Genomic DNA, 142787 nt, shown 5'->3' on the forward strand with positions numbered 1-142787 from the left:
ATGGTAATTTAAAACACATAATTCAAGTAAAATGATAGAGCAAACATTTGTGATGTTTGTGTATATAAGACAAAATCCAAAATCTTACTGGTTACAGAAAACGAAGCCAGAAGAGTTGCTTAGGTTAATGCATTGCCTCTTGTTCTGTTTCCTATAATAAAGATAGTCACCAACATAACATGGTTTTTAGAGTGTGAACTGTAATCATTTGACCAGACATGCCTCATAGACAGGTCTATTTCCTACTAAATTGATATTTACAAGTCATGTTATTTGCAACATTTCCCCTAAACTTGCTTATAATGCTTAATAGCTTCATGTGCTAAACAGTTGGTATTAACAAGGCCTTTCGTGAAGCTCCAAGATGCACTTAAAGTGCACAGCTAAAACAAAGCGATTCCTAACTTAAAACCATCTGATAGTGTCATAATTAGAATATTCTTAGAAACAAACATTTCCATTTGTGTTTTGCTTTTTCAGTGCTGCCCATTTGTGTCCTGTTTTCCTATAGAAAACTACCTAATTTTCAAAGGCAACACATTTTGATTTTTTCAGCGCACTGGGCACAAAACAATGCAAGATAGATGCTGGCAAGTTTCAGGAAACAAGCAACAAAAAAACCTCACCTCGTAAATACGTTTAGAAAGTACATATCCTCCCACCTGTAAACTTTCTCTAGAAGAAATCTGTAATCCTATCTGCCTCAGGAGAATAAGGAAGTTCTTTAATTGTATGGAATAGATTATTGGCCCAAATTCAGTAACAATGAATTTTTACTTTAAAACAATATATATGTATACATTATATATGCTGTAGGTTCAGTGCATTTTTCTGTAATGATATTCCTTTTTTAAACATTAAAAACCCTCTACTTAACATTACTACATCTATGTTCAGATTATCATTTTCTTTCATGAAAAATATTCAGAAGTTCATAGTCATTCTGCTATTAAAATGTTACTACTGCTATTAAAATGTTTCCAGCCTAATTAGAGAGAATTTTAAAGTTCACATATTTAATCAGTGCAGGAGACATTAATTATGCTGTAATTTTTACTTGTATAAAAATGATGGCAGTGCAAACTGCTGAAACAGGCTGGTTTCAATAATAATTGCTAAGCACAGTAGCATATACATGACCTGATGCCTAACTGGAAAATTTGTAGCAGCTCGTCAAAGTAAATTGAAATTGGATTGATTTGTCTATGAAAGTCTGATTATAGGCTGGGCAGTTTGGTATTTTGCATGAATTTGGATTATTTGAACTTTTCTGTCTGGTCTCCCACTACCCATTTTAACAGGTAAATATGTTAACATCCTTTTTAAAATGTGCTCATTATTTTTTGTTAACTTTAAGCCTTTCACCAATGAAAACTATACATATTGCAGTGAAGCCAGATATATATATTTTTATGTAAACTCCTTATGTATTTAGATGCATATATGTATGTTGTGCATGAGTTACAGCATCAGATGGTAGCACTGGTAGCAAATATAATTTTTTTTCATATGCCATTTTAAAATTGTCTTTAGTGCATCACAGTACAGTTGGGATCAGACTGTGACACACAGTCCAGTAGTTCAAGATCTCCCATGACAGACTTGTCACTAATTGTTTAGGTGGAATGGATTTATGAAAGGGAGAGAAACCTGGGAATGCACATGACAAGTTTTATGTGAAGCTGAGTAATTTAAGGTACCTCTCTCAAAGATCAAAAAATAACCCAGAACACTTAACACATAATTTTTACAAGGCTTTTTTATGTAGTAGCTATAGTTATGTGTGTGGTTGCTATTTAAACATAGTGTTTTAGTCCATTAAATCCAATTACATTTTAAGCTTCTATATTGTCATATAAAACTGTAGCTGTAGAAATACATCCCTTTTTGATCTCACCCACCTCCCAAGTGGGTTCAGTTTTGATGTGAAATAGTGACAAATCAGATTTCTCATTTTGAGGTTTCTTCTGCACTGAGTAAAATTGGTAGGAGAACTTTCATTTCTGCAGATAACAGATGTAGGTGCTCCTGCAAATCCAGATGAGTATCATTATTGGCACAGTTGTATCCGAGGGAATCAGCACCTGACTGGCTCACGGTTGAGCCAGGTGCCATTGGAATCAAAGAGGAGTCTGCTGTTGATTATGGGCAAAGGAGGGGTGTGTCCTGCTGGCTGTGGTGTTAAACACTCCTTGGGAGGATTAGCCCTGGGAAAGCTGATGTGGAATGTGGAGCCCTGGCTCCGATGCCTTGCTGGGTGTTTGCTGGTGGGGTGTCCAGGCTGTCGGGCGGGGTCGGCACAGTGCAGCTGCGATTATTGCCCAGAAGTGGAACTGCATCGGGGCAGTGGGAGTGGAAGGTTTCAAGATAAGTTCTCATTTACACCAATTCCTTTAATGTGTATCTGGGCTCCACACAGGTCTGTTTTAGTGGTGCATTACTAACACAAGTTACTTTTTATGGCCGTCTCTGTTTATTTCACTGTGGTTTAATATACACACGTGCATAATAATCAGGAACTAGTTGGAGTTATGTTACTTAATAATGTAATTGTCAGATATTTTTAAAAGCCTATTGATCAGCAACTGTTTAAATTTGCAAGTCATTCAGTTGGTTACCTTCAATGCACACACCATGCTCAACAGTGCAGTAACTGTCACACGAAGGAAGGATTTATTCCCAGTCTTTCCAGACTTCTGCAGATGTATCACAGGAGCGTACACCCACCCAGGGCACAGCATCTCGCCTGGTAACTATTTTAAAGCAGAAATAATTAGCCTTTATAACTTCCTAGTTGCAAGGTCTCCCTAAAGTCAATTTTTATAGCCTACTTGCTTGTTTTTAAGACAGCAAAAATGTGTGAGGTTTATTTCTAGAACACTTGATTAATTTTTTTTTTTGTGCTTCAGAGCTGTATCATGAAGTATCACACTTCAGTCTTGTTTATTCAGAAAGAAAAGAAAATAGTTCGTGATTCTGTAGTTTGTAAGAAGTCACAAGAACAAACAGGCAAGTCCAAGTTATAGCTGATTCATTTGTCACTTTTGAATTTCCTGATTGGTGACTCACGCGGTTGAAATGTATTTAAAACGGTTTGTATGTAGTGTTTCTTGTCTGCTTTTTGTCTCTAGAGGAAAGCGTGCTCTATTCACATTTATATAAGCTGGAATCATATTTTACCATTGCTGTTGATTATTTTCCCCCCTAAATGTAGTATAAGAGGAAAATGAACATGGCAAGGACCGATTTCTAGGGTTTGGTCTTCTGTAGAAGCTGAAATATGGAGATGTGAAACTGCCATTTTCCTTATGAAAGACTGTAAAGAGAGCATTACTTTCTGAGCGAGCTTTTCTGGGGGAAGAGGGGGAGAAATCCTTGACTATGGAGTCTCATCAGAACCCTTTTGTTAACGGGTATTTTTGGTTTTCCTCTCAAACACTGAGGAAATATCATGTATGAATTTATAAATAATTGCTTTCAGTTATTTCTTTTGTATAAGCTGCCCAATACCCTTGCTATGCTGTATAAGTTGTGTTTCATGGAACAGTGTGAGTATGAAATAAAAAGCTAATTTTTGTTTTTTAATCATCTGTGGATGCCACTATGAAAGCTGACATTGTTAAAGCCACTACAGAGTTTTCTATGAATACTTGTAAGAATTGTTTTGTTATATATAAACCTAAATAAAGAGATTGTATTGATACAGAGACATTGGATAAGAACATTTAAAAGGCTATTCTTTAGGCCTCAAAGAAAAGGCTTGCTGTAAAATGGTGCATTATTCCATTTATTAAAGATCATATTAATGACAAAAAGCACTGTCTTTTGTGCGTTTTTCACGTTATTATTGGCCACGAGTAATAAGATACACTCCTAGGAATGAGAGGGTTGCAGTAACGCAGTGCCTCTGCTCACTTCTCTGCCCTTTCTCACTGATCAGTCAGCTCAGGTGTTTGTATTGGAACTGGATACAGTTTTATAGGTGTTTCAAAGCAGCAGGCCTTGCATGACCTCCTGTCACACTTCATCTGCCTGCTAAGTGTTTAAATGCAAAAAAAAAAAAAAAAAGAAACCAAAAAAACCTCAGAAAAAAACAGGAGAAAGAGGCATTAAACTGAATAGTTTTCTCCTTCAGTTTTGGTTGAGTGGCACTTGGGGAGAGCACAGGATTGATGGCAGCCAGGCATGTGGGAGGAACACAGCAAGGATCAACCTCTGCAGGTGGGACAGGAATTAAAAGAGAAACCCCTTATCCTTCCCACGTGAGCTATTGCACTTTCTCCTCCCCATGAAGAGACAATGTCCTGGCATTCTTACAAGCAGGAGCTTTTGCAGCCCAGAGCTGCCTTCCTATCCAGCAGAACTAAAAGAGATGGATTAAGATAGTAGAAGGATGCTGCAAATTTCCACCAGCTGGCACTTTCCACTATACACAGATTGGTGGGATCCATCCTGCAGCTCAGTTGCTTTGTTGGTTTTCTCTCTCCTCCTCACTTAATTCTTATTAATTTATTTTTCTCTATCCACAGTGGTGATTTTTGCAGGCAAAAAAGGAAAGTGATACAAGTCTTACACTTCTGTGGCCAAAGAACTAACTCCAAAATGCAAGGAAAGAAGGGAGACAGAGTAAGGAGCTTCATTTCTTGCTGTCATAAATAAGGAGAAAGCAACAAACTGAGGCAAGTAGTGTGTGTTTAAGTATCTGCCTGTATGGCAAATCACCTCAGCCCCACAAGTATGGTGGATGAGATTTGTTTCAGGCATCAGCAACACAGTGAACCTAGAAACCCCTGGCTGCAGGAAGGGGCTATGGCAAACCCTGCTTCCCCTGCAAGCAGGAGGCACACTGAGAGTGAGGGCCAACATAACAAAAGGAGCAGACATGTCCCCAAAAGCAATTATCGTTCTTTGCTGACAGTAAGAGCAGCCAAGTCCTGCCCTACCCCAGCAGGTGTGGCTGAGCCTTGTCCTCGGGGCATCTGAGAAGCCTTGACTCAGCCCTACAGTAACAAACTGGTGAATTTTCCTGATATTTTTCACTGGGTGCATGAGCTACTCAGGGCTAAGAAGTAGTCTCCTCATAGTGTTCCCTGTGTGACCTCATACGCTCACCTCTGCCAGCTCTCTCCTGCAGAAATAACAACCACTTTTATTTGGCTTTTGCTTTGCTAATGGGAAATGAAAGTAAAACAACAATAATTATATTGCCCTTTGTTCCAGAGCAGTGATGCAGCTGCAGAACGTACTTTGTGGAACACAGCCACGTCAGTCTTCCATTTGTTTCCATTCAGGGTTTTTTTCCCCCATTTGCTTCTTGCTAATTCTGATGTTATGGAAATTCTCCACGTGCAGGAGATTATAGACATCTGCTCGCTGCCATGACCCAAAGCACATTCTATTGGATAAGAAGGTTAATTTTCCACAGGCAGGAAAAATACCAATATACCAAAATGTTAGTGTCTGTATAAATTCAGCTTTTCATGTTAGCCTCAAAGGTTGTCATTCTCCATCCAATGAGGAGTTGAAACGTTTTGATTCCTGGAATTTAAATGGCACACTTTGGTATTCTGCTTTTATGTCAGGGGATCTTCTTTCAGCTCTCAGTACCACAGGGGAAGTCTGTGAGAAATCCACAAATGTGATCTGAGCCGAAGTCATGCTTTGGGGATCACTCATGCCTCTTTTACAAAGACAACAAATAAGGCTGGCTGAGGACAGCTGGTTGGTGGGAGGTGATTAAGGAAAGCAAGTCTGTATTTACTATGCAGTGTCTGAGCAAATGGCATTTCTCGCATGGGCAATGGAAAAATGTTAAGGATGAAAATATTGAGAAAGGTTGGAAACACCTGATCCAGGTGCATTTCAATTCCCAGTGGGAAGGACAGGAGCTTCCCAGCACTATCACAGTCCAAGCACCTTTTGAGAATGAGGACATAGAGTCAGCAGAGAGCAGGCATGGTTTGGGCAGATAATGGGCCAAAGCCAGTGGACAGAGTCTCAAGTGCATGAGGTAGATTTGAGGAAGGAGAAAGCATGGAGGGGGGTAGAGATACTTGTTTCAGGCTTCCATAACACAGTAGAACTCAGCATTTTTCTTTGGCCCAATTTCTTTGTTGTTCCTGCCAAGTGCTAACAGGAAAGGATAGCGTAGGGCATTGTGATAAAGAGAGTACAGAGGTTGTACAGCTCGTTTTACTAGTGCCACTGCTTGTAACAGGCCTGCAAGCAGTTCCTAGGACTGGTACAGCCTTTTGTGCTTTCCTCTTTCGCTTACTGCAACCTTTGTTTGGGAGAAGTTCATGCCACAGGATATCAGATTTCTTAATCAGAATGACCAGAAATACAGTTTTCATAATGTACTTTTATGGTGCAGGGGAAGCGAGGTTGAGCTCGTGCTCTGTTCCTGGTTCCCTTCCTGACGGTTGGTCTGTGTGCTTTGCGGTGACTGGTGTTTTGCCAGTCTGCTGTAATACTGAAATTATACCTGTTTTCTCAATCTCTCTCCCTTTCTTCCTCTTTCTCCCCCTCCCCCTTCCTTCTTATAGGAAAGGTAATAATTGAGCCCTGTTGTAAGGAGTAACTTCTAGCACCTCCAGGTCTCTGGGTTAGTTAAAAAATGAGATCTGACATAAATCATTGTAGCAAGGTGTAGGTCTCACTCTAGCCCATGAGATAGGCATTGCTGCTGCACATATCACTTGTACTGGTGCAGCTAAGGTGTATGGGTGACCAGAGAATTTCCTGCAGGAGGGAGGCCTTGATGGATCTCTGCTGAGGTGGAAAGAATTTATTGGGAACCTGTATTTCTGTTGCCGTGCCAAGAATTTTCTTACAGGACTGTTAACAATTTTGAATCAGGCCTCAAAAACAGCTAGCTTAAAATCACCATTAAGTCAGCTAACTCTATTTATTGTTTGCCTCTGGAAAGCCAGAATTCAACTAAATCATGTGTTTGAACTTCACCCTGTGATTGTGAGATGTGCTTTTAAGGCACAGGCAAGCAGAAGTTCCCATCTGCCTACACAAGCCATGAACTGAGACTGTTCCTTTTAGGAAGCAAAGTTTTATTGTTGGAATAGGAGCAATCATGTGCAAATTATCATTCAGCATCTTGTAGGATACCTAGGGGAGATTATACTGTCTCTTGTTTAAATGAACTAGGCCACTTCTCTCACCGTTACCGAAAAAAAGATTCCAAAATGTGGTGGACAACAGGCCTTTTCTGCTGCTCGTTCTCTTCCCTCGTCTCAATCCAGGAAGAGTTCCAGTCACTCTCAGCTGGCAAGAGTTCCCATCGCTGAACCAAGCAGGATTCCAGTTGTCCCTCTCCTTCGGCAGCTGGACATTCACCACAAGGTTTTTGCTTAGTGTTGCTGCTGACGTTTAACACGTGCTCGGAAAACTGATCTGTATGTGTGGAAAAACATGTCACTTGTAGGTGAACTTAACACTGGCTTCTAAAGAAATTAACCTTGTACTTCTCCCAGGTAATTACACGTGCCAGGAATGTGCAGTGGGAACGGCCCTGAAGCTGCAGGTAAGTGTTGCAATGAGGAACTGGATTTCTTTGTCAAAAATGTGTTACCTTAATGCCAGTGAGGCACTGGAGCCTCTGGATGTTATTTCTATGACAACTTTTCTTAAAGATTGTACTTCATAAAATGTGTCAGGAGTGCATTTTGCTTATTGCATGGAGTTTGATTTATGCCCAAAGTCCCATCTGGTGTTTTTTATTTTTTTTAACCTTAATACCTTATTTCAATCTGTTTGCCTTCTCAAATCCCCTCAGATATTCCAGAATATTAACTAGGCTCTTACAGGTTCTGTGTAAAGCAAATTCTATTATATTTGTCCTATTTTTTTAAATGTCTTTTTCTCCACTTGATGTTGAACACCCACAGAAACAAGCAAAACAAACTCACTCTGCAGGGGAGAGATGAGAAATACAGTGAAATATCCTGGGGCATAATCTAGTGTTTAGATTAGGCTCCCAGAATCTTTAGTCTTTCAACCTTCAATATTGCTTGTAACAACCATAGTTAAAAAAAACAATTTCAGTCAGTAGATTGCTCCTCTACATGTACTGCTTTACATTTTATTTGATTTTGGAATAAGACAATAACATATTTGAAGCTGCTTGAAGCACAGTAATTTTCTATAAGGTTTACTATTATTACTATTATTTTAACAGAGCATTTTTCATATATACTATTATGATCAGTGAGCAGTACTACTTAGACATTTTCAGTCGTTAGTATAAGGAAACTCCCTAAATGTTGGGTTTTTTACTAACTGTATAGTGGGATTTGGTCCTATCAATTTGGTTAAACCCCTTTGACTCTTGTTACTCTGCTTTTCATTTGAGGTTACCAGTTGACCAGTTTTCAGTTGACCAGTTCCCAGACTTGTTTACATCCCGGCTTTCAGCAGGTTGCAGATTTGTTTCCTCAGCTCTGTGTGTTGGATCAATCTGCCCTTGAGGGCACTTGATATACTTCCGGCCTTTGGATTGATTTGTTTGTATCTACAGCACTTACCACACACCATATTTTAAGAAAGAGCCAACACCTTGCACGTAAGGGGGGATGTTTGCCATACCTAGATTTAGTCCCCCAACACTGACTAGAAAGCAGCACATTTTGGTTGGACTCTAGATGGGTGCTGAGAGCCTCCAAGCCGGAGTAAGTGTGTCATGGATTTGAAGAAACCCAGCCCAAAAGGTTCCACATGAAATGGTATGAAATGCGTTGCTCAGAGTTGGCCTGGACAGCATTTGGCAAAGTCTGCAGGCAGAAAGGAAGGTGATGGCTGAAAAAACCCCAGAGCTTGAGAGGTGTGAACTACAAGGAGAGTCTGGGGAATCTGGATCCAAGTTATTTGAGGCTGGGGTTTTGTTTTGAGGAATTTTTTTGTAATTGAAAAGAAGTTTCAAAACTATTTTCAAGTTCATAATCCTGCTTTAGCTCTTTCCATTATTTCCATAAGGTGTAGGAGTAAAATCCTGTTGTAACACATTTGTTACAGTTTAAACAAATGAACGTACTAAGTACACGGTGTTTGACTAGGTCTGAGTACATGACTTTACATGTTGAACTCTCACATCTGCTGCATGTAGAGCGATAGAACTGCTGATGAGCACTACACATAAATGCTGTGCTTTATATTCTCACAGCAGCTGCGTGGAGCAGTGTCATCTTTGCAGTGTGACAATAATGTGGGAAGCACTATAATTGTCACAGGTATCTTCTGCGTTCAAAGTCGTGACTTGACTCCGTAACATGCATCATGAAAATAAATACGAATCAATACCTGTCATTTTTGGCCTCTTCAAAACAGTAACAGGAATAAGAATGCATCCAGAATATTTTATGCCTTGGAAGTATCTTTATGGCACACTGCTTCCAAGTACTTGGAAATACTGCTTCCCAATATTTCTGGGGAGGATAAATTGTCCAAGGGATGAAAGTCTGCTGCACAAATCTACTGGCTGCTGCACAGCCTCTTGTAGCCAGTTCTGATTGACCCATCCAGCTCTCCTTCAGGCCATATTACTAGTATTTACAGTACCTGTAAATAATGCATTTAAAAATAAATTTATTAATTCAGAATGTAAGAGCTTACTTCTCAACAACCTCATCATTAGAAACACATCTGTCCTGTTCTCTTTCACCGGTCTGATCTCTCATAAAAAGCTCTCAACTCTGACAAGAGCTTTAACCTTCGAGGCTTTAGGTAGGCCAATGTCCAGGCATCCTTGAGAAAGGCCTGTGCACATCATAGGCTTGCTTTTCAGGTTTGTTGAACTTGTCAGCACACGGATGGAGCTCCTCAAAGGGGAAGTGGGGCTTTTTAGGTGAAGTAGGCTTCAGTCAGAAACAGCGAAGGAGAAAGGAAAGGGAAAAAAAAAGCCAAACCCAAGCTCAACCAAGCTGAAGAACAGAGAACAATATGTAATTTGTTGTCACACCATTTGTATCATAGCAATGGTATTCAATTGCAACATGCAACTTGTAGAGCAATATTGAAAAGAATTTGGGTAAGTTCTGGTAGCTCAGAGACATAAAAGATGCAATAAAGACAGAAAAAAGATTTATTGATTCTTTCTCAAGGGTGCCAACGTGTGTTTACCTTGCATTTAAATACCCCAAACACATGACCTAGGGCTTGTTCCATGCATGTATTCACTGTCCTGCTGTATAAATCGGGTTAAGAGGATGCCAGCAGTTCACAAGTATTTTTAAAAGATTGCAGTGAAGATGCAACTAATCTAACCTAATGGGAAAAGAGTAAACACAGCAATTATGGGGAAAGGGGGTCAAGTCTGCCTGGATATTGCCCACTCCCTGGTGCCACCATTGGTAACGGCGAGCGGGTGGCAAAGCGATTGGATAAACCGCTGCGGAGCCCCGTCCTCTCCTGGAGTGCACCTAGGGCTAGGGATAATGGAGCAGAATAGGAATAATGGTCCCTTGGAACGGGACCGAGGCACGGGTGAGCCGCAGCCACCACCCCTGCCGGCGTCCAGCATTCCACGTGTCCGCGGGCACCCCGGCGGGACGCGGGGAGCCGAGCGGCGGTCGCGGGGACCCTCGGGCACGTCCTTGCACCCGGGGGCGGGATGGGGATCTAGATTGGCACGGGGGCGGTGGGGTCGGGGCGGGCCCTGCCCAGGCTGTTCCCGAGGGGTCCAGGGCTGTTCCCGGGCTGTTCCCGGGCTGTTCCCGGGGTCCCCCCGCGGCACGTGCCGGGGGCAGCGCGCGGCCCCGCCGCCGCCCGCGTGCGGCTCAGTGCGCGCGGCCCCACCGCACCGCCCCCCCGCGCGGGCCCGGCCACTCAGGCGCGCGCCCCGCAGCCAATGGGCGCGCCGTAGCTGCGCGAGCCGAGCGGCGCCGCGCCCAATGGGAGGGCGCGGTGGGCGGGGCGCGCGGCCGGGGCACTATTGTTGATGAGGCGCACGGAGGCTGCGGGCGCAGCGGCGCGGAGGGGACGGGACCCGCAGCGGGATTGGGACGGGGCTGTGGCCGTCGCTGCTGCCGCCGCCGCCTGAGGCGTTGGACCCCCGCGAGGAGCGGCCCGCGCCTCGCACCCTTCCGTTCCCCCCCTTCCCCACCTCAGGCCGCCTTCCGCGAGCCCCGGCTCCCGGCGGACAATGTCCCACCAGCGCGTGAGGTGCGGCGGCTCCCCGACCCCCGCCACCACCCTGGCGGGGGCAGGCGGCGCGGCGGCGGCGGCGGGCGGCGGCGGAGCGGGAGCGAGCAGCCGCCTCCAGCCCATGCGGGCCACGGTGCCCTTCCAGCTCAAGCAGCAGCAGCAGCAGCAGCAACAACATGGCAGCCCCACGAGGAGCGGCGGCGGCCCGGGCGCGGGGCTCCCACGCGCGGCGCCCCCCGGCAGCGGCGGGCGCGGCGGCCCCGCCACGGCCCCGCCGGGGGGAGCGGGGGGCAGCGCCGCCGCCGCCGCCTCCTCACGGGGCAGCCCCACGCGTGGCCATGGCGGGGCGCGGGGCAGCCCCCCGCGGCACCACCACCTGCCGCCGCCGCCCCCGCCGCCGGGCTGCGGGCCCTCGCCGTGCTCATCGCCCGTGCCCCCGCTGCCGGAGGGCAGGGTCCGGCACCACCGGCGGCAGTCGCCGGAGCCGGGCAGGAGCTCCCCCGAGAGGAAGAGCCCCAGCTCCCCCGTTTGCAAAGGTGAGCGCCGGGGTCTGCGGGGCGGCGGCGAGGCACGTCCCGGGCGGCCGGGCCGGGTGCGGGGAGCGAGGCTGAGGTCGGCGGTGGCTCCGGGCGCGCCGTGCCCCGGGGCAGAGGCAGGGACGGGGCTGTGCCCGGGCTGGTGCCCGTCCTGCCCCTTCCCTGGCCGGCGGCAGCGCTTGGGGCCGTGTGTGCGTGGAAGGGCTGGTTGCTTTTGTTGCCGCTCTGTTCCGTCCTGGCTCTCAGAAGAGGGACAGAGAGCCAAGCGTGCCATGTGGGGGTTGTGGCCGCTCCTCTTAAGTAGCGCGAGTGCTGCCGCAGGTTTGCAGATGAGAGGGGTTCGATGGTGTGGATGTGCTTCAGATACTTGGGCACAAGCTTAAGGTGCATTTGGTTTTTGGTAGCTGTTGTGAAGCCTTCGCATCTCCCCTCTCTGTGCACCTGGTGCCAGATGGTGTGGATGGTTTTGATCCAAACAGTGTTCGCAAGCTTGCGATTAGAGAACTAACTGGTGCTGTAGGCATGGCAGAGACGTAGGAAAAAAGTATTCAGTATCTCTCTTAGTAGTTACTTTCAGCATGAACCCTGCAGAAGGATGTGTGAGCTTGAGAGTGATGACAAGCTTGTACTATAGCGAAGATAGAAAATACCGTGGGGATGGCATACGTTTTGTAGCAAACTGCTTTTTAATGGTTTTGAATAATTAAATAATTCTTACTGGAAATGCTGGAATTCAAGCAATATGTGGCAGCTAGTTGAGGATAACAGAGGCTGACATATGTAAGCCCGTTTTCTTCTTGGGATAAAAGTTTACTCAGAAATGCATGAGTGAGGCTTTGTGTTCATGCCTTCAAATCTCGAAAAAACCTGTTACTTTTGAGATACTAAAGCTCACAGCTACTCTTTCATCATTAAATTGCCTGTGCTAATCTACACAAGTTTAGTAATATGCAGTATAGGCAGAAATTTAGGACCAACCCTCCCTTTAACAATCCTACTTCTCCTAATATTCCTCCCGCTTTCTAAAATACTAACTGTAACCAGACTACTGCGTTGGGTTTTTTCTTTTCTCCTATCCTGGCTCTTGGGCAATGATGCTGCCCAATTAGAAGCCCTAGCCAGCTGGTACAAGATGACTATGAGCCTGCTTGTCTGTAGTGTAAGGGAGCCCTAATAAGGTCCTGAATTAGATTTTCCGTTTTCCAGATAAGAGTAATGAGGGTTTTATTAAGGTTATATTCTGAGGCTTTGGATCGAGAAACGTGCGTATTCTTCATTTGAGATTCTTGTTAATCAGTAATCTGAAAGACTTTATCCACATCACAAAATCCTATCTTCATCCTGTGAACTTTATAGAACTCTTGCCTTAGGTGCAATCTCCTGGCCTGGGGAACGAGGAACAGGATGGCTAACCTTGAGATCCAGGTTCAAATACTCTTAATAAAGGCATGCATCAGACCACTTATAGTGGAAAAGTTTCACTCTTGGCCATTTTGTAGAAGCCTGCTGAAACCATGTTGGCTTCTTTACTGCAAATTAATTAGCACATAGAAGGAAACAAGTAATTTGATCACTCTACCATGTTAAGATAACTCCACTAGCTTGTTACAAGACTTGTGAAAACAGGAGAGTGGTGTCCATTTAATTGCTTCCACGTGTTTAAATTTCTGAGCAGTACTTGTATGGGCCCCAAATGCAAATTAAAACTGTTTAATATTGCTCAACATTTGTCTTGTGTAGTCCAGTGCTTGATAGAGACCGAGTTAACTTAAATTTCTTCTTCGCATGAATTGGAAAACTTAGCTGTAGCTGAGAACATGGAAGTGGAACTTTTTTTGCTAAGGAGGCAATGGTTGTGCAGCCACACGGGCCACTTGAGGGAATCAGTCAGAATCTGCTGCAGAATAACCTGGGTTTTTCTGTTTCTTGCTTTCTGTTGATGGTGGCTTTTGTCGATTCCTACAGCTGCAGCCATGTTTTTTTAGATTAAAATGAACCTTGAGGTTAGACAAATGATAGCTTCTTCTGAACTTAGATACTGGTTGGATCTAAATACAAGTTGTGTACTTTAGACTTAACTTCATGTTTTACAGATTTTCTTTTCTGGGAAGCAGTTGAATAGTTTTGAATGTAGTTTTCATGAACACTTGAGGACCCCAACTTGTGAATTTGCAAATGTTACTTCTTTTACTTCTTTTGTGGTTTTGGGTGTGGGTTTTGTTGGTTTGGGGTTTTTTGTCCTAGTTTTCTGACCTGAATTGCAACTTAATTTCGGAAATGCTTAACTGAATTTTCTGTTGATTATGGGATAATTACAAATAGAAGATTCTGTTGTACAATTTCTAATTTTCCATGCTTTTCTTGCTACTTTCCTTCCTCACAAATATGACCAGGAGCCTAGATCTTGCTACTACCCCATTTTTGTCTTTTACTTTCACTTTCTGCAGTCTCTAGTACTTAGTTCAAGGACTTCAGCTTTTAATTGCACGTTAATGTGCTCTGTCCTTCCCATCACTGGTGTGGCCTCATTTCTACACTGTGATGTCTGTCCTGCAATTTCCAGTTTTGGTTCAGTTTTCACATATGCCTCTTTACCTGTCTGCAAACTATGCTGTTAGAGGTTGTTGTTGTGACCTACTAGTACACTGTCGCAAAGTGAGATAGCGAAATGTGTATGCTCCCTATTTATTGTTGGTTTTGTCTTGGTTTATTTACTGAATGAAGATCTAATGGCATCTTATTATTTGTGTTCTTATATAAAGCACATCATCTCAGAGGAGTTCAACTGCTCAACTCAGAAAATGGTTTAATGTACCAGGCTGTGTAAACAAGAAGGTCAAGACTGGAGCCATAGCAATTGTTTACTTTTTAAATGCCTTGAAGTAGTGAGAGATTTCTCTACTGGATGCTGAACTTTCTGGTATATTCCAGTGGACTGTATTGGACATTTAAACTCATTCTAAAATTAAGGAGAAAAATTGGTTAGTTTTATCTGGAATTAAATTGACCTCTAATTGTTTAGAGTAGTCTGTCGAAGCATGGTGTTAAAGCATTCTTGTGTGAAAGGAAATTATGAAAATAGTTATAGTAGTATATAAAGTCTGGAACAGGTCAGATGTGAACTCCTTGGTAGAGAGGAAGAAAAGGAACTCCATTACACTCTTAAATTTCACCATAGAATTGATTTATTTTAATAATTTGAGTGACACATTAGTAGCTGCATACCTGTCAACCTTAATTACCAAGGTTTTGCAGCAGTTCTGAAAGTAGGATAAGAGTATAGAAGGCTTTGTGTACCATTACATGCCTGCTTTGCTTACTTAAGCTGTTTTACAAATGGTAGGTGTAAAGAAAGTGAATTCATTTTTGCAGCATCATACTTGTAGGTTTCTTGTGGCCAACACTTCAGGTAACTTTATTGAGATTAAATGTGTTTTCATTCACTAGAATTAAGTAACTTGAACATCTTGGGCTTTCTGAGGTTTGATTTTGTAAAACACCATTAATTCAGCCATTCTTCTACAGTGGGACAATTTTGAATTACTAGTAAATAGTTCTCTTACATTTATGTGAGGATAATAGCCAGAATTGTCTTCCAAAAGGAGTATACACAGTTGGGCTGTGTATCTGGTTTTAATGCTCTGAGTCTGTTAAGTTGTTTTAATGAAATGTGAAAAGTAGGTGAAGCCCCAGAGATCAGTTGTCTTTTTGGAAGAGACAGCTCTGCCAGCTGTGCCTGAGAGAGATCCCATGAACGTCCTTTCCAGGGAGAACCCTGACCAAAAGAGAACAAAAAGGTCAGCTGTATGCCGTGATGCCAGAGAAGCTAGATGAGTCTCACTCCTCCTCATTTCTTTGGATAGCCCACTTGTAAAAAAAAAACTTCAAGTGGAACTCTGTCAGGGAATTTTATGAGTTCAGTGCTGTCTTATGCTTTTCCAGTGTTATGCTTTTCTGCTGCTTGTTTTCTCACAATATCTGTTAGACGATGTTTCTTTGGAGTTTTTATTTTCCTTTCTCAAAAATTTAATTTCAAATGCGTAGAAAGAGGTCAACAGGATGGTAAGATCAGTCTTGAAGTTACACTTCAGCAGTAATCATTATTTTGTCATTCTAACAACAGTTCTGAACTTTTCCTGGAAAACTGAAAGGTGAATTTTCAGAGCGTTTTATCTCTTCAGACTTGCTTATGTTTAAGGCCTTTCTCTTTTTTCCCTTCCTTTCTTTTATGTATAGTAATTTTCCTCTCTGAAATAACTGGTTTAAAGGTCTGTGTTCTTACACTGTAATTTCCTTTATCAATTGTAACTGGACTTGTATGCTGACACCTTGCCAAAATCAGTGCACTCTTTCCTACCTTTCAGTTAGTTGTTGGTGGGCATCTGTATTGGTTAATTTTGCTCTTTAGTCACGCTGTTAGACTGCCTTAGCTGACATTGCCTTCTGAGTTGCCTGACTTCACACTGGGATAGGTGTAATACCAGTTCACCTGCAGCAGCTGCAGTTGGTCAGGGGTACATAATGACTGGTGAAGACATGATAACTTGCTTGTTATCTGCCTGCATTATGGACTTCATTGGTCTGTATTGTGTGTGTTCTGCTTATGTTTTGTTCTATTACTTTGCTTTGTTTGAGACCAAATTGCAAAAATACTTTTGTTTCTAAATAGATTTATACTAGTGGTTGATGGATAGGAGGGTTGATATTTATCACAAATACTGGTTTAAAGAGATAATCAGGCCAATTAAAACAGATCTAATATTTAAGAAGCGTCTATTTGATGAAACAGCTCCATTGTTTTTCATCAGCCACAGCTGTTGTAACTGTTATCTCTATGGAGGCAGATCTCTTGTTATGTAGGTCACATCAAGGGAAAATAGCAGCTGAACACTTGCTTCAAGTATTGCAGGGGAAAGTGCAATGAAAACATTGTATATGTTCCCATTGAAATGTTTTGAAACAGCAAGAAGAAATGTGTAGTAGACTTTGCCAATTTGTATTAAAACAGGTTATGAAGGTGAAAAAGTAAGTAAAAACATATCCAAACATCCTTCCCCATCTAAATATAAGTAATCTGAAAAACAGAGTTCCTCGAAAGAATTTTCATTTCGGAGGAAAAGAGAGTGCTTACAGGCTTTGTGCCTTGAAACAAGTCCCTTGGACTTAAATAGTAAACAGGCTCCTCAGTTTTCATTCTCTCTGTTTGTTCAGCAAAATAGTCTTTCTGCTTTTTCTCTTTTTGTGGTGGAGAGGGTAATAGATTCTGCTTCTCCAGTATTGAAGCTGTCTGCTGCAGTAGCTTTGCAGATGATGTGACTGACTACATACACTTCCTGATTTATAATTTTTTTTCACATCCTTTGTTTCCTCTTAGTAAAAAGAGAGAAGCTTCTTGAAGAGGAAGAATAACTCAGAAGAAAAACAGGGAGAGTACAGCAGCTAATTCTAAGACAAATAACATTTGATATAACTTTGGAAGTGAGTGTAATTTTTAAGGAATGACACGTTGCATTAGCATGCCACACTGTCCCATAGTACGGACAAAAGGAATTGGTTTGAAGTCTTCTGCTACAAACAGACCCTTCAGTGTGAGTGTGGTGGTAGTGGTAGTCAGGGAAATTCTTTGATACAGGGGTCTTAAGTGCAAACTCCAAAGCAGATTTGCTGCTGTACCGTGAGAGCAAATCTGCTGTTAGCTCAGTAGTAAGGTTTTATCATTGTTGGTACTAGTAGAAATAATAAACCAGATGAGGTTTCCTGACTCCTTTGTGTGAATGTGGCTGATTATAGTGCTAATAATTTTTTCCTTGTAGTTGAATTGACATATTTCCTACATTTTTAGTGTGTGCATTTCTAATGTGAAATTTGCATGAAGATATTTATTGTAGAATGTCACTAGACACAGATGCTGTCCACAGCACCGGAATCTATACCTACCAGGTTTTAATAATATTTATCATATGTATTTTTAGTAGTTTGCAACAGCTTATAATTTGAATTCTGGACTTCTGATGTCAGTGATTTTATGTTCTGACTAGCAGTCAGACACTAATCAGGAACAATTTCTTTTGCCCATAAATGAGTTTCTGCATGATACAAATTGCTATGTTATTGATACTTTTAGTGCAGAATTCATCCTAAGGCACAGTCAGGGAGGACATATGACTGAGTTTTTCCAGTGCCCTTTTAAAGCTTCCATCTGGTCTCTGAATCATGCTTGCTGTGTTCTAACCATGTATTTTAGGCCTCTGTATTCATTATAGGTAAGATTAATGCACAGTTCTTTCAAGTATAATTCTGTGGGGAGCAGATGAGTTGATAGTAAGCTTAGATCATTGTGATCTCATTATTTGCATTTTACATTTCCAAATATGAGAGCATTTATGTATCTCTAAACCCTGGATCTTTCCCGCTGCTCAGTCTCTTAAATTTAACAACCTCAATTACTGTTTTGAGGAACCTTTCTTCAGTGTTTATTCTTAATAGCTTGCAGTGTAGTCTTTTACTGCCACTTTACTTAAGATATCATTGACAGATGGGATAGATACAAATTTTTATTTGTATTCTTCCTTCTCATGCTAATTTCTGTGTTTGTTATATTTAACCTTTTTTAGTAAGGATTCTTATTAGCATCTAATTTGTTCTGAAAAGGGATACCACTGTAAACACTAAGAAAGAGGTGTTGCTGAAGATCAGGCAAATCTGAATGTAGTTACCAAATAGCATGTAAAGGGAGAAGATGACTCGATTAGCTTGTAAAAAGTAAGTCATTACCTTATCGAAGTTGACTTCTGGATCTAAGGGTTGAACCATGTATCATATGCCATATATCATGTACTGAGTGATTAATAAAACATGCCAGTTTACAGTGTTCCTTGAAGTAAAGTAGGCGAAGGGTAAAGGGCTAGGGGGATGAACTCTAAACTCGACATTAAATTGAGAATGTCCAACAGTTTTTTTCATTAACCTTTATGTACGAGGAAACTTAGCTATTTTTATGTCTTCTAGGCCTTCATCATTTAAGAATCCAATGACAGTTTTACCTTTAAGGGAGTGAATGGTTGTGTGTGAGTACTAAGGCAACATTTGTGGCATTAGGATGTTTTTAAGGAAACCGTACGAACAGATTTCATAGCCTTTTTAAACTGAATAGAGCCTGGCAAAGCAAACTATATTTCCATATTAAAAGTATCTTATTGTATACTTAGTAACATCGTGGTTCCAATTTGATGTGATTTCTTGTAGACTATTAAAATGAGTATGCTCTCTGTCTTGCTTTCTTTGTAATCAAGTGTTCTTGTTCTAGCAGACAAATCAAGACCACCTTCATCAAGCCCTTCCAGTATTGTTCGCCGGACTTCCTCACTGGACACACTTGCTGCTCCATACCTTGCTGGACAGTGGCCTCGTGATAATCATGGACAAGCTGCTCCATGTATGAGAGACAAAGCCACACAGGTAGGACAGATTTTTGTCTTTGGAGAATTTAAATGTGAAGATGGGATTTAAATGTAAGAAAAATGTTTTCCCTTGAAAACATTCACTTTACTTTTCTTGCTCACAAGTTCTTATTCGCTTTCAAATTGCAGGAATCCTTTGCTACTGTGTATGTGACTTATTTAACTTCTCCTTCTGTGGATGCAGTCTGGCAGTAGGTTTCTCTAACTTGTAGAGTGAAAGAAAGAGGCAAACATCAGATTCTAAATCCCTGTTGCTAGAGTGTGGTTTCAACAACAGGTCTCCACTAATTCCAAAGAACATAAGCAAAATGCAGTTGGAAGAGGACCTGACAGCATGTGGGACATACTTGTGTTTGAAGCCCTGCTAGTTCTGGTAACAGTAACAAAAATGTGGCCTCATAGGTTTCAGTGTTCTGTCTAAGGACACATGCAGGGTGTAGAGCAGAGGAAGTCTGTGGTGTTACTGTGTGGCCTTCTCCAGATCCAGAGCGTTTTGTGAAAAGGACCACCTTTCAAAGAGCAGCCTGGTAGAGAACAAAAGTGCTTTGTAGGGGAATATGCCTGTGTGGATAAGGTGGACATAGGAACTGATGAAGAAAGGACAGCCTAGGAACAAGTTTTCTGTGCAGGAAAATGAATTGGAAAAATGGTTAGAAGACGGGGTGAAAGAGGTAAGCAAACTGAAGTAAGAGGAGGAGGATGAAGGAAGGTGTGTGATATACAGGGAATGGCTGTTCATGCTTAGCTATTAAAAGGCATCATTAAAGGGCAGAACTAAACCTGTGTGGGTGTCTTAGAAATATATTTTCATATTTGATTTCTTAGGATAATACTTTTTTCAAAATAATTACATTTCTATACTGCTGCCAAAGTATTTGCTGTGTTCAGTAGATCTCCTTCATTTTAGTTTCAATATAATCTGTGTCATGGCTGGGCTTTTATAATCTCTGTATTTGCCATATATCGTCATTTTTGGTTTGCATTTTTCTTTTGTCATTTTCTTCCCATTTTGACCCATCTTACTGCTGTGGCAGTGGGACTTTGATATATAAGGGGAAATATATTTGAAAAGGTTAATGGGATGACTAAAAGGGCACTAGGTGTTTCTGCAGAATGAGTGCATTTAGTGGTGATTTATGGTAGTGTATTTCTGAGACAAGTAGAATGATCTGTTTCTACTTACTAATTTAAAATTTCTCAAACCGGTAGAAAATTTACGGATATAGACATATATCTGTAAGCCCAAAGCTTTTGTTGATATGACAGTGATGAGATGCTATTGTTTTTAATCTTCTTGCCTGAGAGCAACCACTCGAGCTAAAGACAAGTTTAAAATGTGATTAACAATAGTTAGTTTCTGGAGATAATATAGGCTCTCCATTTAGACTGTTCAGCTTTTCTGAAGATGTCATGTTTGGGTGAAGTTTCACTTGTAAGATCTTCTGGTTCCAGTGTGTAATTTCAGATTTCACAAAATCTGACATGAAATACATGTGTTCGGATTTCAAGAGTTTAGAGAACATGAATTGGATCTATGAAGATATAAAAGATTTTCAAGTCAAGTAAATAGGGCATCTTGATCCTGTGGAGTTATGGCATAGGGAGTGGAGTCGTTCAGGAAGCAGAACGGGAAGAGATGGCAATTAGTGGCACACTTCAGCTTGCAGGCCTTTCTGGAGCTGCCCTTAGGTCATGGCTGAGAACTGTGTAAGAGATCCCAGGTCACGCAGAGACCGGGTATCAGACTCCTCCTTCATTTTATGAAACCTGTCTATAAAACTAGACTGAATTATGTACATGAAGAATGTTTGTTGGGTGACGCATGGCTAGAATTTGTACCGGTCCATATTCTTATAAGTGCCCCTAAAACAGATGTTGGTAATCTTGTGTCTTTTTTCGTTTGAATTAAACCTGTTTGGCTTACAAGTTAAAATGAGACAGTTACCTAGTGGGTTTTTTAAATTATTAAATAATAATTCATTTTGACTGCAAAGTTTTTGCCTCTTAAGACTTTTTTTCTTAAGTGTTCTACTATCTGTAATAAATTTAGACTTAAACTAATTTCTCTTTGTAATTCTAGAATGGGGGAAGGATGTTGTGAATGGTACCAACTAATAAGCAAGTAGTAGTACATTAAGAACCTAGAGAAATATAAATCCCACTTTGCCTACTGGTTATCTCATTTGTGTTTCTTGATAATAGTATTATAAACAAAATATAGAGAATAGGTAGGAGAAGACTAAAATAGTACCACATTTCTGTCTTGATGTACAGGTTTCCTGTAATTTAGTGTCTTATACCTACACCCACTCTGAAAAGATTTCCAACTATTTGTTTTGAGGATGAGCATCAAAGCAACTTCTAATGCTGTAAAATGAATCAGATATTAATTTATTAAATAAGTCTTGAATCTTGAGTCAAAGTCTGGAATATAAATTAAAGGCAAAGACTGATTAGAGTGTTAATTAGACTCCCATAGGAAAGTGTAAGGGTTGTGCTAAGTTGGAAAGCTAGAATTAGTGGCTAAAGCTTACTGTTCCAGGAGCTAGAGGATAGGGTGAGACTCCTGATTGATTTGAGAATTGACTAGACAAAGGTTGGTACTTTGGCTGGGAGTGGGGGTTATCAATTATTCTATTTTATGATGAAGATCAGTGAGGGCTTTTCTGGAAAAACAGATTGTAATGGATTCTGATTTTGCTATGAAATAGGAATTTCAAAGCAACCCTACTAACTTTATTATTCAGGTTTGTCCTAGTTATTTTTTGATTTGGAATGATGAAGATTAAAAATTACTGATAGTGGAGGCTTCATTTATATGAAACTTATATCTGTAACTGAAGCTGGTGGGATTGCAACCTATATATTTGGAGTTACAGCTCCATATGCCCTGCAAAATAGGGATTGATGCCATAGAGGACTTGTGAGTTTCTGTGATCTGAGTGCAGATGGGGTAGGTAAGGTCAACTTTGGCTTCTGCAGGCTGTTAGTCTCACATGTAAGAACAACTACTGCACACTGTGAAGACTTTAAGGCAATCAAAGTTCCTCTCCATATGAGACAGTGAGATATCAGTGACTCCTAAAAATGAGGTTAGCTAGATCACCACTGTATGCTAAGAACTGCAACAGTTGTGGCAACAATGCATTTCAAGGAATTTGCTGTCTCTTTGAGTGTGTAAGCTTCTTCCAGATATCCTTCCCCTTGCTTCATTAGGTATATTTCTTGTGACTGCACAGAGGTTCCTGAGAGATTTTACTATCCATCTTCTTAGGGCCTTCACAGTTCACTGCTTTTGAAGACGTTTCTGGGTGTGGTTAGGTGGAAATACAAACTGTCCATAAAGCATGCAGTATTATCACATATTATGCCTGTGCATTTCTTACCTTAAATACAGTTTGTCTTAATGATACTTTGAATTTCTTAGAAGTCTTTCACCACAGTATGTTTGCAAGTTTTTTTTATTAAACACTGATAGCTATACCAGTTTAGTATTATCTGTGTTGCTTTCTGCATGGCCTGAGACAACTATGAACCTGGAGCCCCTTGAGACATTAATAAACTGATTTCCTGCTTTGCAGAAGTCCTAGTGGTGCTCATATGCCTTGTCTTCCTTTTTCTCATTCTTGTGAGCAAGAACGTGATTTTGAAGCTGTGCTGGTGCAGGCTTTCACAACATTTACACCAAGCTACCCTTGCTAGTGTGTCAAAAATAAAATATACCATCTCTCCCCAGTTCAGAACTGTCATACGGGTTCTTCAGAACTGAATAGCAGCTTGTGGTACATCTGGCTGTGAATACTGCCTTATGCTCAATAATTTGGAAGGAAAACTAGCACATTCCTGTATTAGAATAAGTCTGAAAGTTGTTGGGGTCTTTATTTCTATAGTTTCACTCCACTTTTTCATAATTCACCTGTGAGAAAAGTTTCTGGTTGGTGACTGCTGTTCACTTTCAGTTCTGAATCTAGCAAATCCTAAATGTTCTCTTTTCTAATTTGTCTCAAAATATTCTGCCAGGAAGCAGCAATTTTCTTTTTTAATTAATCCTGTAATCTTCTTGCTACAGACAGAAAGTGCCTGGGCTGAAGAATATTTAGAAAAGAAGAGAAGCTCACACAAACGTTCATCATCATGGGGCAGCAATGAACAACTCAAGGAGGTCAGAAATGCCATTACTTGAGATACCTTTGGATTAAATTTTTTAGTGGTACGCACTGATACTATGATTTTTCAGGAAGGCAGTATTTAATACAGTAATGCAGGTCTATTAAAAATTTTAATCTGAATGTTGGGAAAGAAAGTGTTCAATGCAGGTGACATTCTTCATCAAAGGAGAAAATACGGCAGTGACCAAACTACTTTCAAACTTCATGTATTTCAAGTTCTTTCATTAAATCTCCAGAGGTGCCTTCTGGGCTTCAGTTGAGTTGGTTACTAACATATTAGGTGTGCAAGATCTTGACTCTGATTTAGTGCTGGCAGTAATTACGAACACTGTGGTAGTAAAGAATTTTAAGTAAGTGATGGAACGGATTCATGACACTATACACTCGTTGAAATCTAATTTTTCCTTCGTTAGATTGCAAAATTGCGTCAACAACTGCAGAGAAGCAAACACAGCAGTCGGCACCACCGTGACAAGGAGAGACAGTCTCCATTTCATGGCAACCATGCTGCCATTAACCACAGTCAGGTAAGGCTGGGTGCTTTTTGGCCATATTGGGTAGCTAATACTAATTTTAACTCCTTTCAAGGTTGATTTGCCTCTAAAGGAACTTAGAAATACCATGGACTGCTAAATGTGTTGTAGCTATAGGTGAATTCTATGAAATGGGTCTCTTTCTTTTGACTTCCTTGAGTGAATGGAGTTCCAGATTTTTTGTTACTTGGATGAGCTGGCTTTGAACTCCCACTTTCAAATAATTTCAGGTAGTTAAATCCTTCCTTAAAGCAAGATTTTTAAAATGCATTCTGCAGGCTCCACAAAGGATGACAGATAAGTTTAAGCAAAAACCACAGATCATCTTTTTCATTATGCATTGCTGTAACAATTACGGCTTTGCATGTAGAATATGGCATGGAGCAAACTGCTGGTAAAACTGTATACTCAAATAAAATGTGGCTTTTTTGAGCACATTTTGTGTCTTGACAAACACTTGTCTAATACTGTGATATTTAGAGAGTTTACCTGACAAAAGGCTATTCAATGGGATTATTTATTTGTTTATACACTTCATGACTTCATTCAGGCTTTGTAAGATTTTATTTCTTTTTCCTGTCATTTATTGTGCCTTGAGACTTGGAAGTAGTAATCACTTCAAAAATTGCAGTGGTTAGGCTACCACATGTTCTGTGTGCAGTTTCAGTTTTATCTCAAGACTTTTAATAAGGTCAGGTTGACAGAGATGTAGTATTTTTAGCTCAATTGATAACAGGCTTTTAAATACAGACTTTTAGACACACAGATCCTTTTTCAAGTGTGTTTTGCTTGAGTAACTTTAAGAAAACCAATAGGAAAGTTTGGAGATTTTTTCAGGAGAAAACTTTTTTCCTCTCCCTACTGATCTTGTGAATGTATATTTGATACACACAATTTTTTAACAGTTATGAAAAGAACAATAGCCTTGCAAGGCAATGTAGTTGAAAGAAACTATGAAACTGTCAGTGTTGTGAATTGAGAAAGTACTTCATCTCTGAAGCTTCTCTGAAAATCTAATCATATTCCCAATTGCTCCTGATATGCCTTTAGCATTGTTCTAATAAATATTGTAATTTGACACCAGTTAATAAAAACTGTGTCATCTCTGTCGTTCCATCCTTCTGGAATTAATTTAGGCCACAGAGGGAAGTTGTTGTGGCATCAGCATGTGTCCAGATACTTATCCACTCTGATAAAGGATGAAATAAGAAATAGAAGGGAGAACCATGCATTCAGTCCTAAGCAGCCAAGTTCTTTCCAGATAAAAGTCAGGTGTCTGAGTGAATCTATTTGTCTTTCAAGACTGGAAATAAAATGGAACAGCTTTTTGAATTTCTTCTGCTCTGTTCCTCTTAACTCCTACTTTGTATAAAAAATCATTAGCATCTTTTGCCTCAGACCCTAACTTCTTAGCCCTGCTGCAGGTCACTTAATTAGGAGTCACAAATTTTCAGGATTTAAGTGCCTTTTGAAATCAGTTTGAATTCTGTTCTATTTAGAAGTATTTAGGATTTTTTTTAGAATTCCGTTTTTTGACGTAACAATTTAGGAATTACTTCTTCAAACCCCTTAAATCTTGAGACAGAAACTATTTCCTCCTCTTTTGTGTAGTAGAAGACCAGACTGGATTTGAAACAGGCTGTGTTGTACAGATCCCTACATCTTGGTCTGCTTTACTGCAGTGTGGGTGCAGTGTAGTGTGCTGCTGATCATAGTGACTGCTGTAGCTCAAGTCAGAACAGTCTGAAATGATGAATAAAGGAAGACAAATAAATGACCCAATCCCTTTCTAGGGGTTTTTGAAAAAGTTTATGAAAATCAACATACAAAACATGTCTCAAACTGTTGGTTCAAAAAAGAAAAATAAAGTCAGATCAACATACTGGATGCAGGTGTTTTATCCAAATTTGTAGAACTTGAGGACATTTGAGGCATTTTAACCAAAAGGTACCCTGTGGAAATTTTGGTAGAGGTTCTTTAGTACCTGGAGAATCTCATGCAGTCTGTCAGGTTTCCTTGGCATTCTGCAAACCTGTGGGTTTCTGAATGCTAAGCTATTGTCACTTTAGCATTGATAATCTTAGTGGGTTTTAATTTTCAAAATGAACAGTGATGCTATTACTCTGAAAAATAACCCACGTGCAAATTATGTACCTAACATTTTTTTGGTCATAATTATTTTATTATTTTGCTTCTTGTGTGGATGCATTTGCATTCTGCCAAATTTTAGAGTATGTGAAAAAAATATTGCACAATGGATAATTAGTTTTTGCTCTTGTGAAACAAACTATAAAATATAAACTGAGGCAGAGCAGCTTTTCCAGGATTGTGATAGAAAACAAAACATTGTTTTTCTTGGTAAATTTTGTGCCTGCTGTGTTGAGCTACTTGCAAGGGGGGCAAGTTACAGAAGGACTCAAAAAGAGTAAGTGAAGGGTTTAGATTAATGGCATTCAGTGGCTGTTTTCTAAGTCAGAATGAGAATCTGTAACTGTAGGCATCAAGGGCAAAGTTCTTAGATTTTCTCATTCCTCTTTTGGGAACCGCTAAACTAGAATTTCTGGCAGCAGTTCAGTTCCTTCAGGATTTGTGGGAAGGACTATGTGGAAACTAGCATTTAGTGATGAGAATACTTAGAATTTATTTATTTTTTTTTTTTTACATTCCTAGCTTGAAGGAAACTTGTGTTTGTTGACTCTAAAGAGTCATACAAAGATTTCTGAGCTCAAAGAGTTGGATTCCTGACAAGGTGAAAAAAAGTGTTAGGAAATTGCCTCAGTAGTTCCTTCACAGAGACTAAGTAAACACTGTTTAACATTTGGAAAATGGCATACTCTTCTATTAAAATTAAAATAAGAAATTTTAATGAATTTATATCCTCTTTTCTTCCCTACTAATAGAAACTTAAACTTTGCCAGAATTCTTGAATTTAACAAAAATTTTTACTGGGTCTTGCCAACGAAGCCTCTGTTTAGTTGTGCTTCTTTCTAATACGATTTTTGTGTGAGAAAAAAATCCACACAATCTCTATAGAATAAGCTAGTTAGCTGTTCCTGTCCATCTACTCAGAATCAGGAAATAGTTGGTGAGGACCTTGATCAAGTCTGATCTGCTGACTACATTTATTTGTAGAGCAATTGAATGGGGTTTTTTTTGTGTGGTTTTTACATTATGCCTGAAATGTTCCATTCTGCCTCTCTTAGCAGGAAGAGGGGCTTGCACAAAGGTTGTAGCCTCCTCAGGTGATCTCGAGTTGCTTCTGAGAATACTCAGAATTAATTGTGTGGTACTAAATCTGTAAACAGGAGTCAAACCACCATGATTTTTCTTTATTCTCAATGTTGGTGCAGTGGAGAAAGTAGAATTGAGGCCAGAGCTGAAGGCAGATGAAAGACTAAATGGGTTAGTTTTTCCAAAATAATCTTTTTTTCCTCAGTGCACTTGACTGATGTTACATTGCTACTTGACACTATGAACCATCAAGCCCCCCTCTTGTTTTCAGTTTCCTGAGAAGCATGTGTCCTTAATGTCTTACCAATTGATTGATCCTAAGCAACCACTAATATCAAGACCAACTGCATGCAGTTTGCAGTATTTGGGGTTTGCTTTTTTTTGGTGTCACTCTTACCTTACAGAGGTAGAGCATTTCTTTTTTAGAGTGGAATTACCATGATCCATTCAGCCTTGAGAAGGTTTGATGTTAACATCTAAAGGCATCTTTGCATTCTGTTTAAAGTTTTGTTGCTTGTTGAAAAACTGGAAGATCTTGGAGCATTTTTCCTGAAATGCCTGTGAACAATTTAGATTGGTCATCACCCCTATTTCGTATCTCATGAGTTTATGCCATACCTGTAAAGACTTTTAACTGTCCTGCAGCAGAACTCCCTGACAGTATGTTGTTATGTGAATGCTGTAATTATTATCCTGTGTTTGCACCTTGCCTCATTGTGTGCGTTCACAAATGTGCAGGTGAGTAGCCCAAGGTTGGTAGTCAATTCCTGCATGTCAGGGCCCAGCTCCATGCAGTCCTCTGTGAAGGGAGTATTTCTAATAACAAGTTTCTTGTTCTGAGGCTGCTTGTTCCACCCATGTCACAATACCTCCTTCCCTTCTCGCCCTCTGGCACTCTGGGCTAGCAAATCATCCTCGCTCGTGTACAGAATATTATTTTTCTTGGAAGTGAAACGTGCTGTACTGAACTTGATTGAACTCTAATGGAGGAACTTGTGCTTTTCTACTTAGAATCATGCTACTATTTGAAGAGCTCAAAGAATTTTTGCGGTGGGCAATCATATTTAAAAGATGGAGAACTCTCACATTTTGCTAATGGTGGTTGAAATCTTAAAGCATACTTGCCTTCTACTTTTTCACAATTCAGTTTGTCTTAAGAATGTGTATATTGAATAACTGGGTGCATAAACAGTTTTTAGTGCCTAAGCTTATGCTGATATATCTGTATTATAACTGAATATTGACCTGTGTTAGCTTACTGGATTGTTGATCCTAGGCCTTGCTTGGAATTAGCAGGGTTGTTTTCTCAGACTTTTTTGTGCTCTTTTCCTATGGTTTTGGTTTTCTCTGTTTCTTCTTCAGGCAAGACTTTTGAAAGTCTTTACAAGTTCAGCTATTATGAGGGTGTTTAGTTTTTGTTGACAAACAGAGTGACAAGCATTTCCTGAATAGAAACTTTTGTGCTTGCTTGTGCAAGTCTTTTGAGTTGAACTAAATGTTTGCAGGAAGCATTCCATTATCTGTAGTACAGCCCTTCTTAAGGAGGGCAGAATATTCTGGTAGTATGATTTTTTTAACAGGAGGGAGGATGCTAATGGAGAGACTGGAAAATATTGAGAGGTTGTGGTGTACCAAAGGGGGTTTTGGGAAACTTCAGTATCATGTTTGCTGAGAATGGAGTTTTCATGCATGCTTTGAAACACTGGATTTTTAAAGTGGTGATCTTCATTCTGAAGTAACTATGTATCAACACTTGGGTTTGGGATTTTATTCTCTCTGTGGAAGTCTTCTGAAGTTGTTTTGTCAACCTTTTATTCTGGCTTAATATAGTTAATATGTTAGACTTAATTTCTAGCATAGTGGAATCTTGCATTTGTGCAATAATTTTCATGTGTCCTATCAGTGTATGTGGCCGCAGACTTCCATTAAAATATAATTTTGATGAAGGTACAAATGGTAAATCTAATAGTGAACGATATGACTTCATGGTATAGCTCACTTCAGGAGAAATGTAAAAGTATTGTAAAGGCTTCAAAATTACTTACATTTAAATGTTTGCTTTGCAAGTGAAAATTTAACAGTAATGTCAAGCTGGAGACAGACCATACTGAGGGGAATTTTGAGACTAGATTATATAGCTTTTCCTGCTATAAATCAGATTTTAAACAAAATTCAAGATGTCTGTCTTCATTTAAGGCATCCATTTTAACACAGTTGCTGTAGTTTCAAGTACATCTGATACCAAGGTGTAGATGTGTTCTGTTCCAAGGGTCACTTTTGAGTAGAAATAAATGTAGATTTATTTGCAAAACATTCTCGTTGTCTCTGGTTCTTCAGGCTCCCATTCCAAAGAGTGCTCTCGTTCCTGTGATACCTATTACCAAATCAACAGGATCACGATTCCGAAACAGTGTAGAAGGACTGAATCAGGAGATTGAGATAATAATTAAGGAGACGGGAGACAAGGAGGAACAGCTCGTTGTATGTATCTGCCACCACCATTACTCTGTATAATTATTTTGGTTTTGCTTTGAGGTTTATAAGTCATAAGCTTTATTTTGCACAGTTCTCGAATTAAATTTGTCTGGAATTAATTTTGTTTATATATATTCTTTTTTTTAGAAGGTTAGTTGAAAAGTCTCTTGGAAAGCAAAAGGAAGCAAAGTGTTAAAGCTTGAATTCTGAACCTTTTCCTCTTAATAAGTGATCTCAGTAAAACAGGGGGAAAGACAAAAAGTCTGTTTTAAGAGTTTTTGTAGTAACTCTCTTTTGCCCATGCTGAACTGTTCCCATCTCAGTTGAAACATAACTTGCCCATTTTTAATGTAAATTTTATTTTAATGATTTTTAGAGGTAAGTTTAGTAATAAAGTATCAGAAATACAGACCATGAAGATGATGGACTGAAACATTTTTTGTATGAGGAGAGGCTGAGAGAGCTGGAAGTTCAGCCTTGAAATGGGAAAGCTCAGGGGGTTCTTATCAACATGTATAAATATCTGATGTGCAGGAATGAAGAGAGGGAGCTGGTTTCTTCTCAGTAGAGCCCAGTGACAGGGCAAGGGGCAGAGGGCATAAATTAAAAAACATTAGATTTTTGATTTTTTTTTTAATGTGTGTGGGTGTGCAAAACTGGAGTAGGTTGCCCAGAGAACTTGTGGAATTGCTGTCTGTGGAGATACTCAAAACTTGACAGGACGGAGTCCTGGACAAACTGTTCTGGCTAACTCTGCTTGAGCAGAGATGTTGAACTAGATAATCTCAAGAGGTCCCTTCCAGCCTCAGCAGTTCTGTGATGATGTGAAATGTTAAACCGTTGTCCTTAGTTTCTGAACCTGACTTTTTTTCTGTTGGAGTTGTGTGTAATGAATTTTTTTTTCCACAAATGGTTTTACGAAACCGGAAAAAAACCCTCACTGTTGCTGGATTTAAAGAATTGCTAACCAGATAAGAGCAGCCATCTGATACCTTTCACTTTTAACAGCCTCAAGATATTCCAGATGGGCACCGTGCACCACCCCCGGTGGTTCAGCGCAGCAGCAGCACTCGGAGCATTGATACCCAAACGCCCGGGGGAGCAGACAAGGGCAGTAACAACAGCAGCCGCTCCCAGTCAGTATCTCCAACCTCCTTCCTTACCATCTGTAATGAAAGCAGTGAAGAAAGTCCGTGTTCTACAGAGGATCTTCTTGGTGACTCCAGAGATAAAGGTACTGTGTAACTTTAAAAGTTCAGCAATGCTGAACTGCAATTTGTTAAACTGTAAAAGAGGGGATTTGTTCCCTATGTCCATGGAGAGAAATGATAGAATGTGTTTTTCTTTGTAAGTGATGTGTTTTTTCCAAATTGCTCCAAATACTGTGTGCACACATGTTAATTGGAGCTGCATAGATGTGACTGGGGAATCTGCTTCCCAAACAAGTCTTTGTTTTTTAAATAATAGGTTCTTCAAGTATTTTAAGCAAGTTAAAGAAGCAAGAGTGTACAGTAACAGGTGGAACAGCACCTGTCAGGTATTTGCTTGTCAGGTATTTCTTTTTATAATCTTAGACAAAGCGGGCAACCTTCCAGCATTTCATACATGCACGTATAAAAGTTTAACTGTTTAGACTTTGTAAATTATTCTTTATATCTGAAATCTTCTGAGATATTGTAGGAAAATTTTATAATTCAACATAAACCTCTTCTGTTTTTTAAGGAATATGACTTCTGCCCATTTCTCTTGGGGTAGATGGTAATGGCACAGAACCATAGATTCGGGTTTGCAGTTACAAACTGAAAATATCCAGGAATGATCAGAGATTGCAGAGGAGCCTGAAAATGTTATATGGAGAAATAGAAGGGAGGAAAGGGATTGAGATAAGAAATCTTATTTTCAAATGAAGACTTGAAGGCAAATGAAAATGTTTCTTAATTTTGTAACATTGGTAATGAAGTGGCTTTAAATTTGGGGAGCATTTAAAGACAGCTCTTGTGGGTTTTTTATAGTGTGACACATTTAAGTAATCAGAAACTCTGTTCCTGCAGAGAATGGGAATAATTCTCCTTTGCCAAAATACGCTACCTCACCAAAACCCAACAACAGCTACATGTTCAAGCGTGAACCTCCCGAGGGCTGTGAAAAGGTGAAAGTCTTTGAGGAAAACTTGTAAGTTGATCTTTGCTACATAAGAAATAACATCTAACAATCAGAGTTAATTATTGCTTTATTGATTTTGTGTCAGATCAAAGTTATTAATCCAGTTGCTAAAACCACGATAACAGGCTGATCTCTGTTCTGTGTGACTATATACTGGCATATATAGGTATGTATTTTACTGCTGGAATTTTGTGTTAAAATCTCGAGAAACTCTTTTTAAAAACCGTAACTCGAGAGGACTCTCTCTTACGTGGGAGATAGGGGGAGAGGAACTCCAATAATCAACTAGAGAGAGATGTACTAATAAGCTGTAATGCAGGTGCATCAACCAATATATGTCACAGCTTGACAGGCACATCCAGTAATCTAGACTCTGAAGACCATATTCTTTTCATCTAAATCAGTGTAGTTGTGAAACTTTTGGTAACAGGAGTGAATTTTACCTTGAATATTTGATGCTTAGGTTATTCTGAGAAAAGCCAACTTTTATCATTTGGTAGTATTCTGGGGGTTATGTTTTATAATTTTCAGAGGAGTTTTTGTACTCTCATGTCACTTGCATGCAAGAATTTTAAGCTATAGTTAAAAATTTCATTTTGTCGCACAAGTATAGATTCTCTATAATTCTCTTATGCCTATGTTGTCTCAAGAATGCCATCTAATATGTGTTAATGTAAAAAAACCCTTGAACTTGCCTGATCTCTGCAAATGGATTTTGAGAGGTTTCTATGGCCTCTCCCATAGCAATGTGGGAAGGGTTACGGTAACTTAAGTTACCTGTCTCTATTTTAGAGTGTGTAAGCTTTGTTGCCAACAGATTAGATAGCATTCACTTGTTTCAGGAACATAATCTATTGTGGTTTAACTTGCATTAGCATTTCTTTCCAAAAGTCCTTGCTGTGTAGCTGTAGGACTGTTCTGCTGTAGAGGGAAACGGGTTTATACAGCTTCTACAGCAGCTTTTGCCTGGCTGTCGCAGTTGTTAGACACTGCAGTCTGATGAAAAAATCTTTTCACATCTGTTATTGTATTCCATGTGTACCTGGAATACGTGAGTGTAGCTATTTAAAGCTCAACCTTTGTTTAACATAATTTCTGCTTGAAAATCCTATAGAGGATTTTCATTTGGGAAAAAAATATAAGTGGGGTTGAATTTTCTGGACACTTGGGAGAATTGGCTAACATGGAAATGTACCCTATTTCATGAACAGACTCTACTCTGAAATGTAATTGTCTCTTACAAGAGTATACTGGAGGTTGGTTTGACCTAGTATAACAAAGACAGAAGTGCATAGTGCTGTCTTACAAACACGTAGAAGGGAGGGGTAGGTTATAGGCTAAAGGACAATACTGGCAACAAGAAAATATTAGTATAAATTTCTGATGGCTATTTTCCAGCAGTAAAGAGAGGCTTTAAAGCAGATTCCCATAGTTCTATCTTAAAATAGAATTTGGCTAGCTGAGGTAGATTTACATTGCAGGGTTAGAAATGAACCCAGTAGGCATTCCTGTGCTATCCACAATTTCCCTTCCAGCTCTGTTTTTCATAAAGCATGTCTTTGATTTGGTTGAGTTCTATGCTGAGATGGCAAAACTGCAAGTCAGGATCTAAATGCTTGTTCCACACTTCCTTTCCAGATTATAGGTACTTGATCATGAGTGCCACTTTGGGAATACTGTATTTTACTCTCTGCATTGAGTTTTTAAGTAAGATGGGGTTATCTTTTACAGAGAATCAGGCCACACTCACGTGAACATGCAGAGGAGTCAAAAGTCTAGAGAAGGGGATCTCCCTACGGTCATGAACTGCTTTGAGATATGCAATATTAGAAACATTGCTATGCCAGCTTTCTTTCACAAGGCTTGTTGTATAAACAGTGTCTGTATGGGGGGCAGAACTGGTTGGGTTGTGAAAGTTTCTGGAGAACGTGATAGAGAATACTTTCTCAGGTGTTGGATGTGCCAATACATGAACAGGGTTTGTGATCTGCAGCATGAACAAGGTTTGTGATCTGCAACATGAAGTTGGTGTCTTCCTTAGGTTTGGAGACAACCTGCCCTAAGAACCTGCTGTTTACCTCATAATACATGTAAACAAGCAGTTTAAACTATCTTGTCACTTGCTGTGTGGTGTGTCATTAAGGCATTATTAAATAGCTGAAATACTCCCAGTTGAAACCTCAATTTGTTTCTGATGACGTGTTCAGCAATACATCCCTGCCACTGGCAGAATTTGATTGTTCATAAAACTATTGTGTGTATTTTATTTCTAGGCCAAAGCCATTGCATGAAATTCCAGCCTTCTATTGCCCTGACAAGAACAAAGTGAATTTCATTCCGAAAAGTGGCTCTGCTTTCTGTCTTGTCAGCATCCTCAAGCCACTTCTTCCCACACAGGATCTCACACTTAAGGGCACTACACACAGCCTGACTGTCTCCTCCAGCATGACGCCTGGTTTGTTACAGCCCATTTCCATGGCCACCTTGACTACAAACACAGATCAAGACAGGATCTCTCGTGGAACCAGCACAGTAATACCACAGTCCTCTCTGCTCCAGCCGTCCGGATGTATTGAGGAAGCTGAAGAATAGGTTTAGATTGTCTTGACACTTTTCTGGGCAACTACTGGGAAAAAAAATGGAACCAGTTGACTGGACCTTTCTAATCACACTATTTGCATTGTTTTAACAATTTATGGCACTGCCATAATCAAACTGTTTGTATAATTGACAGTTTGGTAGCACATTGAGAAGTTCAGGAGGATGCAGCAGCTGATGCGCTGTTGCACTTTCTGCTTATAAAGACTATGGTTCTGTTTCTCTCCTGCTTTTTTAAACACTGGTGAAAACAAAGACACTCATAATCCTTTGCCATTCAAAGGACCAGTTGTTGTGATACTGTGTGTCCTTTGACTTTTTTTCTCATTAAAACAGAAATCCCAAGACCAACCAGCTGATCCCATTTACCATTGTAATCTGCAGAGGGAGGGGCAATCAGATGGTTTTGCAAGATGTCTTTTGTATGAAAATGTGTATTTTGTAACAAAAATTTGCCTTTTCTGGTTCGTAGCAGATGGTGTTTCCTGAGGATGATCCCCTCCCCCTCTTTTTTTGTTTTTCTTTTGTAGGGAAGGTTCTTTTATACTTGGCTGGTTTACAGCTGATGGGACCAAAGGATTGCTGAATTACTTCTGCAGTCTCAAATTATGTGACCTTGCTGAACAGCCTCAGCTCTAAACAAAACAAGACAAGTTAATACGTTTGAAACTTTTAAAACAGAAGAGTATGCAAAAAAAAGGTGTTAGTATATAGTGTACATTTTTTTGATATTGAAAATTTGTGCTTCTGGTAAGTCACATTTTTAAAACACCTTCCTTCACAGAATTCCTACTACTGTTGGCTTATTGACTGGAAAATTGCATTTTAAAGCACTTGCCCCGGTATTGTTCTATTTGTTCATAGAATTTTTGTGCAGAGGTAGGGAAAAAAGATATTGTCCTCTTACTTGGTATTCTTTCTTCCAGAAAATACTTGGCTCTTACAGGCTTGCTTGACTACTTACGAAGTTAGTCAGCCTGAATCATTAATCACTCTTGGTACAAATTTGCTCTGACGTGACTCATCACTGTATTATAGACCCTGGCCACATAGTGCCGAAATACCTGTGCATGGTTTCCTCCCTGTTGTCATAGTGGTGTTAGTGTGTCCGTTGAAGGTGATGGTTTGTCAGGCATGATATCTGTTATGCAGAAGTTTACAGCAACAGATACATTCTCCCTTTTTGACTAGCAACTTAGGTTGGCATGTAAAACAGAGGGGGGTTTTTTTGATACTTGATCTGTCCAGATAATGCAGCAGTTAACAGTTCCTTTGAAATTACAATAAAAGAGGAAAATGGGGGGAAAGGCAGTTGCAAACAGAAACTGTTCAGGAACTTCAGTGAGGTTCCTCATGTGTTCCTGGAGTTCATTACTTGGGTTTGAGTGAATACAATATAGATATGCAAAAACCTGCAACGACCTGAATACCAGTGTCATATCAACTTACAAAGTCGACCTTGCACCTCTTTTACAGAGTTAAATTTGGTAATTTCAAAGCGTCATCCTGGGCAGTCTCTTTCTCTCAATATTGGTCTGTTACACATGAGCAGTTCTCACTGGCTTCCATACGCATACCTTTCACAAATCCCTTGCATACTCAGGTCTCCTCATAATGGCAACTATTTAAAAATGATACTGCAAATATAACAGTTTTGTTCAGTGCTTAATATGATAAATTTGCTTGCAAACACTTTACTTGGGAGCAAAAAACCCTGCATATGTGTGCAGATAATAATCATCATCTCTATGAACGTTTGCTGTTATGTTAAATCCTCTATAAGTAACTATTATAGCAGTGTACTTTACTCAGCAAGTGTAAATCGTACTAGAATCTGAAAGTCCTGTGTTTATAGCATAATGAACCCATTCTTACAACATTATGCAAAAAAACAGTAAATGAAAAATGTACCAGAAAGCATTAAAATGTTACACCTGTTAAATTAGCAAACAAACAGAATTTGGCTTACTTTCTATCTTCCCCTTGAAAACAGGATTGTTTTGAAGTAACAGTTCTGCTTTGCACTGACATTGTCAGTTAACTGAAGTTGTTCGGGAACAGTTTTAAAATAAGTGGCTTTGTGCATCAAATTTATGTAATTTTGCCAGTTGATAATTCTTTTCTAGGCTTTGTTGATATTAATTAGTTTCTTCTGAAACACTACAGTGCAATTTGAAGTCTAAAATTTACTGCTTTAGGTAGGTTTTTTTTTAAACCTGGTGTGACTGAATTCAGATCATATTCAGGTGAAGGAAGTGCTTCTGAGTCTGTTTTCTATTTCTGTAACAGTAGCGTGTAAAGAACTTTTCCATCATTGCCAAACTGCCTCGTGCTTTATTAGGAGATCTTAACTGAATGGTTAAGAACCAAAGGGCTAAAGTTAACAAATAGCCTTTATTACAGCCTTGACACTTAACTGACTTCACCAAAACTGCATTCTGATGTTTGTTTTCATCACAGAGTGACTCTCCCAATAGCGGTGGGCTTTCGTACCGTAGGACTTCCTTTTGCACCTGTTGTTGTAGTACTTCAAGTATCTCTTTGGTAGTTTACCTTGTATGTTATTGGACAATGTACTGTATAAATTAGTGAGCTGCTCTGATAAAAACCAAATGCAAATGTGTCAAGTTTTTGCTTTTTGTAAAGAAAAAAAAAAAAAACACAAAAAAAGCAACTGCATTCAGGACAACATTCAGTCTTTTTTATATGCAGGACAACTCTACTATTGCTTGGCAGCTGGACTTTATTATGAATCCACACTAAAGACTCAGAATTAAGAAAATATGACAGCTTTGTTCTGAGACCATCTTTGACATGTGTGCAGACAAAAAATTAGCCTTAAACTTTTTATGTGCTGTCTTGTGCCATAGCATAGCTGTTAGATAAAGTATTTAAATCTATTTCAAATAGCTTTGACAGTGCATGGAGCTTTTTAAAAATTCTTTTATGTATAGAGTGGGATATCCATTTTTTGGAGGAGCTGACCTTGCATTGCTCAAGCAGAGTTTTACTGAAAGAGTCTAAATTCTTTTGGCATACTTAAAATCCTAACTATGCATAGACCTAGTCAGTTCCTTGATTGCCTAGTTTTTAGCTTAAGAAAAAATCAAGGTCTATTTTTATGCACAACTTGACACACTTGATATTCTTGTTTTCTTGGTATTTTACACTTCTAGTCACACTTAAAGGCTGGTAGCAGTGTTCAGTAACAGTGACAGTTGATTTTGAGATGTACTAAATGATGATACTCCAGTTATAAATTTTACTTAAGTCACAAGGAAGGTGTTCATTTTAATGAAGTCCATGGTGACAGCTATGATTACTGGAATCCTTTTTTCAAAAACTCAAGGCACGAGGGAAGAGGACTTCTTTGTTGAAGTTTGACCTGCATCAGCTATTCTTTACTTGCTTGGTGCCATAATCCTGTAGCATTTCAGTTCTTGGAAAAGTAACAGATAATGCTTGAGTACATACATCTTGGAAAGAAATTCTTGGTTTCAGGTACATATCCCAAGTGAGGAAAAAAGGGAGTGAAAATTAAATATTGCATACTGTGGAAGTAAATGCTTGCTGTGTTTGACTTAAATGAAGCAATAGCAGCTCTTTAAAAGTGTGTTTAGTCTCAGGGCTATTTTTTGATTTGTTCTAAAATACAATTTCCTGGAATTCAGAGTCTGAGACTTTTGGAAAACACTGAAGCTGAGCCTTTTGGGAAGAAGAAAACAAAGTCATATCCATTAACCTTTCTTCTGCCTTGGGCCTAACTTCTTGTTGCTTATTGAGTTTGATAGAATTCAGTGTTACAGCAATAATTCCTTGCTGGAGTTCTATCTGTTCTCTCCTTGCCATCTCTGAAATGCTGACTGATGTCTTCCCAGTAACTGGGTGCCAGAGATGTCCATATTTCCTTGCTGAATGTTTTCTTGCTGAGTACCTGACAGCTTCTCCATGAAGCAAGGGGGCAAAGGAGGATGCATAGGAAGTCACCAGAAACTTTCAGTTACAGAGATCATTTCTGCAGGGTGGCTTCTGGGGTGTCTGGATTTCCATTTGACTCACTGTGTGAACACACACATACAGTCTGCATAGGTCTGCTGCTTTTGTCTGTATGGTTTGAGGCAGGGCTGGTATTTGTGAGAACCTTTTATTATTTTTTTCCTATGTACAGACTTGCAGACCTGTTCTCTTGCAGAACTGATGCACCCTTACACGTATCTCCAAAGCAAAGGTTGTGCATTTTTCTTTCTTGCTCTCGTGAGGTTAATATAGCCTGCAAAGAAGACATAAAAGCACCCACACACTTGAGAATATCAGGACTGTGCTTCTTCATATAATTCCATAGTTTAAGTGTATGCCCTTCATAAAATGTCATAGTTGAAAGATGTCATTGTGGTTTAGACTCGAACCAGCTTGGTATGTATTAAAACAAAAATGTTGGCTCTTAGAAAAGGCAATAGAAGGTGTGTCTTTCCTAACCTAGGGGGGTGAAACACACTGAGGAACAACTGGTTTTATTGTAATCAAAGGGTTCTTATGGAATTATTTTTCTAAATATGGGTATACAGGAAAACAAAATGACCACTCATTGCAAGATGTACCTGTGTATTTTCTTGATGTGGCATTGTGAGCATTCAGAACTCTGAAACTCAGTTCTGCTCTTAGAGTTTTGTTTATACAAAGAATGACCTAGGGTGCATTGTTTTGAAACTGTTACTTTGTGCGTCAAGTCAAGTGGGGAGAGGATGTTAACTGTTCACAACTGTTTTGTGAAATTCCAGTCCTGTACTCCAACTGAACCGCAACAGTCTCTTTCTGAATGCTCCGAGTGTTAATGGAGTCCTGTTACTGCTTGCTTTATTTTGTTGCATGTCATCACCAAATACTGAAGGTGTGGTCTTTGTTTCATAGTTCTTCACTGGGATTTGTATTTGACTACAGAGACTTCTGTAGTGTTGACAGGTCTATCTGAATAGCAGAAGAGGACTTGGCCTGATAGCACTGCAAGTTAACATTTCTTGCACAAGCTTCTTGTGAAACAAATCTCTTTGGAAAATCTAATAAGTTAAAAAAAAGAAAGCAAACCCCTTCTGAAAACATGGTCCGTCCTAATTGTCAATGTACTGATAGGTAAGAACATAGCTTGGCTTCATTCTAAATTATTTCATTTACTGAAATGTGCAATTTTTGAGGGTAGCAGTCAAGGGATGTTCAAAACTGCCATTAGATTTGCCTTTGTATGAAATTGGCTGATATGTTTTCCTCTGTTACACTGTGATAACTTGTGGAGGTGTTCTTGCATATGTTGTTACTTGTTGCATGTAAAGCAATTTTTGTAAGCAAGAGGAATTCCAGGGATGTTCTGCAAAAAAGGGCCTATTCTGAGGTGATGTACACTGTTGTAAAACTGGAGCAGCTCAACTAATTTCAATGGAATTCTTGATTTACACTAGTCTTTTTGCTATGTGTAGTTATGCCAGTACAATTTTGCACAATGTTATTTGAATATTGCGTTCTGACTTGTGAACTGTTTCTACTGAAAACAGTGAAAATTTTACAAACTGCAATAGCGGAATGTTTTTGGCATTTATTTTTTTTTGCCTAAAATAAAAAGTTGTCACTTCGAGCTGTGGGCTAATCTTGGATTTATTTTTAGTAGCGAGCGATTTTTGTGTTCTGACAGCCTGAAGATTTGCCTGAGCATTTACCCTGAGGGTAGTAGGCATTTACTTCAAATAAAATAAGCACTTTTAACCCTTTTGGAGGAAATTCATCGGGGTGGAAATCTCTGTTTAACTCATACCCTTATTCCTCCAGAGCATCCTCAGAACAGCCCTGAAAGCTCCTTTCCCTGTCTTCATCTGCAGAAGGTTTGGTCAGTTCCTGAGCACTCTACAATTCCACTATTAGGGGAAGATGCCACAAGTCCTAGGCTTTGGGAACAGAAGCATTCAGCAGGTGTTCTGGGAGTGAAGGTATGAGAACAGGACTGAGGAAAAAGCCCTGGATTCCTGCTGGTAGGTTCATACTGCTGTTCAGTAGAATACAACTGCTGAAGCCTCCCTGGGATTATTGAAATAGTCTCATGTTCTACATGTTTCTGTGCACTCAAAACAGGCATCTTCATGAGCAGAGTTTGGAGCCAGAAGTCCTTTAAACTAGAAGTGGTGAACTAGATAAATTATGGTTTCTTGCTAGGTCTTATATTAAATTTAAGTCTAATTTGTCTTAAAGGTTGGAGCAATTCCTCTTCTGGAAAATCAGCTATATTTTATTCCAGAATGTAGTGGAAGATTTGCCTTGGAAAAGATTCCTCAAGAGGCATCCTGAGGAATTGATGGATTACTAGTGTGTACCCCTGGAAGCAAGAATGTCTTGTGCTTTTCCATCAGTGGAAAAGCTTGAGCCCATAAACGTGACATCAGTATCAAGCTCCCAGTAGTGTCATTTCACAGCCAGAGTCTCTGGGTCAATTTATGCCTAACTCAGAAACCACTTGATTGAAATGTAAAAGGCCTGCCCACAGCTGTTGAGTGGAGCAGAAGACAAGGGTCTTTTCTGTATTTGATACTTTCTCACATTTTATTCTTTTTCACCTGTTCAGTTGACTGTATATGTTTGCCTATCTCCCTCCAGGTGAACAGGACCTGTTTCTTTATTAAATAGACTGTGACCACATTCTGCATTAAACTTATTTCTTTACCACTGACTACAAATCTAGTGTTTATGGTTTTGTTTATGGGAGGGTGGTTTTACTGTAAATACGTCTGGTGTTTAAAATATCTTCACACCTTGTATTACATGCAGATAAACTGCGAGACATTAGGAAGCCAATGAAGATAATTTCTGAAGACAAAGAGAACTGAAAGAGTAACTCTGGGGTGAGCAATGACAGTTTTCTGATTCTTGATTCACTGTTTTCATGAACTGAGGAACATAACTGCTCATAAACAGCCGTTCATTTTGTTTCTTCAGATTGTGAGAGGTAACCAGGCAGGAGACTGGCTAGGAGGATTTCTCAGGTATCTCAGTTTTATTTCTTATAGTTAGGTCTGACTGTGTAGCAAATTAGTAGAAGTTGTCAGCCAAGGCTTCTTATCGTATTCCCTTGTTGTCCTCTTGGCTCTCCAGCCAGCGTTTGGAAATTGTATAAGATGGTCATCTCCCAGACTTTGAGACTTTTCAGATGCTACTTTTTTAAATTATTGCTTCTGTATACTGCATTTACAGAAGCACTGTTCAGCTGCTAGACATGTATTGGTTAAGTGCTGTGTAGTGCAGACTTAAGTTAAAATATGATGGAGGAGAAAATTCAGGTGAAGTTCTCCCACACTTAAAATAGACTGGATTCATCACCATTGCATGTACCCTTTTTTCAAGTCTTACTCCTGCCAAACAAGCCTTGTTTGCCTCCTCCTGCACTGTCTGTTTACAGAACTGTTTTGCATAACCCAGGCCATGGCCCTGTGACTGATGCTTGTGTTCGTGTAGGAACATGTCTGTGATGAATAGCAATTTCACATTGTGGTGACATTGCTTATGGTAAAGAAAAAATCAGTAGTAGATTAAAACCTAATTACTGCAAGTAAAGTAGAACACTGTTCATTAATTCCTGTACTTATAAGCGTGAGTGTGTAACTGCTGTGATTAAGCTGTTGATTAAGAAACTGCACAGTTTGTTGTGGATGCTTTTCCATCTACAGATGTGTAGCTGCCCATTGTAAACCCTGTTTCACTGTAAACTCCAATTTTGCTGGTGACGGAAATGGCTGTTAGGAGGTTTCTCTGTGTTCTGGCAGTGAGTGTCCTCTGCAAGTTTGTGAACAGTGAGCACTGCCAGAATTCATCTGGCTGTGTGTGTCAGGCAGGCAGGAGGTGAGAATCTGTTCTGTTTGCACTTCATCTTTCCAAATCTCTGAAGTTAATTATAAGTTAGGGCAGAACTTGACCTACAACATCTTGTACTGGCCAAATTAACAAAGAGGCTACATCCTTTGGCCTAGCCCAAATATTTTGCGTGGCTTTTGCAAGATTTTAATCATGTCTTTAAAATATTCTTCTGTTGACAGAATTCATAGAAGCACTGTTCAACTGCAAGATACATTCAAGTGCTGTGTAGTGTATATGAAGGGCTACAATAGAATTTGGTTTACATTTACAGTTTTGCAAAATTACCTGTATTTGCTGCAGTTAACATCAGAAAACAGTTAACATGAGCTGGGAAACCACAAACTAAGCTGAGCAGTCAGGTAATGATGAGTTACTTCTCTCTTGAGATGAAGTTTTTGTTTCTGTTTTCTGTTTAAATAGAGAGGTTTGTTCTAGGGTAGGGGGTTTGGGGTTTTGTTTGTTTGTTTGTTTTTAACATTCTCATCCTTTTGTGAATTGTAGATATTTAATCCTCCATTAAGAAGTTATTTAACAGCACGTTCCTGCAATTTGTATGGAACAATTCCCTTTCCTCACACAGAAAATTATCTTTTTGTAATGACACGTGATTCAAGTTGTAAGCCATGTCTTTGGCCCATAAAGTTGACCTTCAGGTTTCTGGGATCTGTTTACTAAGTTCCAACAAATTTCTTAAATTAAAACTGCAAGGGGCTGTCCTTGTGTAGCAGCTGCCATCCCAAATCACCAATATCCATCCACATGGTAAGCCAAATACATGCAAAGTGGCAGAGCACTTAGATCAGAAGTCACAATACGAGTTAATTTTGGTCTTAAGCTGCAATCTCTGGACAGCATCAAATGCTGCTATTCAAAAACCATAGTTTCACAAATGTGTCTTCAGTTGCATTGCTGGTTTAAAGCTCTGTTGCCTACCTGTCTGTCCTTTTCTTTCGTACTACCCTCTGTTGTGTCAGGAATCTCTTTTTAGAGCCACAACTCCTGTCAAAATAACTTCAAAAACCCATTGCTGTGCAGTCAGAAATGCAAGAATTGCTAAAGTCTGCATAAACAAAAAAAAAATGTTCTAACTGTGTCCTGCAGTGTAATTCTCCATGGTCCAGGGCTTACTGGAACCCAGAGAGGGTTGATACTGGTTTTGGTGCTGCAAGAAGTTATTTGCAAGTTAAGGTAGAGGTTGATCAATCTCATCTCATAAGCAAATTCATGAAAGGGCTGCATCCTGGCCTAATCTGGACAGGTGTTTTGTGTGTTTCTTTGGCAATATCAAGATTTCAACTGTGAGAGTCCCAAGCGCCCTCATTTTTGGCATACTGGATCTGTATTTCTAACAGCAATAGAAACAGCACAGAACCTGTGCTCAGTCTCACCTTTATTGCCAGGAAAGGTCCTGTGAAATTGCAGATAGCCAGCAGAACAATTCTAAAGCTTTCAAAGTGGCCAGAGAATTTGTTTTATGTCCCATCCCAGGAGGTGTTCAAGGCCAATTTGGGCAGCCTGGTCTAGTGAAAGGTGTCCTTGCCCATGGCAGGGGGTTGGAACCAGGTGATCTCTAAGGTCCCTTCCAACCCAAGCCATTCTATGATTCTATGAGAAATGAAAAGTCATGGCTTCTTCAGGACTGGGAAATTATATCATCCTCATATCCACTTTTATGTCCCAAATACAGTTTTGCTGTCTCAGAGGTGTGAGTCGTAAGTATGTGATTTCCTTGAAGATAAAACAATTAAAAAGAATCCTTTGTATGCCCTGGAGTATTTTCCTGGAACTAGTATTTGCCTGATAACCCCAGGGATTTTATTTTTAGAAGACCATGGGATAAAAAATAATTAGGTAGATCTAGTTTCCGCCCCCTCCTTTTTTTTTCCCCTCTCTGATGCATCAGAAATCAAATCCTATCTGCATTGAACCATACCAGCTTAATAGGCTTTCAAACAGCTCCAAAATTTCCCAAACCCAAGGTGTTAGAGACTGATTTTCTCTTAAAACTCATAGTAGGATCCTTTAATGGTGTTCTCCTTGTCCATTATGCCAGATGATGGTGTATATATTTTTAGCAGGAAGGTAAATTCTCTTTATAATGGTAAAATGAAATCAGTCTTTTTTTAAAGACCACTCTAAATGTTTGCCCATAGTTTAACTATCTAAACATCAAACAGTTCATCTGCTAAATATCCTGTGGCATCTCAATTTGAAAGGAGATCCAGATCTGCAAATGAACTGACCTGTGGTGATACAGTTTCAATCATATTCTAAACAGCTAGAAAAAAAATGTTTTTTGTTAAATCCGTAAGACCTTTTTAAATAATAAAATATTTAAATTGACCTCAGGATATTTCCGTAGGCAAACAAATAGTAACTGAAGTATTTTCTTGTCTCAGAAAAACTAGAAATGCTGGCCTAACTTGAATGGATCGGTGCATACAATGAAGTGGGAGATTGAGTTGCTTCGCAAGTTGAATGCAAATGAAAGTACGTTACAGATCCGCTAGAATTAGGGACTTAATGAAGTAGAAACTCTTGGTGTTTCGTACAAAAAAATATTTCATAATTCAGTATAGAACACAATCTGCTTAAACCTTTTCTCTGTCCCTCACCACGAGTTGGCTACGTGAGACTAAGTACAACCAGTGTCAAATACTGTGTGATAAGAGTGTTTGTGTTACTTTTTTCCCTTCTCTTACTGGCACGTTTTCTGGCAGCGGTGGAACTTAGGAGTACGCGAAGTACAGAAAAAATTCTCCCCCCGTGCCAGCAGTGTAGTGCTGCTGTCTAACACTGCAGTGCAGTGCTTTCTCTTGGAAATGCAAAACATGGTTGACCTCTGAAAGAGAGAAAAATGAATTTGTGGTAGCTTCTCAAATATAGTGGGAACTTAAAAGGACAATAGGACTAGAGGTCACATGTTGATTTATTTTTCCCTTGGAAACTCAGATGTTGTTATCACTTTTGCGGATAACTTTTTGGGAAGTAATTAATTGGATGTCAACTACTAACTTAGGATACTGTAAAATATGAGCTATTTGATTCAGTACAAGACAAAGGCTACACTGTGGTGACTAAGTTATCATAAACTACCGCTTTTTCCAGTTGTTTGGATTTTGTCTTTCCTTTGAGCAGCTTAAGGAAATAATGTCCCAGTAGATATTATTAACTGCATCAGCTATTATCCTCTTCTGATTTTAGTATAGTGCTGAACACTACATATTTCACATTTTAAAACATGCTCTACAAGACCTACGATTATTGTAAGACTTAGAGATGGCGTTTCTTTTTTGTGCTTTTGGCTGAAGTAGTGATACAGATTTAAGGAACACTGGTTCTGTATTTGTAATACACTTAAAAATGTATTTTCACTTGGCTGGCTGATCTCTTCAATGCTGAAAGAATCAGGACTTCACAAGGGATCTAGATTTCTGGACTATTATTAGGATATATAGAGAATTGACTACTTGTATTCTTTCAATTTTCTAGTTGCCAATACAACAGAATTTTGCTTCTCTTCCTTTGGTTTTCTGATTGTCTTTACTCCTGCAAAACTCAGCAACGTGTGTAAAGTAGGACAGTGGGATGCAATGTCTTTATGTGTAAACTTATTCAGATAACTGTTTCATAACCTACTTTCAAGAAGAAAAATTAATTTCTATAAGTAATGAAGTTTTCATTTGGTTGCTGCTTGATTTCAATTGACATTTCTTAAACGAGTGCATGTTCCCATTTGAAAGTCCAGGGACTTTTGAAATTTTTTCATACTTTGGAGTAACTGATTCTGCAAGTGGCATAGAAGAAGCTTGTTGGCCACTATACAGAGGGCAGAGCAAAGTTTTTCCTCTCTGTAGCTGTATTGGAACTTCTAAAGCCATAGTTGACTTGACTCATCCTGACATTGGGTGTGGCTGATGCCTTAATTAGCCAGCTTTTCCTCTCTTTTGCAGAAGATTATTGTGCATGTGCCTGTGACTGGGAAGCATTTGAATATGTATGCTGGCATCTTAGGTTGGGTGACTCGGTCTTGCAGGTTGAAACACTCCCTCCTCCTCTTCCTCTTGCAGAGCTGTGGGTGGAAAATGTTAATGATGTTAACATGTTTCAGTACAGAATGGTTGGGTTTTTCAAACCATCTCAGCTAGAGGGGGGGAATAGTTGTTTATATAGAATCTTAGAATATCCTGAGTTGGAAGGGACACACAAGGTTTACTGAAGTCTAACTCCTGGCCCTGCACAGGATCGTCCCCCAGAGTCACACCATGTGCCTGAGAGCACTGTCCAAGTGCTTCTTGAACTCTGTCAGGTTTTGTGCTGTGACCACTGCCCTGGGGAGCCTGTTCCAGTGTCCAGCCACCCTCTGCAGGAAGAACCTTTTCTTAATACCCAACGTAAACCTCCCCTGGATTATCTTTATATCATTTCCTTGGTTGCTGTCGCTGGTCATCACAGAGAAGAGATCAGTGCCTGCCCCTCCTCTTCCCTTCACGAGGAAGTTGTAACTGCAATGAGGTCTCCACTCAGCCTCCTCTTTTCCAGGCTGAACAAGCAAAATTACCTCAAAATAATGATCCTTCTCAGGTACTTCTAGTTGCTGTCTACATTAACCCTAAGGTATATATTTAGGCTGAGCTCATGGAAAAGCTGCTCTACCTACCATCTCTTTTGAAGAATAATAGATATGTCAAAAAGTAATTTTGAGTACAGGTATTATAGGCAATTTTTCTTTTTCTTTTTTTAAAATAATTTTTTAAAATCATTTTCTGGGCTTAAATCTGAGAATCATCAGACGTGCTTATCCACAGATTGGAAATTCATGGAATTTCTGTCTTCTGAACTTCTGGAATAACTCCTGAAATAAAAGTAGGCCTGAGATTTTTCAGCTCTCTTTCAGTTTTTTCAGTACTGCCAGAAGGGCTGAAAATTAAAGCCAGGAGGCCAGAAGAAATCTCCAAAGAAATGTGTATGCATCGGGTGGGTCAGCTCCATCATTATTTGTTAAAGAAATAATTACATAAAAGTTAGATGACAAAGTATTTGGAGTAGTATTGTTTAAAGGTTACATCATTCTTGCAAAAATTGGGTGTTTTATTTCAGAAAGTTCCTTTAAAAAGGATAATGAGAGATTTGACTTTGAGTCTCCATTGTTTGTAATATCCTCTTTCAGCATGAAAATATTTTCCGTTCCCATCAGTTTTGTCGGTTTTTTTATTTGGCAAACAGGAATATTTTTCCTGAACTTTGAGTAGAATGAAAAATTGTTATTTTTATTGGCTTGCAGACATTGTAGCTTCCCCTCCAGTAAGACTGGCAGATTTATTTTTAGAGTTGTTGTACCAATACATATTTTATACAGTTATTTAGTGAAAGCAGATTAGACAAGCCTAAAGAAAAGGTTTAGTTTGGGCCTTGCTTGCAAGATTTGAGATTGAGCTATATGTGACAGAGAGAGTAAGGTTCTTTGTATCTGTGAATATGCAGTAAGTTTTACTCCATGGTTACACAGCTATCTGCTTAGTGCTCTTGGCTGTCTCCATCTCCCTGTAATCCAGCTCCAAAGGGACTACTTCTGACATTCCAAACTGCTGAGCAGCTTTCCGACAGCTGCTATTGAAATCTGAATAAAAACAAAACTGTTTTCTTTGCCTTCCTCCCAAATGGGGATCCAAAACAGAGCCAATTTCTTGTGTGTGCCAGCTCTAACCCACTGCTCCATCGCTGGTGTTGGGGTGGTCACCTCTGATATGCAACTGTCCCCTGAAAGGACAAAAACTGAGGGTTGGAGTTGCACTTGGAGAGGGGATGAACAGTAAGTCACGGGCTTGCAGTTCTGTGTATAGAGGGCATTTTGGGTGAGGTGGCCCAAGATACACTGCAATCATTCTTTAGCACATCACTGTGGTCCTGGACCTTAAACTGTAGTAGTCAACTCTCTAGAAAAACTATCGTAGGTGCCTCTCAAGTGTTTAGTAACTTTGGTTTTGACTTTCTTGCTCCTTGGAGTTCAGTTAGCCAGGTAAAAGATTAGGCACCCTGTAAAATATGTGTTTTCTAAAAAAGTTAAAGAAAGTACATGATAATAAAGCTGCTTCTCCTTTGTCTAAATGGGTATTTCAAACCATTTGGTCTGCATTTTGATAGATACAACAGTCTGGGCACGCATTTTGCAAAGATCTCACTTGACTGTAGCTTCTCTGTCCTCTGCCTGCTTCAGTAGCTTGGCCTGCTGTAGCCTTGAAGATGTTTGTAGAATAGAGGGCCTGATGCTGCTGCTCTCTCTTCTCTGTCTCATTGGTGTGAAAACAACTTGCTCCATGAGGGAACTCTCTGCATCAGAAAGTTGTCATGCTGACCTGTGTCATGTGACATGTATCTGATCACATGTGGCAACATTTCTTTCTCTGCTAATCTGCTGTACTGTATGAGGATGAAATTCACTCTTGAAAGCAAATTCCTTCCTTCCCACCCACTTATGGGATGGGATGGGTCCAGGCACAAGGGAAATAAGATGGTTCAGGTAGCTAGTGATGAGTGTGAAAGGCACGACTGGACTGCTCAGTGTGCTTCTGGTATGGCTTTGTCTGCTAAGGCAAGTGTGTTAACTGCTGAGATTTTATGTCAAATGCTGTGCACTTGTGTGTCCTACCTACTCCAGTGTCTGTTGTGACAGAATTTTATTTAATGAGGTTCACCTGAACAGAGTAAGAATAAATAGATCGGAGTGTGCTTGTGATCCAGGTTATGTTGAAGTCTTGGTGATCTACCTGCTGTACAGAGAAGAACCTGTATCTCTTCCATGCTGGTTTTGTGTTTGGCCAACACCAACTGCTTTAGTGGAAATAACTGTGCTGATATCAAGGAAGAATAACTACTATGAAGCTATGTAACTATTTTTTTTAGTTCAGTAGATATTAAGTAATGAACATGCCATCATTTACACACGACGTAATAGTACCAGGAACATTGAAATTTAAAACTGTTGTAATGTGAAATAAGATACTTGTACTCTTATAAATAAGGTGAAGAGAAAATTAAATTAAAGACTGCAAGCTGAAGGAGAAGATTTGAAATTAGTCTTTTTTTAGTTGTGGGGTTTTTTTTCAAGAATTCTGGGAAGCAGCTATTTTCTTTCTAATAAAACATGTACAGAATGTTTATGATTCTTCTGGATTGCAGTTTATTTTTTGTGCTTGTTGCTTACTAGTATTTCTGGAAATGTCATCTTTCTTCTCTCCACATTCTTCAGTGGGGTTGCTTAAGGGAGACTTCTGTAATGCCTAGGAAAAAATCTTTCTCAAGAACGAAGGAACACATTGACCTATTGTTCCATCTCTACAATTTATTGATTCTTCCAGTGCAAGATGTGTAATGATAGTGTTCTCTCAAGTATCTACTTGTAAAAATAGTTTCAATAATGTGTTTAGAAACTGTTACGGAAATTCTGGTTATACTTCATAGCACTGGGACTGTTTATATTTCCCCAGGAAGATGATGGTACGCCAAAATTTTGGTCACACTTAACAAGAAGATTCCATTTATAAGTTACAATGCTCTGTAGCCATGTCCTAATTTCATCAGATTTCTTTTCCTAATTCTATAAAAATACTTTTATAGATGGAATTTTAATATACAATATGGCCAAAGAGATTTAAAAGAGGAAAAAGTGAGGGAGAAGGAGAATAAATGTTTCATACTTCAGTATAGATTGGCAAATGACCTTGAGTGTGCTGAATGCATTTCAGCTGTTTAGTTTAAATGACCATTTTCCTTTTCTTAAACTTTGCATCTGTAGGAAAGCCACTGTCTTAGCATGAAAGAAATTTACCTCCTTGCAACAGAATGATGTGGATGGAAGTCCACAGGCTGTTCAGGGACTTTGGATATGAGCTGAGCTATTTTGCAGAATCACAGAAAGGTTACTAAGGGAGGCAAAGAATTCATTTAACAAATTTAAAGCTGGCTGCTATTTGCATTGTTGTTTAACTGGTTTTACGGTATGTGGATCTCAAACAATTGGCTTTCTCTTTGATTAACTTCAATAAAAAAAATATATGAGATATCTCAGGCTTGGAAAACACAATCTACTCCTAGTCATTTCTTCATAAAGCTTCGCATATTCTAAAATTGGAAAACTCACCACTGAGCATGCACTTCTCATGTCCAGATTCTTGTGCATGTGATTTTTTGATACAAGGATAATCAGAATATTCAAGGACGAATGAGCACAGAATCTCTTACTTGCTTGTAGAAAGACAAGGAATTAGGATTTATATTGCTTCCCAGAAGTCTTTGCAGAGTTCTTCAGATTTTATTTTTTAAGTTGAAAAGAAATTTGAAAAACTTAAGTTACTTTGTAACTTTGTTCTCTCTCATTGAAAAAAGTGAGTAAACTGTGCAAGACTGCTGTTCAGGAGTGGTCATTCCAGCAGGCAGACAAAGGCATCAGGTGCTGACCTACCATGGCAAGCTGCGTGCTCAGTTGTGGGGGACTGGGGGAAGGCAGATGAGCAGGAGGGATCTGGAAATGGCAGATACCTGACAGACTGACAGGGAATGTGACAACAGGTATGGGGACTGCTTTCAAGCAGGTCCACCTTCTGATAGGTGCTCCTTCAGCTTCTCAAACTCAGACTTGGTAACCCTTACTTCCATCTGTGTCTAAACCTATGAAAATTGGAAGATGCAAAAGCAAAAGGAGATCAATCTGACTCTTATTATACCTGCAGCAGTTTCTGATTAGCGAATCTATAAATTTAAAATAACTTAGAATATGTCCCAGTCCTACAGATTTCTATTGTTGTGAGTTTTTTTCATGCCTGTATGATGAGATGATCACGTTTATTCCAGAGAAACTGACCTTCTGTTGGAGAAAAGTGTAGGAATACTGAATGGTAATTGTAACCTTCTCACTTTGGGAAGTGAAACCAACTGAAGAATGCAGGTAATGTACAGTAACCTAGCAGTAGATGTGCAATTGTGACTTTGATTCATTTTATTTTAGAGTTTTAACTGCGCACTTAGCACATAACTACACTGTCATCCCGGAGGAGAGTGGTTCAGGCAGAAAACAGAGCTAAGTTTTTCTTCACCCTTTGTTTGCTCAGAGAAAGCGCTTAAAAGAGCAACTGCTGGAGAGACAGAAAATGGAGGAGAGACTTCTGAAAGGCAAGTGTCTGCATGAGTAGACATTGTTACAAGGTTCCTCTTATGGTGACTGGTTCGTGGTGCTAAGCACATTCTTCTGTTTTAATAACAAATATGGAGAACAATAGGGTTTTCTTCTCCAGGTGTGGAGGGGATTCTTTTGATTTTGTTTTCTGAGCTCACTCATGAGATACAATAGATATCTTAGTATGTTTTTTAGCTACTGATAACATGTCTTTGCATCCACTTAAGTCCTGGTGAACTTGATGGCAGTCAGCACTTCCCCTAGAGTAGACAGTACTTGTATGGATGAGTGAATGTTTACTTTCTGGAATTCCCCATTTTGTTTGCAGTTGTCAGGATACAGCTTGTGGGATTCATCTTTCATCCACAGCATTGCTTCTCTGTATTCTGTGCAGACTTGCTCCAGAGGACATCAAATACTGTAGTTTTTATGGCTGAATGTTGGTAGTTCCTGCCAAAGGTGAAAAAAAGGCCAGTGTGAAGGTAAAACAAGTATAAATAGTAAAAATATATAAGAGCCCAAGTGAGCAGAATGTTCTGGGGAAACGTGGGAGAAGTGGACTGATTTGTAACTACAGCATAGTCAGAATTTAAACTTTAGCCTTCATGTTTTTCAGCATTCACACACAGGCTGCCCCTCATTGCCTTTTTATGACAAGGCAAGAACAATAATAAATGCTGAGCTAAAAGACAGTACATAAAGTTGATTTTCTGCCATTTTGTGTCCCACAATGTAGAAGTACCAGAGGTGCATGTTCCATAAATGCAACCCTGTATTTACAGCAATAACAGGAACCTGTTGTCATGCTCATGGGCAACGGTGCATTAGAACACTGCAAATGCCCAACTTAGGCAATGCCCTTTTTTTTTTTTTTAAATTGGAATTCCCAGCATTCTCAATATAAATAGAATTAAAGTGTCATACAGTAATAATGACTCCTCTGCTCTTGCCAGCTCACAGTAGACAAGTGGGTGAAGGATCTGGTTTTGATAACAAGGTATCTATCTGCCCAACAGTTGCACTGAACTCACCTTCAATATGTTGACTGAAAATGTCCAATAGCAGCTGGAGTGCTGTTGCTTGTTGTTGCTCAGGCACTTGAGCAGTAAGATTCCCCCAACAGAACTGCACAGGGCTTTGCCAAGTGTTAGCCTATCAGGCTGAAGTTTTGGATTTGATGTGTCTCTGAATGGGCTTATACTAGAAATCTGAGGTGGTCGTGTAGCCCAGTCTGAACAGCAGAAGGATGTGTGGGAAAGACACAGAGCAGGCACACAGCTTGAACTGACTGAATGGCAGGGAAGAGAGGTGTAGAGCTCCTGTTTATCCCCAGATCTTCAACACCTGCTGGCTTGTACTTTATGTGCACCAGAGTTTAGCAAAGTGGTTTTCTCTTGAAGTATGAAACGGCTTTTGCTTTTGACAATGTCCTTCCAAATACCTCTGCACCATGTGCTTGCAATTGTACCTTCAATTGAATTGACAGCAGTGCATTCAATGGAGTGAACGGGGACTAAGGAAAAAAAGAAATTGAAAACCTTTCCCCTGACATGTGTCATTTTTCCAGCTTCACTTACATTCTGATCTGCTTGGAACATTAGTAAGAGCCCTAGCTTATTTTCTTCCTCAGCTATGGCTATGAAAAATAAGTAATTGAAAAATTAAATGTGTGGCGATTCCAATGTATTGACTGTTTTCTGTCATGAGTCCTCTGGGGGTGGCAGAACCAGCATATTGGTCAAACTGATAAGGTACATGAAAGACCTTCAGGTTTTGACAATGTGTGCAGTTAGATGTGGTGTACCTGGAGTTGGGGAAAGAGTTAATTAAAAATGAGTCACTAAAGTCCATATCAGACTTCATGTGGAACAATGGTGAAATGATAGGGAAGAAAAATGAATGGGAAGAAAAAATGGCTAAGGAATATATAGGCATACTACAAGGGAAGAGGAATGTGAATATTTTACCATGTGATTGAATCTGGTAGGTTTTCCTGGTTTTCTGCTTAAATGTCTTTGCCTTCTTAAACCCTGGAGTTCAGTTATTCCTAGTGATGTAATGTTTCCAGGAATTTTATAAAGGGAATTTTTTCTGTTATTTTTCTTGAGACTTATGGAAGATTAGAAAGTAATTTTAATAGAATGTCTAAATATATGTCCTTGCAAAAGTGATAGCTTCTTTTTAACATGGCAGTCTGGACTTCCACATTTAAATTGCAGCAGGGTAGAGACTGGTAAAACTGAAACACGGAAACCGTAGGGACTTCATCTTCTCATCTTTGGTGAGTTCATGCCGGATTCTGTGGCGCCAGTATCATATTAAACATCTGTTGTTTTGATTCTTCTGTTTAAATAGATTGGATTAGAAGGGGAGAAAAACCATCATCTCCTCCCCCTTACCATTCTGTCCAAAGCTTACTTACTATGAAGACAAATCTTATTTATTTCCTTTTAGAAAAGGCTTCACTGACATGGAGTATTTGATTTTTTGGAAACTGGTTCTGACTCAATTTTCAGCTACATCAAGATATAAGATCTAATCATTGTACATTACGTTCAGATAGGCTGCATGTAGGCTCCTCTGTAAATCTGTATCAAGTCCATTGATTTTGATGGGCTTCACTGTCTTAACTGGCATGCTCTGGAATTACAGCAGTGTGACTGAAACCAGGACCTGTTTAAACTTGTGTTGTTTAGATCTAGGAAACATTTTGTTTAGTATTGTAACTGCAGGAGATAAGTACTGTGTTCTGACAAGCAACAGAGAATATCTGAGGGTCTGTGTATACTCTTAAACCTAAAGGCAAAACATTATGACTGTTAAATCTATGGTTCTTTTAAATGCTATGGATATATCAAGAGGACCATTTGCATGTTGATACAAGATGGAAACAAGGTCTTTTGTGTAACACCAACTATACTTGATCCCTGTTCAAAGTATAGAAAAGCTGACAGTGAATTCTAACACCTCATCCTATGCTGAGTAACCAAAATATCAAACTACCAATCCAAGACCTGCTGAAAGGTAAGATCTCTCTCCTGAAATTAATAATGCAAGAGTCAAAGATGACTGTGGTCTTAAACGCACACAAATTCAGGTCCCTAATGGAACTCAAGGAAATTCTGTCAGATTTTGACATTTGTTGTGAATCCCAACCATTGCATGATGAACAACGCTTCCTACTAATGCACACCCATGCCACACCTTTCAGATTTTGGTTCGAAGTCCATGTTTTGAGCAGATGGCTCTGTGTATCCACATCCACTCTTTGATCAGCAGTGTGCCTGCTGATCACACAAATGAGGAATTTATGTCACCCAGTAGCCTTCAATGCTGCAAGTATTTTAAAAAAGGAGAGTGTGGTGTTGTTATCCTCCCAATCTCCAAACAAGTCCTATATGACAAAGAATTCTCAGCCTAGCTGGCAGAGTCTGTGGTAACACTTTGGTTACTGCAGTAAACTCAAAACTGCTGAGCTTTCTGCCAAATGGTAAGTGTGTGCAGGGATGTGTGAACAGATATGGTAGTGACACCACTTAGAGCGGAGAAGAATTTAAGAAAGTCCTCCTCTCTGGTGTTGAACAGCTTCAGAAAGCACTAATGTAATTCTAATACTCGATTTTGGACTCCTCAAATGATACAAGTGATTGAGACTGCCCTGTTGAAAGTAACTAGTACTTGTTAGCGGCAAGGAAAATGATGCCTTTTTCATCTATTCATATTTTACATATCAATTTATACTGACTGCTTATAATCCTTAGGTTTATCTTGAATTTGGCACCCAGCTCTGCATCAGATATTGCTGCATATTCATCTTTATTCTTTGGTGAATTTGTTTGAATTTCCAATATTTCTTCTGTATTTTGCCTCTGCTCATTTTTTGACCTATCTTGTATGCAGAAATCCATGAGGTAGCTCTGTGCGTGCATGTGGGAATGTTTTTCAAGGATTGGGATAGAGGGGGAGTTGAAGGAGAGGAATTAATTCAGTGAGCATTTCCTGAAGGCTCTTGCAAGTGATTTCAGCTGTCTTTCACATGCAGTTTAGAGCAGCTGTGGTCTGACTGAAGATCAGAACTTTTCTATTCTAAATTTATAGACCATATACAATAGGAAGTGTGATGAGAGGGACTCTTTTGGATAAGTAATCTAGATTATTGGGATGTTTTGCTATAATTGGCATATCATGTTTCTCCATACGTTTTTTGTGAGTTCTGGTTTGCATTCAGAGATGGTTTCAAACATTTGAAGAAATTTCTTTGCTTAAATTATACATTATAGGCTGAAACTCAGTAGCAATCACAGAGCATTTATTGCAATGTTTATTTAGTTTTACAGTATCTTAAACTCATACTGAGACCCCCTGTTGGTCACAGGCTACTAGTTTTCCAATGGAATAAATTGCACAGACATGCAAATTGACATTTTGAAGTTTTGAATATGAATATTGTAACTGCTACAGAAATTTACATTTTTGTGGTTTGAGTTACATTTTCAGCATTCCATACTGTACATGTCTTGATTTGGATGGCTTGATAGACTCATCCAGATGGAGCAGCTGTCTTTCCTAGACCAGACTCAGCCAGCTTCTCACTGGCAGCTGAAAAGCCACTCATTTCACGCAATTTACAGGACAATTTAAATTGTTTTTTGCAACAATTAATTTCAACCCAAGTTTTGCCTGTAGTTTGAGATCTCTGCCAATGTGCTTACATCAAACAAAATTGGTGATTCAAACTTGATTGGGCTTTTTTTGGTGTATGAATTGCAACTACTACTACTTGTTGTTAGCCGATAGTAGTCTGTGCAGCTCACTGTAGCCTTGTGCTTCTCTCACCTGAGCTTCTGTCACCTGAGCTCACAGGCGGGATGCAACTGCAGGAAACTGCAATGCTGGTGTTGGTGCTAAACCAGAGAAACAGCCATTCTGTTTGCTTAGATGTTGGGTGAGAAATCAAGAGTAGGTTGTAGTTCTGCCTGTCAGAGCATGATCTTCAGCCTTACTCTCTGAAAAACCATGTTCCTCAGCCATTTAGTTGTCATATAGAGGTGCAGAGGGCACAATCTGCCACCATTACACATTTAAGTAACAAGTTGATGATTAATGAGACTTAAATCAACTTGAGAGTGTAACAAAAGCATGTATTTTTCCTTTGGGGAATCTGTGCATGTGCCTATCTAGTGCTTTCTGCAGAAATGTCAGAAAATGCAGGAGAAAACCTCATAACTCAGGAGTCCTCATTAAACTTTCTCTACATGTTTTTCCTTCCAATCTCTCTGAAATGTTTTTGTTTAAATTGTAGAAGTTGCTTTAAGCATATGTGGTTAGATCTATTTCCTGAGGTATGTGGGATAAAATCTAGAGGAGTATGTTAAGTTTATACTGGAAATTTATCAGCTTATACAAAATTAATTTAAACTTCAGTAAGTTTTTTTTTCCTGAATGAAAACCCTCACCACTGGGTTATGGGCTGTGTGTCAAAAGGAACAGGCAGAGGTGCACCAGCTGAAGATCTGTACTGTGGGTGAGCTGACGTGCCCTTCCCTGGTGGGGATTCTCATGATCATGGTGCTGATCTTGTGGGTGGTGCCACAGTGGATGGCATTATCCACACACACTGGTTTAGGTCACTGGAACATTTGGTTTGCTTTCCCCTCCCCTTGTTTTTAATTCAATCTCTTAGTTGAGAGAAGACCGAGATTAAAAAAATAAACCAAATGCCAACAAGAGAGAAAAAACAGTGCTCTGCCAGGACTGTAGGAAAGGGGTGGCAACCGTCCAGAAGCAAAGATGAAAGTCTCAAATCAAGAAGAAAGCTGAAAGAACCAGCTGGGAAAAAGAAAACACATGAACAGAAAACGCAAGTGTGACATTAAACCAAGGACCAAGTGGTGAACCCTTGTCTTAATGCTTTTAATGTGCGTGTCAGTGCATGGTGGGGTTTGAAAACTGCAGAGGCAGCTTACGTGTGCTGGTAAAGTGAACAGTTTATGCCAGGAGGTCAGTGCAGAATGAAAAAAATTGCAATAGAACAATGTGTATTGCACAGCCTCTCAAAAACGAGCCTACCCCCTACTTCCCATCAATTAAAAAAAAATAGGTCAGTTGCAGTAATTGACCATTGTCTTTGTTCCCCTCACTTGTAGTATGTTCAAAGAAATTAAGAGTACATAGAAGTTCTTTACTCTTTCATATTATCCTACCAGGGCATTATGAATATGCAGAAATGGTTTTTAGGGGAGGAAAAAAATATTTTTGTGAATAGAATCACCATCAATGCCTTGATTCTGGATTGCGAAGTTTGTTTTTGAGTCAATTCTTTTGCAGTTTTAAAATCAACTCAGGCTGGCCATTGTAATTTCACATCATTATTTTAAATGAAAGAACTGCATGGAAGGGAAGAGTCTTATAAAACATTTTAATTAAGATTACAGATTATCCAAAGGACTGCCAGTCAAAAAGTATTAAGTCTAAGAAGTATTTTTGTAGGTTTTAGGATGATTTATGGACAGAGTTAATACAGATGCATTCAAAAATTATGTTGTACTTATGCTGGTATCACTTCATGTTAAAATGGTTTACGTTATTGTTTCTTTGTCTGCCACAGTACTTTTCCAAACAAGAGGAAGGTGGAAAAATGCTCCTGCTTCTAACTGTGGTCCATCAAAACCTACCTTTCTAGGTACGTTCTGTGTATCTATTACAGGTGAATCTGATGGATTTAATGTTTGAAAGTGAAACAACTAATGCCAGCTGGGGTTTCTGAAGTCTAAATTAATATTAATCTTTCTAAGCTAAGCCAACACTTCAAGTGACATGACCTTTTTAAAAAGTATTTTGTAAATCTTTTGGGGAAGGCAAGAAACCATATTAAGGTCACCTTATGACATTTATGAGTCTTTAGACATATGTATATGAGAGGAACCCATTTATTTTTATCAGCTACTTAATTGGCTGGAGGTGCTCCACAGCTCTCTGACTGCAAAATACTACAGCAATTCCAGAAGTCATGCTCAGGTGTAATTTATCTGAAAGAAAAACTGAAAAGAGTGTAATAAACATAATACACAAAATAGCTCAAGACTTTACATGGAATTGTCACTGGGAGTCTTGAAGAGAAATGAAACAGTTTCCTAACTGTCTTTGCTGCCTTGCTTTCCACTAAAAACATCTGCAAACTTTACTTGGTTAAGACCTCCAAAAGTCAGGTGTACTGTATTAAGGATTACTGACGGAGGATATTACTCTTTTTTTGTTTTAATACTAAAAAATTATTAAGAGATATTTTTAAACTTTTATGAACAGTAGACCAATGATTGCTACAATAGGCTGGCATATCCACAAGTGTAGTGTGAAATTATACACATCTCTAATAGTGAGGACAAGGGAGTGCTGCATGTTCCTGCTCAAAAGATGCTTCGTATTTTTGGTAAGTTTACAAAACAAAATAGCTATTCAGACCTTATTTACAAGTTCCAGTCTGTGGGGTAAATAGAAGGCAATGTTTTAAATGAATCAAGTTTAAAGAAGAAAAAAATTAGCTGCTATATTAATGTATGAATGGCATATATTGCTTTAGAATGGACAAACATGTACTAAGAACATGCACATGGATAATAAGGACAAGACACCGATTCCTTGTAAGCAGCATTTGTTAATATTCTGTTAATTGCAGTACTTCACTTGCAGACCAAAGGGATCAGAGATCTTCCCCTGTACCCTTGCCATTTTCACTACAGTTTTGCTGTTCTGGTATTTCTTAAAACTCCGTACTCAGAACTTGTCTGTCTTATAAACCTGAAGGTCGGAGCTGTCACTCTTCAAAGAAAATTATCTTGCAATTAAAACATTTGACTTAGTTGTTCTGTACAGGTCTTACATTTATTGAAAGGCAAGACATTAGTGAGGCTATTCAAGTTTGGTTTCCACACTTTCAGTTTCCACTGAACTATGTGCTGGTTTAACATCACACACACGGCATCTAACAAGCTGCAGGAATAGCTTTTTCATTTTAATGCTGAACCAACAGCAAAACCACCAGCAGAGAAACTGAGCATGTTTGGATGGTACTTATTCTTTATCAACCTAAAAGCTATTGCAGCTTCTTGTATCCACTCTTTCTAGGAACAAATCACTTAGTCTTCTGCCTTCTCTGTGTGATTCTCCACTTGTTTCAATACATCTGTTGCTTTCTAGAAGCAAGATATACTGCGTTAGTTGTACTGCAACACAACGTGTACTGTGGCACAAGGCAGGCACATTTACAGAGACATCTACAGCCCTAATTTATGAGCTCCAACAAATTGGAATATTTCATGTGCCAGTAAATCTGTCAAGTTCCTTTATATCAAGCCCCTTGCACTGCAAACATACCAAATCTTCCTCCTAGAAAAAAAGCCTGTGTTTATCAATTAAGGACTTATTTGTAAGAACTGCCAACAGCCCTGTTGAGAGGAGAGCTGAAATCTGATTTTCTTCTGAAATGATGCACTAAACCAATGAACTGCTGATAAGATCTTTATTTTTTTTTTCAGGGGAAAACAGGTAAACTCAAAAAATAATTTAGTCAGTGAGTAGTTTTTCTGTAAGTATCGGCAACAATTTACTTCTTATTAAAAGGGCTATACAAATATTCATTTAAAACATGTTAATTCAAAGCCATCAGAAAGGGAGGAAGTTCCCTTTGCTTTGCTTCACATGAATCCTATTTGTTTTTTGCTATTTTTCTGTGACAAATATGGATATAGGTTACCAATAGAAAACCAGGAACAGCTCTCTGAGCAACAAACTTGTCATTTCTTCAGATGTTGATTGTGTAGGGATGTTAACAGAGAGCAACTGCTGCAAAATTCCTTTTTTTTTAAGAAAAGTCTTCTGGCTGTTGACCTTCATGCCCCAACATCAGTGGCTGTAGCTGGGTATCTGTAGCAATACAGTTTGTTGTCTGCACCTCCACTCAGTAACAACTGATGAGAGAAGAAAACTGTGATTAATATCAGAACTAAGCAAAACAAGTACACAAGTCGAGGACTCAATTTTTCTTTCCTTTGAAGACATAAAAAGAAGTAATGAATAATGAACTGTTAATGCATGACTAAAACCCAGAATCAATGTGCAGAACCCTCCTCTTAAAATTACAAGTAAAGTTTTCGTAGGAACTTTGCTAAAGTTTTTCCTGACTTTTACTGACAACAGGAGCCACAATGAGAATCTTGGGATGTCAACAAAATGGGGTCATTTTGGTCATTTTAAAAACGTGTACCACTACAGTAGCAGGTAAGTTTCCTATAGAGGATTATATAGTTTCCCCCTTCTACATGTACTGGCATGCACAAGCTTCCACTTCATGCTGCCACTTTAGTCTCAGTGGCAGAAAATGGTGCCCTGGAACATGTATTTTCTCCGTGAGGTGCAGTGCTGTTCTCGTGGCTCTCCTTGTTTGGAATATCAGTATAACACTGAGTTAATGCTACAGAGCTCCAGCTCCCACCCTACTCCTTTGCACAGGAGTGTGGGGATGTGCTGCAGTGCGTGTGACAGTAACACCCGGTTATCAACCACAGCACAACTCAAACTTCCAGTTCTCTTGTCTTTTTAGGCATAACAGTCCATGACTGCTTTTAGCCCTCATCCTAACCACCACTCATAAATTCAGTAACTTGCTCTTCAGATTCTTACCCCTGCTTCTGTCCAGTCCACACACAAAACCTTGTCTTCATGAGCAGCCAAGTCATACAGAGGAGCTTTGCAACTAGTAAAAAACAGGTATTTACAGTCACATGTTTGAAATTACGTGAGCAATCATAGAAAATAGAACTGGTTCCTGGAAGAAATAATATCACAAAGCTATCGAACAGATATGATCAAGCAATTATAAATACTTTAAGAAAGTACAGATATCTACCATCTGTGATGTTTCCACTGCTTTCCCCAGAGCTGATCATATTAGTATTATCCTCTCCTACATCCCTGAAGAGCAAAGCAGCAACATCCTTCATCTAGTTGCAAACTACCTTGATACTGAAATTTAACCAGTGTTTAGGAACAGTTTATTATTTAGTTTCTTTCTTCCATGTGTGGATGCTGCTCAACTGTGTGCATTTTCCAGGAAAGCCATTTCTGTCTTCTGAATGCAAAGCATTTCACTGCTTGGAAACCTGTAATGAAGGATCTGAAAAGTGTATGAAGTGAAACTTCACACTGTTAGGATCTTTCCTTAGAAAGAGAATTATTTTGTTCCTTAAAATAGAATAGTGGTCAGCAGACCACTTGCTGTTCCTAATCTCAGTGGCAATGTTACGATTGCTGCTTTTTGCATGTCACCAAATGCTGCTGTTACTGCCAGGTAAGTCCCACTGGAGCACCATGCAGCCCCCTCAGATATTAAGCCACAGGCCCCCTAGTAGTGTAAAAGTATTTTTCTCTCTTTTATTATATGCCTGACTCCCAAAACCTAGAGGATTCTCACAGATGCCACAGGAGATTCTAATCAATGTCTCTGACTGCTTTTATTATTGAACAACAACAAAATGCAGGTTTATGTTACCTCCTCGTGTCCCAAAGCTTCACAATGTTGTCCAGAGAACCAGAGATCAGCTGATGCTCGTGGGTAGGTGACCACTTCACACATGTCACCCAGCCTGTGTGAGAAGTCAGAGACAGCAGAACCAAGGAGCCATCTGAACAGAAAAGGAGGAAAAAAACCCCAGACATCAGCAGATGCCAACTGCATATAAAATCCAGTGAGAAAAGCAGTCAGCAACTTCCTTGTGTTCAAGTTAAGTGTTTCTCCCACCAGTAATTGTAACTTCAAAAAATCAAAGCGAACTTTAAAGAAAGAGAACAAAAATTTAAGTCACACAAAATTCTGGGGAAGAAAAAAGCCTCCAACAACCAACCAAAAAAACCCCAAACAAAACGCAAGATGTATTTTCTTATAACTAAACTCTCTTTCCAATGTTTTTTCTAAAAGGTAAACAAAAATTGCTTTTATTAACAACATATAAGATGCTACAGATTTACAGAAGCTAAAGAAGTAAACATTGTTTACTAACTGTGGCCTCCCAGTACCTGAAGGGAGCCTACAAGAAAGATAAAGACTGTTTACAAGAGTGTGTAGTGACAAGACAAAGGGGAATGGCTTTGAACTCACAGTAGTTTTAAAATAGATATTAGGAAGAAATTCTTTACTGTGAGGGTGGTGAGGCACTGGAACAGGTTGCCCAGGGAAGCTGTGGATGCCCCATCCCTTGAAGTGGTCAAGGCCAGGTTGGATGGAGCTCTGAGCAACCTGGTGTAGTGGAAGGTGTCCCTGTCCATGGCAGGGGTTTTGGAACAAGACGATCTTTAAGGTCCCTTCCAAGTCAAACTGTTCTGATTCTATTCTATGAAATGTGCCCATGAAAATAAGTCTGGTAGGCTCAGTCATAATATCCACAATCCTATCAATCCTATCTGTTTATGATATAGAGTACCATGTCTAAGTTACTACTATTTCACTTTAATGGTGGTCTGACCAACCTAAGTATTAACCTTACAAAAAAAAAAAAAAGGTTCAGTCCTGCAACTGCACAGTTGAACATTAGGAAGTTTAAGAAAAAACCAAAGCAAAACCTAAGCTCAGTTAGATTTCTAAATTACTATGTAAGGAAACAAAAGATTACACCAGATTACAGAAAATAGATGTAATCTTTGTATTTAATAAAAGCCCCTAAGTGGCTGGTTTCAAGCAGAGGGACCAGAAAACAGTTTGAGATGTCTCCCAACAGGAAGAAGTTCTGATTTTGAAAAACAACTCTGAGACCATGCATGTTTTTAGCTCACCTTTGCTGCGAGGATCCCATAGCCTAATATGTCTGTCAGTGCTGCCTGATGCCAGACGTCGACACAGTGGTGAGAAGGAGAGAGAATTAAACACTTTGTTTCCTGTCTGTCAGAAAAGCAAACAGTAATTCTAAGAGAGGAGCTACTATTTTGTGCAACTTCTTTTTCTCTGAGCTGGACTTCAGCTGAACCTACAGACAGAGGATAATGATCTCACCAAAGTAGATTTGAGATCTCCAGTCTCAGCATCCCAGATTTTAATGGTGTGGTCCCATGATGCACTACAAATTTCTTCAGCATCTGACCACAGCACAGAGGAGACGGCTTCTGTGTGGCCAGAGAGGGTTGCCAGGGGAGTCTAGAATTTAATGGTGACAGATTGGATTGAATATCATCAAAAAATCAATTCTTTCAATAAATAAAAATGTGTCTGATTGAACACATCAGAAGTTTTCATACAGCCATGGGAAATTTTGTGTGGCCACACTTCTAAAGAAAAATCCTGGACAAACCTGGAGCTCATCTTACCCTCGTTAGTCCCAACTGTTCAGTTTTCTGCTTCTTCCGTGGTCTGTTTGCTGCTTCTTCCATTTCATCCTCTTCATCTGTAGGTACTGTGAGAGAAGACAGGCAGACATGAGCCAGAAGTTTTTGAATTCCATCTCCATGCAAGTAATTAAACAAAACCCCGTATTTACACTGCCTACAAATATCATGCAGGTGGATAACCATACCTGAAATTGTGTAATTAACCAAACCAGTAACTTAATATAGCCTTACAAGCTTACATCTTACCTGCAGACCAGATCTTTAACATCTTATCCCAGGATCCACTGCAGAACTGTATGAACAAAAATATTTGGTTAAAAGTTGATCCAGCCAGCCCCTTGCAAGACAGAACTACTTGAAAAATTACCCAATGGTTATAACACGTGAACAATTGTGCTGGGATCCTAAAACAAACAAATGTTTGGCATAGATAAAATTATTCTTTTTCCTTCCTTTGTAGGGAAAATATCTACTAAATATCTATTTCCTTCAGCGCCAAAAGGTTTTACTTTAACTTGTCTGATAGAGTCAAGCTGGGAGCAATAACTCCACCTCTGATGCGAGTGCTTGTAATTGTTGAATTCCTGCATGAAGGGAAAGAACCTCTTTACCCACCTACTTTTTCTGAGTACCACTCTGGAAGTTTTTTTTCCCCCACCAAAACCATTGTGAAAATTTAGGTCAAATTTGAAAATAGCTCACCATAACACAAAATTCACATGCATTTAAAGTAAAATATACTTTAAAACAACCATTTAACTTGTTTTCCAACCTAAAGGATTCTATGATTCTATGGCTTAGCATTGATATAGCACTCCTAATTCTCAGTAACCACCTTTATAACAAGGCTGGAAACTTATCAGTGTGTCAGTCCGAAAAACATTATGACAAGTACCTATGCAGGGACAAAAAGACGATTTTTGGGATATGGGCTGCTAACATCCCCAAATACAAAGGTTTCTTTCCCGGAGTCACTCACTTTGGTTTTCGTACAGTCCACAGCTATGGAGTCTACACTCCCAGCATGTCCCCTGCAGCAGTGAAGGGCTTTCACTTTGTTTTTCTCCATGTTCCACTCCCACAGCAGGACAGTTTGGTCCATAGAAGCACTGAGTAACAGGCACGATAAACTGTCTGAGGAAGAAAAAAGTTACGCTCACACCCAACTCAGCCTTCCAAAGTCTTTATAGTCTATAATTATTCTAATCAGAGAAGAAATAGCAGCTGGATAGAAACTCGTATGTATTTCAGTTTACATCATGTTACCCTGCAAGTACAATTAATATATTTACCACTATTTACTAATGAAGACTGCAAGGTGGATAGACAAGGTACACGTTAAAGTAATTATATTCATTACCGTTAAAAAACTATTTTAGCCACACCATGACTTCATTTCTAACACCACTGACAGAGACCGAAATAATTATAGCATTTAGATAATTAAATATTCATGGTTGAGGAATGCTGACATTTCTCCCCCAGTAACTCAAAGTATTACGACTGCCCTAACATATATACTGACCTTGTTTCACCCAGGCCACATCCTTCACTACTTCTGTATGCCCAGCTATTGTCATGATGGATTTTCCTTCCAAAGACCAGACTCGAGCAGTCTGATCATAGCAGCCAGTTAATATCCTACAGGGTACAGAATTTGAAACATCATTGTCTTTAGGACCAACAGTGTTTTTATGAAAAAAAAGCCTCAACCAGAAACTTGGAAAAATATTAGCACAATAACTGGTTTAAAAAGAAATAGCTTGGAAAAGTAAAAAAAGTCTTTTTGTTACAGAGCAAAGCTTCATTAAAGCCTACAAGCGAGGGGCTAGGAGTACAGGCCAAAAAGAAAAGCAATGAGAGTACTGCATATTCTGGTAAGTGAAAATCACTTATATAATTTACATAATTTAAAATTTAATTTGTTGTTTCTAGTATATTACTAGAGGTTCTCAAAGCATTTTCAAACCATTGCTTAACATATGAACATCATCTGGTTGACTGGGAAATGAATGTGAAAACACAGTAGAATAAGACAATTATGGCTGTTTGGCTTTTTTTAAAGATAAACTCTGCATAAAGTTACACTATTCTATTTGTTGCTAATGAGCATCACATTGGAAGTCAAGGGTTTAAGCAAAAGAGATGAGGAAATATCACTGTCCTTTAAGAGAAAGGATAGTAAACAGCATTTGTTTTGTTTGTTTATATTAGCAATACCTCATGTTCAGTGACTGGCTTTTTTCTACTTGTGTTATAGTTATTGTCAGTGAACTGCTTACAAAAGCAAGTAGCTGATTGACTTGCCAGGTTAAAAAAAATAAAACAGAAACAGAGCAAAGAGGGGAAAAAACTCCACCCATTTAACACTATGGAGGAACAGGAACAAGCAAGACAAAACTTAGAATTGGCTTAGTGTGGTACCATTCTTCAGTGCCTTGAACAGAACTGATCCAGTCATCGTGGAAGATGCATTCTTCTGGCTGAGGGGCCATATATTTCTCCACATACTCTATTTCCACCACTTCTTCCTGAGCTCACAGAAAAAATACTTACTTATTGAGGTTTTGGTTTTTTTAATCAGTAACAATAAAATTTAACTGTAGCATTGGTACAAATACACAAAAGCAAAGATCTCGGTACCTAAGTCCTTTGCCACAATAGTGGAACTAAAGTCTTTAGAAAACAAGTGTGAATTATATTGCTTTCCGTATTTTTATCAAGTTACTATTAATAGCAAGCTGGAAGCAAAAGCAAGTAATTTTGCTCTTCTTGAATGCTCTTCTGTATTTACCATACAAAACTGGTGTCTACAGCACTTCACAACGTTTTTCTAGAGGTAATATTAACCTTCCCCATTATCCCCCAATGTAAGAAACAAAAACATATTAACAATGAAGTGAATAAAACAAGAATTTTCCCTCTGGACTGTATACAGACAAAAGAATGGGTAACGATGTTCCTTGCACTGCTCAGTCCCATAGTCTCTGATCACTTTGCAGTTCAGAATGGATTTAAAAATACATGGAATTCTCCCGGGAAAGTCATAAAAGAAGTAAAACCAAGCAAGGAAATCTACCTAGTCAGGATGATAGTGTAATACCTAAAGCAGATTGAAGTAAACTGGCTAGGTCTGTTCTGCTGCCCAAGGAGGGGAGAAATTGAGTATAACTTACCGTGGAGATATTTTCCATCTCCATGTGTGTGACCAGCGGCACTCGCAAGAACTGGCCATTGATAAGGAAATCAAATTCCACATATTTGTGATCCTCTAAAACAAATTAGGAAAAATCCATGTTCAGGTGTCACTGTTTATTTGATACCATCAAGAACAGCATCATTTTGTGGCTAGTACAGGAGAAGGAGACAGGAAGAGGTTAAAAAAAGACCAAAACAAAACTGAAGAAAAACCCCCAAACCAACCAAAAATGACAGAAAAAAAAAACCCCAACCAAATCAGTTAGTTTCTTCTCCCAGTTTTAAGTGAGTAGCCCATGAATCCCAGTGGATTATTTCAGAGGATGGAAAATTTGCTGTTGGGGTTCAAAGAGTTAAGTTCACCTCTTATTGTAATTTTTCTGTAGCTATGTGTAATCAAACCCCAGTGGTGCTTCCATACTGTTCTGTATGGGTCTTGCCACTGCTAGTCCACATCTTTGTTACCATCAGCTAGAGCCCTGTATTTGTGGCAGCAAAATGAAAATCCTAGGAACTTTTGGTTCACACTTCTCCCTCTGTAATGGCATAGTTGACAAAGGCCCCACATTTTGGCAGAAGCACTGCACTATGCACTAGCTTTCTATTCAAGGTTGTTTGCGACTTCATGGGTTAAAAGCAACTTGCAGAAGACTCAATTAGATACCATTGGTCCAGTTTCTTATAGAACACGGGATTTTTCAACAGCATTGCACAGGTGTCTTTCCCCAGAAAATCTTTCGAGTCAGTCAGGCTCATTTCAGCTGGCACTGACAGAGTGGCTGAGCTTTTCTCAAAGGCTTTCATAAAACCCAAACCTTTGGTTTCGTCAGTTCTTGTGCCAGGTTTTGGGCAGCGCTTCCACTCCCATCTGCTGTGGCAGCCTGGCCTGTGGCGCTGGGCACACACTATCCCAGCCTCTGGAGCATCTCTCCCGGGACTGCCGTCCAGCCCCGGTACCTGCGGGGTTTCAGACGGAGTTCCAGGAGTGCCTAACTGCGGGCAACCAGGCCCAGACAGCGGGGCAGGGCGGGCTCAGGCTGACGCCGTCCCCGCCGAGGGTCCCCGGGTGCCCCGACTGTGACAGCCCGAGGTTCTGCGGCGGCACCGGCGCGGCCCGGCCCGGCCCGGCCGGACACGGGGGACACCGGGGGGCTCCGCCGGGCACCGGCACCGGGGGAACTGGGGGGAACCGGCTCCGGCACCGGGAGAAACCGGGGGGCTCCGAGGGGCCGCCCCCGCCGCGGTACCCACCGTGCGCTGCCGCCAGCAGCTTGTTGATGAGCTGGCTGAGGTCGGAGGTCTCGGAGGCCGCGGGCACCGAGAAGGGCACATCCTCCACGGCGAACCTGCGGGCACAGCGCGCCGTTACCGCCTCCGCGTTACTCGCGCCCCGAACCCACCCCCGGCCCGCGAGGGGCGGCCCCTCACCTGCGGTTTTCGGTGCGGAACCGCGCCGTGAGCTGCGCCATCGCCGCTGCTGTCGCTGCTGTCGCCGACACCGACCACGTGTCGTGACGAGCCCCCTCCCAGCCCCACGCGGCCGCGCGCCTGCCGCGCTCCCGAGACGCCGCGCGCGCCGCCGCCTTCCCGGCGCCCCCCGCGCGCCCCCGCCCCGCTCAGTGCCGAGGGCGGGCGCGCGTGCGCGGAGCGGCGGCGCGCATGGCGGAGCTGCGGCGGGAGCCGAGCCCAGGTGGGGGAACGCGCCCCCGGCACCTGCCCCCGGCGCGGCGGCACCGGGCCGGGCTGTCCCGCTAACCCCGCCCGGGGCCGCGCGGCGGAGCGGTGTGACGGGCGCGGGCCGAGGGGGGAGGCGCCCTCTGCGCCCCTCAGGGCTGGGGCGCGGGGGGCGCGTCCCGGGGGTCGCTGGCAGGCGCTGGAAGGGCTCCCGTGGCCGCCCCTCAGCGGCGCTCTCGGCGCTGTGCCCCGGGCGGGCGGCGGGGGCAGCTCCTCGTGTGGCGCTGAGGGGCGCCGGAGTGGCGGTCTCTGCTTGGAGTAACTCGGGTTGTGTTTCTGTGCACGTCGAGCGACACACCCACTATAAAGTGCCTGCTGGAAGTAACAAACCCAAGGCGCGGTGGGCTTTAAAAGAAGCTGTAAGTGAGTTTGTGTTTTGGGAGAAGGCTGCTTGTGTGAGGACCTGCGGTGTGCTCGGGTTACGCGTACATTTTTTCCCACCTTTTTGACAGTCGTTCGTGGTCTCTGGTGAACAGCTGGGCTTTACCCGGTGGTGACTCGGGTTGTGGGGACTCCTGAAAGAGGTTCAGAAGTGGGCAGGTGTTGGTTCTTGTTTTGTGAGACTCTGAAATCTCCTCTATTTCTTAACTATACTTCAAAGATCTAACGTGGTCAGCGTAAGTGATAAGGGTGCATCTTCCAGTTTACCGGTGTTATCTACACAAAAATCTCTTGAGAAACCTCTTAAGTGGAAGCCCCCAGTTCTTCTTAACAGCATCTGCCTGCTCTTCCATGACAGAGATAAGCTAGATCTCAAACCTGGTACAAGTTAATATAAAGCTAATTGTAACTCCTGTACTTAAGAGTATCAACTGTGCCCTAATTTCCTCCCTGATATGTAATTCGTGCCCCCTGTGAATTTGTTGCATGGTTGGAGAGTGGCGGATGCCCTTAGGGGGAACTTTTTCAGAGAGCCTGTTTGATTTTATAAAACTTTAGGCATTTCTGGGCTGCTTATAAAAAGAAACTGGATAAATATCACTATATATTTATCCTACTGCTGTATTTTTTCCCCTGAGCTTTGTTATTAACCATAATAGATAGAGGATATGTCCCAAGACAGCTGTCCTTGCGTTCTGTTGCTGGGTTCCAGCATGCTCAAAGTATGTGCCATCGGTATCTCTGGAACAGACTTAGTTTATCTCAAAGAACTAAATGTGCTGCTTTAGCAAAACTGCCATGTCTTCTTTACATCTTCAAACTGAGAGGAAATGGTTGAATGATGATGAAATCTAGTTTTCTGGTTTTTTTTTTTCATTTGCTGCTAACATGCCTCAGGCATCGTAACTGAAACACCTCATAATTTTTCGCAGATCCAAAGCTCCAAAATATTTGGTAAGCATGAGGTAACTTCACTTGGAACTTGGTTTGGAGTGTCATCACTTGAAAATTGAATGGAAAAATAAATCTGCTTTAGATTAAAGTATTAATATATTGAGCATATGAGCAGCTTAACTTCTCAATGTTGTTTGTATCAGCAGGATGTTGTTTGTATTCAGCTTCAAAAGCCAAGGAGATGAAGATTTACTTTGCCTGTGTCCTTTATGCCTTTGCAAAGCAGCATAAATTTGTGCTTTCAGAGTTATACGGTTCCTTTCAAGTTACTCTCTTGCCTTTAACATTCTCCTTACTAAAGCTGTAAATGGTTGAAATACCACAGCCAAGAAGGTCGATCTTGAGGAATTTACTTGCGTGGGGTGACGAAGAAGCTGGTAGGAATCATGTGCTAATATAACACAGCCTGTCTTTAAAGTAGGTACTGAAGGGAAGAATCCTGAACACTTTTCCCTCTCCTTCATCCCAAACTGCAAGAATTAAGTTTTCTTCTATTCAGTTGGGCATATTATGTGTGTAGTCTAATATATTAGTACACTTCTAACGTAGGGGCCAAGTTAATTGTCATTTTGTCTCATTGCTTGTGAATATTTGGGATTGGTCACTGCTTTAAAGGGTGTACTGTGTCCCTGAGAGCATCATCCTGTGGATGTGGCGGTTCACTGTCCAATGTTCTCTGTTTGCTTGAAGGTTTGTAGTGGGCAACTGAGCTTCTTAAAGCTTTCTTTGGGATAGGAGGTACATCTCTGAAGTGCTGGTAGCTCTGTCTTTTTGTCTTTCATCACTGGATTAATGCCAAATTTTGCTTCAATTTAGGTGTTTTCCTGCCCAAAGCATACTGCTGTAGACTAATAATAGTACTTTTATTTCATTTATATGTTGTTTTATAACCCTTTAAAACAAATGCTGTTTACTTCAAGATGTTATGCATGATGGAGTTGTATCATGCAAATTCTGTCTTTTGATTATGGAAGTAGGTGAATAATGTATTTGTGTGCAGTGCTGGCATGTGTTTAAATATCAAGCGTTCTCTGGATGTGTACGGTTGTTAGTTCAGTGCTTATGGAAATATTTAGATGAAAATGATGGGAGGGTGTATATGTGTTTTGTGTCTGTGTGTGCAATGACAAGTCAAGCAAATTGTCTCATATAAGAGGCTAAACTATACTCCTGGAGCAACACACTGAAGTTTTTCTGCAGCGAGTAATAAAGGGGCAAGGATTTCTTGAGGACTTTGCTGTTAGATTGCAATGGCAAAGAAAACACCTGCAGCAATGTCTTGGCAGAAAGCTGAACTAAACTTCTGGGCTTTTTCAGGTCACCTTGTAATGAAAGAAAACGGAGCTGACCATGACATTGCTACGGAAGGACCTAACGATTTGTTCGTAGGCAACTGCGATGGTGCAGGAGAGTCCGAGACAAATGATCAGGTTTTCCAGGTGAGATACAAATGCTTTGTCCTTGTAGATGCTTCCATTACATCCTCTCTGATGAACTTAGTGTTCTATTTCATCAGTGCACTGGGCTTTTTATGCCTTTATGGTAACACAATTGTGTCTTTTAAAAAAATACAAAAGTTCTTTCCCTTTGGTTCTTGTGCTATTCAGTTTTGAACTGATGAATATCCAGATGTTGCATGTAATGGCAACCATCAGTAATTGTATTAATAGATCCTGTTAAAGTGCTGAAGAAAGACGTGTTTTATTGTGTTAACAAAAACCTTCAGAAAAAGAATACTTGATGACATGTCTTGGAGTAGGAGAGGTTCAGAACACTTGAAAATCCGGTCAAGTTGCTTAGTGACCAGATGTGTCAAACAAGAGTCCAGGGACACAGGACATCTGTGTAGGTATTGGAGAAGGGGAATCTTTTATTTAGCTATATATTATCAAATATTGCCAGATATTCCTATTCAAGGAGATTTCTGTGCGTGAATGTTCTTCTGCAGAATATTCTTTTAACATAAAATATCCTTCAGGTAGTGATTTAGTAGTGTGCTTATGGTCTCTGCAAAGTGTCTTTAATACAAGTAGTGTCATGTATTTGTTGCTGCTTTTCTGGTGTATTTTACAGTTTCAGCACAGGAGATTTATGCCTGCAGATTTTTTGACAGGATTATTTAGCGCAAATGTGACTTTTATATAAAATTTAGAAACATTTTTCTCCATTCTTTGATTTGTAGTGTGTAAATATTTGTAGTGGGAACGTCAGAGTTCTTTGTGCAATTACTGCAAGAGATATAACAAATTGCAGCCCTTCTTGCATTGGCCAAATGACAGCATGACGTGTTGTTGTACATAAGGGCTGCCTGTTTTCCATTATTTTTGTATGCTTAATGTTTATGTTGTTAGAGTTTCAACAAGGCAGATATCTGAGCCCATGCACTTAAATTTTAAAAAAATGGGACGTATTATAAGACTTTCATTCTGCAAACTTGATAAGAATAATATTTATTTTTTTGAGAATTTGAAAATCTGATTCTTGGCCTTGTGCTGTACAATTCTTGGATTTGAACTGGAGATTGTATTGATTGTGCTTCTTCTGTGGTAAAGAATTACAAACATGTATAGAGATTTTTGTCTTCATAGCTAAATGCATGTATCTAAAGGCCAAGTAGAATAGTATCTAGGATTTCTTTTCGAGTTAAATCAAGTTGGTGAATGTTTTACAGTTTCATTTTTGGTGCAAGTTCTCTCAGTTTCTGGGTAGACTTGAGGTATTTTAAAGTGATAATTGGTTTTGGGGAGCAGATTTCAAGCAGAAGGGGTTTATTCTGCCCTTAGCAGAGAGGGTTTGTTCTGGGAAGCAGGAATATGAATACTTTTTCACCTTGGAAATGGAAATCAGAAGTAGAACTGCTAGTATTAGCCTCTTGATCAGAAGGACAAAAACTCCCTCCAAGTATACAACACAGCACACTGGTTTTAAATGTTCTTTTCCCTTTCTTTTTTTTTTTTGTTTCCTAATAGAAGTTGCTACTCAAAGTACATTTTACTGTTTTTCCTCTGTGAAAGCATCTAACGTGCATGGATTCCAGGGACCCACTGTTTGGCCAGAGTGACTCTCCTGCTGCCTTGCCCATCACAGTCCACCTCTTAGGCAGTTCTGCATCCTCGGCTGTGCCGGCACGGCCACCCCAGCCACGGGCTCCCTCTGCAGAGGAGTTCCAGCTGGCAGACCAAACCAGGCAGCCTCTCTGTGAGCTGCAGCCCCCAGGAGGGCCCAGTGCACCCATGGTGAGTGTGTCTGAGAACGGGGCTGGTGGTGTGTTCACAGACGAGGGAGCCCTTTGAAGAACTCTCTTACATGCTGCTTGTTTGTTGTAGCAACAGCTGATTCAGACTTTAGCAACAAGGTGAAACTTTTCAGTGGTTCAGTTCATGCTTCAGTTTCCCCCCCTCAGGTAGGCAAATCCTTCATGGTCTTCAGCCATTACTAATAATAAACAACAACATAACGTCTTTTGCCATTATCAAGCCTGGATGTTGTTGTGTATGAGATCTCATACTTCTACTGCTGCTGCATTCTCTATATTCCCTGGATAAGTCTCTTGTTTTTTCTTGAGGGATTGGAACATTAGCAATAAGCTAACCCATTATATTTCACATTCACCCTCACCCCACAATTAATTTGCTTAAAACATTGCTTTGTAATTTTAACAGCTGTTTTGTAAAAAGGTAACTCTTATCTAGAGGCCTTGGTTGGCATGTATTGTGCTGTCACTAAAGACACTTCACCCATTTAAAGTGTAATTAATCAGAAACAAGATGATCTTTTATGTTACTCTAGGTTTTGTAACATTGTTGGGAACAAGTCCTTTATAATTAACATCATAAGGAGTTACGTTTTTCAAAATTCTAGATAATTTAATTTGTATTTTTGCAAGTCCTGGAACTTTTCTTCTATCTACTTTTGCATTAAATACTGCCCAGAGAGGTCAGTTTCTCAGAAATAAAGGTCAAAATTTTTACATATTATGATTAATTTTGCTAGTCTGTGAAAGGGCTTACAGTGAATCCAACTATGAATGGCTTTCAGGTTTTTCATAGTATTGTAAATTTCAAAGAAATGTGTCATTCATTGTAGAATCATGTAAGGTGGTGGGTTTTTTCCTTTCCTTAATTCAGTTAAAGGGTTATTTTAAAAAGGGGAAAGTAATTTTAAGAAATTGACAGTAAATAGGCAGTTTTCTTATCATGTGAAACAAAGTTAATTTATAGGCCCTAATTCCAACCAAAATGTTTCCTGTACTGGTGATAATCAAACCCAGTCATGCTGCATGATCTCCATACAAACAAGTGCCATTCCTGCTTTTGTGTGATTGCCTTACAGATGATTGTTGCCAGCCAGTCAGAAAATGGACAGGTGCTGCATGTCATTCCTTCTGCTCAGCCAGGAGTGACCCAAGTGATTATTCCTCAGGGTCGGCTTCTGGATGTGACCAGCACGCAGGGTGAGTGTAACCTGTGGGACTTGAGGGTGTGAATTCCTGAGTGCATCCTGCATGATCTCTTTTTGAGCACCTTCTTTGTGTGTGTTTCCTTTCCTTAGTCAGCTGTGAGACAAAATACATCCTGAATCTGCTTTCTGGTTATGAATCTGGCATGCCACACACCACATTTTCTATTGGGCAAAAGCCTTAAGAAGAGCTATTATGTCCCCTTTCCGAAGGATATGTGATGGGTAGATTGAGATATCAAGCAGAATTGTTTCTTGCCTTATTTAGCATTGATAAGGATGTTTATGCTGTCAGACAGCTGTACTATCAGCTTCAAATTTTCACTGTCTGTTTACTTCATTTTGAGTGAAGTAGTTAATTCGTGTAGTGCAGAAAGACCAGGATGACATTAATTCTTCTGTTGCAGAAATCACTGGTGATGATGCATCTTTTGTGAAGCCAGGAGTGAATTGCCTGGTAGAAATTCAGTCCCCAGTGAAGGAAAATGAGATGTAACTTTCACTTTGTTGCAATATGATAATTGTCACATTTTAAGTATGAGGGGAGATGTACAACTAGAAGTGCAAATTTTAAGGTTTTCTCTAGAAAATGGACGTACTAAGATCTGAGAGTATTGATTATCTGCAAGCCTTGCTGGATGGCAAAATGCTGTGTACTAGTTTGCATTCACAGAGATGAGAATGCAAAGACTGAAAACTAGGTGGTCACATTTTGTTAAACTCTCAAAGGTTTTTTAAACTTTTTTCATTCTCTCTATGAAATTCTCAAAATCCGAGCAGTAGTTAAGTGCTCCTGTGGAATGATAGCTCAAAGGTAGGACTAGAGTCCTGATGCTGGGTGGATAGAAGATTTGGGATTCAAGTCATGATCCAGCCCTTTTCACTTACAGTTGGAGTGTAGTTCCATGACCTTGCATTGAAAGGCTTGTTCCTGCCCTAACGCTCAACCTTCCCTCCCTTTCCTCTCCTGCAGGGATAAGACCACTGTTTGGTTACAGCACAGTCTTATATTACTTATAAAGCTGACTGTGAGCCTTTAGTGCTGAAACAATTGTTGCTACTGTTTGTAAGCACTATGTTGCAATGCTGAATAGTATCTGTGTTGCTATTGTTCATCCTACATGGGACTCTGTGTCATAGTGTGTGAATACACGTTCTACAATAGTGGTAGAGGGGTTTTCGGTGGGATTTTTTTGTTTTGTTTTGTTTTTCCTAGAGACTTACTGTATAAAAGACTTTGTAGTTATTTGATCTTTAGCAGACAGTTAGGAAGACTTGTCAGTGGTTTACTATGAAGATTAAAGGGCAAGGAGAATGGCCTGTCAGCCCTTGAGTTTCTCTTGTCTGCACATGTTGGTAATGCAGGAAATGGCGCAGGCTTCAGTGTAGCTGTAGTGTCTTAAGGGGATGTCTGTGAGGAACCAGTGCTTTGAACCAGAGTGGTGGTGATCTGAGTGCACACGTACAAATCTTCTCATAGAGCTTTCTAGTGGAGTGATTTCTGTACTCTGTCAATAGCTTATCACTGTCTCTCGGGATGGGGGAAAGAGGCTTTCGTAACTGAAGGGCAAAAATCCTTCATCTAAAGAGACTTTGTGTTTTTTTTGTTGAGACCAAAATATCGACTGTCTACTTTCGCAGTTTTCCATTATATTTTTGTTTAACTGTACACACAGGCTTCAGTCTAACAGTAATTTTTGGCTTATGGATTCCTCCTTATTACCAAGAAAGGCTAAAACATTTGCTCTAACAGCATGTCAGATTCAATTATAAGAGGCCTGTTTTTCTTGTTTAAGTGTTCTTTACTAAGTACAAAGCAGTATCATTGCCTCATTTTTTCTTATTTTAAAAGCAGCCAGTGTGTGATTTGCAGCTGAGCAAAATAGTTGTGCAATCCTGTATGGATTCGTGGAAATGTAAGGCAGAGTAATTTACAAGTTGTTCTGATTATTTGCTTTGCTGTGGAAGGATTAATTAGCAGTTGTGTGATTACCAAAGTCCTTGAATAGAAGCAACCTTATCAAGTGTATCTGCATATGTGTGCCTGGAGTTAGAGTACTGATTCACAGCTATTCAACTACTTTATCATCTATAAAACTTCTTTCATATGTCAAAAGGCTTGCTTTTCCAAACATGAGGTTTAGTCCTAGCTGCTTGTTTCCCCATTCTTTGTTCAGTTATTAACCAGAAGACTGTTTTATTTTTGTAAAGATGCTTCAGAAGAGAACTGTGGTGATGGGAACCTGCAGACTGTGGTGGTGGCTGCTATAGCAGACAGTGCAAGCAGTTACATTCTACACCCACAGGCATCTCTCACTGTATCGAAAAAAACAACCACCAGGTAGGCTGGGAGTTAAAAGAATGAACAATCACTTCGATTCACTGTTAGCACTGTCTTTTTTTCTTGTGGTTTTGATTTTGCAATGGTTATCACAAAATTACCATGGAGTGGAGGTTACAAACCCTTAGTGTTAGTGAATGATGCATAGCTAACTGGGTTTTCAGGCAGCTTTTGTACATGCCAGAGCAGTGGAAAAAGCAATTAAAGTACCTGTATTCTATTCCCTGTATTCCAGACATAATTGGATATATTCTGACTGGAGTGCTGGTGGGCATTTAAAGTAACACAGTGCAAATTACTGAAATTACTTTCAATAAACACTGTTACTGCCAACCAAGAGTTGAATGTGATCCAGTGAGGGAACTGCAGGGAAAGTTGATGTTTGAGGGAGCAAAGTTTCTTGTAGGAGTGTACTAAAACCTATATAAACCATCCTCCCTCAAGAACAGTTGATTTTAGAGATTAATTTTTTAGATAGAGGTTTCAGTAGTTGGCATTAACTGTTGAGAGCCTGGTCTTTGTTCTCTGGATAACTTCTTTGGTTTCCTTTGGTAAAATATGAGAAAGTAGCTGGTAACAGTGTATTTTGGTGAAACACTTAGACAGGCACATTGATTAACAAAGCTTCTGAAGTTAATTAGTTGTTAGGTTTTTTTAACTTGATATCCACCTGATTCTCTCTCCATGCTAAATGTTGCCTACTATTTTAATTCCTGAATACTCTGGAATTCTTTTTTGCTTTAAAAAACCCTCAAAACCTCAAACCAACCGAATAGAGCAACAGCAGCAAAAAAAAAACAACAACAAACAAAAAAACCAAACAAAAACAAACAAAAAAAACCAAGGGAAAAAAACAAAACAAAAAACCCACAAACAAATAAACAAAACAAAACAAACAAACAAACAAAAAACTTATGACAACAGAAAAACTCCCAAAGAAGGTGTTTGCTCTGTGGACTGTAGGCTGGCTTTGCACTGGTTTATGCTCTTGAGAAATTGAGATGTGAAAAAGATCAGAGTCATCTCACTCCAACACAAATTATATGTGTTCAAGAAACATGTAAAATGAAGAGAAACAGCTTGTGAATGGATGTTGAGAACACAGTCTGTACATGCCAGAAAAATAATCCTGGAAAGGAAGCATATTTTTATAGACAGGAGGTGATGCACCTGTTTTGGAATAATAAACATTGAGTAGGCATTGTTTCTGGCCCAGGATTTAAGGAATGGAGAAACTAGGGGTGTACTTAAAATAGTTATTGGAGTTGTTTTTCCGTAATTTATAAAATATATTAAAATGTGCAGTGCTTGATATTGGTTTTAGTCTTTAGCATTTTCCCATCAGTCTGCATAAGAAAATGATCAAGACAATCAGCTGGTCTATTGTTGTCAAGCAACAACACTAAGAATATTGAATGTTTGGAGGTCTTGAATGTAGAAAACAGTGGGTTTTTTTAATACTTACATTTATTGTAAGTTATTTTAACAATGAAATAGAATATGAAGAAAAGGAAGCCCAGGTTTTTAAGGCATGTTGATACAATATCCATGGTTGGATCATATGCTCTAGGGTTATACATAATACACTGATTTGATGTTACCTGTAGTTCAGACTAAATTGTTGCTTTCCTGAATGTCTGTAAAGACTTCTATTATTTTTTTTTTGCTTTTTCAGGGTAATGGAAGATCCTTTTCACATCCCTCACCAGCCTTTGCCACTAAATACCCCTGCATGGGCACGCTGTCTCAGGAACTGTGAGGTGGGCCACAAAGAATTCTGACTTGGTGTTTTAGTGTCTTGATCTAAGATAGTGATCCTATTCCACGAAAGGAATAATTCATAGTTGTAGAAGTTGTGTTCAAGCTTCCTGGTATATAGTAGTGGTACTGCTAACACAGTTAAACACATAAAATGCTGTGGAATCCTTTTCTATTTTGAGAATGTTAGAATAACTGACCAGCAACAGCTTCTGAGGCAAAAAATATGCTGCTGAAAACCTGATGCCTTACAGTGTTGGGAAGAATCATTGTGCACCATGTAAGGACTTGCTTTTGAACTACAGGGCAAACTTTGCTGACCTCTGCAATTATTCATGCTAGTTTGTGTTACCACACAGAAATGAAAATTCATGTGACTGGCCAGTGTCAAGTCTGAGACTTAAAGCACCTTAATGTCAATATTTTATTAAGGATTTCTGTTTTATATATTCTATGTCTTTTTTTTTGTTTTTTGTCCCAGCAGGTTAGGTTACCTGTGCTTATTTTCTCTTTTGTTAAAAAGTGCTCTATCTTTATTCCCTGTGATGGCTTTTGACCTAAACAGAACTTTTCCTTTATTTGCATATTGTTAGGTATCTGCAGAACTGTCCTGATGACTGGATTCTATCAACAGCTAGAATGTATCCTAAGTCACTTAAAAGGAAGGGAGGGGAGAAGGGAAGACTCTTGAGAGTTCAACTACCCCTTCCTCCTGCTACCAGACTCTTCCTGATAGATGTTTATTTCACTTTCCCTTAATACTTTTAGTAGGAAATCTTATACTCTCTAGCTGCTTCATCTCTTTAGATATCTCTACCACCTGAGTTTTTTCCTATCGACTTGGCCACTGATAACTGGAAATTACCATTGCAGGGACTTAGAAATTGAATTTCTTTCTAAGTATCCACTTAGAAATAATTTTTAAATATATTAATCTCTTCCTCTTTTCATATACCATGTATTTCATACAAATGGTACTGTCTGCTCTTATATCCGCTTAAATGTTAAGAAGTCAGAAAGTTATTAGCAGGAATTTTTCCATGGTGGAGATACCATTTTCATAGAATCAGTCTCTTAATTCAGTTGGCCAGTTAGTTGGTAAAGTTCACTAAACTGTGTTTTTAGCACTATGTAGCACATCATCATCATGGCTAGGCTTTGCGAACGAAGATTAAGGACATACTTTCCTGTCTTAATATCCATATGGCTTATCTGAATCATTTATTATTGTTTTCATTTTATAGGAGGACTTGTATTATGATCTACTTTGTCTGTCTATTACAAGAAATTTCACCTGCTCTATTTAAAATTCACAGCAGCATTTATAGGAGAGTTCTTATTTTTATAGAACAGGAAATAGAAATATTATCTGTTTGAAGTGTTCTGAGGACATAAACATCTGCTTCTGCTGCTCAGCAGAACTGTTGCCTCTATGCACTAATCCTCCCTGATCCACTGGAGACTGCTAGGATGTATGTACCTTTTCATGGGCACAGACTAGAGACAATGGGATTTTGGGGTGTCATTTATCTTTCAGGTGTGACTGTCTTACATATTATTCTGTTACTAGTGACAGAACTGTGGGGTCCTACTGGAACTTGGAGGGGTGCTGGTAAATCTGTCAACTCACAGTTCCACTCTTGCAGTTGCTTGCCAGAATAGAGACAAACAGTGCTGAGGTCTGTGTGACTTTCACAGAAGATGTCAGCAGATGAAGCCACTGCACCCTAAAGGGCAGTGACTCCTTTGGTAGTTAGTACTGCAGGTAAACACAGAGAGTAAAAGCTACAGTTATCCAAATTAACACTAAGCTTTGTGTTTGATGTTGATTCCCTGACTGCCTTGAAATGTTCAGCTGTGTCTAGACAGCAAAATGCCTCTGGTACCCTGCTGCTGTTAGTTCACTCAAGGAAACTGCAGTTTTGGTCTATGTACTTTAGTGTAAGCTTTTATGTACCTTTGCTGAGATGAGGCCAGAGGAGAGAAAAGGAATTGCTCCTTTTTTTGGCTTGAACCTTGGAGTGAAAGGGTTGGAGAGTATCTGATTACTTCAAGGTAATTACTTTGTTAATAAAAAGTGAATTTAAAACCAGCTATTTTCAATAACCTACTTAGTTTTCAATGGTGTGATCAGAATGCATTTCCAGCATGTATCAGCATACTGAAATAAAGTGTAATTATAAACTGCATTAATTAACTCTACAAAGCTTAGTAAATTTATTTTTCTGAAGCAAATGGTCTCATTTGTTGATTTTTTTTTCCCTACTTGCAAAGCTCGTAGAGAGCAGGGATTTTATGTGCTTATGATTTTCTTCTTGTCCTCCTCCTCCTCCCCGCCAACAATTTAAGGAAAATGATCTAACTTGTGCAAAAGTAAAGCCAGAACAGGAGACAGTACCTTAACCGTTATTGCTACTTTTCTGGCACAACAGTTTTATCAGTCTTCTCATCTCCTTAGAATAAGGTCAATGTCCTATTTATAGTGACAAGTGTAAGATAACATTAAAAAAAACCTTATTGTGCAGTATTTATTGTGTGGAGTGGTGCTGTAATCCCTACTGTGAAAGGCAGCATCCCAGGTTTCTGTAAGGAAGGTAGTTCTGGTACTTCTCAGACTGCTTTGCTTCTCCTGGATTTTTCAGACCAAGTTTTGGACAGAAAAGTTATTTATAACTTCTAAGTAAACGATTGCCAACCTCTCTAGCTCTGCACAGCTGTGTGGGTGCAGCCTGTGCAGACTTTAACTGCTGGAGCAGTGTGCTGGCAGAGCAGGGGGTGCTGAAGTGTCAGCACCTTGTGGCTCAGAGTGACTCCCATGCAGTGGACACACAACCCTCAGTGTCTGGCCTTGCGCTCACAGCAACACCGTGCTGGCCCAGTTCATTCACAAGATCTTTGTTGGTTCTTGGTTGATTTAGGTTTTGCACAGACATTTTGGTTTTCTTAGATGACTATGCGGCAGATTTTAGGCAGGTGTCACTAAAGTATCTGTGCGATAACAATTTTAAAGAGACACCATTGCTGCTTTTTTTGTCAGTATTACTTAAACATCTGTCTGCTCTGTCACTGAAGGTGGCAAAAGAGTTCCATCAGACTTTGGTACTCATTCGGAGTGTGTTTGTCCCACAGACTGAGCTGGCAAACTACTCTGGGTGTTACTTACAGCCGGTTGCCCAACCTGTCCCTGAGCTGCATATGAACAGAAGGAAGCATGGCATTCTGAATTTGGGTGGAAAGTTCTCTGTCCCAGTAGTTTTGCTGATAGCTGGCTGGCCCTGGTAGACCAGCACTGAACCAGCTGTGATGGCACTGAGTAGCTGTAACTACCTGGAGTCTAGTTAGATGCAGTTTTTGTGGAGTTGCCAAGATTGTAGCAGAGTTCATTGCAACCATCATCAGTTTGCACATGGCAGACCTGGTATAGTATGTTTCTGTGTAATGTTGAGAATCAAGAGTGCATTGAATGCTGGGAGAGATATTATGCGGGACATTCCATTCAAAGTTAGTGCACTAAGTGGGTGAGACAGTTACTGGTGGTATAAGTGGGTGTATTCTGCTCCAGTGCAGTGGAGCATGTGTGTGTTGCAGTACATGCATAGACAATTATTAGTGGTTCAGAGATCCTCTGTGGCAGTCAAGTGAAAAACTTCATCTAAGGCAAAATTGTGTAGGTGGTGACTGTACCCAAAGTGTGTACTGGGGGGAAACCACAGGAGTGAAGTTGTCCTATGGAAATCAGAGTTGGCAGTAACTGTAACTGTGTCAGGGGTTCCTGGTGTTCTTAGGGTCTTGGGTGGCTGACAAGCTCCTGACCTCAGCGGAGACCGCTCTGGCGTTAGATCCTACATTAAATCTCTGTGAGGTACTAATGTGGGGACAAAAAACACGAAACACCAAAAATCTGGGCCTATGTTCTCACCTGCCAGAGTCCCTGACTGCTTTTGTTTTCTTGTGTAATGTTCAGCAGTCAGCTGGGTGAATAATCCTATTATTTCACCTCCTTTCCATGCAGAAAATTGGGGACTCGTACCGCGGCTATTGTGTGAGTGAGACAGAATTAGAGAGTGTTCTAACGCTACACAAGCAGCAAACACAAAGTGTGTGGGGGACACGCCAGTCTCCAAGCCCAGCCAAACCCGCCACACGGTTGATGTGGAAATCTCAGTATGTCCCATATGATGGGATCCCCTTTGTCAATGCAGGTAACTAACTTTTATTTTAATAACTGCTTTCAAAATTTCAACATTAGCTTCCAGCTGGCCATAAAGAGGAGTCTTTGTGTTGTTCCTTAGTGTTGGTAAAGTCAAGGCATAAACATAAAAAAGGAGCAGCTTGGGCATTTCTGTGACACAGTCTGAAGGAGCTTGTTTTCTGAAACAAGAGGAAACATGTTTTTTGGGTTTTTTTATGTTTTGTTGTGATTATTTCCTTTTGTCCTTTAGGAATTAGTTAAGTACTGTTTGATGGGGGTTCATGTGCTGAAATCTTTAAGGGGGAGGTCCCATCTGCTCTATTAGGACATGAAAGTGCTCACAAGGGTAAGAGCTTGTTCGCTTATTCTTGCCTAACTTGAAGATCTTTTGAAGAGTTTGTTCCTCAGGAGTCAAGAAACTATTTAAGTTGCAACCTTTAAAAAAAATAAATAAATTTTAAAAAGCAACCAAACAAGATAAACATCAACATAACTCAGCAGACAGATTTTTGTTTTTTTTTTTTTAAATGAACATGAATACTTCATAGGTTGGTAATTACATATTTAGCTCACGAATGTTATGTGTTACTAAGAGTTAATTTGGATATTAAATGAATGAGGTTTAATTGTTACATAGAGAAAATGATTGGCAGGAATGTAGGTTATGTGCTTGGGTTTTTTCTTTTCTTTTTCTTTTTTTTCCCTGAAAGTTACTGAAAAAGTGAAGTATTAGCACCAGTTTTAAAGCTTCAGCCATAAACTGTGAGGTAAAAGAAAACAAAGTCATCAAAATCTTGTTATTTTTAGTGAGAATTTTGGATAGTTTAAGCTTTTGTTAAACAAGGTCTCTATCAAACTGGTTTTGAGATTCAGTTTAGCAAAGACTAGTTTAAAGCTGTTGAAGTCTTTTCAATCCTGAAATTTACATTTTAAGTTTGTATGTTAAAATGTTTGTTAATGTTTGTTTGTTAAAAATGAGACAAGATATATTTGTTATACATAATTAGATTTTTTTTCATTATTTTTTTAATGTCATTTATTGCCCTGAGGAAATAAATCATTTGATATCTTATGGAAGCAGATTATGTTCTTGTTGTAATACTTAAGAAGGTTTTATTTATGTCACTTTTGGTATAGGCAGCTGCTTGCCTGACAAATAAAAGATAACTAAACATGACGTGGAAGAAATTTGGAAAACGTTCCCTTCTTGACCACGTTAATGCTTTGCTTGTCACCTCTTTTTTTAGAGGTCTGATTGGAAGAAGTCACTTACTTCAGATTTAGAGCAAAGCAGTGTTTGTTTAAGCCTGTCTGGTTTTGTGTGGGTATGCTGCACTGAAACTCTGTTATTTGGCAGTTAAGTTAGCTCTGACTTGCAGTTAAGAATTTATGGGACAGACTGGTCTGAAGTGTTGATTTAAGCCAGGGGGCTGGAAATGGCTGCTGACCTGCTGTCGCGGTTTAACCCCAGCTGGAAACAACCACAGAGCCACTCGTTCTTTCCTCCTGGTGGGATGGGGGAGAGGATCGAAAGGGTAGAAGTGAGAAAACTCGTGGGTTGAGATAAAGGCAGTTTAGAAGGTTAAGGAAAAGCTGGGCACACAAGCAAAGCAAAGTAAGGAATTCACTCACAACTTCCCGTCATCAGGTGTGTGTTCAGCCATCCCTAGGAAAGCAGGGCTCCCTCACCTCTAATGCTGATTTGGAAAGACAAATACTGTACCTTTGAATGCCCGCCTCTTCCTCCTTCTTCCCCCAGCTCTGTACGCTGAACATGAGGCCATATGGTATGTTCCATACCGTATTCCATGACTTTGGTCAGTTTGAGACAGCTGTCCTGGCCGTGTCCCCTCCCAGTTTCTTGTGCCCCTCAACCTCCTTGCCTGTGGGGTGCAGTGAGAGGCAGCAAAGACCTTGACTCAGTGTAAGCCCTGCTCAGCAGTAACTAAACATCCCTGTGTTATCAGCACTGTTTTCAGTGCAAATCCAAAACACAACCTCATACTGGCTACTGTGAAGAAAATTAAAACTCAGTCCCAGCCAAAACCAGCACACGTTTGATTTCAGCTGTGAATTTTCTCTGTTATTTTGGGGATTCTGCTTCTTTTATGTTTATTATCAGCATTGTGCTCCTTTGGTAATTTTCTCATCTTATAAAGTACTGGTGTTCACCAGGGCAGAATCTCATATTTTGCCTTCACATATGTTGCAGGAGTGTTATGAGGTGTAACAGGTTTGAGAAATGCCTAGTAAATGCTCTGTGTTCTTGCATGCTGTGAGAGAAGCATTTGCACTGTATTTGCTTGCTACACCTAAGCGTTCTGTCTTCTGACCAGTCCGATGGCAAACAGAAACGTTCTGTTTCAGAACTCTCATCTCTTCTGTAGTTACTGTTTTACTGTTAAAAATTCAGTTATTGCTTGAATAAATATAGAGTGAATTGCTTTCTGTTTCCAGGAAGCAGAGCCATTGTAATGGAGTGTCAATATGGGCCAAGGAGGAAAGGTTTCCAGCCCAAAAAAGCTGGTGAGCAGGAAAGCACCTCTGGCCATCTGTACAAAGCCACTTGTCCAGCAAGGTATGAATTATCTATAAAGCTGTAAGAGTGACTCAGCATCCTAAGAAAGTGTTCTTTCTGTGAGTTGGGACAGAGCACTCTTTTGGGGTAGTAGCTGATACTCTCTGCTGTAGCTCTTGTTTCATCTCCTTGGGAACTTGAGGTTGATACTCATTTAGAGGTAAGGAGGAAATGCTGTCCTGTTTGACTCAATAAGGCTGAGATCTGATAGACTGCCTGGATGCAAAGTAGCAGCACATCACTATATGAAATAGAAGTAAGAATCATTATCTACCTGAGCATTAGTGAGTTATTGTGATGTTCTTTAGCAACCATTTCGGGTCATAAAACTTTGCCATATTATTTATTGTTTTTTCTTCAGGCTTTTAATTGCATTGATATCAGTCAATCAGCCTAGTTTAGCACAAGTCCTGTGTGCTGAAGACATTACAGTTCTTCCTGTTCACTGAGGAGTTTCTCCTTATCCAGCACTAATGGTTTTTTTCGTCATCCTTGAGCATCCTCCTGGATGCTCGTTCAGCTTTTACTGATTTAGGAGTGTGTTTACTTCAACAGTTGTAGCTAAGTATGTATGTGCTCAATTCTGCACAGCTGGGTGAACTACAGTCTGTTCACAAATGGTGTGTGCTTTTGCTATGCTGAGGGACAAAGGGTTTTTTCTGAGGAGCAAAATCACTCTGAGCGGCTGCCAGACCAGAACAGAAGTGTGTCTGTATGCATCCATCTCTATTGAAGTGTCTTTAAGAATTCTACAGTTATTTTAGAGGCTCCTTCCTCCCTGCATCACTCTGCTCAAACTTCTATTCTAGTGTCTGATATGAAGATGGGGATTTTGCCTTTCCCCTCCCAAGGACAAAGTATACTGATGGAGAATTTTTTTTTATTCCCCCTGCCTTCCCCTTTGGCAGAATCTATATTAAAAAGGTTCAGAAGTTTCCAGAATACAGGGTTCCTACTGATCCTAAAATTGACAAGAAAGTCATAAGAATGGAGCAGGAGAAAGCATTCAACATTCTGAAGAAGAACTTGATAGATGCTGGCGGTATCCTCAGGTGAAACTTCCACTTCTTTCTTTATTTTCACAAATGAAGCAAAAAAGAGCAATGTTTTGCTAGGTTTGCTTTGGTTTTTACCAAGTCATTTATTAAGGCTTTTGATTAATATCAACAGTAAAAAAATCCCACAATGTCAGTAAGACTCCTGTGGCTCTGAAGTATTCATTTGGTAAATGCGTTAAGCACCAAGTGGTGGAACTTCAGCAGGTGTTTTCATGCAGATAGAAATAGTTGTATTATTGGAGGGTTTGAGCTATTTTATTTTGCATTGAAAGGTGTGAGAGGGCCCTGAGTTGTGAAAGACATTAGGGCCCTAATGTCATAAGCGTCAAAACTTACATTGCTCTAACTAGGTTGTTTGTGGTTGTCAGACTGTTCCCCTAAGACACCAAATTTTTTGCCTTTGCTTGAGAATTGTGTGTTTAAAATCTTTCCTTCTTGCTAGGTGGTATGTACAGTTACCCACTCAGCAAGCCCACCAATACCATGAAATGGAAACATCCTGCCTCCCTCCTTCACCCTCCCATTTTCCTGTGTCTTCTCCTGAGGAGGAGGAGGAGGTTGTTAGAGATGAGAACTGTGCTCTGCCTTCTCGACTTCATCCCCAAGTGGCAGACAAGATCCGAGAACTGGTGTCTCAGGGAATAGAGCAGGTCTATGCAGTGAGGAAGCAACTAAGGTACAGAACTGTCTGGAATGCTCTCAGTCTGTAGTGCTGTATCTACTCTTGCATCTGATTAATTTGGTTTGCAACTAAATGGTTGCAAATGCTGATGCATCACTGGGTGTATTTCCCAGATGTCATGAGACTGTTTTTCCCAGCTTTATCTTCTCTTTCTGTATTGTTGTTGGTAGCCACCAAAAGCTGCTGTACTCTTTAAATGTACTTAAATAAATGGAGATTTTAAATTCCAAACTCTGTAGCAGATGCACAAGGAACTGGCAGAAGATCATCTAGCTTGCTTTTGTCTTGTCACTGCAACAAGGGGAGGGAGAAGGTAGTGGTGTCTCTAACAGAGGGAAATAGCACAGTGTATTTAAATGTGCATATTTGAATGTCCTTTAACATGTGACAGAAAGTATGTGGAAAGAGAGTTATTCACGCCTGATGAAGTGCCAGAAAGACATAATCTGTCCTTCTTCCCCACTGTGAATGACATCAAGAACCACATTCATGAAGTACAGAAGTCCCTAAGGAATGGAGAGATGGTGTATAATTCAGAAAGTATCCCAGCAATGGTATGTTAGCCTTTGTGTATCTTTTTGATTTTTGGAGTTATACTACAAGTGTTGTTTTTAATTTGTACCATTTTGCTGTATTTCTTTAAAAATTCTCTATTACTTTATATTTCCAGCAGCAATATTTTCACTGGAATCTCTGGCTAAGCACGGTTGGATTAAATGTGAATAAAACCTTCTGACCTTCTTCAGTATTTATCTCATCAGCATTAGATTGCTGTTATTTGATTGACAAATTTTACAATACTAGCACTTCTTAATGCCCATGAACTGGAAGCCATGTCGTGTAGAAAAATTGGCACATGGCAGAAAATTTTATTCATGGCTTTGTCATCATCTGTTTTGAAGAAGTTACTACTACTTTTCCATATCTGGAAAAATAGGGGTGAGGTGTGTCTGAGGTGCAGTCGAAATTAGGGCTTACATGACATTTTGAATGTGTAAACATTAGTAAATGTACTTTATAGCAAGTGAAGTAAGCTTGAAGTCAATACTTCTGAATGCTCAGTAACTCTCAGATGTTTCTTAATTTTCTTTCGTGTATTGACTCATAAAGGATACACAGTGATCCTAGTTTTCACAGTTATGAGAGTGACTGCTAAGAAACTGCTGATTTAAAATCAGCTTTGACAAACTCTTCTGTTAAATCATGCTGTGTCATCAGTCTTTTCCTTCTCCCTATACTGTTGTGGCCCAGGTGAGTGAGTGTTCTTGTTAGTTAGCCAAATGGTTTGACTGTTTTCTATTTTAAAGTCTTTGAACTGTCATGAACAGACTTCAGCCTTCCTGATATAGTGTCATGTTCACAATTTTATTTTTTTTTTGGTAAATCAAGAGCTCCCAAAATGCATAGTTATAAGAAAATAAGGAAGTGTAGTTTTAGACGTTGTTTTCCTACAGGTCCTGTACTGAGCCTGTGTTCCTGCAGTAGACAAGCTTGTACCCTTTCTGAGAACTGAGATCTTTTTCCTTTCAGCTGCAATGGACCACAGACAGTGGGAATGTCCTCACAGAAACAGTGACTGTTACATTTGCCTCACCACCTTCAGATGGTAGGACTGTTTGGATAACCTAGCTGTCTTCAAATGTGTTTTATTAGCTATGTCACAGAAGTTCAGTTTTATTCCAGAGAGATTGCTGCCATGTTCTGTCACTCAGCTGAACTTAAGAAGGATTATTTTGTCATAACTATTTTCATTTGCTTTTTTTAACTATTTGACTGCATGTGTGAAAAAATATGTAGTCATGATGTTGTTGGAAGAAGTACTAAAATAATGAATTGGGCTTTTATTTAGCAGCCTCAAGCAATTAAAAATTTTAGTGGGATGGTTGTGTGAAAAGAACATTTTATCTTGGATGAAGATGCTAATAACACCTGTCAAGAGAATTAAATTAGACTCAGCTTGAACAGTGTCCCTCTTTTTTAAGAAAGTCTTGTTTTTTAGGAAAAAAGAAATTTGCAATGTGAGCAGACTTACTGCAGTTAAGCTTGCATGCCTGTGTTAATATTGCTATTACTGTGCTTTTAGGGAGAAACACAGAATAGTTGTGCCCTCAACAGCTGTGATAGAGCTGAGCAGGATGACTTTTGGTATGAACTGAGTGCTGGAGAAGGTTCAGGAAGAGGCCAATTCTTGGCTTCTTTGTTTTACACAGATAATTCTCTAAGACAAAGTAGCCTATCAAATGTGTAAACATCCATCCAGTGACATACTGAATTTTACAGGAAGCCAGAGAATTGGTTTTGTTTAGTTTTATGCACATGTGTACCAACTCAGTGAAAATAAGCAGATACTCTAATTGCAGCATGTCTTGTCTTCCCTTATATGTGTGGGTATGTGTTTGTATATATTTCAAACACGTGTTTATAATTGTATTACAAGTCTAAGGAAAAAAAGAAGCCTGGCTTTCTAAAAGTGAGCTCTTATTAATGTCTGTGAAGTGGTAGCAAGGGAAAACAACATTGACTTTTATGACTACTCTTTGTATACGGGTTTTTTTTAATTTCAACTTGTGCCAAATGGGGACAACTTTACATTTAAGAAATCAGGCAATAACGGAACTTCTTGTGCAGAACTCCATATCTCCATGGAATACAGCTTCCTCTGTAGCAGGTATATCAGGAGTTGAACTATTAGCTTTGTTCCTGGGCATGTTGCTGTAAAATACAACCTAAGGAAAGAACTACCATCTCTTCCTGCATATGAACATTCACATATGCATATGGATATTAAAAAGAGCCTAAATATTTGAAGTAGTTGTGTTCAAGGAGATTTATAGAGAGTATCTTGTGGTCAGTTGTGATAAAGAGTTAAGAGTTTGCAGATCAGTATGTATGTTGAAAAATGAATCTCCCCTCAGATTGCTGAAACTTTTTCTATGATTTTCTGATAAGAAAGCATTTTGCAATTGACCATTCTCAATTTTTGCCATTCACCAGACTAGTCTGCATTCACAGGGCAAGCTCTTCTTTTGCTGTTGTAACAGTGAAACTCCTAAATAAAAGGCTGAGCAATGTCTACTTGTGTCTGCATAAATCTTAACCAAAATGTTCTGGGTGGCTCAAATAGGAAATGAAATGATCCCATGAGAAGTTTTCTTGCAGAGATTGCTACCAGTGAATCTCAGTTTTTACAAGCCTTCAGGAAATGAAGTCCATCATTCTTACACTGAATAAGAATTTTAAGGATATGATGTAATCTGTAGGCTAAAAGGCCTCCAGATAAATAGACTTTTGATGATATTGCATAGAAGTTATGCTAAGATTGGAACAACAAGATTGGAAGGGAGTGGTGAGACAGAAAATTTCCTGTGTATTTTTTTTTTTTTAAGACAACCCTTTTTTTTGATACCTATCTGTTACTGAGCCCTTACTGAGGTGTAGATGTTGTCAAATTATTTGTTTGCTCCTTTGCTAGAAATGTTTCAGCCTTTGTTCTATAACTACAAATTCAAAGCACAGTGTAGGGTGCAATTACTTTGCTCTCAAGAACAGATTTATTGGTGCTTCTGGTTTTTGCTCTGTGTAGATACATACAGTCTTCCTACAGTATTGTTTTTTTCTCATACACAATCTTTTTTCTTTAGCATCCAGGTTCTGCAAAGAAAACAGCATTTATGTATATATATGCCTTCTGTGTATCTATATTGAGATTGAAGGGGTTTGTTTGGTTTGCAAGGGAAGCTTTTATTAAATGGGAAGAAGAAATTTGGCCTAACTGTCTGCTTCCTCTCTGGCACTGTAGGGAGCTCAGGAGGGGAGTCAGTCATCACCAAAGCAGAATCTAACCAGACTGGGGAGTCCTTGCCACCAGAAACAGCTCAGCTGTTGTCTTCACTCTCTTCACTTCAGCCCAAGATATTTGCACAACTTCAGGTACAGTCAAGTTGTTCACAGAACACTGTGCTGAAGTGCTGAGGGTAGGCTGAGAACAGCAAGTTCCCTCTCAGCTGATCCCAAACACTGTCTAGGTAGCTCAGGGCTGTGAAGTCGGGCATGTCACATGTAGCTGTGGTGCAGGGGATCCCACTACCAGCTGCCAACACTTTGAAGTTAGGGACTCTTGTGAGGGCAAAACCAAGAAGATGAAGGTAGTGGGTTTCTGCTTCAAACCCAGTGCCTATTCATTTTCCATATGGTCCAGTCATTTCATAATGAAAATGCTTCAAAACTGAGGGGAGATAGGTCAGTCTTATTTATTCCATTTAAATCCTCCTCCAGCCTCTTAAGAAAATATATTGAAGTCCTAAAACTGCTCCTAGCTCAGATCTGTAAACTTCCAGGTTGAAAGGCTAAAGGGTGGAGATAAGAATGTCATGCTAAAATAGCTTCTTCTAAAGCTCATTTCCCTTCCAAGCTGGCTCTCTTAGCTTTCTTCCCTAACTGCTTTGAAAAGCTACTTTCATACTTCCTGAGCCCCAATGAAATGCACAATATTTTCCCTAGAAATACAGTCTGCACTAAGATGCTGTTCTACTTGGGGTTTCCCTCTCTTTCTGAAGACAGCCTGGCTCCACCTCACACTGTTTTTTTTAAAGCAGTATGCTTAGCATAGATTACCCACGTCTTCTTGGAATGGACAGTATTGGGGAATGGTTTGAAACTGAGTATCAATCCAAAATTAGAGCTTTGTGGTCATAAGCAGTCTTCTAGATGCTGTTAGATACCATTGTCCTAATTGTTTTCAAATACATTTTGAGCCTAGGGTTGCTGGGATTGACTATTCAAAAGAGATTGTGTGTAGGAAGTTGGAAGCTATCCACTTCCAGCACTGCGAAATATGTGCTGTTAAATGCAAACTCCTTCTACTATAAATAAAAATATATGTTAGTATATATTCTCTTTCACAGGGATTACAGCTGCAGTCAGCATTTACCTCCACAAATGGATCAACAGCCCTGATAGCTGTAAATAACCATTCCCCTCCCAGCCCTGCAAGTCTCCTGGATTCCCTAGGGAGTGCAATAACCAGCCATTCTCTAACACTTAATCAGGGACATAACCTGCAAGCAAGTGCTGGCCTAACACAGCACGGTGCTGCTGCCTCTGCTTTTGGGACTCCACCTGGCTCTGATCAAAGTCTGGCTGCCATGGGCCAGTTGGTACCAGCTGGAGGCGTAAATGACTCCAGAAGCCTGCAAGGAGTCCATCAGATTCTCTTGGGAGATGTACAGACTATTCCAGTTCAGATTGTGGACAACCAGCCAGCACTTAGTAAGTCGCAGTTTTCTCTGTAAAATGTAAATATAGAAAATAAAGTGGATTTTGTTCTGTGTGGCTTGAAAGGAGAGAAATGTGTTGATAATGGGGAACTCCAGCATAGACTTCTTTCAGCTGATTCTAATTAGTTTTTACTATATTAAAAAGAAAGAACCAAAAACCACAAAAAAGCAGCCCCAAACTTATCTTTTGCTGCAAAAAGACACTTGTTTCTTTGACCAAATACCAACTTATTTGTTAAACACAATGTTTTTGCCAAAAATCCTAATATTTAGCTATAATTGTGATCTTCAAAATATTTTTTTTGGGAAAAATAAAAATAGGAAATAGCCAATACTGAATCTAGTTAGAACTCTTTGGAAAGAAATATGGGGATTTTGATGACTTCTTTGTTTACACCATCCCAGTAGATTTCTGAAAATTTTTAATAATGTTTTACTAAAATTCTGTGGTCATCAATATGCTTTAGAAATGGTCAGATGGAGTTGTATGTAATTGCTTGGAATTCCAAACTACTCTTTGAAAACAGTTTTTAAAAAATACGCAATAAACGCTGTAAATAACTTTCTATCAAAATTGAAGGCTCCTTAAAACCACTGCTAACAAATATCAATAGCCTTTGAATTCTCTGCCATGGAACCTGATTGAGAATGGAAGCTTGCATTCTCATGGATTGATTTTTAATTTGGGGTGAAGAAAACCTATTAGATGTGAACCATACATAGATCAGCACAACGTGGTCTTTTGACTACCCGGAGAGTCTGAAACATTAGCTGTGCAATGCTTTATTATTTCTATATTATCTTTTCTTGTCATCTGTGACTTTTAGAAAGATGACTGAAGTAGTTCTGCAGGAAGATCTAGCTAAAGATGTGCTAGATCATAGCTACACCTTCATAATGACGTACCGATAATTATCTCCATACCTACCAATGACTTCTGCGGGTCAGCAAAACTTTATTTCCTTTTTATTTCTTCATGTATTCTTATGTTTTCATTTTCAGAATATTATAGAATTTAATATAAATTAAGGGTACATGAGGAAATATACTGAAATTCGTATGTGTTAAAGTGATAATGGGTTATATTACTGTGGCAGTATTGTCAAAGATAAATTTAAGGGATTTTCTGCCTGTTGTACTCAAAGGCTTGTGTAACTGGTTGTTTTCTCTTTTAAAATTGGACTTGTCTCCTGAGAAATTCTTTTTTTTTCAGGGTAAAAGAATTTCAGAGAGGTTATCAAATGTTTAACCCATTTCCTCAGTCTAGATGTTGATGCATCTCAAAAATTTTTGTATGTGACAAGTGTTGTAAGTTAATTTTTAAAAGAAACACTATTTTGCTCATAAAGAAATGTAGTCAAATATAAAATTATATAACTGCAAGAATTAAACTCACTGTTCTTTTGGGCTTTCCTTTTTTCTCTGCTGAAGGTCTCAAACTGTCCTCACCAGCTTGAATCTGGAAGTTGCAAGAATATTGGTGCCTTTCCTAAGTCAGGGGAGGAATTGCCTATGAAATTTTGGGGGGTTTTTTGTTTGGGTTTTTTTTCCCCCAGAGACAAATTCTTTGGTGAGCATGTCAAAAACGAGTCTAGACTGAAGGGGGAATAATGCTGCAGACCTTATTTGGAGGAAACACCATAAACTTGAACTTAGCATTTCAGTCAATGTATATTTCAAGATTTTTTTTCTCTCCTCCATGTGTGCACACACTTATGCACACGTGGACTTGGTTAAAATTATCCTCTGTGTTCTGGATTTTCTCATTTCTAAGTGCTAGCTTAAGAGTAGGCTATTTCCTGCTAAAATGGGTGTGCAGCCATTGAGAAATGGCCAATTGTGCCTGAAGTGTAAGTCATTCTCTAAATCAACATGCTTTAGAGTTAATTTTTTCAGCAATAGCACCTCCATTTCTCTGCGGAAAAGAACCTCACAGCAAACCCCAAAACTTAAGATGGTAGCTTTGTTTTTTTCCATGGGAAAGAGAAAAGACATTTTGTGTGAAAGTGATTTTATATCTCCAAACGTTTTTTAATAAGATGTTTTAACTGTTGTTACTCAAGGGGGGCCTTACTGTAGTAAATTCATGTCGACTTGCAATGTCTTAGAGCACAGTAGGTGATGTAACTGGCTGTCAAGCTAAACAGCAGTTAACTTCATATATGCCTTACCTATTAGCTTGAGTTCCTGAAATGTTTTTCTTTTAAATGCATACAGTTATGGGGGCTGAAGCATTGTCAGTGGAGTTTGAACTTCAATGTTTGATTTTTGTTTTGTTTTTAAGCTGAAGAAAATACGGAGGGTATTACCTGTGTGAGCCAAGTTAAACAAGAGCCAAGAGAAAAAGCGTTGTCTATGGAGCCAGATAAAATCAGAGACTGCCATAGTTCCTCACCATAGTTCTTCACCTACACCTGTGAAGCCTGGAAGGATTTTTCAAATTGGAGAACTCTAATGTCTTGGAAGGAAAGGCAGGTGCTCTCAAAGTCCTGCCATTCTTTTTTAATTGTATTGTGACATTTAGACTAAGCATACTTTAGAGTTGTTCCGACAGAAAGCTGTTTTGATTTGACTGATGTGGCTCACTGCCAGTTCCAGGTCATTCAGTTGCCCTGTGGAACATCACCTCTCTCTTCTGTTTCAAGCTTTGAGTAATTTGATTGCTATCCAAATGGCCCATTTTGGTTAATGTTTCTGAAGGTCTTCCACGGTTTAATTCCTTAGCTTTAAAGTGTGGATCACAATGCTGGGTTTGCTTTTTCTCCTTGAGACCCTCGACTGTTGTTGCACTACAGAGACCATAGAATCTGTCAGCTCCAAGATCACAGAATCCAATGGCAAAGTTGATCAGTATGGCAATGGTTTTGTGACAAAATGAAGGTCAGGATGCTAAACTGCAAAGTGATAAAGAACATGGATGCTTAAGAAAATGCAACTTCGACCTGATCATAATGTTAATGGTGTGAAGATCAAGGAGAGGAGAAAGGTGAGGCTGCCAGGTGAATGTAAGATGAAGAAAAGAGTGTGAATTGTAATGGTGAATGTTTTCAACTTTGACATCTTTGAACTTGTGTTCTGGCTTTATGATGAGGTTCATTGCTGCATGCAGCCTTCCTTTGCAGTGGTACTGTGTTAGCAGTCGGTCGTAACAACTAAATGCAGGAGTCTTGTCTCATGGAGAATGATGGATGCTGCCATTTCAGCTTACCTGTCGTTTGCTTTATGCACTTAAAGCTGCCAGCTCAGATAAATGTGATTTAACCTGCTGCTGTTCATGATGTAGGGCTTGTAATGTAAGCATTCCTAACAAGCCCAAGAAAACAAAGCGATATAAATCCAAGCAATATGTCCAAATGTGCTGTCACTAAAACATTCAGAAAACAAACTCATCTTTTTGAACAGTGACATCTTCTAAGACTAAAATGGTCCATGTCATTAAAATAATTAGTAGGAATCTTTAGAAATTGAATGTGATAAAAAAATTATCTTTTAGCAATATTTAAGTCAAAGCCATAATAAGTGACAAGCACTGAGTTGTGTAATCTGTGACAGAGGTGTTTCTTTATGTTTCTTTGGGCAGACATGTCAATTTAAAGCCCTAAATGAAATTAAACTGATACCAACATAGATATCAAGGTAAACAATTACATTGTTTGCTTCAGATGATGAATTCCGAGAGCAATATTCAGAGTACTTCGTATACAGCAATAGGAGCAGTTCCGTTATTAGTTCCTACTTAGTGGTCGAGAGCTTGATCATAAAATTACAAGGTTTTTTTCTGTATGCTGTGGAAGAATGCAGTCTGGGAACTTTTCTGTTTCTATGACTTGAAAACAAACAAACAAAAAAACCCCAGGAAAATGATTAGTTTGTTTATGTAGAGTAGAAAGTATTGCAAATATTATGTGAACCAAAATATTTACATTTTTAAATTGTTACATTTACTAACTTACATTCAAGCATTCACAAACATCATCTAAATAGTGGACATTTAAAATTATTTTTTCATTTTCTTTTGAGCATTGGAACTAAAACTTTCAAAAATCTTACACTGAACTTGTGTTCCAAATGCCTTTATGTGCAGCATTTGTTAGGTAGGTTAAGACTATATCTTAGTCTTAACATCCATTAACTCCTGTGAGGTTAACTAGCATTGTGAATGCTCTTTGTTTAAAGCTAATGTTTATGGGTTAGCTCCCATTAGAACTTTCCTACAGGATCACACTCTTATTAAATAAGAGCCAGTATTTTATCATGCAAGTGCATAAAAAAATCTCTTTTTTTTTTGAACCTCTCATATTTAGTTTCTGCACTGAATTGTTTTGTGGTATATCCTACTTGTTTCTGGCTAAAGACAATTTCACAAGGTGCACCTGGGGTTTTTTTTGGACTTCTTGTTTTGTTGGGTTTGGTTGGTTTGGTTGCTGTTGTTGTTAATTGTGAACATTTGTCCAAAATGGATGTCCTCCGCTGCAGTCATAGTTCTGGAGCACTCAGGTAGCAGCCACTTTTTCTTTTCCAACTCAATAACTGCATACCAGAACAGGTACCTCCTTCTGTGTTTCTGTATTCAATGATTCCATCACCTTTGGTTTTTCTTAGAGTTTAAACCAGTGCATTCCAGACTATCTTATCTTTCTCATATGTTATATTGCTCATTTTTTTTGAGAATTTTTCCTCATTTTTTAGAATACTTATTCTCAAAAGAATAAACTACAGCCAAAGATTACCAGCAAGATGTTATTTCAGTTTTAGTTCTCTTCAAAGCAAACAATACGTTTATGGTTGGAGTGAAAGCTTAAGGAAAGAGAAGTTACATTTCCATCAGTTCTTGCTTAGTTCCCTCATTAACATTTCTGTTCTTTAACAGTCACTGTTCTTTCCACCATAAGCTACAGCCTCATCCTGTGCTGAACAATATTTCTGACAGTACTTCTATTTTTGGCTTAGTGCTCACAGCTGGAGGAAATACTCTTTTAGTCCATCTTGAATTGCAGGCTGCAAAATTAATTCTACCCTGATTTGCATGGCATTCTGAAAACAATAGAAGAAAAAGTTGGAGGAAATTTAAAGAAGCAGTAAAGAATTAGTTGGTTTTAAAAGCTGGGGATTAGACTTGTAATTCTGTTCATCAAAAAATTTATTTGAAATGCTTCTTCAGCCAATATTCACATTTTTGTTTTCCATTTTCTTCATTTTCACAGAATTTCAATTCTTTGTCTTTCAAATACATATTTAGTTTATTACTGTGTTACTTTTTAATTTAATTTAACCTTTCTTTTTCAAAGAATATGTTTGCATTTGTTTTGTGCGTGTTGCTAGTGGAACAACATGAACTCATCACCCCTATCCAGTCTCTATACTCAATACCTTTTTTCACTAATGTCCACCTAAATTTTACAGAGAAGATTGTTATGTATATGAAAAAGATCAGAAGTAAACATTACCACTTTCAGTGCAGTTGAATTTGTTTGAATAGTATACACAAGGCTGATTTTTCAGAGAAAGCTGTGTAGCTTCGTGCAAAGTAGTTGGTTATTACTTTGTGTTGGAATTGTAGATGCTTTTCTGATGTTGACTTTGTTTTCTTGTGGTTATGTTCAAGCATTTGTTTTGCAAACTTAGGGACCCTGAGCTTCAACAGTACTGTAATTGAACAAATTATTCTCCATTTATTCTCGTTTTTGGTTGCCCATAATAGCGATCGGTTGCTTTACAAGAAGGGCTGTGCTTCTGTATGTGTATGCAAAAATAACTTTTTGATAAAATGTAGAGGAGGCTTAAAAAAGCACACAACCAGAGCTCTCACTCAAGGCTGGCAGCCTTTTGGATGGAACCAGTAGTGTTAATGAGTCCTTTTTGTTGTATAAAGATTGTTGCAGTTTGTACAAAATTTAGAGACACAGATGTCTGTATATGTATGTGTGTGTATATATATATTTTTATATAGTAACTTAATGTATAATATTCCTATTCAAATGTAAACTAATTTTTCTTTTAAAGTACAGTCTATGTTGTCGTTATGGGGGCTCATGGGGAGAAATGCAAGAGCTACTTTAGGGCAGTGAATTTTGGGTATGATGGAGCACAAGTAGGATGAAGGTGTGTGAAAAGCAAGGGTCCTACGGGGAGGGCTGATGGGGCCCCAGTGGTAGGGGTGGGCTCTGGGGTTGAGAACCCATCACAAAGGTTCGGTGCAGCTCCTGAGTCTGTCCACAGTCCTGTCTATGCCAGTAGTGCATAGTCTGAGTTCATGGTAGGAACTTAAAGGTATGGAAGAAAAGGGAAGCATGTCCTGCCCTCAAAACCAACAAAACTGCTTGACTTCTGGTGAGTACCGGAGGCAGATAAATGACTTCCCATAGTCTGAGATGCCCATTCTTAGCTTATAATATGAAGAAACTCCTCTTGGAGCTTTAACCCAGGACTCTTTTTCTTTACATGATACCAGGAAAACAAAGCTTTTCTTCCCAACTGAATTAACTTGCTGCTCTCCTCATCCATCTGACTGCAGCTCTGTCTACGTCAAGCATACTCAGTATCCAGCCAAATGTCTCTTTCTTCGCACTTACTAAGGCTTCCACAGAAATCCCATCCCTCAGGTCCTCCAATCTCAATGTTTCACTGCTGGACTGTTGAAGCAGCTGCTGAGTTCCCTGCACAATTAAATAGTAGTGAGGTTTGCCCCTGTCAGTTTTTCTTCCTGTTTCCTCAGAATCCTACGTCCATATGTTCCTTTTAATTCCATTAATTTTTTTCCTTGCTTGCTCTGGGGGTCATCGTCATTACCTGGATGAATATCAGGGACCCACATTTCACAGGACATCATCACATTCACAGCAACTGAAAGATTTCATAAAACAAGGAGGGAAATGATGGTTTCTGCCAGCTGTTAGGGCTGGGCTCTTTCATACCACTTGAATTCCTGATTCTGGCTGTGGATAGTAGCTGCCTGTTAACTTGTCTGTCTATTGGCAAACTTACAATTTTCTCCCTTAAGCCTATCCAAGCAGATATGTTCTCAGATGTCTAGGCAGGAAAAATCTGTTCCATTAGGGATAGAAAGTGTGATATAGCTGAGGATGGTGCCGTGAAAAGTTACTGCTCTTCACGGATCTCTGATGAGAAAATTGTCTTTGATCTGCCCTGCCCTTTTGAACAAAGCTTTCTTAGGAATAGACTTCAGAGCCTGTGCCATCAGTAACAATTATCTTCTCCCAGCAACAGTGCACCTCATTAATGAATGAAACAAGCATTATGTAAAGCAGGCTGGATTTTTTAGGTCAGAAGCTATCCAGGTGGTCTATCCAACAGCAGCAACTAAGGTATGATTTGAGGGGAGGAGGAGGGGAAAGCAAAAATCTCACCACCTAACAGGAGTGTATGTGTGTGCATTTGGGTTTTTTCCAATGTAAGCTCTTACGTCTAATATCTCATTCCATTTCTAATGCACATGACAAATGACATGTTTATTTTCTGGAGGGATTTGATGTGTTTTCTGGAGAGACTTCAAAAGAGTGATCATAAATAGTACTGCTGTATCATACAAAGTATCAGTGTGTGTTTGTCATCTAGGACCCCATCCTGTACAGAAGGGGGTTTAAAAGCATGGAAAGCTTTCTGAGTATGAATACTGAGTGTCCTTGTCCTAAGGAGTCTTCCCTGGACAGAAGAATAGGAGCTGTAGTAGTTATTCTCATCAGCAGTCTGTTAGCCTCTGCTAGATAGAAGAACTTTGCAAAAAGCGTGCATATGATAGCCTCTTTATGGAAGTTACCTTTGGATACTTAATAGTTTTGAATTATATATGCATAGAGGATTGTAAGTATCTTAAAAAAAATAAAATGCAGACAGAACTATAATTGTTTGCATGTAGTTCTTTAATACAGCTTTAATTACACCTAGCTGTGGTTAAATGATGCAGATATTTTAGGGCACGTGTAATCAGATGTGGATAATTGGAATTCATGTTTTTACTACAACCATCCTTAGCTCTCTGCAGCGCAGCTCAGTTGGTCATTTGGCATGTACTGGCTTCTGTTAATGACATTCTGCCTGTTTAAACAAGACCATGCTGTTCTAAGCAAATTAAATTTGTCTCTCTTCCTGATCTTTTTTCTAATAGGGATTGATAAGGCTCATCAGAGGATGGAAATCTGTTTGTCGTATAGTGCTTTCATAAGAGTTGATTCCTGGGTCCTCACTGTGAAGGAGCTAGAGAGCTATTTGATCTGCCATTTGGACATTTTTCTAATGTACTTGAATTGCTATAGCAGGACAGTGTCACTACAGCATAAATTACCTCTAAAATACTGTTAAAATTTTAGCTCTATCCTTTGTTGAAATGTTGATAGTTAGTGGCTTCAGGAAGGATCACAGACTTGCTTCTGCATTTTGCAGAACAGTCTTTGTCTCTAGATACTATTTAAAATGTAATTAGCTGTGGCAGTCACATGGCAGCAGGAGAGCCAGGAACAGAGGTGCGTGTTGGCAGATCGGTAAGAGAGAGAGAGAAGTTCGGTTTCAGTGTCCTCATGCCAGACTAACACTCTCTGTGCTAGTCCTGAATGCACCCTTCAGAAACAATGATTTGTCTTTGTGTGCTGACATAGCTGTTCTTGCCCACTCAAGAAGTTCTACAAGCCTGCAAGGGACATGGAGAGCATGAAGAAGGTGTGTAAGATTTTATGAGAGGACCAGCATGAATGGAACAGAGGAGATTAAAGTTTGATGTCGTAACTTCTATTTAACCTACATTCTTTGGTGGGAGGAAGAGGATTGAAGTTTGATGGCATAACTTCTGTTTAACCCACATTCTTTGGTGAGAGGAAGAGGATTTTTCAACAGAAAATAAAAGTAAATCTTCCTTTTCAGAAGTATTAGTATTACTGTGTCTCTGATCTGCTTGACAAGATGCCCAGCATTTGGACAGATCTCAATGTTTATGTTTTTATGAGTATGTACCAAAGTGCTAATGAATACTCATCTATGCATTGCCATCTTTGCAAGTCATAGTGAAATTGTAGGCCAGTGGCACCTCCTAGTCTTTTTATTGTCTGTGTACATTTTCTTAAAGTAAATGAAAGCTTGTTTAATAAAGAAGCAGTGTAGAGCTTTTGTCTGAAGTCCTTTCAGAGATATGTTTTTTACAGAGTAAACTTTAACCTTAAATGAGTAATGTTATATACTTCTAACCCTGAAATAACCTAAAATAACCTAAGCCTTTTTAATCGTTTTTTTCTTTTTATCCAGAACATGAAACATTCCAAACTGCACCTCAAAACCGAGCCTGAAAGGTTTGGCACTTTTCTTCCTCTGTAGGTGATCTTCCATCTGTGCTATAATTATCACTGTGTTCAGTGTCTTCAACAAAAAAAAATCAGCAGCTACAGAATGAAACTTGCACAACAGAAGGGGTGGAGTGGGAAACAGGCATGACACCAGAATCCACACTTATGACTTCTCCCATCACATGAGGGCACTTTTTTGTTTGTGTAATGTATCTGGTCACTTGGCAGCATGTCAGTAACAATATCTGCAAACTATAGTTGGTTTATTAACATCCATGTCACATCAGTTCTAGCTGTGGCAAATTTTCTTTGTGCATGGAATTTGCATTGGTTCAGTGAAACCGATGGGTGTCAAAAATGGTCAGATCTTGTGAACTGAGAGCCTTCGGCTGTGAATTTGATCTTAGTCTGAGCTGTGGACAAATTCTGAGGCTATGCCCCTGTGTTCTGCAGTGCTTGTTGAGCAGAAGACAAACCTTCTGGCTCCCAGGAACAGCTGCACTTGTCTTTCTGCCTGATGCAAAGCTGCTCATATTAATCTTTTGAAGGATGGCTCATGGAATTCTGCTTTCCAGCTTAAGGGAAGCTAAAGGTCTCTGTATATGAAAACCTGATGGACAATGTACACAGAGAGTTGAGACCACCTGTGACAGTCACCCTCAAGCATGCTGTAATTTAGGAATGGGAGCTGATAGGAGGAATAAGCAACTGAAGAATATAATGCTAAAAGTAGGCATTCTTGCTCTTTATATAGTACCGCCCTTATACAATATGTTTCCTTGAACATCTTGAGAAATACTGGCCAGCAGTGGGAGGAAAACTAATCTCAATTTCTCCCCACCCCCAACTTTGAGTTTAACAGTGCTTTTGGAAATTAATCACAAGTTTGGCCTCAAAATCTCTCCTAGATCTAATTCAGTTTTGCTTTGTCAGGTTATTGTTAACTTACGTAAATTTAACTTTTTCTCACAGCTATTCTCTTAAAGCTAAAATGAAATGGGAGAGAGAATTGGAAATTAATTATTTATGTTTATTACAGATGACACTTTTCAGTTTTCTGAAGTGTGCAGGTGTTTCTTCCTTGGCTTCCACTTTTCTGTCTTAGTTCACTATGTTTTGGATGTTTTCTCAGGATCACTTACCTCTGAGAGTACTCCAGATAACTGTCAAGAGACCAGAGCACAGAAGAGAAGAAGAAGGGAAGTTTGCAACAAGCTGCTTACAGGAGATAAAAAGCTCTCAAAGTTACAGCTGAAGATTGCATTTTCTTCTGGCTGAAATGGCTCACTGTAGATGGTAAATGTTTTTTTTAATATACAACTTCTTAGTCATTGATTTTGTTATTATTTATTCTCTAAGATCACATCTAATAAAAGCTAGAAGGGTAATCATGTATGTTTGCTTTTATCTTCAGTGCAGTAGTTATCTTCTGAATGCAAGCTGGTCTGACAACTCCATGTTCTTGACTGTTGACAAAGCTAAAAGTTACCACATCTGAGGTGTTTTGTACATGGAAGGAGATGGAGAAAGTGGGAACTTTCTTAACCTTCTTACTTCTACTGAGAACAGATCATCTGTGGAAAGAGGGCTTTACCAGTTTTAAATCAATATCTTCACAATAATTTGGTGGGTGTACAGGTTTTTCATGTCAGATGCTGCTGCATGTCTAACTTTGTACGTAATACAAGCCATAAAATTACCTCTTGCTGGCCTACCCATATTGGGGTTTTTTGTGTCCTGTCACTGTACTCATACTTGGTGCTTTTTGGGAGTGGGGGAAGTGTTTTAGATGTTCTCATCTTTCACTTTTCTGCCTTTCTCCTATTGCTTCTTTCTCCTTTCTAGAGCACTATAGAAACAAATTTCTCATTTTAAAAAACTGTGCTATCCTCAGTTTCCCACGTTTGGGGATAAATTTCCTCTCTGCCTTACTGTGCTGGAGGTTGATTCCTTACATGACTGAAATGTAAGATGCCATTATGTTTTGCTTAAGGAGGGAGAGATACTGGGGTGAATTCTACTGTCCCCTTCACTCCAGAAGTTCTCACGGGAACTGTGAGAACCTGCCACAGGTTCTGCTTCTGCATCTCCACAGAGGCCAGCACAACTGCAGAGCTGTGCTGATGAGAGCACTGTTGTGCACTGTGTGCACCAGCACGTTATCAGTACAAAGAACTGTCCGTCTCTCCCTTACGTTGTTTCGAATCCTGATCAGTCTCAGGGTCTGGCCCACTGTGCCCCCACAAATGACTCTTTGAGCACAGCTTGAAAGAGAGCAGAGGAGAGGGTGTGGAAGTTCTTAATCTCCAGGTTGTAGTTTGTGCTTCTGTACTGGGTACAGGTGCCCAGGTGTGGGTGACCCTGTGCAGGACATAGCTGGTTCCAGACAGCTCTGCAATGGACCCACTGCAGGGAACAGCTGAGCACGTTGGTGAAGCTGCTGGCACATCTGTGGAAGTGTATTTAAGACAGGGCAAAATGCTGCATGGCAGAGAGGAATGAGGAAGAAGGTGAGAAAAACGGTCCTCTGAACACCAAGGTCAGAGAAGGAGAGGAGGAATTGCTTCAGGTGCTGGAGTGTGCATTTCCTTGCAGACTGTGGAGGATCACATGCCAGAGCAGGTGGAGATTTTTCTGAAGGAACTGCAGTCCGTGGAGAGGAGCCATGCCAGAGCAGGCTTATGCCGAAGGACTCCAGCCTGTGGAGAGCCTGCATGGAAGCAGGCTTATGCTGAACAACTGCAGCCTGTGGAGAGGATCCATGATGGAGCAAGGGAAAAGTGTGAGGATGGAGTGATAGAAAGGAGCTGTTACAGACTGACTGCAACTTCCCCATTCCACTTTACCCTGTGCTGCTTTGGACAGAGGGAGGCAGAGAAGTTGGGGGTTGAAAGTGTGAAGTTGAGTCTGAGGAAAGAGGGGAGCATGAAGGGAAGGTGCTGATTTAATTTGCATTTGTTTCTCACTGATTTAATCTATTTTAATTGGCAATAAATTATTTTTTCTGACATTGAATCAAATATTGAAATTTACATCTGGACTCAGTGGAAAATGCTTACTGATTTTTGTTTGATCACTGCAAGTCACTTTTGCTTTTAATTTTTTAAGTAAGACAATTCTTAAGGATTTGAAGGATTCATTCTGTGTGTAGAAAGGAGTGTAACTTGTTTGAATCAGAAGTTGCATTTCTGGATGTATTCTGGTTAGGCCTTTCAAGTTCTGCTGGTTCACCTCTTCACTGGAGTAAAGCTCAGATGGAGAATTAACTCAGGAACAGGTCCAATCCATTACATTTCAGCTGGAAAAGAATACCAGCCATATTTTTACAGGTTTGAGCATGGAAGAATCATTCTGAGGAGAGGATGCTGCATCATGGATTCTACTTTATGGTAACTTTGGTAGTGCTGTTCTTACAGATGTTAAGGATGCAGCATTTTTACAGCATTTTGTTTGTCTGTGCTTCAGAATGGAGCAATGTTTGCAGTGAAGCAGCATCTTGGGTGAAAGTGCTGTTAACTTTGGGAAAAGAAATAAACAAACCTTGGGATTGAGATTTCTATTGTCGTGCTTTTCAGAGATTATTTTCCTGAATGAGAAGGGAACTTCCTTTAGAGGGTAGGTTTTATATGTGTGTTCTTAACTCCACCTGTGAAAAATATCTGGCACTGGACACCAAGGGTATCAAGACAGGGTACTAGCTGACATGACACACTTAATGGTTTCTATTGGGGGCACTGTTTGGAATACAAAATTTACGGATAGCTTCCTAACATTAGCTCAGTTAATCTATTTTTTCCCCTCTTTTCACATCTCACTATGAAAGGAAGATTCTCTGTTAAAAGGAAGATGGTGAATTTTTAGTTGTCTGTCTGGAGGATACAAAGCTATTTGTGGTGGATAAAGAAGACTTCTTTGATAATAAATTAGATGAGCTTCAGAAAGAATTGCACTGTCATTATAACTTCATCAAGTGATGTCTTCCAGTGATATCACACACTGTTGATTATTGTCTTATGGTTTATTTACTGTATCATTTATTCATTAGGCTTTTTTGGCTGTGTCAAGGCCATAGAAGTAATACATGTGGCACTTCTCTTTTCTCTTGAAGTTTCATGGAAAGGAAAGGAATTCCTCATTGTGCAGCTCTCAAGGACAGCCCTGTTTGCTTAGCCACCAGCTGCTCTGGAAGAGTCCATGGTTATCTGGGTTCCATAGCCACCAAAAAATCTTCTGCACTGAAGTACTCCATAAATTTGTGAACTTGGATCAGGCAAAGTGAGTCTGACATCTTTGAAGAAACAGACTACACTAGAACCAAATTTAGCATCTTCAGGAGCTGTGGCTTAGAGTTTATTGGTTGCAATTTTAAAAAGATCAATGTTTTCATAGTGAAACATAGTTTTGTTCAGCTAGTTCAATCTGTGAAAAAAAAAAAGTGTCTCCATTCCTTTTATTTCAGACTTCTGAGCTCCTTTGCAAAATGAGAGATTAGCTAATAACTGCAAAAATGGAAAAGTTTCACTGTGGACAGGTGGTAACAAAAGATAGTCAGCCGGCATAATCAACATTAGTAAGGTAAGATCTTTCAGAGATTAGCCACAGGCTAATACTTTTGGTGCTATGCTGATGTTTATTCTGACCTTACCGACAAAAATAAAGATTATGAGCCATTGCAGAAAGAACTGGGAAATAAAGCACTTTGTAAAACACCAGTCTGTGGTGGATTTGGTTTCTGTTGGCTTTGTCAAGCTTTTACTTGGTGTTCAGCTCCTTTGTGTACCCAATGTGGGGTCTGATTTATCTGATCTCTTATATAGAGTAAGTTAAAATAAGTTAATAGTTAACGCACAGAGCATAATACACAAGTTCTTCATGACAAGATATATGATATTTCATGTATTTTCTAATGGAAATAGTAGAAGTGTTTGAATTTTATTGATAATTATCAGAAGACGTTTGAGAGAAACTTCACATTCTGTATTCACTCTTTTATCTGTGTTTTACTTTTGGAATTGATGAATTCCCATTTCTTTAAGAGTTGTTAGCAGTTGTTAGCAATGAAGTGACTATTTTGAAGTGAACTGTAGGTTCCAAGCTGCAGCAAAAATGCCTTCAGATAAGGAAACTGAAATCATATTTAATTTTGAGTGGCCAGAATTTCTGAAGAGAGTAGGCACTGAAGCCACCTCTGCACTCAGGAAACATTACCTTTTGGGCATAACATTATAAAGATCAACAAGGTTTCCAGAGAGGTTTGACTGGCATCATAGACAAATATAGTATGCTGTGAGGCAGCAATGCTTTCTGCTTTTTTATGAGATGCCTAAAAATACTTTGTGTTCATTTAGTGTCTTGTTGCTGACATACCAGTGAGATGATAAAAAGAAGAGAGTGCACAATAAATGCTTTAAGTCCAGAAACAGAGGCAACACCTGGCATATTTTAAATTTGTACATGGGTAAGTGTCTTGAGATACTTGAGGAGTGAAAAAACTGTTTTTTTTTTTCCTCTGTAACATTGTCTAGTAACAAAAGATAATATATTAAGCTTATTTGGAGAGTTTTCTAGGATCCAGGATATAGTAATAATAATATTACAGATAGATAATACTGCCATTTGGGTGCTTTTTTCAGATTTCCAATTGCTGTCACTTAATTTCTTCAGGGAATTTTTGTCCATACATTCCAGCGGTGTGCTGTCTCTGGTATGTGAAGTAGTCTTGTTTACTAACTTAGAAAAAAAATTCTTTTCCATTGCTTAGGTGATTGACAGAAAGGTTAGTAGAGTTGGCTGTCTACATAAAAACTAGTTTTCCAGAGATGGAATTATTTAAGGCTGCTGGGAAGACAACATTGACATAATATGGTGAGTACTGACATTTTGAGGAATCAAAGGAGAACAGTTTTTTGCTGTTACCATTATTGAATCTTGGCATTCACCAAGGCTGATACCTGAAGCAGTACTTCCTTTGCATGGGTCATCAAGAGTTTACCATCTTTGCCCACAGAGTAAGAACTGAACGAGGTTATTCGCTGCTTGACCAGCACTTACTCAGATTCCTTCTTGCTGTTTTAGAATTAATGGTTAACCTTTGGCTACATGAGAAGTGCAGTGCAGTGTCACAACCAAATATTTCAGCTGTCTTCTAGGTGATAATGAGCTGTGTCAGAAATTTCTGAAAGAGAAGCAGTGGAAAATATTGAAGAAAGACCTAACAAAGTCTGTATCACAAAGAAAATGTGCACCAAAACTAACTCCTGCTTTTGAAAAACCCATAGAACATGATCTGGAGCATGGACTAAGCTGGTATTGTGAACCTGAGCACACGCTATCACAAACCTCCAAAACCCTCTCAGCAGCACACACAAATTTGTTCCTGTTCACCCCTAGCCAGGAAAGGAGTCTCTAGGTAGGCCACATACTGAGTTAAAGGTAATTTTTTAGTGTCATTTTACCACATCCTAGTTTAAATGGGTTGCTTGAGAAAGCAGTCTGAAACAAATGATGCAGGCAAAAACTGGCACTCCATTTTTTAAAAGTATAAATTAAAAAAATAAATATATCTTCAGATTAGTAGTTCCTGTTTTCTATTAGAAGGGAGACTGAGGGGAAATAATATTTGCTTGACTATTGCTACTTACTCTAATAGGTAATAGTCTGATTAATTTGTGCCAGAAAGGAGTACTCATATTGACTTAAACCACTGGGGTGAAAAGTACCATTCTTTTGGGGGTTTTAATTTATTTTTTAATTTTTTATCTTTATACTTGATGTTTTAAAATATTGCATGAAAAAGCAGGTAATTTTTTGATTTTTCGATTGTGGATTCTCATTGCTAATTTACATCTTGAAGTTCTAACCCACATTATGACATTATTACTTATACAGGGACAAGCAGTGTCAGACAGGATTAGAGAATTGGCACAGAGTGAGGCATCCAAAACCATTTCTGCTGGCTATTATCAAATTTTTGTTGGCTTTGAGTGGCAGTAGATAACTGATAATAATAATTATATGATCTTTAAGACCCCACTCTTTCCTTGGAAAATCTGTGCCCTGATGAAAATTTTTTGTCGTCTACAGGGTCAAGCAAAAAAGATAGCCTGAGGGCGCTGCTGTTTGGAAAACAATAGCTACAGAGTTATTGAGTGTTGGCAGGGGACACAGCCATCTCCCTATACCCAGCAGATGAGAGAAAAAGGAACAAAATAGAGAATGGACATGAGTCTTGTTTTTTTTCTGGTTGTTCCCATATCAGATCAAAAGATTTCTAGGAGAACAAATGAGCAGCACTGCAGAGAAAGTGCTTGGGAGCTTTGTGATGGCAGCTGGTTGAACTCCACTAAGTGATCCAGCTATTTCTGTAGCATTTGAAGTGGGAAGATGCTTTCCCAGTCCTCCTTCAGGCTGTTTGGAAGGAGTATGTTCTATGTCAGGCTATCTATTCTCTAGTTCTTATCTCTGGGAGGGGTGATAGCTACTTAAGCCAACAGATTATGAGAGGAGATCTTTCTCGGGAATATTGGTAGCATGAAGGAATCCTCTTTCACTGGTGGACCTGTGATATATGTCAAGGACAAGTCTTTGATGTCAAAGACAGGGCAGCAGACACTAGTGCAGAGGAGTCATTGGAATGTCACAAACAACTGAAATTTAAAGTGCCTGCCTGGGCTACAGAGTTGTGGCTTTCTCCTGAAAATGGGAGAAGGCTCTCTTAACTGCTGAGCATTAGCTGGTGTTGCTTCTACACGTTATTTTGTCTTGCAATTTTGTCCAGTAATTATGTGTAGCAGCAGATCCATTTGGTGTCTCACTTCTGTCAGGAGTTTTGCCTTATTCTGTTGGTCATTCTTTGCTCCCTCTGTGTTTTGAGAGAATTGCTGTGCCACAGGGAGAGGCTTCCTGAGCCCCTAGCACAGCACAAATACTGTAGTCATTGGAGCAGGGAAATACAGGCTTTAGCACATGTTTGTTCTTACCACCTCTAAAACTACTCCCAAACGCCAGCAAAAAAGATGTTGGCTACATCTCTTCTTCTTCTCCTCTGTCTAGGAAAGAAGACTTGCCAACACACTCTAGATGAAAGCTCTAAACCATAGCAGGGGAGCCCTTTCTCACTCACATGATTTATTCAAGGGACAGCATTTTGGTACTCTTGGGGAAGGGGAGCTCTTAACACCACTAAAATAATCCTCTGCTTTGCTCCCAAATGCTATAAAATGGAAGTAATTACTAGAGAATCTCTAAAAACCCAACCTGAATATTGTGGCCTGACCTACCTATTATCCAAGTTCATTCTTTTCTGTTCTATTGTTTCCTTTTTGGTGACAATGCTCTTTTAAGCAACAAGCACATCTCTAAAGCCAGAATCATCATCTTGCCAGCTTATACTGCTCTCCTGTGAAAGGTGATGACCAGAGTGCACTTCTACAATCTGTACCCATGTTTGCTGGATGAGGATGTAAAATATGTCTTTTCCTGCCCTGTGGGTGTGTTTGCCTCATTGTTCTTAAGGTGACAGTGTTTAGTTATGTGCACAGAAATAACTTCAAGGGTTTTTTGTTTTGATTTGAGGTTTGTTTTCAAAAATGAAGAAAAGGGTCAGACTTCCTTCATCTTACTGATACTTTCTTACATTTGCTCTCTGTTCCTTTAGGATGACAAAGGTACCAACTGCATTAATCCTTTTTGATACTAGAGGGAGCTCATGGCTTAAGCAGCCAGAGTGAATCATGGTATCTTGGACAATTCTTGAGGAAACACAGATGGGGAAGTAAAGTGCCATTGATGACTATAATGCACCTTTTTCCATCACTGGCAATATTAGGAGGGCTGAATGTATCGTCTTAGGAAATTACACATGGCTTTCAGAGACACTCAGATAATGAAATGCTGTAGCTGTAATTTCTTCTATATCTGAGCACCTCTGTCACGGCTGGATTTTTTTTCCCAACTTCCTTGGAGGAAATAAGCTCTCGTATCGCTGTGAATACATGGGAGCTGTAGCGCTGGGAGCCCTTGTGGATGTGTGTATACATATGTGTGTGTGTGTGTGTGTGTGTGTATGTATGTATGTACAACGTAGTATTCTAAGGGAAATTTTCCAAAGCAGCCAGGAGGTGACTTGAAAGCACATCATGAAACACGTTGGCTGACTCTTTTGCCATCTCCTTGTTTTTCTCCACTGGGGATCTGTCACTGTAACAGGGCAGATGAAAGCACATTAGCCAGAAGCTGGGGTCTTTGGAGGCTGAAATGCAGCTACATTTGAAATGAGCTAGCTTAAATATATTAGTTAAGATAACTTTGCATAATCAGAGCAAATTTTAATTTACATTGCAGCCATTTCATCACTCAGAGTTCTTGATGTGTGGATTAGAAATCCTAGTGGGCACTACCTATATCCTGTTTAATTATATTTCAACAAATCCTTATTCCTTCAGAGGTAGCTCAGCTGTCACTGTGATGCTCAGTAAGGTTATTTCAATTGTCGGGGCAACAGTAAGTGGACAATCGTACTCCTCCGGTGCCCGAGGCAAAGCAAACTTACTTGCTGTGCAGAGTTTTGGCAAACGGGGCGCGGTGTTTGTGTGGGGGCAGCTCTGCCCGGGAGAGGGCAGTGATTCCCGGCCACACTCTCCGGCAAGGGGAGCTGGGGCTGGAACCAACGCGGGCTTCTAACCGCCAGCTGCACACACTGAACTATTCTGCTTCTAACTTAGTTTATTGTAAATGCGAAGTGTTTAATGCAAGATGAACAAGTGCAACACTACTGGATGGAAGTGTGAGGCTTCTTTGACCCTCTCCAGTTCAGGGGTGAGAAGCGTCCAGTGTCATGATTTTTCTCTTTACTTCCACATGAGCAAGGAGGGACCAGCGTCCTTCCAAGGGGCTTTTGGGTGCTGTCAGGCCAGCATCAAAGTAAAGCCTTTAGCCTATTCTTCACCAGAATAGCCATGGTAGGGAAAGTACAATATTGTAGCAACCCTGTCTATATGTCAGATAGGAAGGACCATATAGACAGGTGGATATTACATATAGCACAAAATAATCACTCAAATGCAAGTCACAGTATTTCAGTGGAATATTACTGCCAGAAACATGCTGTCCTGCTGGAATAGATGCTGTTCAGGAAGCCATACAAGGGGGCTCTTGCAAAGGGCCAAAGATGGGAAGGCATTACAATGGCATTGACTTCACAGATTCCTACGCTTAAGTACTACAGTTTTCCCAACATTAAGTGTTGATTTGCAGCTCAGTCCAATTTGTGCAATAGAAGATACTGCAGCCCTCTTCAAGGTATACTTGGGTACAGAGGGTGAAGTTTTTCTCTTGGTATCTTGTAAGAGTTGCATAAAGCTAGATTGCCTGGGTTTTGCTCTTATAAGATGCAACAAGTACCAAAAAAGCTGTTACTTATTCCCTTATAGGTGACACTATAGAGACTCCTCTGGCCAAGACAAACTTAAGTTCCTTAATCACCTAAGAGGTTCATCCCCATTAACACGAATGCGTCATTTTTATTTAGCTGGATTCCCTGTTAATTCTGTCAGTGTTTTTTCCTTCTTTTTATTTATGCTCTAGCTTTAGAAGTTAAAGTGAAAACGGCTGAGGCTATTATAACACATACTATTCAGGTTGACCATGTTCTTGGATGTACTTGGAACATGAGTACAGTGATAGATACATGAAGTAAAGAGGACTTTAGCTCTCAGGACAGTAGAGGAGTTGCAAGCTATGGGGAAAGTATACACACATTTATGGTCGCGTTTATGCTCTTGTTCCTCATACCAGAGAGAAAAAGAACCCTGAGGCTGCTTTAACTGCAGCTAAATATCTAACTGAAAGGCTAAAACATCAGCCAGAGATCTCAGGAATGCAGCAGCAATGAAATCTTACTTCTTTCCCCCCTCTGCTACTTGCTAATTAAATTAGGATTAAGATGAAGAGTCACTGTAGCAAAGGCAGACACTGAAAGTCTGGCTGTAGCTTCTGAGGAGAAAATGAGTTAAGTTTCTATCAGCAACAACTATAAATGGTCAGTGGTTACAGACTTTTTTTTATGGTAGAATCAGCAAATTACATTTGTGAAAGCTTTAGCATCTCAGGCTACTTCTAGGCGTGATCAGTGTCAGGACTCTCTGTCTAAACCTTTCTAGGGGAATTGGAGTGGAAGTTAATGCTGTATAACATCTGTTCACTGATCTCACTCCAGCTTCAGTATTTTGTTCCCACAGCGTTTTCTGCCCAGCAAGGAGCTCGCATAGGCTGTATCCACATTGCAGGCAAGCAGTGTCATGTGAGAGACCCTTGAATTGGCTGGAGGCTCCACATAGTTGTGCTGCTCTGCAGAGGGACTGTTCTAGGCTTGTGGGTGCAGGATGGCTGCTGGCATGGTGCCACAGGCAGGTGAGTGCAGTGTTGTTCAGCACTGAGGTGTCACTATTACTCCCAGTCCCAAAGCTGGCAGGATTGATGCTGGATAGGGGAATCTCTGCACTGAGCTGCCTCTCCTAGTCATAGATATTCCTCTCGTCGGCTGTATTAAAGACTTCACAGGGAGAGTGAGCAGTGTCCTGACACCAGAACAAGGTCAATGCTTATGACTGGGAAGCTGGAGAAACCGTGGAGTGCACCAAAACAGGCCACAAAAGGCCAAGAAACTGGGTGGGGCTGGGACAAGGAGAAAGATGGGCCTGGAGCAAAGGCAGGCAGGGAGAGTTTGTAGGCAGGTGGAGCAGCGCAAAAGACATGTCAGGAAATGAGAGTACTGAACATTTAACTGCATCCCTTAAGGCTGCCTATACACCCATAAGATGGGGAGGCTGAACAGTGGTGATTGTTTGGATACAGAAGCCACATCAGACTGGTCAGGACATGAGTTCATGAACAGCTTAATTTCTCAGTCCCTATCAGGGTAAAGTTTGTGTTCTTAAATGTACCCTTACAGCAACATTCCCCTTTCTGAAAAGGGGAGGTGTGGAGACAAAAGCAGCTTGCTTAAACTCACACAGGAAGCCCATGGCATACCTGAGGAGTAAAGGCAGAAAGTCACCATCCTAATCTGGCATTCCTGCCTTTAAACCCTTCCAAATGCAGCTGCTTGGACAGGCAAAAATATCACATAATCGCTGCTGTCCCCCCTGTTCTTGGGGGGCCTTGCTCTGCCTGGCTGCTAAGTGAGTGAGTACCTCTCTGTACTACTCCTGCTGGCCAGGACGATGGCCTGCAGGAACGAAAAGGAGAGGGCAGGAGCAGGAAGAACCAGTTGAGGGCATTAGAGGGACAGGTTTTTGCTGAGCTGGCAAAGCAAGGCCTGCTTTGTAGAGAAAGAAAAGCTCAAAGGATACAAAGACAAAGCAGGGAAGTTGCATTGAACTAAACCGGGATGTACTTGCAGAGATTAATAGCTGCTTCCTGTCCCATATTTCAATATGTCTTCTGCTTGCAAACACACATAAAAGATTTTCTGGAAATGCATATTTTACTCTTCTTTCTGTTCAATTTCCCCTGGGTTTCAAGGTACAAGTGCAATTGAATAAATGGCTCAAATCTACATTAGATGAGTTCAAACACAATTCAGGGCACAATCCAAAACTGCACAGCCAATGCAGGCCTTTTCACTGTTTTAGTGGGATTCAGATCAGATCCCAGTTAGATAGATATTTAAAGTGTGACAGGTTAATGGCAGTAGAGTGAAGTAGAGCAACCTGGAAGGAATCCACTTACAGTCATTGTCTGTTGGCCTCAAATGCTAGCAGCATTAATAATAATTAAAAAAAAAAAAGAAAACTAGGGAATATCCTTGTATTAAACTATAGGTGTTAAAGAGCAAATCTAAATAGAACTGGCTTGATGAGGTCCAGTGTAGTCATTCCCTGCTCACTGCAGGAACTATACCTGGAGGAGAATAGATCGGACAAAGACTTATGGGCAAGGTGATGGCTCTTAGACTGAAGACCTTACTTGCTCTCTTTCCATCTCTTTCATATTTGATAGCTCATCTTCAGCTGTACTGTTCTGGCTGAAGTTCCAACAAATAGATCCACCACCCTCTCATTGCCCATCCTATCTCTGTCACTGGGAGACAGGAGGCTGCAAGGTCTCCTCCCTTCTACAGGACCATCTCATTTCAGCCTGCCATACACAAGCTGCTCACTGAGCTTTCCTTCATGGCGGGTCTCAAAACTGCCCTTTCTCATGACAAATCTCTGTCTGCCATGGCCATCCCTCCTTTACGTGCTGCAGCGACTTTTTCTGTGGCACCCATTTCTTCTAAGTTAGAAGCCAACTTTTTTTTCATCTTTCCATTCATTTGCCCTTGATTTGGGTATTAGTGAGACCTCAGTTCTCCCTTCTGAGTTGCTATTTTGTTTTTGTTCAAATATTGTCTTCATCTGCAACAAAGCTGACAGTATTATCTGCTGGTGGCAAAGAAGGAGGACTTTTAAAAACACTTATAAAGCAAAACCCACACAAGTCAGAGGCCAGATTGTGTGCTCCTAGTAATCCTTTGCTTTATGTATGTTTAATGATTATTCTTCTAAAAAGAAAAAAAGAAAATGAACAAAAACTGATTAACATTAAGAATGAAATACTGAAAATAGGATGGATTTTCTGTTTCAGGAATGTAATCCTCCAGACATTTCAAAAGAGGGAGAAGAAATACCACTGATCTTGGTACACTACAGTAAGACTCTGGAGACAGAACTGTATTCACTTCCTAGTTCTGCCATGGCAAGGATGACCTCAGGTATTATTTAATTTCACTGTGACAGCTCTCTGTGTGTAAAGGGTGATTGCTCTTTGTTTGACCTGCAAGATTGTTCTGAGATGTTTTGATCCTATAGAGATGAGTCAGAGGAGCACATATGAAAAGTTGCTTTTGTTACAAGAGATGCAGTTACTGGTGAAATATTGAAAGGAAAAGACCAAAATCGTGAAAATTTCAAAACTACCAAGCCATGAGGAAACAAGGGTGAAGTCCTGTGTGGAGTCTCTTTCTTCAAACCACAGTCTTGTGGTTTAAGCAGTGAGGAGTTTCCACATGTCTTTCTTCCTCTGCTTGTGATAAACCTTTAGCAGCAGGACATTTGCCTAAGTGGAGAGGACTGCATGGGTGCCTGTACAGAGAGTTTTGTCATTCCATACCTCAGTGGAATAAAATCAAGAGGCTCATCAGTGAGGTTCCTGAGACTGCTGCCCTGCACACATCCAGGTACACAGGCACTGCTTTGCTCTGCAGTACATGGACTGGTTGTATGGTACAAACATCTGTTAGGAGTGCATCATTTGTAGAATAGCACAGTACCCAGGGCTTGGCTTCAGTAAAAGACCTGCCTAAATTTGGGGGAATAATTTCCTTTTATTGTTCCTTAGATTCCTCATTGGCTAAAAGTGAGTCTAGCAGTTCTCAATCTTGTATCCACAACACCTTGGAAAAGGCTATATGGTTCATTATTCAAATCTGTGTGTACCATTACAGGTCACTGTTTGAATGCTGCCTTTTGCTTTTCCTGAGACCTCTTGTCCCCATTTCCCTGTTTAAGTGACCAGCATGCATCTGACCCTGTAATATTGCAAACTCAAAAACTGGCCCCTTACAACTGGTGGTTGAAGATGGGGACAGTCTAGGAGTTCCCAGAAGAATTTTAGTTGCATTCTCCTGAAAGTGGCGCTGAGGAATCTCGGGATAGGGGTTCATGCTCACTTTTGCCTCAGTCCATCTCTTCATCACCAGAAAAGTGCCCACAACCAGAAGGTAGGAGATGTGCCAGCCTGCCTTCTCCAGGAGTGCGGGAAGGGGAGGTGGCTCCAGTCTTGCCTTCCCAGCAGCATCTCCCAGTCACAGCTGCTGGATAATGGACAGCAGCCCCAGGTTTTTCTGCGAGAACTTAATCTGCACTGTCGTCCCTCATTACTGCCACTCAGTGCCGTCGTGTCCAGCCATGAAGGGTCACAAGATGACATGAGAGAGGTCGGGCGGGGGGTGTACAAAACGGTCTGGCAAGCACCGGGAAATATGGAAAGGCTATAAAGAGAACAGCTACCCAAACGATGCTCCCAGCGGCTCGGTGGGGATGGGGCTGAAAGCGGCTGGGTTCACACTAAGTTTTCCCGAAGGTCACTCTGCAATATGGTAACTCCCAGCCCGGCTGTCAGTGCCCATAAAGGCAGCTCTCCTCACAGTGCGGGGGTGGGGAAGGGAAGGAGGTTTGTTTAGAAGCATTAGTGCGCCCCTCCCCCGGGCCCATTAGTGGCCCTTATTAAACCAACACAGACAAAGAGCAAAGATGCCCTCGTTAATGGAGAGTCTCCGATAATTACTCTGCTCTGCCGCTTCTTTTGGGGCCTGAATAGCCTTTGAATAATGTTTCTCTTGCTGTGGTTGCAGACAATACCCTCGCAGACTGCTTTAAGCGGTGCCAATCCCATTAGCAGAAGAATAGCAGAGCTTTCTGGTTGTGTGGGTGTGTGCGCTCACGGGAGGACAGCGGGCTCGCAGTGGGAACAGACTACGCTGCCCACTGCTTCGCTTGCCTCTCCTGTCCTCCACGGCCCAAGGAAGCAAAGCGGGGAAGTGCTGGGCGAAACTGCATCTCGGAAACAATCTGCCTATTTAAACAGTGCCCGTGCCAGGGCGCTTAAGAGAGCCGTGTTGCTCCTCGCTGCAGGACCGCAGAGACGGGCATGTCTGCTCACCAAAAGGGAAGGGAAGAGCTGGAGGCAGAAACCCCGCAGGACTGAAATGCCTCCAGCCTTTCCTCATGTTCCCCAGGCACAGCTCTCCTCGCGCCCACACAAGATACTAAAGGGGATGGAGGCCCAAGAGTCTCCATAATCGGAATTAGACTGTGTGCTGCTTTATTATACAGAGGAGATGAGTTACAGTTATCCCTCTGCATCCAGATGACTACAGAGCATGAAAATGGCCATACCACCCAATTTTGGAAGGGTTAATTTTCTGCTGCACACCCCAAGCAGGAATCTAATTAGCATGTTCAATAGCTAGCTATCAACCAAACTTGGAGGAGTTGAGATAACTCTACCTGGGCCTTTCTCTTTGATCTCCCCTTCTGCATCATAAGTGAAAATAGTGTATAGCTGGGCTGGCTGCAGTGTTTAATTTAATCATCTGATGATATTTATTTTCACAAGTGTGAACTCAAGGAACAATTATTAGAAAGGCTTCATCTTGTGCTGAACCTGCCAGTTAATGGCCTTTCTGTGAGGTAATAGCTTCTATGTAGGAAGTCAGTAATTAAAACGTGTGAAAAAAGGCCACTTCTTCAGAGGCAGCAAAGACAGTGGGTTTAATGCTCAGCTGGTATGAGCTGGCAAGTTTGTTTTGGCCACAATAAATGGGCACTGCTCCTTTCACATTATGCCAGCAAAGGATGTGCCCAAAGGTTCTTCAGTGTTTCCCAGTTTGAGAAAGATGGTTGAGTTCTTATTAACAAGCTCAGAAATACGTGGAACAATGATCTGGTCTTCAGAAGATAATTCTGCAGTAGTTATGGAAGATGTTCAGATCTGAAGAGCTCTTGGTCCTGCAAACTCTCCCACAAGGAAAGCAGATAAGTTAAGTTTCTAGTGTAAGCAGAGAGTAATTTTCTCCCTCTTTCGGTGTTAACTGTCTAGACTTGCAGAACCATGATCTAAAAACTAGTGAAAAGCTGACACTTGAGACATTCCAAGTAGCAGGAAGATGAGTTCCGTTACGTCTTCATCATATGGACAAATAGGGCACAGTTTGTTCACTTGTAGACTGGCTCGGTGCACTCTGTTCAGTGTGGGGTCAGGTGCTGATGCTTTGTGAACAAGGAGGACAAAGCTGGAAGTCAAGCTCTATGGAAGATTCTGATAGATAGCCACCACCATGTCTTTAACCAATATATCTTGCTGGAAACAGCTCATGATTTCTGTAGGACAGAGATATACTTAAGCAATGAAAATTGCAAAATCTGGAACTTGCATTCTTGAAGATGTCTATATATATTTATAGATATATAGATATATAGATATAAATAACAACAAAAAAAATTCAAAGTGTAATTTCTTCAGAATTAGAGAGTGTTATCTAACTTTGAAGGATAATGTTGGTCATTGTTTTTTTTTAATTGGCACACAGACTGCAGGAAGAGAAATCTGTACCAGATTAGAAGGAGGAAATGTAGTTACCTGTTCTCAGATTCGGTTGTTTTAGGCTGTGGTAGAGGGATATGTGGTGGATCACAGATATATAAATATGATTTAGAAAGGGGATGGAATCTCTTCCTCTTGTCAATAAAATAGTGGCAATTGTTTATAAAGCGCTTCTCAGACAGAATGGAAAATTAAAAACTTGAACCTAAACTGTTCTCCAGCAGCCATTGTAAGAAAGGTGCATGTTAATTGCATTTTGCCTAGGAAATGGAAATTTGCAAAGGGTTTCCAGCACTTAAAAACAGAAATAGGAATATCTATAGCTGGCAAAAATGCTCTTTAGGGGGCTGAGAAGGACAAAATTAAGAGACTAGTATCAACCATTTTCTCTGTGTGTTCCCTTCCTTTCTTGGGGGAACACAGTGTTCCCTGCAGACCTGGGAGTTGTGGGGCAGGGGGACATACTAGGGCTGTAGGAAAGAGAGGGGTCAGGAATAGTGCCTGGCTGCACTGAAAGTCTGGGGCTTGACTTGACTGCCAAGACAACTGGGATCATTCTGGGTCCAGCATACATGGTTGCTGTCCTTCCAGATTTATGGCTGTCAAGTGACTCTGGGAGTCTGTTTCTGAGCAGAAAAGTGAGTGATCTTGAAGAAAGCTTCTCTGCTGTCCTCCCCTAAAACCCAATGACATCTATGCTTTTCTGTAGCATGAAATTACTTTTTCACTACAGGTGAAAAATGATATATGGGCCACTTCCCAGAAAACTCTCTGAGTGTAATGTTAAACAGAGGCACTTTCTCTCCAACACAACAGTGAAATCAGAACCAAGGGAAGGATGGATTTCTATACAGCACACACTTCCTGCCTGCTCTCCTCCTCTGACATTTGTGTCCCCACAGGTGATGGACCAGCACACCCTCTGCACGGTTTTGTTAGACTGGAATGGAAACTTTTAGTTCGTATCTGGCAGAGAGACAAAGTTCTCAAACATCATCAGACTCAAGAGGCCTAGAGAGTCTCTTTCCTTCTGAGGAGCCCCCGAGATAAATGTCTCAGTAGCATTTGGGAGAAGGCCGGATGGTGATAAGTAACGTGGCAGGTAATGATACTGCCTCGTCCTTTGTGGGATCTCAGTGCATACAGTTGAATTGGAATAAAAAGATCAATCCTTTTATGGATCAATCAATCAATGTCTTTTACCCAGTGAAGAAGCCATTCATCTTTAGGAGCAGGACTTGAAATGTGTAGTGGTCTACTAATATATTATTTGTAAAGGCCAAGATGAATTAATTTTCAATCAGATGAACTGGTATTTTTTTGTTCCAAAGGCTCTCATTCATCCTTGCTGTCACAGAAATGAGATAACCCATACAAATGCAACTTTGTTAATTGTGCCAGTTGGATTTAGCAGGAGACACTAAGTGGTTGGTGTGCGAGGATGAGAAGAAAAACTACTGATGCAAGCTGACCTAACACCTGCCTTTTGCTGTGGAATGTGAATCCTCTTCATGGATTCAGTTCAGCACCACATCTTCATGCAGTTACATTTCAGCACTAACCTCATCTCTGCTGCTCAGCACAGCACTGCCGACTCCCCTGGGATGCAGCCATTGAAACACCACTGTGCCCGTGGATTTAAACGCGTGCACGGTGCTACCCAGGACTGCTCTGCACGTACCAAACGTCAAAGTTGAGGTACACCTCTCATCCACACATGGCTGTTTCTTGCCATGAGGTTATTTTTACAGGACCTGTATTGCCGGGTGGGGTGCCATGCTACAGACTGATGAAATAAGCCATTTGTAATTGTCTTGTAATTCTTTGTTTTCCTTGGGTAACAGGTTCTGCCAGTGATCCTTTTGCTGCCCTGTGGCGATGTGGATCCACACGCCGTGCTGCTCCTCGCAGCCTTCGCGCCTAGGTAAGCGTGCTTGCACTAGGGACTGTTAAAATCCGGCCAGTATTTTGCGTTTCCCGTCCCTCCTGAAGTCAAGTGTCAGCTCCCCGAGAATCTCGGCTGCTTTAAACTTGGAAAGGTGCAATTATACCCCTAGTGCTTATACAGAAAAACGAGCGGGTGTTTCTATTACTATATTTTTAGGGGAAGTAAGCCTCCGGCGGGTTGCAGGGCCAGGCGGCGGCGGCGGCCGAGCCGCTGCCCCGCCGTTCCCAGGGCCGGCTCGAGGCCGCGCTCCGCCGGCGCTCCTGGGGCTCCCGGCGGCGGCAGGAACCTTGTTGCGGCGGAGCCGTTTCCCGCGGCGGCCGGGACGGCTTTGCGGCAGGACGCGGCGGCAGGAGGGGCGCGCTGGGCGCCGGCGGGGCCCTCCCGGAGCGGGCAGGCAGGTAAATGCGGACACTCCCGGGGGCCGCGGGCGGGGCGGGGCCGCAGGGGGCTGCCAGGCTCCCGAGCCCTCCGAGGCGGCCGGGCCGGGCCGGGCCTCCCGCAGCTGTGCGGGGCTGTGTGCGAGGGCCCGGGCGCGGCCGCGCTGGCATTGACAGCACAAACACGCCTGCAGTCATGTGCCCGTCTGGAAATACACGTTCCCCTCTGCCCTGTGCTTTCGTTTTCCCCACCCGGCTCCCGATGTCAGCGGGAATTTGGGTGCTCCCAGTCGGTAGAGTCAAACTTCAGGATGTGTAGGCACAGGGTGCTGACATCCCTCTCTATTGAAATAGCCCAAAGTATGACATAATGCCGTGATCTTCTTACATTGCAGTAAAATTGCTGCTTTTATTGAGCAAGCACTCAGACACAGCCAGTAGAGTTATACCTTCTGGAATCAAATAGGCCTGACAGGAGAGTCTCTGTTACATGGTAATGAACTTGTGCTAGCTGGAGTATCCACAGAAGTGCTGGGCTCACTGCCTTGCAAAGTGAGGGAAGGGAAGAAGCTCCAGTTTACATTTGTGTAAACTATGACTTGCTCCTGATCTGTTCTGCAAATATGCACATTTGGCCCTGATCCCCCAGGGCCGTACAGACAAATCTAATTTTTGTCACTGCATAACCCCACTAAGTGACTACCAAAAGCCACAGTATGTAAGAATAAGAAAGCATCTTAGTGGGACCAATGCCCATATACTTTAAGCAGCAGTAGTTTTCATCTTGACGCTTTTAAGGCTTGTTTATCCAAAGTTAGTGCATTAAATTTGGGATTAAAAAAAAAATCAGAAATCTAAAATGTGAAACAGGGCACTATGTAGTGGAATGAAAGTTCTTATCAGTCTGCAGGAACCAGATACATTATTCCTGCAGAACCTTATCAGACTGAAGTCACATCGTGTGTTAACATTTCAATGTCATCAGATGTCTTGAGGTTTCTGCTGGGCTTGTGCTAAGATTTTCTCTAACGGAGATGTAGTTCAGCTTAGAAAACAGTAAGCATTTGTGTGCTGAGTTGTCATACAACCCTGTATTGGTACCTGTGGTGACAGCCAGCCCACAGCGTCAGCTGTTGTGGCAGTGCTGCCAGTTCCTGAGTGTTTGGGTTGCTGTGGTAGGTTGCTGAACCTCAGCATTATTTTGATCGTTGCTTCTTTTCCTTCTTCTGCCCCTCTTTTCCTGACCATTAATGTGAAAACCCACTATGGTCATGGCTGTTTGAAAGGCAGGAGAAGGGCTTAGTCTGAGGCTTGAAATGAGTTTGATATTAAGCACTGCATTTCCATTAATGTCAACATGCAACCCCTAATAGTTCCAGGAGATCCAGATCTCACTGTATAAGGGCTTGGACTGTCCCAGCCGAGTTCTTTGGGTTCCACAGTTGGAGGGAGGAGTTAGCTACAGCTGCAGGTCAGGGCTACTCAGAAAGTTGTGTGCTGGACAGATTTGGATGTCAGGTGTGTTTTCTTATAGCTGTGCCATGACCTCAGGGAAGAAGTGTCTCCTGTGTTCTTTTGGGAGATGCTGTGTTTCTTACCCTTCCTTTTGGTCTCTGGGGCAATGGAAGCTGTTGTTCCCAGCACCTTTTATTTCTGTTCATAGCTCAGCAAGGACAAACTGAAAATGTCTTAATTTCTGATCTTTAAAAAAAGAAAACAATTCAAGCATTTAATGTCTGTCTTTTCCCTTCAACATAGTCCTAGAAAATGGGGAATGAGAAAATACTTGTAAAATTTCAGTTGGCATTAAGTAGAAATGTTTGGTTTTTAACAAAAAAAATTTTTGTTTCAACTGACATATACAAAGTTGCCCCACATGGTAGCAGGAGCCAAGCTGGTACATAGAGTGGCAGATACAATTAGAAATGAGTCATGTTGTTTGTTGTTTCTTGAAGGTCTAGTTCAACATGTTTCCTCTTGTAGTGGAGGAGGTTTGTATGGCCCCTCTGGGATACCCTGTTCCCTGACAATTTCTGTACTCTGTGCTGAATTCAGGAGGTAACAGGCTGTTTTGTGGTGTCTGTGTGTCTGGAGAACAGGCACTGTTCTTGCAGTAAAGGGCAGCATGTAAAATAGAAGTTATACTTTAGACAAACCTGTACACACAAAGCAAATGAGTATAATCATAGAAATCATTCACTGTCCCTTGAGTTGTTACTTGAGACTACAAGTGTGTTTAAGACCACACATCCATGTCTCAGGCCAGATCACTGCCCTGCTTTGTTCTGTTTGTCCATGTGGATTTTGTGCCTAAGTGTGGGTTTGAGGTGTTTGCATCCAGACAATCTACAGGGACAGTGCCAGGGCTCAGGAGAGCCTCTCCTTGCCTACACCAGGCACCCCTCCCTGTGAGGTCAGCCAGCCAGCAGGCTGCACGCACAGGGGTAGGCTGGATTTCAGGCTGATGTAACCTAAGAAGGTGCCCACATGCTGATGGGTTTGGCTGGCCTGAGGCTGGGCTGTGTGTCACCATCAGCTAACGCCCCTCTGGTCAGTCTGCTTGGCTTTCTGTTCCTTTCCTTGCTAAGGGTCCTTCTTCCTTGTCAGTCTGCTTGGCTTTCTGTTCCTTTCCTTGCTAAGGGTCCTTCTTCCTTTCCGGAATCCATCTGCTGAGTTTTCAAATGGTTACTCAGCCACAGGAAGTGATACAGCCCTTCATTACTTGGGGCTGCTCCCCAGCCAGGAGGGATGTGTGTCAGATGGCTTCAAGGCAAAGGAGTCAGCGATAAAGATCTCTGGAGAGCTGTACAGCCCTCAGTTTCTGGAAAAGAAAAGCTTCCTGTGGTCCATCTTCCTCCACAACTGTGGCCTTCTCATCCTCCAGACTCACCTTGTTCTTGTGCGCTTTTCAGCCTAGTGTTTCTTGTGTTTTAATCACTGCTTCCAAAGTGCAGTTAAAATTAATGTATATTCTAAATACTTTTTATTATTCATTGCTGTGTACTCATCACTGGATGAGCTGTTCTGTAGCTGTGATGTGTTAGTTACCCATGCGAGGAGGAATTTTCCTTGTTAAAGGCACTGGGTCAGATCAGCAGCTGGGGAAAATCTGTGCTTCACAGAGTGAGACTCATGTATCCTCACTAAGGGTCTGCTTCCCCTCACAGAACGTGGCATTCTTCTTCCTTCCTGGTTTCACCTCTTTTTTCAATTCATCGTTTCTCAGTTGTTTATTTTTGTTTTGTTTTCTGTAGTGTAGAAGAGAGATCACTGCTGTCTTTTAGCTTGACTGTAATTAGGCTCCAAGTTAATTGCAGCTCTTCCTGCTCTTTGCTTCTCCCTGGGTCTAGCAGACAGGATATGGGAGCTCTTCTTCACTGATAAAAGTTGGCAGTCGATTTCATCCTTAAGGGCAACGAGACTGTGGCAAACGGGGGGGTGTTTGCAACATAGAAATGGTTATGCTTAAGTTCACAGTTACCCTGTCTAGAGCCTGGCCCTATAGTCAAGCATTCCTGACCAGAAAGTCTCCTACTCGTTTTTGTGAGCCTTTCCTGAATACTGTTTGTGGGCTTGTGCAAGAATGTGAGTCAAAAGATATTTTTGTGAGACACTTTAAAGCTGGGGTATTCTGAAAATTTTAAGCAAATAATTTTGGTTTGTCTGTTGGGGGAAGAGGCATTTGAAGAGGGGCTTTAAATGTGTGATCTCAAGACAATTATCCAGGTCCACATGTTGAACCAACCAGTGACAACTATATGACGACCTCTTTGAAACTGTCATCTCCTCTATATGAAAAGTTTCTTGCAATGCACTGTAGATTTAATCCAGCCATTTAATGATGAATCCAGCAAGCTTGTGTGCTCTGTTGCTCACCTGATGTACACAGCAGTGGGCCACCTGAGGTTTTGGAATCACTCGGGGAGAAGGCTTGCCTTGTGCTGAGGGAAAAAAATACAGCTAGGATACAAGAGAATGTGATAGCTCCAAGATGAGTATGAGAAGAAAGCAGGAGTGCAGTTTTCAGTTGCTGCTCAGAGAACTGGCCACTGTATTGCCTGGGATTTATAAGTACTTAGTGTGTAAGTGAACAGGACTGTTCTTTGATTACATCTGGGTGTTTGCAGGGTAGGCTTTGCTATACTGTAAATAGAGAAAGCATCATCTGTCATCCAGTTACAGCAGGGGGGTGCTGAAAAGCGGGCACTCTGCGGTACCTGCCCCTGACAGCTCTTCAGCTCTTTGTGCAAGCGGTCTGTGCCAGCGATGCGTAGAACTGCACCGGCAATGGTAAAGCCTGTGTGTGTGACAGTCAGCCATCTGTGCATCCTCGTTCTCTCCTCTGCCCACTCAGGTGTGCCCGTGTGACAAATACAGCTCAACTTCCTAACTAGGAGGTAGCATCTAAGTCTTCAGCTTCATAGGTTTTTTTTTCAGGGATTCCGCACAGCGGAGCCTGGTTTTTAAGGACTGTCATTGACCTAAGTGTGTGCTCTTTAGATTCTGGGCAGTACTTGGCTGATGTGACTTACAGAGCAAGTCAGAAATCCTTGTAGTGGCAAAACTAATAAGCTGTCATTTTTCAAGGTGCCACTGGAAGACATTCAGGTCACTGTATGAGGTTGCTGAGACTGACAGGCAGAAAAGCTCATTAGGTACTATCTGCTCCAGCCCCAGTGGGTTGTATTCAAATACATCTGTGCATCCATCTTTTCTTCAGATGACCTGTTCTTCAGACCATAAACTGGACTGTAGTGGGCCAGGCCTACGACGTAACAGAAATAAATGTCCCTGAAGCTGCTTGAATTTGCTCTGCTATCCAGTTGTTACCCAATTGAATTTCTCCCTCTGTTTTCCTTATTGGCATTGGAGCCCATTTCAGCCCACAGTTGTAATGCAGCATGAGATAAGCAGAGCTGGTTCCCACAGCAGGTTCCAGGATGTTGAGAAGGGAATAGGGCAAGCTCTGTGGTGGCTGAGGCACCCCTGCTCTCTGTTTGATTACAGGTAACTTGTAAAACTCCTCTTGAGCTCTTGAGCTAAAATTCTCAGAAACTCGAATCTTTGCCAGGAATTTGAGCCCAAGAGTCATTAAGAACCAATGAGACTTGGGGAACTTTTAATATAACCTGTCTTTTGCTATCTTTTGCTTGCTGAGAGCTCCTATCATTTATGCATTTCCTCCAGAACACTTTGCTTGTGAACATCATTGATTGTTGCTTTCTAATTTTCTTTCCAAATACAAGAGAAAAGGGGAAGTCCCTATTTATCTGTTGTGTTGTACATCTCTCTTACCTGTGTACTGAAGAGGAAGTCCTCTGAGTACCAAAACCAACAAGATCGCTTATCAAGTTGGGTGATGCCTCCTGTTCTTTCTTCCTGCTTTCCCCCTTTGCTTCCCAGTGTTTTCAGATCCATCTCTCATTAGTCACTTGTGCCATGGCTAATTTAGAGAGACCCATGTGGTGGAACTGGGCTCCTAGAAAGGAGAAGGGAGTGAGTTTTGCCTGCTTCTCCGTTAGCAGCAGGGTAACTTTGGACTTGTTTCCTGTCCAGTGTTGAACAGCGGTTTAAGAACTGCATCTTTAAGGACACTACTGCTTTGTCACATCTAGTTGAAGTTATTGTGCAGTTCAAAAGAAAGAGAGAGAAGGAGAATAACTGGCTGATTGCAGGATGGTTGCACAAACTGTTTTCTTAGAAAACCAAACTGAAAGGTGTTTCTTTTAAATTTACTTTTTGGATGGATTGGTGAGCTAAATGGATCTCTTCAGTCACTGGTTCCTAAGCACACGCTGGTTCTAGCTTTCCCTCCTGCCTGAGCTTGAATGAACAGTCCTGTACATGATGCATAAGCTGGGGGTGCACAGTGGGTGCCTGCTGTGGTGGTACATATCACCTACAAGATTACTCTCTACCCTGGCGTTTTCTGTGCTTTTTAAATTTTGCCATGCATGGATATTTTCCTTGGCCCATGAGGATCCAGAAAAACACATGAGGAAGTTAAATGATCTCTTCCAGTGTATGTTCCTTGGCATTTGTCATCCCTGGTTTTTCTTTGTGTCACACTGTGCTGTCACCTAGGTTAGGTCTGTGTGGCTTCTCTAAGGAAGGTAATCTTGACTAAACTGAACTTCAGTGCCTCATATACCATGACCAGTAATCCTTGCTGTTTACCTCTTGTGATAGTAATGACTTTACTCATCTCGTGAATGCACATTAATTATCTGACTGCTGCATGTTCATGGATGAAAACTGTATCAGTCCTAGGCAAACATAAAGAAAAGCTGTTTTTCAGCTGCTGCAGTCCCTGTGTCCAGTAGTTTTTTCTGAGTACAATGTGGCATGTTCCTTCACCCTTTTTTCGGTAAGACAAGTTCCCAGGGGCTGGATGAGCACAAATCTGTCCTTATAGTTCCCTATAGCTTTGGTGGTCTTCAATAGCTTCTCTCTTCCTCTCATGTTCACTGCCTTAGACTGAATGTCTTTGGGTAATCTCAGGTGTTTCAAGAAACAGTACATAAGGCAATACATTTTAGAGTAACTTAAAAGGAGTTTAACTTATCCCAATGTTTGCCTTTTTCCCCCCTTTACATGAAGGAAGTGGTTTTCACTGCTTTCCCTCCTGCAGGGGATTCTGATGGACCCTGCCATGTCAAAGTTTGCTTTCACTTGGCACCAAATCCATGCAGACACCTGAATTTTTATTGAATGCCTCTGTCAGAAAATACCAAACTGTGTTTATGGAGGATATGTAATTGCAGAATCCCAGCACTAGTGGGAATTACTGGCACAACTCTTCTGGTGGCATAGGGAAGGATGAGCCTGCCACCATTGAGGTCACCTTTCACATCTTTGTGGAGCAGGGCAAACAGACTACTTTGGAAGGTACAAATGCTGCAGTTTGTGAACCATGTGATGCAGGGGCTTGTCATCTTCTCATGACCTTGTGATTCAGCATCCTACTGGATATGAGGTCAGTTTAGTTTGGCATCACCATACTTGGCTGCTGGATAGCTTCAGTCTCACAGGATCCAGAGAAACATGCAGCCACTTGAAGCTTCCAGCATTTATAAATGAACCTGTTAAATGTAAGTGTCATTTTTCACCCTTGCTTTCCGCCTTTCATAATGATTTAAAATAAAGAACAGAGCAACATGGTATCTACTACCACTGGAATGCTTCAGTGGCATGTCACAAGCCCTTCTGGAGTGATTGCTGCTCCAGAGGGTCTCATGTGACACTGGACTTAGCCTGTTCCTGGAGCTCTGTTGTACCAGGGAGCAGAACACTGTTCTGGGGCTGCTGGCAGGAATGAGCTTCAAGAGTGAGCTCCATACTGCATTAAGCTGATGATGCAGATGTGCCCAGGATGACTTTATTTCCTGCTGCTGTCAACTGGCACAGTTGCACAGCTTTGCAAAAAGTCTGTTCCCATAGTGTTCTCATTTGAAATAAATCCAGATCTGTATTGCTCAGCCCTATGGTTGTGGTTTTGGCTCTACCTTCAGTCTTACTCTACGTTTACTTGTTGAAGCTGATCCTAGTCCTGGTTCACTATGAGCCTAAGTGAATCCTTGCAAAGAGCTAAGGGGAGAAAGATCTCGGTGTAAAGGCTTGACATTTCCAGAGTTGTGTATGTGATTAGTAACTGCTTTTGAAAGTTCTTTACTTGGAGTGTCTTTCTGGAGATCGTAGTCTGAACTGCAGATCTGTTAGGAGAGAGGGTGAGCTGCTGCTTTTGAGCACAGCTGTGTCATGGCTGGACACAACAGAAACAGGGATGGGAGGAAGCCAGGAGGAGATTTGGGATGGGGGATTGGTTTCTGCCACAGGATTCTGTGCCCCCTTCTTGGGGGGCTGCTGGCCTCCTTCCTCTGGCTTGTTACAGGATAGGGTGCCTATTTAAACAGGTTTCCTTATAGAATTTGGGCTAATAGACTATTCTGGATTAAAAAAAAAAAAAAGAACCTTAAATAGATGTATTATCTGTGTTTGATGCTCTTTAATAGATGTTTTTTCCTGCTGAGTGTAAATCTTCATGGGTCCTGGTAGCACTTCAGCAGCGTTCACAAGCTAATGAGCTGCTAATTATCAGCCCAGCCCAGGCTAATTAGTTCTGTTAAGAGTGTATTAATGTAGGCAGAGCTCTGAGTTAATGTAGCTTTGCTGCTTCTAGGACTTGAACTGATGTGGTCAAAACTCTGACTTTAGGCTGCATATGCAGGCTCTGGGTAATGTGGTTTGTCCTGGCAGATGTGAGGGCTGTTTTCCTTTTAGCACAAATGCCCAGTCTCCAGGTCTGAAGGACTTGCAGATATTTGACAGATTACCTCAATTTAAACATCCCTACAATGCACTTCCCACAGCACTGTGGATGGAGCTTCGAGAGGGAGAGGTTAGAGGGCAGCAGGCTTGGTGTGACAAGAAGTCAGCAATGAGACACCCCCTTATTGCACAACAGGAAATGGACCCCCCCCATCCTTCCTCCTCACAGGTGTGAGCTCAGGTGGGTCAGTGCAGCTCTGCAATAGTTCTAGTCTTAAAGCTCCTTGCTGTTCTTAGGTTTTGCCCAGTGAGTCAACAGCTTGAAAGTAAAGATCTGTGGATTTGCAATAGTGCAGGATATGGTATATTTTGTTTTGCTATTACTCTTTTTGAGACTTAGGTTGCCACATAGTTTCACTTAGCTTCCCAGTGATGTTCTAAGAAAAACTATGTGCAGTGCTCTGCAGCATCCTCATAGAATTGATTTTTTTGGCAAATATCACGGACAGGTAGGGAAATGCAGACAGGTAGGGAAAGTAGCTGCTGTAAAACTCATCTTGGTCTCCTAAAATTGGTAGTGCAAGCAATCTAGGACAAAAGGCAAACTATTTGAGGCTAGTTGGCCTATTTTAGTAGCACTTAATTTCCTGACTTTTTCTAGAACCCCAAGGGAAACTGTGTGAAGCATTCCCTAGGTGGCTGCATTTGTGATTTTAGTCATTACTGCCTCTCAATGCACCTTTGTAAAGCTTAGCTAATAAATAGTATCACTTTGGTCTCCTGTCATCTGGTGCCCCATCCTGCTCTCTGCAGGTTCCAGTTCCAGAAGCGATTATACACAGTTCACACACAGTGAACAACAGAAACCACAAAGGGTTTCTTTGTACACAATAATGTTGGTGCCAGTTGAAATAGGAAGTTAAATGAAGGGGACTGTGACTGTCAAAGGAGTGATGTGATTAAACATATTTATCTGAGGAAAGTCCCTTACTGATGTGATGTTTTGCTTTGCTTTACAGGTACTCTTCATCGCTATGAGTTTAATTCATAGAGAGGCCGTAGCCCACTTGATCGGTGAATGTTGGTCTTTCATCTGAAGACAGGTTGATTTGGTTACTTCCTACCAGCACGGACTGTGGTTGGTGATTGTATTTGCCCCACCACCTCCAAGTTAATGCAGTGCCAAGGACAGATGTGAAGCAGCTCTTTCTCTCGATATTGATGTGGTATCCTCTTAACGCATCACAACGCCTCAGGCCCACCAGCAGCACAGGATATGGAGGCTCTCGAAGTTGATGACATCAGCCCTGCCTTGGAAGTGACTGAAGACTTTTTCAACAGTTTTGATACTAAGCTTGAAAAGATTGTGCAGCCCTCTGAGGTGTATGGTGTGCAGGAGGTCCCTGAGCTGGTTGGGCACGAGGTATTTGATCATATAACAGAGAGCAGGAATCTGAGGAATGTCGCCTCCTTAGCCAAAAGTAGCCTCATCTGGGATCACTGCAAAAATGGCCTCTTGGAAACCAAAGCTCAGACAGCATTTCCTGCCAAAGACCAACACATGGTGCAGAGGGGAACAACTGCTGACAACCTTGCTTGGGCAGGGGAAGGGGAGACCACAGCTTTTAACATCTTCAGGATCTGCCAGCGGAGGAGAGACAGGCCTCGCTCAGTGAATGACATCCTGGTACAGAACGAGGAAGCCTCCAGGTTCAAACCAGGACACAACAGATCACGCTCTGATATCAGCCATGTGAAGTGGGGAGTGGTCTTCACAGGCACGTCCCTGCAGCAGCCGTCTGCACCCGGTCAGGACAATAACTGCACTCTGCTCTCTTACCTGGCGTTAACCAAGGGAGAGGACATCCAAGGAAACACAGGTTTGTGCCAGTGCTTTATTGTTTCTGTTGATATGGGCAATTTCCTATTTGTTTTTAAGATTTGTCTTGAAAGAGGAGCTCCATCTTAAAAAACACAAACAAAATACCCAAGAAGCAACTTTTAGGTAACTCTTAAAAGGAGAGAAATCAGTATGGCTCTGTCGTCTTTGATGTGGCTCTGTCTTTTTGCCTGCCTAAGAATCAGTTTTTAAACTAATCTTGACTTCTGATCCTCTCATGGTATGAAAAACTAAGCTTGTTTTACTTTTTTCTTCTATTTTGTTCAGTTTGACTGAGGAAAATGATTTATTGTTATGTATTTCTGATAATTTTCTTACCTGATCTTCCCAAACTAAAAATAATTTTGAATGCTGAAACTATTGGGAGAATGGCAAATCCAAACAAGAGCAGTTTTCATAAAGAGTGGCCATTAAAAAGAGGGCATACAGAGCTTTACTGTGAGGTTTGAAATCTCTGCTCTCTTTCTTTAGGAAATGATTGTTCAGTCCATAAACAATTAAAGCAACTCAAGCGTACGATTTGTGGTTGTCAATATTAAGGCATCCCTGCTAGCTTTGTGTGGGGTAGGGAAGGGTTGTTATCAGGTTGAGGCAGGTCTCCAGTGAGTTGTGTGAAGCCGTGTTTCAGCAAGTGATATTTTTTCCTTTTCTTCTCAAGCACTGCACTGAAAGAGGGTGTGCTCAGAGCTTCGGAAACACTCACCCAGTGTTTCCATCTCCATGATTTATTTTGTAGATGCCAGAAGTGGACTAGGCACTTGTGGAGAAGAAAAGCAGCTAGTGCCACAAAGATTTTTATAATCTAAATAAAGGCAGGGCTTAACAAAGGAATTTAAAACTCAAAGGGCTGTGAAATTGTGCATGTATGCATATGGTGGAATGACTCCAGTTATGAATAGGTGATCTGTTTAGGGTTAAAACAAGCTTTTTGTGTTAGGTTTTCCAGATAAATCAGCTATTTTGGAGCATGAAAAGCTAGTACCTAAATGTTTGTGTTTGGGGAGATATGTGCATATATAAGTGTACATAAGTACACAAACACGTAGGTTATTGTGTTATATTGTGACATAGTTGCTGTATCCCAGAGAAGGGTGCTCTTGGTTGACAAAGGCAAGTATGCCTACTGTTATTTTGTTTAGGGAGATATATTCCTTCTTGTACAGTGGGGTCTCTGTTCTGTGTCCTTTCCATAGAAGGAATGGAGAACAGAAAAGCACCCAGAACTCTGGAGACAGAGCTCTTAGTTTTTGTCAGCTGTATCTTGGGCATCTCATGGGTTTAACTTAACATGTAACACCTTTATATGCCCACAGAAACTCCATTAAAATCTAGCTATTAAAGGTCTTACATACCCCTGATAGTGTTTTAAGCATAATATTTTTGGCCCAATTTCCCCATGCAGCCCTCAGAAAAATAGGGAGATTCTGTTACTTATACTATTTATAGTAAGAAATACCTAGGTCATTTTGTATTTAAAGACCTGTTCATGTACTTATTCGGTGAGAGTTGTTTCAAACTGCCACTAGACCCCCAACCTACAAGAACCAAGTCACCAATCCAGCTGGTGCTGAGCAGCAGAATCTGAGACCAAAGTGGTCTCCCTTCTGTCAGTCCAGGGCTCAGGCAACTTGCAAAAGTACATTGGGGTGCTCCCTGATGCATTGCAACTCTGTCTGGGGTGAAGCAAATTACATCGCTGTCTCCCTTACACAAAGATGCAGGACAGTCTGGTGCAACTGTTCATAGAAGGAAGCAAAATGATGACAAACAAAGGAATTTTATTCAGAACTGCAGAGCTGGGACACCATTGCTTCTGAAGTCAGGGACCACAAACTGCATTCTCTCCCCTCTCCTGGATGAGAGTCTCTGTACTTTCAGAAACTGGGTTGTCTACAGTGTTGTCCTCCTTCAACCCTGCCTTTCACTTCAGTTGTTCCAGTCCACTTTGCTTAGAGACAACAGACCTAAGGGAGAGATGCATTAACCCTCTAGAAGCCCTGAAAGGGCCTTGCTGTGTCCAGAGTCAAGTCTATAGCAGGACTTCAAACCTGTGTCGAGAACAACTTGATAAGAAAACCTTCCTTGAAAGGAAAAGGCAAGAAATGTGCTTTGTGTGGAGGTGGATCTAAGCATAGGATTCCTTAAGCCTGGTTGTGCCCAGAATTCAGTCACCCCATCACTGTGTTTACCCAAGGTCTGCTGCTTTGACAGTAGCAGTGGAGTTCAATTGTACTACTGTCAGCCCTGCAGCAGCCACTTACACTATTTAAATGCTTAATCCAATGAATTTTTTTCTCCATACAGAAAAAGTGAACAACCTGTGTTAGCGTGTGATAAACTCTATCATTATGATTTCATGTTAAACAGCGAGTTATAGCTGTGAAGAAGTTGCATCTGTAAGTAGTTTTGTGAAGTGTAGCAATATTAGCACTCTTCAGAAAAACAGAATTTGCAGATTCCCATGAAGAAAAAGCTTGTTTTTAGACTGTCTGCAAGAGTGCCAGGTATCTTACAGCCCATCTCTTCCACAGTTTCTCTGTTGTACCAAGAACAAATGCTGTTCTTGTGTGCAGTGCTGCGAGCAGTGTAGGTCTCTTCAAAATGGCTTTTTACAGAAGAAACTCAGTATGGTCAAGTTCTGGGACCTCGGAGGTGAATCGGGCTAGGAAAGGAAATTAATTAGTAAGAGTGGCTGAAGAACCTCTTCCACTAGTTACCTGTGGCCCAGTAGCAGTCAGAGTCTCTAAGGTGCTCAGCCCACACTTTTTTTAATTGTGTTTTGCAATGGTGCAAGGTATTTCATAGAATCATACAGTGGCCTGGGTTGGAAGGGACCTTAAAGATCATCTAGTTCCAGGAACCCTGCTGTAAGCAGGGACATCTTTTAACTAGAACAGGTTGATCAGGTTGACTTTGAACACTTTCAGGGATGGAGCATCCACAACTTCTCTGAGCAACCTATTCCAGTGCCTCACCACCCTCACAGTGAAGAATTTTGTCCTAATATCTATTCTAAACCACCTTTCTTTAAGTTTGAATCCACTCCCTCTTGTCCTGTCACTCAAGGCTCTTGTACATAGTTCCTTTCCATCTTACCTCTTGTCTCTCTTCAGGTACTGAAAGGCTGCATTTAGGTCACCCCGAAGCCTTCCCTTTTCCAGTCTGAACAATCCCAATTTTCTTAGCCTTTCCTCATAGGAGAGATGCTCTATCCCTCTAATCATCTCGATGGCCTACTCTGGACTTGCTGCAACAGGTCAATGTCCTTCCTTGCTGAGGACCCCAGAGCTGGACACAGAGGGGCAGAATCCCCTCCTGTGACCTGCTGCCCACTCTGCTTTTGATGCAGCTCAGGACATACTTGGCTTTCTGGGCTTTAAGTGCACATTGCTGGCTCATGTCCAGCCTCTGATCCACCAGAACCCCCAAGTGCTTCTCTGCAGGACTCTGGATCTGTTCATCCCCCAGCCTGTATCCCAACCAGGTGTGGCACCTTGCACTTGGTCTTGTTAAACCACACGAGAATCCTATGGGCCCACTTCCCAGGTTTGTCAGCGCTTGCTGTGTGCTCTCCAAGAACCATTCTGCATGGGATGTTTGAAGGCAGGGATACCTTCTTTGAGGAAGGAGAGCTTCTGTGCTCTGAAGATGCAGTCTTTTAACCTGTTTTCTTTACCTGTTCAGCTCCTGTGCAGGTTTTACAAGGTAGCCATGCTATTTCTTCCCTCTGTATTTAGAAGAGAGGCTGCCATAAAGTTTGCTGCTACTGTGAGCTGAGCTGAAAAGAGAAACACAAAAGCAAGAAAGTAGGTTTTGCAGATATGTATATCTGTGACTAGTAATTGTTCTCCAGAATAGACCAAAAAATGTATTTTGAAGTTGGCTGAAACCTGCTTTGGTGGTTGAAGGGGTTATAGTCCCTGCAGCCTTTGGAGACATCCCTTTCCAGGGCTTTAATCCAAATTAAATGAATGCTATGAGATACTGAGAGCAGCTTCAGCCAGTCCTGTCAGTCCTCACTGCAGTAAAGGACTTCCCTCTGGAGCCTGCAGAGGTCTCCCAGTCCTCCAAGGCTGTCCCAGTTGCTGCATAGATTAACTCTTCACTTTTTTTCCCTTATCTTCATAGTATATCTGTTATTATGAGCTTATCTGTTCCTGCTGCTCGCTTTTTTGTAGAATCGTAGAGTCAGAGTGGAAGAGACCTCTAAGATCATTGAGTCCGAGGTATGATCTTGTACTCAGAGTTTGTGCAGGGGATATTATGAGAGGCTTGGGCCCCTCTTCATACAGCTCTTTTATGTATTACATACTTTTCTAGTGTGTTTGTGTAGAGATAAGACATCTAAATCTGCATTCATGAGCAGTGCATCACTGATTCACAGGTTGGGGACTGGGGGTGATCCTTGAGTTCTGAGGGTTCATTTTACAGCGCTGCAACTCTGGCAACCACACAAGACTTTATGAAGCTTTGTTTTTTTGCCAGATATCCTCACCTTCAAGCAGAAGTGGTGACTGGTACTCGCTCTGTGCCTGTGACATCAACTCACACAGTATTTAGTGACAGATATGAGTGTGATGAGCAGGTTTGTGGTGCTGGGTCACAGAGCAGCAGACAGTCACAGAGCAGCAGCCACTGTTGTTGTCCCGCTCAGGGAGGAGCTGCAAAGACAGCTGACTGGAAAGCGGAGATGTGGCAGGTACAGGAGCTGCTGCACAGGTGGAGACAGCCAGAGATCCTGAGTGATGTGAAATACCAGAGGTGTGACATACAACCTTAATGCTTCCCCTCCCATGATGGCTGGGTAAAGCCTAGCTCCTAACCCATCTGCCAGGGAAGTTTCTGAAGCCTAATTTTTTTCGTGATTTTGCAAAACACCCCTGTAGCACTGTCCTTTGTCTGTGGTAGGTAAGAAGTTACATAGCCAGGGCAGAAAAATAGGCCATTAATTGTCACTGGGATGGCAGAACATTATAGGACTGTGGTGTTGTGCAGAAGATAATGGTGCTGCCATCTGAGAGGCAGATGTGCAGAAATAACACTTCTGCACCTTCCCCTCTGGAGAGCAGTAAGCCTCAAAACACTTGGAAATAATCCCAGAGGTATCAAGCCTGTTGGAGAACTGGTGTTCTCCCCCACCGTGGCCAATTTATTTTCAGCATTAAAAGGTAGTCAAGAAAGGGTAGCTGTACTGCAGAGATTTGGGACCTTTCAAGACTTAAAGAGGCAAAAATGTTGTTTAAAATAGAATGCGAGTTGGATGCCCTTCACTGCAGGGGTCCGTAAGTGCCATAAATTCTGTGCATCCAGCAAGAGACAGTCCCTTCTCCCAGGAGATTACAGCTTAAATACACCACACAGTAAGGATAAGGAGTGTGAGCAGGGACAAAGATAGGTGAGTGCTTGGCCCAAGATCAAATGCAAGTGTAATTTAGATCACCTGACTTCAGCTCATCTGCTGGATGGTATTTCCCCACTAACCTCCCTGGATAAATTGAGGTGGGCATCACTTCCCAGAATCACAGAATATGCTGAGTTGGAAGGGACCCACAAGGATCATTGAGTCCAGCTCTTAGCTCTGCACAGGACTGTCCCCAAGAGTCACACCATGAGCCTGAGAGCACTGTCCAAACGCTTCTGGAACTCTGTCAGGCTTGGTGCTGTGACCACTTCCTGGAGAGCCTGTTCCAGTGCCCAACCACCCTCTGGGTGGAGAACCTTTTTCTAATATTGAATCTAAGCCTCCTCTGACACAACTTCAGACCATTCCTTCGGGTCCTGTTTCTGGTCACCACGGAGAAGAGATCAGTGCCTGCCCCTCCTCTTCCCCTCACAAGGAAGTTGTAACTGCAGTGAGGTCTCCCCTCCATCTCCTCTTCTCCAGGTTGAGCAGACCAAGTGCCCTCAGCCTCTCCTCATCCGGCTTCCCCTCAAGGCCCCTGTTGCTCTCCTTTGGACGCTCTCTAAGAGCTTAACTGCAGGCTCACTCCTGATTACTCCTTGGACTTGAGCACCCTCTAAGCTGGAAGGGCCATGGAGGCTGACAGAGAGCAGCAGCAGCTGGGCTGGGCAGCTGCCTTGAGTGGAGGGAAATGTGACCTACTCCACTCCCTTGCCTGGGAGGCTGTAGGAGTGTGCAGTGATGGAGAGGGGAGTGTGGTGGGAGGCAATGGGAGAGGTTCCCATACAGTGGATAAATTCATAGTGCAGGAGGATTACAGTAAACAGCACTGATGAGTTAGGTGGTGAAGCTGTTCTGGTTGGAAGGTTTATTCTTCATGGAGATTTTTGCTCGGGAGTTACAACACTCCATAAAGCTAATGAACGGAGTTTTCATCTCCTGGGGCAGTGCTGATTGCTTCCAGTGATGATGTGATGACTTTCATAACTGAATTTTCAGGTTAGTTGCTATAATTCCCTTAGTGGTGTCAGCTGACTTTCCTAATGTGAACTGACCCTGTTTTCATAGCTTTGACAGTCACTTTATCCTATCATCCTTTTTAAAGCTGAATTAAGTGATTTATAAAAAAATCAGCAAACCCATCTTCATTTTATGTTCTCACTTCTTTTGCAAGTGCTGCTATTTCATGTATCTTCTAGCTGATAGTAGGTAACCATCTCTTTCAACTCATTATACTTCTATCTCTGCCAGAGTTGAGTTCTTTCTGGATTGGTCTTGCACTTTGACTGAATCCAGCCTCCTTCTCCACTGCCCCGCTGGTGCAGGCACTGTGTCAGTATGCACAGGGTGCTGGTGGTCTCCTCAGCAAGCACTATACAAATGTTCAACTTACTGCTGAGGAGCAAAAATGGTTGGATGGAGTGGTGGGGCAGCAGGGATCCTGTAGACTTCATCAGAGTTTCTCTTATGTTTGTCATACAATGCCACACCTGAAGGGCAAGACGTAAAGAGTATTTTGTTTGGGTTCTTTATCACCTGTTTAAGGAATTTATTCAGTGAGAAGCTTATTTTTGGTGAACAGCTAAACCAACCTCTCTGACAATACATAAATATAAAATTAAGAGTTTTTGCAAGATCAACATTTTCAAAGCAGGTTTTGCTTTCTTTAAGCCTAGGGAAGATAAAAAAGAGTGAATGGCCTTCTGGTGGGGAGTGATGCTGTTACTTTATGTAGATTAATGCAAACCACTACCTAGTTATAAGTCCCACTTCTGTAGTAGTCCCCTGAAAAGAGGTGTCATTGAGAGAAGATGCCAGATTTGGTTCCAGAACAGCCATCTGCCGGAAATCTGTGACTAAATGTCAATGCCATTATTTCAGGACCAAGTGGAATCATATAAACCTGCCTGAAAGATACATATCTGCAGAGCCAGGTGGGAAAATAGGTGGGAAGAAAAGACTGTTTTTTAAGTAGGAAAATAGTGGACATTGTGGATCTGAGTCATACTGGCTGAGGCACAGTTTGTTCCTGATCTAGCAAACCCCAGCAAACAGAGGACTAGCCCAACCCAATTTGAGAGCATTCTAGGTCCCCAAGGTGTCTGCTAAGTTTTGTGAAAATCAGAGGGGGGGACTATTGACGAAAACTCTGTAAGTTATGCCCATCACTCACTAAGCATTAGAGAATTCAGAGAGGAGTGCCACCTCAAGAGATAAACTCCCCAGAGACTAGGTGTCTCTGCTTCTGCTCTTTTCCAAGTTACTTCATCTGTCATCAGAAATGCTTTGGTAGTGGGAAACAGGACAAGTTTTCCTGCCATGCCAACAGAGATGCAAGTGCAGTTAGTTGTTCAGGAGCACATATCTTCTGGACTTGCTGAGACAACATTTGGGCTCCCTCTCCAGTGGTGCTGGTTGCACCAGCTGCCCCGAGTGTGGAGAGGGGTAGGTGTGTGCCAGGTGTGGGGTTCCTAGCCAGGAGTAGTGGGCAGTTCCCAGGGGGGAAGGGAGATGCTGAGGAAATTACTGGTCTGTCCCCAGCTGCCAAGTCTCTCTTTGTTTTCCTCTGCCTTCTTCCCCCTCTTCCCTTGAAATTATAACTCCAAATGGCTCAGGCATGGGCCATTTTCTGTGATTATTTGCCTTTTTTCACTCTTCCTCAATTTACTCTCCTTGTCTCTGTAAGGAGGAAAAGAGATGTAGTTTCTGTTTGGAAGGTGGATGGAGAAATGGTACCATTTGCTCTCTGAATGGAAAGGTATTATCTGGCACACTGCAAGTCAGGGAGATAAAGGTGTGTGTATATGTGTGGCATATGGATTCAACGTGTCTCTGCCAGCATCTATTGCCCTGACCTAAACAATGTGAGGCATTTGAATGTTAATCAAGTTGGCTGCTGGTTCTGTCCCAGTTAGAGCAAGAGCCATTGGAACCAATTCATGGGAGCTTGAAGGGAAGGAGTGGGGTGAAGGAGGGAGGGGGGGGTGCTTCTGTGAAAGGCAGGGAGAGATAGCCTTTCTCTAACTCAACAAAAGACAAGCAAACCTGTGTGCAGATGAAGGAGGGGTGGCTGGGGGAAGGTTACGAGTTGTCTTATTATGGAGAAGCTTGAACTGTCATCTGTACTTGATGGAAGCGAGAGAGATTGCAGTTGGAGCTGCAGAAGCGCTGCCTCTCTGATTGGATTAATAGAAAGGGAAGATGACTCTAGAATGGCTGCCCATTATCTGCACTACAAAGGGATTAGTGTGGGTTTCAGAGAAATTAATGGCTTTTGAGTTAGCGCAGAAATACTAATGAATGTCAGGGCCAGAGATGTACAGTGAACAAAATTGGTTCTCTTTTAGTTTGTGCATGTGCATGTGTATCTGTCCATTTGGGCTATCAAAGTGTGCTTTTTCACTGCCATTTTGAGTTATAGATTAGGCTTTCAGTTTTCATATTTAGCTGAAATACTCTCACGTAGTTTATTGGTTTGCAAGGTATAGTTATACTCACCTTTTTAGACCTAGTGCCAAAGTAGCAATTTTTTAAATTGTTGTTGTGGTTTTAGCCACATCTGCGGGAAATCTTTGTAGATGGAGTGCTTTGAGCATGGTGTTAAAAGCAGGCTCCATTCTGAGTATATGGGTGAGTGGAGAAGCTGAGGCTGAGCTGGCAAGGCAAAACCTAAGTGCATCCTTTTAGTTTGTGTGGGTGGGAAGTAGCATCCTTCTTCCTTTTTTTAACCCACATGAGGTTTGCATACTCACATCAAGTATATCAAACAATTAATTTTCATATATGTTAATAAATTTAACTGAAACTTGTGTACTTAATCCTTATAAATGCTTAAAGCTGTTTTTCATTGAAGAGCTACAAAAAGCTTTTACACTGTTGCTGTTCTGAATCCTCCTTCTGCCCATGGACAAAACTCACAGTCAGCTATAGCATTGCATTCAGCCACGGGTGGGAGTATCTCCTTAGCATAAGTTCTGTTTTCTCACCAGTTGGTATCAGAAACCCCTGGACAGTAACTAGGTCCCTCAAATACTCATAGTTCCTGATTCTGCTTGTGCCCTGGAGAGTAAACAGACACACCCATTAGCCAGCAGTGGTGAGAGCAGCTTGGCCAGCAATCTTGGCCATAATACCTGGGAAGTCCAGTACAGATGGGGGTGCAGTAGTTTCTATGTAGTCTTGGTTTTGGCTCTTTGTTTCCAAGCTTCATCAGGTCTAGATGCTTCTGTTCTCATAGCTGTGTGTTGAGGACATCCTTGGTGTACTCTGAGGTTATCATGTCTAAAGCTGGTTAAAGCGTAGCCTCTTAACATTAGTGTAACTGGTTAAGCTGAGATGCTGAAAATGTTTTATGCCTCCAGCTGTCTGCCCTATCCCTCTTGCAAAAGCTGTCAGCCCCAAGGCAAAAACCTCGAGTGAAAGAGCTCCTGTATGTTGCAGTTTGTAATGCTGTGTGTTAAGGTCAATTGATGCTGATTTTGTTGTGATGTAATTATGCTGGGGAGTGGGTGAGGAGCTGTTTCCAGGTTGCTACCTTTCTCTTGTGTCTGGAATAGCAGTCTCCAAGGGAGATGGACAAGAGGAGGCAGAAACCTCTACCTGTGTCTGCTAATTCTGCCACTGTTTGTAAGTCAAGACCCATCACACTTACTGGAAAGGTGAAGTAGAACTCAGATAGGAGCAAGAATTTTTTCCTCAAGCCTAGGTTGTTTTGGGGTGCCGAGTGCTATAGTTTGTATGACAGCATAACAATGAATGCCACTGAATTTATACAGGGACCATAAAAAATTGCACAGGGCCATGTCCAGCCCAAGGTTAATATGATGTTTGCGTCTATGGTGGCTGATGGTGCAAATCAGACTGGAACAAATTTTGCATGGAAACCTTTTTTTAAAACTCAGAAATGCTTTAGATAAGTCCTTTAAATTTGTATCACTTTAGTGCCTGGAGTGACTTTGGGTATGGCTGGTTTTCTGGCGATGAAGAAAATTCCCCTCGACTTTGCCTTGGGCTGGGGTTTGTGAAAGAGTCTGCTCCAAAACACCTGAAATGTTGAGATGCTCAGGTGTATGTGTTTTAGTCTGTCTGGGCACCCTCTTACTTTTCATTTTTGGTCCTTTCTGCTGCTCCTGAGCCTGATTCTCATAAATCAGCAAAGCTCCTCAGAAGTAAACAGAGCTGTGCGAAATGTCCTGGTCCCAAGTCGTGCTGAAATGTGGTAACAAACTGCTATGTTGGACACAGTTCTCCATTCCCTGTGACCTGGGTCAGTCTGGGTGCCAGGAGTTGTACCCAGGTGCTGGCAATGGGGTTGTTCCAGGTGGTTCCAGCAGCCCCCCCACAGGGCACAGCTGTGCCCATCAGCCACAGGTGGGGCCATTCTGGCTGCGTGCATCTCAGAAAGGGCAGAGGACTGCACAGCGAGGTGAGGAGCAGCTGAGGGTCAGAGGAAGAGAAGGTGCTGCAGCCCCTGGGGAGATCATTGTGGAGCAGGATCTTCCTGCAGCTCCATGTGGGACCCCATACTGGAGAATGTGGAGATTTCCTGAAGGAGCTGTGGCCATGGAGAACTTGTGCAGGAGCAGGTTTAATATGAAGGACTGCAGCTACCACAGCTCCTGGAGAGGACCCATGCTGGAGCAGGGGAAAGATGTGAGAAGGAGGCAGCAGCAGAGAGATGCTGACCAGATACTGCTATTCCCCTTCCCCCTGTGCTGGCTGGAACAGGTGGGGAGGCAGAGGAGGTATGTGTGAAAACATGAAGTTGAGCCTGGGAAGTAGCAGGAAGAGAGGGTAAGGTGTTTTAATTTGTATGTGTTTCTCACTGTCGAAGTCTATTTTATCTGGCAATAGATTACTTGATAGTATTGTCCACTTCTGGACTAGGTTCTGGGAGACTTGCAGTGTTTTGTTGCTCTGTTACTATTCTCCTGGATAATCTCAGGAAAATGACTTTGTTTCTCTGTCCTTATGTTTCTCTGTTCCCTTTTTGTAGAGTGTTTTGGTACCTCTGGGTAAAAAAGTGCTGTATTATCTTTGGCTCAAATGTAGAGTTAGTGCTTGTGTTTGATAATTATAACCTATTAGATGAAGGCTGAATC

General features: G+C 40.8%; 5 protein-coding genes and 1 long non-coding RNA gene across 33 annotated transcripts in view; 5 read left to right on the plus strand and 1 right to left on the minus strand.

Moving 5' to 3' along the window:
* The window catches only part of BMPR2 (bone morphogenetic protein receptor type 2), a 107835-nt gene extending 104020 nt beyond the window's left edge, over window positions 1–3815 (plus strand). The window contains 1 exon segment of the mRNA XM_017834330.1: window positions 1–3815. This exon segment is cut by the window's left edge and continues 3604 nt beyond it. The gene's annotated coding sequence lies outside the window, so the exon portion shown is untranslated.
* Window positions 3816–11149: 7334 nt separating this feature from the next.
* Window positions 11150–39939, plus strand: FAM117B (family with sequence similarity 117 member B). Its single transcript, XM_017834672.1, has 9 exons — window positions 11150–11687; window positions 18994–19145; window positions 23217–23309; window positions 23730–23843; window positions 29418–29561; window positions 30564–30789; window positions 31607–31727; window positions 33992–34310; window positions 34847–39939. Exons 1-8 carry the CDS (start codon window positions 11150–11152, stop codon window positions 34308–34310), a joined length of 1707 nt encoding a protein of 568 aa, XP_017690161.1. The 3' UTR covers window positions 34847–39939.
* A 1072-nt stretch (window positions 39940–41011) lies between these two features.
* LOC108507202 lies at window positions 41012–58038 on the plus strand. The gene is made up of 3 exons (XR_001878036.1): window positions 41012–41194; window positions 41289–41335; window positions 57983–58038. It is a non-coding gene; the product is annotated as an uncharacterized LOC108507202 (long non-coding RNA).
* A 1841-nt stretch (window positions 58039–59879) lies between these two features.
* On the minus strand, window positions 59880–68546 carry WDR12 (WD repeat domain 12). The gene is made up of 13 exons (XM_017834724.1): window positions 68374–68546; window positions 68197–68291; window positions 66924–67018; window positions 66172–66278; window positions 65273–65388; window positions 64727–64881; window positions 63994–64039; window positions 63727–63812; window positions 63416–63556; window positions 63199–63304; window positions 61922–62054; window positions 61054–61126; window positions 59880–60341 (listed from the first exon to the last, which is right to left on the minus strand). Exons 1-13 carry the CDS (start codon window positions 68412–68414, stop codon window positions 60264–60266), a joined length of 1272 nt encoding a protein of 423 aa, XP_017690213.1. The 5' UTR covers window positions 68415–68546; the 3' UTR covers window positions 59880–60263.
* CARF (calcium responsive transcription factor) lies at window positions 65418–115506 on the plus strand. 20 transcript variants are annotated; one of them, XR_001877925.1, is made up of 17 exons: window positions 68598–68635; window positions 71332–71453; window positions 73029–73250; window positions 74347–74467; window positions 76684–76813; window positions 78489–78573; window positions 82584–82773; window positions 85221–85341; window positions 86250–86393; window positions 86842–87075; window positions 87473–87635; window positions 88612–88687; window positions 90881–91011; window positions 91986–92349; window positions 94642–102943; window positions 112869–113056; window positions 115274–115506. XR_001877925.1 is itself a non-coding variant. In XM_017834596.1 (16 exons), exons 1-16 carry the CDS (start codon window positions 68605–68607, stop codon window positions 94755–94757), a joined length of 2163 nt encoding a protein of 720 aa, XP_017690085.1. In that variant the 5' UTR covers window positions 68598–68604; the 3' UTR covers window positions 94758–105744. The 20 variants fall into 20 exon arrangements, 9 of the variants coding, with proteins under 9 accessions (XP_017690067.1, XP_017690085.1, XP_017690014.1 ...); XR_001877937.1 differs by lacking the exons at window positions 112869–113056; window positions 115274–115506 and having other exon boundaries at window positions 94642–95343; window positions 101610–101678; window positions 102780–105744; XR_001877933.1 differs by lacking the exons at window positions 112869–113056; window positions 115274–115506 and having other exon boundaries at window positions 94642–95343; window positions 101610–101653; window positions 102780–105744.
* Window positions 115507–120663: 5157 nt separating this feature from the next.
* Window positions 120664–142787, plus strand: part of PLEKHM3 (pleckstrin homology domain containing M3) — a 150090-nt gene continuing 127966 nt past the window's right edge. For 7 of the 9 annotated variants that reach the window (XM_017834483.1, XM_017834473.1, XM_017834466.1 and 4 more), the window contains exons 1-2: window positions 121058–121138; window positions 130405–131265. In XM_017834483.1, the coding sequence (XP_017689972.1) occupies window positions 130662–131265 (604 nt within the window). In that variant the 5' untranslated portion in view covers window positions 121058–121138; window positions 130405–130661. Of the gene's footprint in view, window positions 120832–121057; window positions 121139–129541; window positions 129627–130404; window positions 131266–142787 lie in introns of those variants that run through there. The other 2 variants (XM_017834449.1, XM_017834439.1) reach the window with 2 other exon arrangements.

This window comes from Lepidothrix coronata, unplaced genomic scaffold (assembly GCF_001604755.1).
Source record: "Lepidothrix coronata isolate B3197 unplaced genomic scaffold, Lepidothrix_coronata-1.0 Scaffold7, whole genome shotgun sequence".
Classification (NCBI taxonomy): Eukaryota; Metazoa; Chordata; class Aves; order Passeriformes; family Pipridae; genus Lepidothrix; species Lepidothrix coronata.

Excerpts from the sequence above, each read along its gene's own strand:
- FAM117B (XM_017834672.1), top strand. The coding sequence starts at position 11,150 with ATGTCCCACCAGCGCGTGAGGTGCGGCGGCTCCCCGACCCCCGCCACC. Across the intron at positions 30,790-31,606 it reads TGGTGACTCCAGAGATAAAG|AGAATGGGAATAATTCTCCT; the intron begins GTACTGTGTAAC and ends CTGTTCCTGCAG. Across the intron at positions 31,728-33,991 it reads AAAGTCTTTGAGGAAAACTT|GCCAAAGCCATTGCATGAAA; the intron begins GTAAGTTGATCT and ends TTTTATTTCTAG.
- WDR12 (XM_017834724.1), bottom strand. The coding sequence starts at position 68,414 with ATGGCGCAGCTCACGGCGCGGTTCCGCACCGAAAACCGCAG. Across the intron at positions 63,557-63,726 it reads AACAGTTGGGACTAACGAGG|ACTCCCCTGGCAACCCTCTC; the intron begins GTAAGATGAGCT and ends ATTAAATTCTAG. Across the intron at positions 61,127-61,921 it reads AAGCTTTGGGACACGAGGAG|TTGCAAAGCTCCTCTGTATG; the intron begins GTAACATAAACC and ends GTTTTTTACTAG.
- CARF (XM_017834525.1), top strand. The coding sequence starts at position 68,605 with ATGGCGGAGCTGCGGCGGGAGCCGAGCCCAG. Across the intron at positions 82,774-85,220 it reads GATCCCCTTTGTCAATGCAG|GAAGCAGAGCCATTGTAATG; the intron begins GTAACTAACTTT and ends TTCTGTTTCCAG. Across the intron at positions 86,394-86,841 it reads GATGCTGGCGGTATCCTCAG|GTGGTATGTACAGTTACCCA; the intron begins GTGAAACTTCCA and ends CCTTCTTGCTAG.